The following is a 121,896-nucleotide window of genomic DNA, read 5'->3' as shown; positions in this document are numbered from 1 at the left end:
TGATCAGCTAAGAGCAGATGATGCTTTCTGGTAACACTTTAAGGGCTAGTTCAACATTTTAATCCTCACGGAAATCCAATGGTAAAATGTCAGTTATGTTTTAAAGGGGGGGGGGGGGGGGGGGGGGGGGTAATATACTGGACTATTTCTTGGCTCTGAGCTGGAATTTGCTGTGCCTGGAAAACAATGCAGCACATCAAATAAGATAATACGTTAATTAGCGGTGCTGGTAGGCAGGTTTTGGACAGAAGTTGGAGAGAGCCATGCTAGATGTTTCCCTGTTTCCAATCTTTGCACTAAGCTTAAGTGGCCGACTGCAAGCTGTAGCCTTATATAGTTTTTTTTGTTTTTTTTGCTTTTTATCGGCAAAAGTTGGGGACAATGACCCATCCCCTTACCCACTCCTGTCCGGTTTCCTGACAGAAAAAGCTGCCTGACAGCAAAACTGATGAAAATATTGTAAATACGCATACACTTAAACTGATATTAATCGTTTTAGGTGGCTAAAATATTTTTTTCTACTGACCCTGTCCAAGCAGTACAGTGCATAGCTTCCTACACCAGCACTCCTGCTGTCCTCCTGGTAATACACAGACTACGCATAAATAACTTGTACAACCCCACATAAAAAAAAACTGTGCTATCCCTTTAAGGACAAGTTCAAGTGGCATCTGAAGGTCTTTGAATTCTGACTGTTAAACTGAGCCCAGTGTTTTGGCATTTTCTTTAAAAATCTGTATGCGCTTTTATGGGTGCCTACAATGTTACATTAATAATAGACCAAATAATTGAATAAATGGTCATGTAAGGGCTGCCTGACGATTGAGATGGCAAAACAAACTCCTGTTGCTGCTGCACATGTGTCTAGAAGTCTGTTGTTTGCTTACTTTGGTTGAAGCTGGTCAGTATTTACTGAGCACAGTAATAAAACACAGTTTTATTTTGTACTTTATTTTTTCAAAGACTGACTTTATACATGCAGCATAGCTGCTTCCAAATTTACAGTTCATTATAATAAACAACGGTGATCAACATTATAAATTAAACAAGCAAACAGAAATAACAACAGCAAAAGAAAAGAAAAGAAAAGGGGGAGATAGAACAGACAGGTTGGATACTGCACATACTAATATACATTCAGTACCTTCACATTTATACATCTATACATTTACCCATACATGACCATATTCCAACACAAATACACATGTACATTGCACGTGCCTGAGCATACATGTTAATTACATGGAGTGGCCAGTTAGAGTCATTTTGATAATTTGTGATAATTTCCCATCATCTAAAATCCAAAAATACACTGTTTTTTAAATACATCTTTCATATTGCTCACTCTGAGTCACTTTGTCCACAAGTTGTAGTTCTTGGATTGTATTTTTTGATTTTATTAACTGGCTACAACATTGAAAATACAAAAGGCTTTAACTTACTGAAAAGAATATTCGTAGTAGCGTTTTGTGTTGAGCACATCAGTGTGTTGTTGCTTGGTAGAAAGAGCAATTCATAAGATGGTGTGCATGTGTCATTTTGATGCAAAAAAAACATTTTGGAAAAGGATAAAACAGTTCTGAAAGCACTGTTTGTTTTTGCTACAGATTTGTAGAGGTTTGAATTTTGTGTTTGTGGTTTTTTGTTTTGTGTTTAGACTTTCGAGAAAAGCAGCCAAAGATTTGGAAAACTTGTGCAACTGATTGTGAAAAACTGTAAAAAGAACACATTTTACCCCTCAGAGTGTAATTTGAACACTGGTCAAAGGCGACTGGTGATGTCCTGTGTTTTCTTGCTCTGTCTGCCTCTGTGTTTTGACCAGCTAATCCCTACCTGTCACGGAGGGAGGTCCATAAAAGATGGATTTGCTCCTCCACTCACCACAGCTTTTCATTTACAGAACAGACTAGGGCCTCCTTCCATCCTCATCCCCTGCTCAGCACTTTAATCCAGCTAGAACGAATAGAAAGATTAAAAAGATGAAGATGAGACATGATGAAAGAAGGTCACAGCGGTCAGCAGGATGTGGGCAGGTGAAGAGACGGGAGGTGTTGAGGACAGACGGAGGAGGGCAGACATGAGGTTTTTAATCAGCACAGGGCCACTTCTTCACTTCCTGGAACATGACGCTGTTTTCTGTGGAGGAAAGGTGAGACTGGTGGGGGAAAAAAACACTCAGTGAGTGCAGCACGTGCCTTTCATCCATCTTATTCAGCCACTTATGTGTTTCCATCTTTCCTGTATTCTTAAAGGGAAAACACACACAAGGTCTTTGGATTTAACATCTGTGTAATCTTTGCAGGGAAGTCACTGACACCACTTTACACACCAGACATAAATTTAGAAAGATCACTTAAAGGGTAACTGAGGTTTTTTTTTCAACCTGGGACCTCATTACAGAAAGTGCTTGAGCCTAAAATCCCATTTTATCTCAGTTTAGGATAACAAGTAGGATTTTTGGTATTACAGAAACATGTTTCCTAACAATCTTATCTTATCTCAGGATGTAATAAGATTAAGTTTGGATGACATAGACCAAATAACTGCCAAAAGCCAAAGAAGATGGGGACTGGCATAAACACAGAAACATTATGACTGTTAAGACAATTGATTTTAAATTTGCCTGACATGTGATGTCTATTCATATCATTAACCTGGATGAATAATTGGCAAGAAAACTTCCCCAAAAGGTGGTATTTGCTTTCCTCCACAGACACAATAAATGCCACCAACTCTGTCCTTTCTTTTCCAATCTATTCTATGAGAGACAGCTGTTGTCATGGATACAGGCAGTCTTGCGTACACAACACAGATACAGGCATGACAGGATGAGTGCTGACTGAAGAATCAAGTTTACAACTGTAGTTAGGATTTCTGAAGTTAAGATACAAGGTCTGAGATAGGATGCAGACATTGCCCTTCAACTTTCTGTCTGCAAAAAGCGTTTAATATGATTGGCAAAATGAGATTGGTAATGACACAGACAACACAACAATGCACTGAGTATCTGGCAAATGAGAGTCTTTGTATCTTTGTTCTTAACTGCACTGTTTAAAATAATTCATGGCACAGCTTTTCTAATATTGGTTAGATATCTTGTTTCAATCCGTTAAATGTAGAAACGTGTGTCTCACTTAAAGGATAAGGATGCTTTTAATATTCAATATTTTACTTCGTGCCAACCAACAGTGAACTGATTCTACTAACCAGTTTTGTCTGTGTATCCCAAACATCCTGTAGAGATCCAGTGATCAGAGATCCAAGACCAGTGTTTACTGAGTTCAGTTTACTTTGACTCACCTGGACTGAACACTAGAGCACCAACTGTGGATTAATCTCTATTTGAAAATAGTCCCAATAATTACATTATTTTGTTCTGTTTTAACAACAGCCTCTTTATAAGTTAAAATCATATATTCATTAGCCATTTACATTTGTTTGCACGTGTACGTGTGTGTGTGTGTGTGTGTGATAAATGGCCCTGCAGCTTGTTGATAGCTTATCTCAAACACTACTGGACCAGTCAGCCTAATTTTTTTGTGCACATTCATGACTGAGTTGATTGGGCATCCAGTTGGACTCAGAAGTGTACTGATTTAATTTTGGTGGTCAAAGGTCATGGTCACGGTGGCCTCACTGAACACATTTTTGGCTATAACTCAAGCTTTCCTAATTACAAAATTACACACAAATATCTAATAGGATAACGTGATGAGGTGATATTTTATATCCAAAATGTTCAAAACGTTCAGTGCTCTATCAGTCATCTGTACTCCTCTTTAAAAATAGTCGCTAAGTGAAGACTCACTGGAAATTATTCATTGGAATCACACATATAGTGAGAACTTCCATTGTGCCAAAATAGACAATTAATACCTTTTATTAACTTCCTTCAAAGTTAGAGGTCAAAATAGTGTTGAGTTCATTATTAAATTCCTTCAAAATCCTCCCTACATGAATCATATCTGGACAGACATGGATGCAAAGTACAACCTGACTGGTTGGCAGAGGTATATAACTGCAAGGTAGCAACTCCAAAACGAACAAGAAAAAACACTGTGGTATTAGAAATTATAAATACAAGCCATGTGGTAGAAATGTTGATTGATTATTAGATTGAGTCGGCTGGTAAAACACAACACAACCTTCTGAATTTCAATGTGGATATCGTTCATCATTCATCATGGAGCATCATAGTGCAGTGTACATATCAGCAGATTTTAGAGGACTGTGCATAACATCTTGTGAGACAGCAGGTATTGAATAATTTTATAATGCAGCCATTTCTCACTTTATCATGAGTCTAGGTTGTCCTCTGCAAGTCCACATGTTAGTAACAAGGACACTACTAGCTCACCAGTCATCAAAACAAGAAGAAAAAATTTTCTTTATAATTTAACACAATGAAATGACGCATGTAAAGACATGCATCTGTGATTTGTTCAAATGGAGACAAACTGCTCCAGAGTTCACTTCACAGCCGTCTGAGACCCTTTGGAGGCAGACCAGAGAGTGGTTGTTTGATCCGGATCAGAGTTTGAGTCCAGCGTTCACACCAACCCAAACAACTGTACCAAGGTGGCAAACTCTTAAGAGTTCAGCTCAACCGAACTTCACTCAGTTAGGAACCTCCCTAAACAAAAAGACTATTTGACCTCAACGTGAGGTATCCATCAAACGGCTGACAAATAAACCCTGTTTGAAGAAAGATTTTCACTTCACAGAAGTTTGGCTGCAGCGAAGGCGTGAGCTCTCCAACACATAATAGCTGGCTGTCCTCCACTTGGAGCCTTTAGCTCAATTTTTTTCTACGATATTTCACTTTTTTTTCCATTCATCACCTTTCAGCTGCATGTGATGGATTTCATTTTCCCTTTGTGGCTGGACTAAATTAAGCACAGTTACTGAGCACAGAGTTCCAAGTATATCAACGCACTTCACAACATATTTCATAAATGCGTAACATATGACTCTTCATTTGTCTTTGTATTATCTCTGCTAAGAATTCGCCATTTGCCACTATGATTGCAAATTGCAAGTGGAGCTGAGGTGTGCATTACGCTGAGACTGAAGGGAGATTTTAACTTTTCAGATTTTGTTTTTGGCATTTTGTTTATGCCAGTAAAATTAATGCAACTAAAGCTGACAACTGTTCTTCCATGAAGTGTGGACACCACCCATCCCTGATTTGATGAGTATGATTAAAAACAAATTTGTCTCCTACAGCACTAAATTGTGTTGAATGATAGATATGCCCATTATTGTCTGTCTTTAATTATCAAACTGAAAAACACTTACATAGGAAAATCATTTTAATCAGTGTGTATAAAAAAAAAAAAAATCAAGAAAACTCACAATACAGGAAATGTGAACATCAATGTTAAATCTCAGGTTGTTGACAACAAACCCCCATTCATCACTTTGAAATTATAAAAAAAATATAACATACATTTCCAGGAAGTCAAAATTTGGCTCATCATTTATATACATTCTGACATAATCACATTTCTGACAACAAAGTTTTCTGCTAATGACTTCTGGTTGCATCTTCATCATGGAGACGACTGAGGGGAAAACAGGCAGATTTACTTAAATCCTCTAGAGTTGTATTTACGACATTTCTAACAACCCACTGTCATATTCAGTCTTTAAATCTTTATTTTGTAAAAGCTTGAAATTAGGATTATTCACCAGTTTCTAATACAGTTCTACTTGGAATCATCTCACCTCACAGGATGCCCCCAATTGTTTTTAGAAAAACAAGATTTAAAGATACTGACATTTACTTAAGTTTTTTATATCTACTTCATTTTGCAATCTGCATTCGTTGATTTATTTATTTTTTATTAAATACAATACAGCAATCACTGAAATGTCCTTGAAGGGATAGTTTAGATTATTTGAAGTGGGGGTAGCACGAGGTACTTAACTATAATCAGTATATTACGTACAGCAGATGTTGGTCGGCATGCGCTCAGTTTGATGAAGTTGCAGGAGTGGAAAGCTAAACAATGTACACCTGTGGACAGGGTCAGCTGCAAACTGTATTTTAGCCACCTAAAAAAGGTCAATATCCGTTTAAGTGTATGCTGTATTTAGAATATTTTCAGTGCTTTTTGTCAGCTTTTCTGACAGGTGGCTAAAATATATTTAGCTATTCACTCTGTCCACAGCAGCACACTGCTTGGCTTCCTGCTGCTTCTCCAAACCCAGAGTGTGCTGACTGCCTTCTGCTGTAGCTAATACACTGACTATGGATTAATCCTTCATACAAAAAACTTCAAATAATCCAAAATATCTCTTTAAGCAACTGGCATGACACATCTGAGTCTACAAAATCCAACATGTAAGTTAAAAGCTTTGAGCTGAACTGATCATGTCACATGACTGCAGACATGCTTCTGCGTCAGGGGTTTGGAATCCCTGATGTTAGTGAGGGTATCCAAGGACATAAGCTTTACTATGAAGAGCTGCGAGAGGCTGATTCTTGCCAACAGAGCTGAAATTATTTGAAGATGTGCAGATTCCTGATGTTTAGCTCGAGTGAAGACAGAAATACATGTAGGTGAACTCCCCCCTAATGGTGACAGATGTTAGTCAAACAGGATCCACATTTGCTGTGATAGTGTTAGCTCTTGGCATACCAGACTGATGGGGTTCGCTACATAATGATTGGTTGAAAGTTTAGACAATCAGAGGAATGTTTTCAAAGTTTAGTTCAGCACATATGATTTGCAATTGCCCCATTAAGATAAATCCAGTCCGGTAGTCCAAGTTAAATCAAACTACTTGTGCATTGTGAAAACACCAAGTAACAACTGTGCAAATAAAAATGTAAATTAGTGACTGAGAAACAAAATGTTCATTTTAACAAACGATCATGAACAATTTCAAGCTCCATTGGCAAGGAGAAAAGAAAAATGAGCTTTTCTACTTTTCACCGTAATATGATGCTGACAATGGTCAGAAAACATTAATTTTCATCTTTTCTGGATTGTGCAACCTGATAAGAAAGTTACACTTCATTGTGCATGAAAAATCAACAGATCAACCAAATACAGAATATCAGAGGAAGCAGAGCAGCTGAAAACTAGTCAGCATTTCACAAGACAAAATTTACCACGATTCAGAAGCAAATACATGGGGCATTAAGTTAGTACAGTAGGAGAATATCATTGTAAATCTATGCAGCAACTCGTGACCTCCAGGTTATGAACTGCTGTCATAAAGCTGTAAAATGTATCTGCAGACAGAGAGGACCTTCAGCTTGACAAGCAGGCTGATTTAACAAAGGGTATCTATGTTTACACAGGCACTACCATAAAAGAAGAGAACTTTCTGACTGACAGCCTTGTGATTAGGACCTAAACTACCAGCTATTATCATTAGTGTTGTTTTTTTTTAATAAATTGATTTATTGTTTAATCAATAAAGTTTAAATAAATAGTGAAGAAAGTTCCCAGGAGACATTCTAAATTTTTTGTGCAAACACAGTCCAAGACCAAAACGTATTCAATTTATAACAATATAAAACAAATTGCCACATTTCAGAAACTAAAACCAATGAATATTTGTCAACCTTTGCTAAATGAATACCTCAAAAGATCAATCAATTGTAAAATCTGTTGCAGATTAATTTTCTATCAATTAATTATTGCAGTGTTTCTTCTGACAAGGTTAGTGACAAAAAATTCACATGGCTGGTAGAGGTATGTATTCCCTGCTGCCTTACAGACACAAGATAAAGTGAGAAATTACAAACTTCCTGCATGGAAAAGGCAACAGAAAAGCCAGTGGAGTTTGGTCATTAAGTGGAGAAAAAACAGTGATGCAGTGATGATTTTTATGATGCAGATATCTGACGTCATGCACATCGTTAATGCTGAGCAGCAGTAAGTCAACAATCCATTTTCAACACATCATCTTGGATCCGCTTTCAGTGGATTTAAAGCCTACAGGAATAAGTTAACATTCTGGGAAATGTGCTTTATTGCTTTCCTTCCCAGAGTTAGATGATGTGAGGGATACCACTTTCATATCTGTGTGTTAAACTTGAAGCTACAGCTACCCTGGCTCTGTTTGAAGGCAAGAAAATAACCCTACCAGCACCTTTAAAGCTAACAAACTAACACGTTAGGTCTTGTTTGTTTAAACGAGAAATCTGTAATATATTTACTGTAATAAATCATAAATGATGACGATATGTCAGAAATCAAGGGAACGTGTTAAGTTGAAATAGTCTCTTCTCTCACAACAACACTACGGTCAAGGTGCCTCTCTTTGAAATTTGTATTCCAGGCTGGAATTACTGTTTTGGTTTGGCCATTTCATATTAATTAGAGTTCAAATTCATGCAGAATGTTTGCTGAATGAGTAAGTGTCTGTGTCTGAGTCGTAAGAAGACAGTAAGAAGGCGTATGTTTTTATAACATTTAACTTGAGCAATATGTAAATGGAGTCTGGCAGGCAATAAGGCACACAGTCACCAAACACTAACTCCAGAGTGTGTATTTTCAGAGCAGTGATCTTTTGTTTTCAGGATAACAGACATCACTTTACAGACAGTTCAGTTATAAACATCTGATCAACTTACAGTGGTGCATTCATCCTCATTTATTATTGTCAATTTATGATGTTGCATGCGTCATGCACTTCTGCATTGCTCCTGCAACCAGCACCTAATTTCCCTGAGTCTGGGGAGGAGGGGATGGGGGGAAACAACACATTTCAACCATGCATTGTATATTAAATGGGACTTCAATCTCTTTAATATACCATCTATGGCTCCAACCTACTATTCAGACTGCTGCACTAATTTTTGCACACTCGGTTTCTACATATTGCTCCTTTAACTAACACCCACGTGTAAAAATGGCAAGTTGTGGTGTTGCAAAGTCCACCTGCTTCCAGTCTTCACGCTGAACTCAGCTAACCGGCTCCTGGCTGTAGCTTCCTATTTAGCATACAAATATGAGAGTGGTTTAATATGCTCATTTAACTCATGGTAGCAAATAATTAAGCCCAATTTCCAAAATGTGATATAAAGTTAATGTTCTGTGTTAACTAGCTAGCCAACATAAAATGACATTATCTGTTGCACAAGGAGCAGCGTTTTTGTGTATCCAAGAATATCTCCCAGGCGTTACTTTTTCTCCTCTAGGGTTTTCCAACTGTGACCGCAGGAGAACACAGAGGCTGTTATTACAACGTACCGGGTGGGAATTTCCAACTTCCGCATCAGTGCAGCATTACCTCACCCATAATTTCTCACCGTCCAGCTTGGTATGGAAGAAAATTAAACAGTGTGGAAATCCAGACAGACGTAATCTTCCCATCCTACTCCAGCATTTGAGAAGTCTGACACTAGCCTGAGACATGGTCGAGCATGTCTGATACGACCACATGACGGAAAAGGCTTTGAGCGACTGTCAGGCTTGACATGATTCTTCATTATTTAGGGAGGTTTGAGGAAACTGCTGAATAAGAACTCTCGGTGTAAGGCATAATCCAGAAACCATACCAGATCCACAAATAGTCTGTGGTGAGTGAGAAGGACCATTCAGCACGCCACATGCTGCTAAATGTGGGCTGTGACTGTTAATTTTGTCCTTTTGGCAGAACAAAAGGAGAGTTTCCCTACTACGGTTCAGAGCCTTAAGAGGAGGTTAGGAGTTCAGGCCACACGGGCGACATGATGCCCATAAATGGCCTCCACTTGACAAGCTGACACCACCTCGTCACCCCGGCATGGAGCTCCGACTGGTCTCCTGTCACAGTCCAGAAGAGTTGGAGGGATGGTAGGGTCCATTCACCTGAGATGGAGGAGAAAAAAAGTCAAGGTTAACACAGACCACACAGGAGTCAGAGTTAGTGCATCATGTGGTCAGTTTCAAACTAAACAGTTACACAACAGACCAGATATACAAACAGTCAAATATTCTTAATTCTTAGAGTAAAAGTATAAAAAAAAAATAGAACATAAAAGGCTGGTCACTAGTAAGTTGGGCAAAAACATTAAGGAGGGGTAAAATTACCTGTATAGGGCAATGTAAGGTTGACTGCTTAAGTGCTAATTTTATCATTATACTTACTCATTATCTGCTTTGGTTTTGTCTTTATAACACAAATAGTATTTTTACAACTATTTCCAATCACTTGATTGGTTACTGGCAATACAACAACTTTCTTGCAAATGTTTCAAATTAAAAGCTGGCAACACTTTATTTAAAGGGATGTGCATGACACTGTCATAATCATGTCATGGCACATGTAAAGAACATTAAGTTGTCTTTGACTGTGGTCATTAAGTGTCATTTGGTCAATTATGCCATTTTTAATGCAAAGGTGTCTTTGTTATGAAAACCTGACATTAATCAAGCCAATGACGTCTTTGTCATAACAACTCGACATTATCAAACTCAAAGACGCTGTTTTAACATTTCATTATACGGTCATACTGTATGTGGTTGGTTTTGACACTGGCTGTCATAAGACGATTATAAGTGTGTCATGAATATTTTCCTTGATCTCAACTAAAGTGGTAGCATTTGAACATGTCATAAGGATGTTACTGTAAGGCCAGTTTGAGGACAGAGTACAGTACCAAGGTGATTTAGCTTGCAGAGTTAGCCGCTGGACAGACAGTAGTTAGCTACTCTACTTGTTGCTAAAGTAAGCTAATCGCTGTCTGCTTTTATCTGTAGCTGGCGTTAGCTAGTTAGCTCAGTTATCCATGGAAGTAGCTGCCTAATTAGCCGACTCAGGAGCCAAAAGTCAAACCTGGCAAGAAAACCACCCTGGTACTGTATTCCCTGTCAAACTGGCCACCATCGGTCTCAGAGGCTGTGTTCTCAACAGAAATGAGAAGGAAGCAAGATCACTGACTCTTTAGTGACTGCCATCATCAGCTCCAGAAAAAAAACTGTGTTTAATTCATAATGTTATTGATTAAGACTTAAAATAAACAAACAAACAACAAAACAAACAAACTGTGACTGGTCCCCTGTGAAACCAAGTGGTGTGCCTTGACAAACACCTTATTGCAGTGTTAAAAACATTTCCTCAAATTTAGGCTGATTCCAACCAGAAATGACTGCAATATATCATAACAATGGACAAAACAATGTTCCCTTTGGTCAGCTGTGATAGATGTAAAAATGATCACAGGCGCCAAAGACAAACAACTCTTATCAACCCTGTTCATTTTGACTGGACCTGTCTGCATAATGTCTGTAACTGTGGCACTCTGCCAGTGACTGTAACCAAGACAACCAGACTGACTCCAGACAAAAGTGTTACGATAGAAACTAATTATTCAACAAACAAAGCAGAAAGTGAGTTCTTTTTTCTTTTTGATGAAACATCATCGTCTGGGTTTTCTAACTTTCAGTGCGAGGCCTTCAGTGAAGTGGAACTGATTGTGGTCTTTATTTTTTCATTGCACTTTTCAGAGGAGCTACAATTAGCTGGACTTATAGATAACTCAGTCTCACCTGTCATTCTCTCACGCTGCTCAGCAATGAGGCTGTGTGTGTTTGGAGTGGAAGCATGGTGTTAGCTCTGGACCTTTCAAGGCCTTACCATAAAATGTAGCCATATATTTTTATGTGAACACAACACTGACATATATTCACCTTTTAAACTGATATGGTGAACTTCTTTGCAAGCAGTTCCTTATTTACACCTCAAGCAGCTACAGAGCAACACTATCATTAATTTGGAGTCATGATGTCTGGCAACCTGGCAATTGTATTCCAATATTCACTCTCTTTTAGTTCTGTATTTGGGTCTCCACCAACTCTGGAGGATGTCTGTTACAGCCATTTTAAAGCAACAGTTCACACTAAAATCAACAATACATATTTTGCCTCTTACCTGTAGTGCTATTCATCCATCTAGATTGTTTTGGTGTGAGTAGCCGGGGATTTGTGATATTTGCAGCAGAGACATCTGCCTTCTCTCAAATATAATTCAACTACATGACCCAGTTACTCAAGATAATCCACACGCCTTGTTGTGAGCAGTTTCATGTAGGAAACATTTCCTGTCTCGTACAAAGTGTGTTTTGATGCTCTGAGCAAGTGTCATCTAGTTCCATTATATTCAAGAAAAGGCAGACATCTGTACGACTGATATCTCTAAAACTCGGCAACACACACCAAAACTATCTAAATGAATATATAGCACTACTGTTAAGAAAAATATGTATTTTTGATTTTGGGGTGAACTGTCCCTTTAAGTTAAAATCTCCATCTTACACTGCCAGATTGAATCATAAATATTCTATATTTTTTCAGGTAACCAGTGCTGATGTGCCCACAACTTGTGTCTGATGTGGTGTGTGTAGTGTAAGACTTTCTCCTAACAGGCAACATGTTGAGTGAAGAGATACAATCATTATTTCCTGGACTCCACCAGCACTGTAATTCAGCCCAGCAGAGCAAACTATTTCTGGGTAACGGCAACATGCAGGTGTTGATGTGAATGTTATTGCCAAGATCATATGCTTGCAGCAGCGCTGACAGGGGGAAATGCACCATACTACAACCGTAGAGGAAGCCAGCCCGTTGTTACACATACCCTGCACAAGAGACTGAGGTTGACCTGGAAATAAGTTCCTGAAGAGTAAGCCAACGATAACACTGATACACTGGCAGAGAGAGTGTAGCATCTCAAGACGACTGAGAAAAACAGTGTCATTATGATGGCAGACCTAGCATCAAGTTTAGAGATGATTCCATTAGTGTCCCTGATGAAAGTGACCATGGTCCAGCGGTGGCTGAATTTAGTGACTGATGCAAACACTCCTTCTCCTTCTGACTGTAGGCAGAAGTTGTTCAACAGTACCAGTCGTGTCAGGGGCAGTACTCACTAACATTATGAGACACACAAAAACTTTTAGCAAGGACTCCTAGCTTAAGAGTGATTTAAGAAAACTCTCAGAGCAACTCTGAGCATGAAAGGGACATAAACCTTTATCTTAGTGAGGAGGTGTGGTAGACTGCTAAGTATGTCACATGCTTTATAAGAAGGTGTTTGGTTGATCCAAAATAGAAAAAAATGCACTCTTAGTGACAATGGGCATACAATGCACAGTTAAATTGACAAAATGTAGTCTCTGTTAAGATATGATGTTATTATGAATACTATTTAAGAACGGCTCTGCTGAATAAATTGGAGGCCAGACTTTAAAGATAGTCTAGAAAAAGACAACACAGTCATAGATGCATGTCCTTCTGCCAATTTCTCCTCTGCTCAAGAAACTCTTAAGCCTGTTTAAAGTCCACCTCCTTCCTCCTAACAGCTTTTCATATTAGGAGCTCTTTTAAGATGCTTTGTGAATAACTTTTATCTTTACTAGGATCTACCGAAATTTGTCAAAAGTGTCACAATTTGAAGAATCTTTCTGGGATTTCATCACTTGGAGCAACTCTTTGTACTAGGAACCTTTGTGAATACGGCCCCTGGAGACAATAATTAATGAGTTAACCTTTGAACCAAATACTCATGATGTTTGTGCAAAGGCCAATCAGCCTTGATGAGAATGTTTTATTCTTGCTCTAATCTTCTTTTTCTTTTGCTGGTTCGGGTCACTTACTTTGAAAAAACAAGAACAGTTTAGAGGGAATTGTTAGAATGTGCAGATACAAATCTAAAATGACCTCTCCCAAGTGTATTGTAAAAAAAAAAAAAAATCAGCGCCACAAAAAAGCCGATCCTTGCTGTCCCTAGTCAACCTTTACGCAGCCAGTTCCAGATTGCTTCCATCTGGTCACACATATAATCTGCCAAGATGCAGGACCAATACATTTAAGAATTGATTGGTCACTTCCTCTACTGGTCTTTTGAACAACATTATTAATTATTTGTTTTGTGCTGATTGGTGTGATGACTGCATTACTGCTGGCTGTGCCCCTCATGGGTAATAAATGTTAACTTGACCTTGAGAGACAGAGCGAAACTAAGCAGGTGACTTCAACACTTGTTACTAATGTTAAAGTGTCTTCAGAACATATTGCAAAATCATCTATAATCACATTTCGCCATATTTTTGTTCCACCAACTATTACTCTTTTCTACTCTGCTCTGTACTCCAGCAGTTTGGATGTTAATATAATCACTGCAATCTGACAGTAATATTACTATTTTAATGTTACACCTGATCTTAAAATCACTTGTCACATAATCCCTAAATAACATTCTAATATTAAATACATTATTTAGTGGAAGCAAAACTCCTCACTATGTACCCATGATGACACAGGATTTAACCAAGAATATTCTAAAATAGGTATGATGTTTTGCATGTAATTCAGTTTTGTCCCCACAGTATCTACCATCTAAATGTCACCAGTGCTGTTACTCTAAAAATCAATGTAAATATGGCAGGAAAGAGTTGTATTACTGGAACACAGAGCCAATCTAATATTCACAGTAAGCCTAAAACAAGGGCAACCATGAAATGAAACATGCCTCTTTTAGACTACTGTGTCAAACAATCACTTTTATAATGAAATACAACCCAAAATAAATCTTAAATTAATTAATTAAAAAACAGAAGGTTTTGGGCCTCACAAAATACTCCCACTACATAAAACCTGCAGGCCCACCTTCCTCCTAAAAACTACCAGCAGTAAGATGGATACAAGATGTGGATTTACAAAAATATTGTTTCCATTTGCCCATGTGCCGTCCAAGTGACTACAACTGATTCATTTCAGAGAGGCTGGTACAAACAACAAGTGTTTTTTTTCCCCCCTCTAAATACGAATAAATTGCAACAGACAAGAAAAGCTAACTTTCTTTGATGGTGTATGTGGCTCCAGTACTATGACTTTCATTGCTTTTGAACCATCATCAATATTTAAATGAAGTCCCTGCTGATGAAAAAATGTACTGACATCTTTGTTTCATGCACTCATGTGTCACCACTCAAGAAAATTACAATGTCAAAGTCATTTGCTGAACCCTCATATGAATCCTTACAGAAGGATCAAAAACACGAAATGAGCTAAAGGTTACTGCTCCGCTGTGCCGAATACTTCTCAATCCTCCTCCAGAGATTCAACGAGGGAAAAGACACAAGTTTCTACCTTTAATCAGCCAACAGAAACTACAAATGACCACAAAGTCAAAATAAATAGTCCAATGTGAGCCAATCATGGCTCACAAAGGAATCCAAACATGATCACTGGATCTTTTTTATGAGTCTAAGGAACCGGGCATGAAAACCTCTCCGACATTTCCTTTTGAACAGCTGGCTTGAATTCAGAGCAGTTACAGGCTCATGTCTGGCTGTCTTGACATTTCTTCAGTCCTTTATCTTCAGAAGGAATTACGACACTTTCTGACAGTTCAGACAGTTCACAAGAGTAAAGCTGTTGTAAGTACAGAGTTGCCTCTTTATTACAGCACCAGAGCCTTGATAAATCAAAGATATCGATACCCATGACTTCATTCAATTATCCTCCCATCAGATCCCAAATTTCAAAGGGGAAATCAACTCAGGGGATCCTGGACAATCTCAGTTTAACTGAGTCTGTAGGCTAAAGGATTAATAGGTGTAATTTCTAGAACAGCACATATGCACAATAAACAAGTCATTAGTGGACTGTTACTCCGTCTGCCCCCTCTCTGGTTTACATCAGTAAGGAGAGAAACATCACATGGACATACAGACGTTTTCCCTTTCCTGCTCTACTTTTCCCCCTTCAAAAACAGCTGATGAATAGTGCTTGGAATAGAACACACATGGGTGTAAACACATTTCAGTGTTTAGATTTTGGCATGTGATGACACAGAAAAATCAGAGGGAGGTTAGGTTTCCATTAAAACTCAATAAGCCAGAAAGCGGATGTGAGGAGTTACAGTATGTAACTAAAAATGCAGTCTTGTGTCTTTGGCTACCTGCTTATGCATGACTGATTGGGAATACAAAAAGGGAGCTGCAAGCACAGACACACAAGCACATACACCGATCAGGCATAACATTATGACCACTGACAGGTGAAGTCAACAACACTGATTATTTCTTCACCATGGCACCTGTTAGTGGGTTAGTTAGTTTGTCCTCAAAGTTGATGTGTTAGAAGCAGGAAAAATGGGCAAGCGTAAGGATTTGAGCAAGTTTAACAAGGGCCAAATCGTGATGGCTAGACGACTGGGTCAGAGCATCTCCAAAACTGCAGCTCTTGTGGGGCGTTCCCGGTCTGCAGTGGTCAGTATCTATCAAAAGTGGCCCAATGAAGGAACAGTGATGAACCGGCGACAGGGTCATGCGGGAGCCAAGGCTCACTGATGCACGTGGGGAGCGAAGGCTGGCCTGTGTGGTCCGATCCAACAGACGAGCTACTGTTGCTCAAATTACTGAAGAAGTTAATGCTGATTCTAATAGAAAGGTGTCAGAATACACAGTGCATCGCAGTTTGTTGCGTATGGAGCTGCACAGCCGCAGATCAGTCAGGGTGTCCATGCTGACCCCGTGCACTGCCGACGTGAGCATCAGAACTGGACCACGGAGCAATGGAAGAAGGTGGCATGGTCTGATGAAGAAGGCAAGTTGGAGGCAATGTGATGCTTTGGACAATGTTTTGCTGGGAAACCTTGGGTCCTGCCATCCATGTGGATGTTACTTTCACAAGTACCACCTACCTAAGCATTGTTGCAGACCATGTACAGCCTTCCATGGAAACAGTATTCCCTGATGGTTATGGCCTCTTTCAGCAGGATAATGCGCCTTGCCACAAAGCAAAAATGGTTCAGCAATGGTTTGAAGAGCACAACAACGAGCTTGAGGTGTTGACTTGGCCTCCAAATTCCTCAGATCTCAGTCTAATCGAGCATCTGTGGGATGTGCTGGACAAACAAGTCCGATCCATGGAGGCCCCACCTCACAACTTAGAGGACTTAAAGGATCTGCTGCTAACATCTTGGTGCCAGATACCACAGCACACCTTCAGGGGTCTAGTGGAGTCCATGCCTGGATGGGTCAGGGCTGTTTTGGCAGCAAAAGGGGGACCAACACAATATTAGGCAGGAGGTCATAGTGTTATGCTTGACTGGTGTATAAGTCAAGCATGTAAGTTGTATTCTACACCACCTGTTGTTGGCAGTAAAGCATTGCCTTGAACATCCTGAAAATGCTCTTTACGCTGCTTCTCCTGACTGCTTCTCTCATGTCTGACCTCCCTCCTGCTCCTCTTCCGGTATTTCCACATCTTACTCTGTGAATTAAGTTGTTTTTTTTTTCGGACCAAACCAAAATTGGTGATTGTAGCAGCAGCGGAAAAACAAACAAAGATGGTTTTGGTGAGTGTTATTTTAGTTCTGTCAGGTTTGAATGAAGTGTGTTTTATGATGGTAAAATTACTGTTGCTGTAAATGGAGTGTTGGCTTTGACAAGAGTGATTTAACGGCTGTTTATGGTAAACCAAAAAGGCATTTACTCTTTGACAAAACTCTGTGGGGAAAATTTCTGTACTGTTGTCAGATACTTAGAATAACAGTATGAGCCAAAACAAATACTGTAAACAGACGCACACTGATGGTGCACAATTGCCCATAGGGATTATAGTGCACCTCTTTCGGCTGCAGCGGTCTCAGTCAATTCTGGACTAGTTTCAGAACTGCTGTGCCCATGAATCACTTAGACACAAAAATGGGAAAATAGGGTCCAGGTTGAAAAATACCAAAGTTTGCCTTTAAGCCCTATCCAAGCTTAAAGGACCAATTTGTAGGATTTTGTGGCACAACATGGCGGGCTCTGTAGAAGAGGACCTGCGCCCTCTGTAGATATAATGGGCTGAATCTAAGGCAACAAAAAGAAAATGATTCTTATTTTTCAGGTGATTATACATTAATGAAAACATACTAATGAATATTATGGTCAATTTCTTCCATATTTTGCCAATAAATACCTCTAAACCTTCCTATGCTAGTGTACTGATTATTTGGCATGCTATTGTTATCATTAAATAAAGCATTTGAAAGATCAAGAATTCCTGACAACTAACCAATTGTTAATCAGTTATTAAATTAATCACCAACTATTTTGATAATTGATAATTTCATTTGAATATTAAAAAAAAACATTCTCTGATTCCAACCACTTATATGTGAATATTTTCTGGTTTCTTTTGCTCTCTATGACAGTAATGTGAATATCTTTGAGCTGTGGGCAAAACGACATTTGAGGCCATGAGCTTGGGCTTCGGGAGACAGCGATCAACATTTTTCATAATTTTTTGACATTTTCTAGGCAAACAACTGTTAACCGAGTAATCAACAATGACAACTGCAGCCCTACATTATACATGATGTCATTAAAGCACAACAAAGGATCTGTTGAGGGTCTGCATCAAGAGGTTGGAGTTACCTTCTTCCAGGTTATGTGATACTACTGTATTGTTGCTGTCTGGTCAGCAGCTTGCATTTCCAAATTGAGAACTATCAGGATTTCAGGAATTACTTGCTGGAGTTTCACAAGGAGTCACAGACCATACAATCGTAGAATAGAGTGAGATGGATATTCATTATGTGTGGATGAAATCTATGTGTGCATACATTCGGGACTGAACTTGCTGCTTACCCGTGCATCATACTCCAGGACGAATGGAGGGATGTCGATCTGCTCGGGTTTGATGCAGGTGAAGAGCTGTGGCAGGTTGTCCAGGTAACGAACCTTGTCCTTCATCCCTGACACACTAAATGTGGTGAAGAACCATGTTGAAACCTGGAATGAGCCAGTGAAAAATGAAGTAACAGCAGCAAATAAGAAAGAAACGCTTCATCAGTTGTAGATTTGATCTTGATTTTATGTTACCAAGATATTAATCTTGCCATAAACAACAAAGCCAAAACTGAACACAACTGTCTAAAGCAAACAAAAGAACTAGATTAAGTCTAATGAACCTTTAATGATCCCCAAGAGGAAGTTTGGCCATAGGAAGAAAAAGTACAGCATTTCCAGTAAACAACAAAGAAACAGATATAAACCAGAAAGCACTCAGGGACCACATGTCTCTGCCAAGGCTATGCAATTCTCTAGATGTTATTTTAATAACAGAAAAATATTTATAAGTTTTGATTTTGCATCTGGATCAGGATTAGCATCTAAATGTGATGGACAATCATGTTGATTTTACATAATACCTCATCTTGAGAATGTCAGGGCTTGGTCCAAGGACAAAACTGTTTGGAAATTTTAAGTGCGGCAGACACATACCACCAAGGTATTTAAAATGATCGTGTTGTAGCAGGCAAATTCTGTAAGTCTGATGTGTGTTCGTGCAAATTCAATTTTGCTGCAACTGCACAAAGCATTCAAGAGTCGTGGCAGGTTATGTGAAGCGGGACACAATTAGATAAAAATGTCAAACAAGTATAGTATCACATGTCAAAAAACAAATGAATGAACATTTTGTTTTAAGGTCACCCAAAATGTTTAACAAATTAAGAGCTGAAATTAGAGCTGCAACTATTGTGGCTTAATCAATTAGTCAACTCAAAGTAAATTAATTACCAACTATTTTGATAAATGATTAAACGTTTCAGTCATTTTTCAAGCAAAAATGCCATTTTCAGCTTCTAAAATGTAAATGCTGCTTTCAATAGGTTCTTTATGATAGCAAATAAACTTTGTACTTTGGACTGTTGGTTCAACAAAAGAAGCAATCTGAAGGTGTCGCTTTGGGTTCTGGGAAAATGTGATATGCATTTTCAAATTATTTGTAATTTTACAGACTAAATGATCAATGAGTTAATATTGAAAATAATCAGCAGATTAATTGAAAACAAAATTAATCATTAGTTACACTCCAGGTTGAAGTGGATAAATAAAAATACGCAATCAAACCATTCTTCTATTTTTACTACGAGCTCTATGAGACATAATCTTACCTTAGAGCGAAATGTTGGATGCACAAAGTAGAAGGCCCTTAAATTCTTTTTATACCTGGAATACATGAAAAACAAAACAGCAGCAGGAATACTTTACATCATGCAATGACTCACTAATCCTGAAATACAACACAGAAGAAAAACAAGAAAAAAGTTGTGTGAGAATGAGGACTAAGACAAAGATGAAGTAAAAAAGATTAATCCAATGAAAGTGAAGACATTATGTGTGTGAAGTCACTGTAGTTGGGTCCAAAAGTGTGAGGCGCTCTCCCAAAAAACACAACTTCAAAGAAAATCAGCTTCAGTTCAAATCAAATCAAATCAAATCACATCCATCCATTAGCATGGAAACATTCATCACATATACACAAACAAAAGCGTCCTGTGCCCATTCAGAGGTGTTCCAATACCATTTTTTACTTCCCAGTTCTGATACCTGAACCGATCTGATACCAGCATGTTTTTTTTTTTTTTTAAAGACATAACTGCATACTGCTAACCCTGTTTGGGTGTGTTATGATTCCTCTCATTGTTGTTGGGTCTGGCTCAGGTTAAACCCTTTGAAAAGCATGAACAAATACATGCCAAAGCCAGTGAGCTCCCTGTCCTGGAAAAATATCTCATACAGGCGCTGCTGGGAAGTAGCAGGATCCTGTGTCAGGGTTTATTAATTATGTGATAACAGATCAGGTCATACATTCACCAATACCTGCAATTTAGGCAGGATTGGGGGCACTGTCCGATACTGGGAACTATTAGGACAACCTTCAGCTTCTAATGCAGCATATCAACTTTAACAGATGTGCAGTGTGGAGACCGCTTACAGCCAATGTGTTAATTAACAAGTCATGACTGTCTTTGTACAGTAGATGAGTATATTATTTAATAACCTGCAGAATGTCTGCACAGATGGACAAAGATAGTTTTTCTCAAGTCTGTTCAACCAAGATGATGTTGTTTGTGCTAATTATCCAGTTCTAATGTTTATTCAAAACTAAATAAAGATGCAATAGCACATCAATTCCCAGGTGGAAGCTACCTGACCTCAACTGTTAATTTCATGTTTTCTTTTATTATCAGACACTGCACAACATCTCATTCCTCTATCCCAAAATACACATCAGTGAGCCACACTGTTGCACTGGGGGACGTGCTGCACAAACTCTGCATTTAATGCGACTAGCGGCTATAGAGAAAGGATGGAGGGATGGACCTGTCAGTGATTCCAGTTGCTATTATTCAATCCACTGATGATTGATGACTTTGTCAGCTGGACAGTGTATTTTTAACAACACTCGCAGCAACCTTCGGGAGGGTGATGTCTGTCTGTAGAGTTCATCCAAAGTTAAATGTCTCAACAGCTACTGGACAGAATGTCATTAAATTGGTTAAGACATTCTCCAGTCTCCAGACGATTAATTCTAATTATTTTATATTATTTTATATTACCACCATGACGCAATAATCCCCAACATCCATCAAACATCTTGGGTCTTTTACAAGATATTGTAGGTAGAAAGTAATAGCAGGGTTTACATGGATTTTCTCTGGGCCTTAGCTCTAGCATCACTCACGGATCAGTATGTCAATTTTGTACACAAGATATCTCATAACATCGACTATTCAACTCAGTTGGTTTTTCCATTAATAATGTTTCCCTTATATTCTGTATTGGACAATGTGTTAATGGGCAGCATATTGTACTGTACTGAAAAACCCATCAGATGTCAGAACCATAATAACTAAACTTGTCTCTAAGGGTAAGCCCAAACTCATTTTAGTCACTCGCCTCCATGATCTCACTCCCTGAGCTCATGAACAGAGGTAAGGATTGGAATAGGCCGGCAAACTGACAGCTTCACCTTCAGACAAAGCTCTTTTTTACCACTAAAGTCAGTATCAATGCAGCCAAACCCACAGACAGCAGACCAATCTGCCTGTCACTCTTACACTCTTACCATCAGTCATGACCCAAAAGCCACTTTCATACATGTGCTGCAACGCTGCACTTATGTAGGCATTACCTGGAGAAGCTGTATGTGCAAACGTAAATGTCCAAATCAGTTGCAATGTAAACATATTTAAACCTGCCAACTCATTAGTCAAAAGTCAAAGCCATATGAGAGTACATCATAGTCTGGTGGCTTCCCAATGAGCGAGTGACCATGTTGATGATCTTGAACGGTGTGTAGCTGCCTCTTACTCTTTTCCGCTTGTCTGTATCATACTATCCACTCTTTTTGTTGAATATTTCATTTCCATATAGACTATCTGCCAATCACTAACAGCCTACATGAGACTCGTTTTTTACCTCATGTCTTTTATCAATGTAAAAGTTGGAGTTGGAGAAAGTAAAAGTGTACATATTGCTCATAGATGGTCTTGCAATACCAGACAAACCTACACCCTTTACATTTTTTTCAGGGACATGTCTTATCAGACACGATGCTCCCTGCCTATTCTCGTCAGTAGTAAGCACACAATGTCACCGCCCTGAAAACTCTCATTGTTTCCACCCAGTTTTTACAATGAAAGCTAAGAGATAATCCTCAGTATCTATTGAACAAAGCGTTCAGACACTGACTTGTGAGTCTAAATGTGGGCCCACACTACAGGAGTTTTAAAATCCTAAATTAGTTGTAAGACCACACATGAAGCGAAATGGCTCAGATTCTCTTCGCTCTAAACACCCAATACACTACAAGATTTGAAAATAATTGCACACCACACTCTACAGGATATTAGCAAGATTATCGCGCCAGAGGGAGCACCATCTCACATGACGTGGCTCAAAACACTTGAACTCTTTCACTTGGGACAACAACTCAGTTCAAATCAGCAGGGAGCAATCCACCATTAACTGGCAAACTACCATGAACTCAGAACTGGAGGTGCTGATCCCCATCCCAACCACTTCACCCTCGGCTGCAACCCTTTCCAGCGTGTGCTGGAGGTCACGGTCTAATGAAACAAGAAAACCACATCATTGGCAAAAAGCAGACATGCAATCTTGAGGTCATTAAACCGGTAGAATCCAGTTAAACTAGTGATTCCCTGATAATTGGGAGCACACTCTCAGCGTCCTTGTTCTTAAGTTCCCCTTCGACAAATTTAAAGTCTGCTATGATTAATATTTTGTTTAACATGGTTTTTCCACAGCGCATCTATTCTTTGTCCCACAGTGAGAAATTCTGTATATGGCCTTGCGACCTGCCCACCACTGCTGCTTGTGCTAGGCTGGCTGACGAAAGAGCAGTCCGCATCAAGATGGATAGTGTTGGAGGAGACATCAGAGATTAAGTGCAGTTAGCATCATTAATTTGTTTGTGTTATTTGTTAGCTTGCAACTAGCAGCGGCTGACAAAACAATCTGCTGCTGAAATGCATCCAAAGCAGTGCCGGTGGGACATGCATCTGTGTGGAGGATGGATCAAAACTGTAGCATAGATGCGATATGCCCGGTGGAATCAACAAATAACATTCACTGTCTGTACTGACAAGTCTGCTCTGCCCTCTAAGTTTCAGGTTTCTTTGCCTCCAGCAAAGTGACTGATTTTTGAATTTGTTACGCACCAAATCCAGCTTGAATTGGTTATACGCGATTTTAGGGTACAAGTACACATGCATCTCTCTGTGACAAACTTTGCACTGATATAAGTCAGTATAGTTACGGTCAGACATTTTACAAATTTCTTAGTGGAGGGGACCTTTGAATATGAGGTTGCCAGTCATGAGTCACTGTCTCTGATTTCCAGGTAACATTAAAACCACCGACACCAACAAACCTGAAGTAACCTAAACTGCAATAACAAACTGATCACAAATTGCAAATATTAGTGGCTATTTTTAAATTTTAGTGACTGACTAGCTTTTATAGACATATCATTTTTAATCTACTCAGCAGTGGTAATGGAGACTTGGCCGTTCATTTCATGGCAGTACACTGACAATAACCCGCCACATTTGCAACAGTTTGCATTGTCATGCCACACACAAATAGCGGTGGTCTGGCTGCGGTAAGCTGCATCTGTTCATATAACACAAACCAGTTGGCCAAGAGAGGGAAACCTGATCTTTTAGTTTAGTTTAGTTTAGTTTAGACAAACTAACTCAGGAGTACTAAACCATGACGTGGGGATCCTGCTCTGGTCCAGCACCGGACCCCTGGGGACAAAAATAATGATCAACCTAAAAAACTCATCTGTCTCCTGGAGAAAGTAATCAACATATCCCCCACTTAGCCAGACAGTTTTGGAAACTTTTGTGTTCATGTTTGGCTTTAGTCTGCTGGTTAGGTTGTCTGGAGCCAAAGTGCATCTGCAGCAAATCAATAGCTCGATGGGCTGAACATGCTGGACATGCCAGGCCAGAGTTAGTGGTTCCACTGCTTGTACAGATCGACACTGCCTCGCCAAGCCAAAAGAGCAGTAACTGCTAGAGAAGGGAAACTGAGAAGAATTGCTTTAGAGTTAGTCACACATCCTGACAAAAAGTCAGGGCATAAGTAGAGACTGTGAGCCTTTGTAAACATTTACAGATAAAAATTGTGTTTATATGAAATTTGATCACTAAACATGATCTGAAACACGAAGAATTTTGTCTTGACCTGCAGAGCAGAATAAGCACAGCGAGGTCCAGAGCAAAGAGTTTGGTCCTCAATGATACTGCCTGTCCCTGCAATGTTGTAAGGTGCATTATATAGAATCTTACACTGAAAACCTCTTACAATAAAAAAATTAGTCATGGAATAATGAAGAAATCATGACTGCTGTCTGAATCATAGAAAGTTACTGAACCTAGGTCACAACAACAAACCTATTTGAAAAAACAGGTTCTGTGTTTTTCTACTTAGTTTTTCCCTACAGGCATCTAAATTGCAATATATGAGTCATACGTTGTACAAATAAAGCTCTACATCAAAATCAGCTGGTTCGTGGCTGATGAACAATTAATCACACTTTAACTAATCCTTCTTCAATCTGAACATAATTAGATTTCCTGAGCTAAAACTAAAAGTTTGCAGATAGATTGTGGAACTTTAAATGACCTTGACATTTCACAGTGATTAGCATAACAGCCTGAGCTGCAACTGTGTGATCAATCAGCAAGTCATGATTTTTGTTTATAACTGAACTGGGCTTCCCTCCTCCAAGGAAAGGGGAAGCTGAATGACATGTTCTTCATTCATATTCAGCATTTGAATGGGGCATTTTGTCTCTGGCTATCTACTGTGTGAATAAAATACAGCACATAACCTGTCCATGACTTTGACAGCCCTTGGGTGACCTATTTATAATGTAAATTGAAGTGCAGGCATCTGGAATATGTTCCTACATTTCAGTGTCTTGTACTAGACTTAAGGGTATGACTGAATTTTCCAGACAGAAAAAGGTTATGAGAGGTGTGGTGAAACCAAGTGAATAACCAGTCTCAGAGAGTAATGAATAAAGGAACAAGAGGGTTAAAAGGTGCAGAATGACTGTATGGAGTTTCCCCACTGACACAGGAAGCTCATTGGCTTGTGGTTACTAAAAACTAGATAAATACTAGAATTAGAAAATTCTAATTAACCAACTGAGAGACAATTAGAGAAACTCCCGCATCCCAAAACCCCCATCTCACAGTTGCTGAAAATGCTCAGGGTACCAGAGAAAAAAAAAGGCAATAATCCTAAAAAATACTGAAAAAGATCTCTGCACACATGAATGTGTGACAGGTGCGACAACCTGAACCTGTGTCATGTGAGTGTGTGGCATGTGTCACACATTCAGGTGCAGAGATCTTTCTCAGTATATTGGAGAACTAACCAACTGAGCCCTTAAGTTTCTCTCTAAGTAGCTTCCAAGTTAGAAAAATGCAAAAAAAACAAATTTTCAAAGAAGGTAACTGGCTGATTATTAATAAGTCCCTCATACAACATTTAAAACAATGAACTATGCTGTTAATGCCTTTGTTGCTTCAAATTCTTCTTTAAAGCTACAGTCTTTTATGCCCTCAGTAATGTAAAAAGTAAAGGATCATTTCTGTTTATTACTACTTGAATCCAATTTTGTAGTTTGCAGCCAGAATATCTATAATATTCAGAGGTTAAACTCAAAATGAGAGAGCCAAAATGCTATGTAGATGATATAATCTTTCTGTTATAATAATGCCTCACTGCACAGGAACAATGTCCACACTGTGCGTAGGTGAATGTTGAACTATGAAGTAGGTCTGTAAACTGTGATGGATGTTCACAACAGCCTGTTTGGGTAATAAGTCACTTTTGTTTGCTTTTCCAAATTACCCTAACCGGGGGGTTTGTTTAAACCAGCCTGATCAGCTAACTACTTGTGTTTCTTGCTCCGTCTCTAAAACCCAAGATGCCATTTTTCCATAACTGCACTGTTGAATCAGACAAAATATCTAGAGCATCATGTTAGACAGAGTTCAGAAAAATGAAAAATTTAGGTCCTTGATTAAAATTAAAATTAGATTCAAACAATGCTTGACTGCATGATGTTACAAACAATGGATCCATCACAGAGTCTGTGAGGGCTGAAAGTACTTTACTTTTGGTCAATACTAAGATCATGATGATTTGATATCATTATTAATTGACTTTGGAAACATCAAGCATTTACTGAGCTTAAAAAAGAAAAAATCAACAGTGGATTTCCTTGAACGTACAGTTACATACAATTCACTGAAAAAAATCTTAGGATAATAATAATAATAATGATAATAATAATAATGATAATAATAATAATAATAATAATAATAATAATAATAATTAGATTTATTGTTTTTTTTAGTTGGTATATACAGTAAAATGTGAGAGAGGATTGCAGAAATTGCCCAACTGTAATTTTACAGCACAACTGTAGATAATATAGAACTGTAGGTCTACTCTGATGGCTGGGAACTGCAAACAATTACATTTTCCTTTGGCAGATGTGGTTCCTATTTATCTTGATGTTAAGATTCATTAACAGTGAATTTAAGCACAGACTGCAAGCAGAGAGATGCAACGTCAAAATGGCACCAAAATATTTGACCACATGTGCACCACAGGGCAACCAGAATTTAAAAAAAGAAAAACAAAAAATCTTTGAGGTTTTTTAATAGAATTACGGCTTTAGATGCACATCTGACTTCTGGACAGCACCTGTCTCAGTGATACATCATCATCATGTTGATCTTATGAATCAGCACTTCGAGTTATTTTTGTTCAGCCACAGTGGTAAAAACAACAAGTGTTATCTCAAAATCTGTTTCCCCGTTGATGCGTATTCCCCTTTACCTTACTCTGCTACACTGAACCTAAACCTCGAAGGGAAACACTATCTGACAAGGGAACACATGTCGACACAACATCAGATCACTTTCTGTTTTCCTCAGAGCCTACTGCTGTGAAGAAATGATCAACACCACTTTGTTAATTAGGGTGAAGTCAAAAGTCCACTTACAAGATAGTGAATTTGGGAACAGGTAGATATGATAACTTACCTAAAAACAGAGTCTATTACCACTTTAAATTAAGTAGGAATATTTTTCAAGTTTGTATTCAAAAAATGACACTGGCTCTATCCTGTGTTGGGCATAAGATAACCCAGTTTTCCACTTAAACTCTGTCACAAACATATGTAATGTCTACCAATTAGTTTTGTAAACGATTTCTATGAAAAGTCCATTCAAAGCTGGTTCCAAACAAGGATCCGCTTTCAAAACTTTGAACCCCCCTGGTTGAGGCTGAGTCACAGCCAATACATCACCCCGGGAACACACTCCAAGTTTGGGTTTCCTGTTCCAAATATGGCGGCCAGATTTCCAAAACTGTCAGCGAAACAAAAACGTTTCACAACCCGTTTTGCCTTTCCAAAAGTCTAAACCCTGTAACCGTGACGGTGTCAAACTCTAACATGTACAGTGTATCTGAACTTGCAATGCAGCTGCAGATGTCAGCAAAGACAGAGGAAGACCAAGCGAAAGCCAAAGGCGGGCCAAGTCGAGGTCAAATGACAGCCATTTACATGCGTACATGTGAATAAGATACTACATACTACTCCTGTCTTGACCTAATGCCGTATTGTTATGCACAGAAAATCAACAAAAACGCCAGGGACCTGTCAAGGACTGTCAGACCTTTGTTCCATCTGGGGGATTTTGGTATCACTACTTAAAAGAAAAACCCTCAAGCTTAATGTTTGATATGCACTTCTGGTTATTAAAGAGCGAAGACGTAGCTGGCCGGCAGAGTTGGCCAAATGTCTGCAAACCCAGAACATGCAACACGGAACATTTAAGTCGTGCCCGTGGGCGGGTGGAAGGTTGAAGCAATAACAGCTCCACAGTTTTCTAATTTAATCATTGTGTGTGGTAGAAGGATAAGACAAAACTGAGCAGATAAAGACCAAAACAATGGGAACCAAACTAATGTCTTATCTAATTAGCTCTTCATTTACCTCAAAAGAAATCTCATTCTGGATCAAAGCACCTTTTGTGTGTTAAATACTGAGTCCAACAACTGAAAAATGTAAATATCAGTACAAAATCTGTTCATTTGACTTTTTGCCCCCTCTATGCATCCGTCCCACAGGAAGTCACTCATCATAGCAGTTACTGTCTCAGTTTAACAAGGAGTGTAAAATGTCAGACTCACTTGGCATCAACAATGTCATAGAGGTTCTTGAGGAAGTCAGAGTCCAGGTGGTTGTGCTCGCCAGTCAGCGTGTGGAAGTAAACCATCACATATTCTTTCACTGTGATGTGGTCCATCACATGGATGAAGTACAGCAGGGCCTGCACACACAAACACAGACTAAATCAGTGTGTGTTAAGGGTGTAACTGTACGTGTATTTGCCCAAACCATTTGGTGAGGTGGTGGCGGAGACATTCAGTTCAGTATGTGATGGTACACCCTGGGACCCAAACCATGTGCCTTCACGTATGAAATTCAGTCACTTCATTAGCCTCATTCACACATGCAGCCTTTCCCAGAAACATTGTTGACGTCAGAATTGATTTTCTGGGAAATCTGCACTGGCAATTTCCCACTTCAAGACCAATTAACATTACAGGGAATACACAGGGAAGGCTGTGTTGCGTGAATGAAGGGGTCTTGCCCCATCTTTCTAGTGTTGCCATGTCATGTGTGAACAAGCACAAGGCAGGAATATTCCAGAATGGAGCTGCATGTATGAATAGTGAAAATCATAAGTGGTGCCAGGAAGGTATTCCCAGTAATTTTCTGGGAAGTAAGTGTGAGAGAGGCCCCGTATAAAAAAGCCAAAGCTGCACTTATTCAGGAATTATCAATAGGCCAGCATCTTGGATGAGGCATTACTTACATTTGTGTAATTTATTTTTTTCTTATTGACAATATGCCAGTATATGGGTGCCTTAACTGGTACAGTAAGAATTATGGCCAAGGAGCCAAAGTTTAATGTTTAGATTTTTCAGAAATGTATGAATAAATAAATAAAAATGTTTTTTTTTTTTTTTTTTTTTATCATCCTTGCTTAGGGCAACCAGATTCCAGCAAACTAAATGTTGAGGCAAAGAGTAGGCTTGTGTGGGACAATGTGAGACATGTTACCAATGGTGAGAAAATGTTATTGAAAAATAACTAGAAAAAAAACAAAAAAAAAAACAAAAAACAAAACAAAACAAAACTTCTGAGAATCGTCTTCCATTGGTTTTACCCGTAGTTTTCACAGTTTTGATTGTAGTTCTTTTTCTTTGTGATAGTTTCCATCATATTCTGCCTAATTCTGCACATCTTGTGACTTTGCGGTTACTTGCAATTTTTCCTGTTGGCTGTAGCGTAGAGGAGCAAAGACGGTGACAGCTCACTGTCCCATGATGACAGGCTGCCCTGCTTTCTTCACAGCCATTGGACAAAAGCCAGATTTTAGGAAAATGTCTGTCTGGCAGTGCCTTGATTCTGGATTTTTAAAACACTAGAAGCAATCATATTGTGGGACATGGTCTCATGTGAGACATGTGACAAGAGATAAAAATGCTGTACAGTCCATATTTTTTAATACACATGTTTTACTTTCTACTGGTTCAAGTTATAGTATTTCTGGTAGGTGGTGGTTAAGTTTAATGTACAAAAAATGTTTTGAATAGGTTTGAAATATGTGTGTGCAGCAGGTACTGAGCAATACAAACAGATGTGCACACCCAAAATACATTGGCACAGTTTGCACACTGCCATAAGCATATGTGAATACAGATGGACACATGAAAGGACACGCACACTCACAGATGTTTGAAACATGCATAAAGATGCATCTATTAAAACAGAGGCACATGCACGCAAAACACATGCATAAATGTAAAAATGGAAACACAACCACACAACTCATGAGGATGAACATGCGCTCACAGATGAAGTCCAGTCTGACTGACTGTACCACCAATAAATGCATTTTATTTTGGGATAACTATTTTATACTGTTACCTTTTCAAGATCGATAACGGTCACTGGGATGTTTCGTCCAACCAAAACCATCACTGTCCTGCCACACATGTCCACACCTGGGGACACACACAATAGAGCCACAGCTGTTTAAACACAACTATTAAATTCTCTATTTCACTCTGGGATTTTTCTTTTTTTGGATTTGGTATCCATCGCTAGCCTAAGGAGACTCAAGCATCGCCACCAGCAAAAATTGTTAGTTGCAATCCTATTTTGTGCAATGATATAATGGCAAATGTGCTCATAATCTTAGTTATCTCTTGTTAATTCTAAAATAGCATGAAAGCCTTTAATGCTTTTCTGTGTAAAGCTCTGCAGCTTAGAGTTCATTCTGGTATTCAAAGTCCTTGCAAATCAAAACCTGTCCCCACAAAGGAAGTGACAACGTTACTCTAGAAGACTGACAAGTGGTTGACATTACATTGCATGTGTATCTGATGATCTTGACTTTGTTTGTATTCTGCGGCACATGTGAGATTCTTCTGAGGGCTGTGTTTTGTTTAAGTCATTTTTTATGTGTGTTTTCTGTGTCCAATGTACCCAAAGTACTGTTTTTCCACAATAGAATACAATCCTTTCATTCCTGCAGTATGGCCTAAAAAAGTAAACTTATTTTCTTCATTTAAAACCCAGCAGTATGCCACTGTATTCAGAATTCTAATTTATCTTTTATATTTATGTTTTTCTCTCTGTCATACACACTGAACTTCAACAGACTCAAGTCTTCCTGCACCATTACACTTGTTTTGATGCTTTTGTGTTTTGTGACAGTTTGGTCTGTTTTATGTTGTGGTTCTCAGGAAACATTACTTCAAACTTTTTCTTACATCTGAAATTAATTAACCTTGACATGATCTTGAAATTTTCTGCAAGGATGAAATGATGAGCCTATTTTGAACAAAGTTTGTAGTTTGGCTCTACTTGCTGGAATTCACTTACACGTGATCTAAGGTCTGCTGCTGCTGGTGGTCTGGTTCATGGGTAAAACTATTATTTCAGAATCAGTATTATGTTATTAATAAGAATAATAACAATAATAATACCATCTTATTTTATTCCCTTTGTATCACAAGATCTTCTTTATCTTATGTAATATATGTGTATCTTTCTTTGTTTTGGCTGCTCATATTTTTTATTTTTTCTGTACAGCACTTTGTAACCTTGTTAAGAAAAGTGCTATATAAATAAAGTTTATTATTATTATAAAATGTTTTTATATATGTATCGCTTTCTTATATTATATATGCAATACCTCTATATCTTGCATGTTTTTTTTTTTTTTACATGTATTTCCTTCTAATCTTTTATGTTCTTGCCAGATATGATCTGTCTATTGCTTTTTACTTTAAGTCCACACCTGCTGAAATATGCTATATGAATAAACTTGACTTTACACTTCCCTGGTTTGAGAAAGCAGGTTATACAAGGCCATGTTTGAAAGGGCAGTTTGCAAATATCATTTTAAATCTGAAATCTGAAGGCACATTGATCTGTGACCGACAATAACAATGGGCCTAAACTGTATAATAACACTGCCTCCTACTGGTTATGAGACTCAATTGCGCCTTTAAACACCTTATCTGCCTCTATCACAGACACATTAACACATACCAGTTTGATATAAGGCTTTCAGTGCAGCGATGTCTGACAGATCCTCTGCTCTTGCCCGACACAGCCAGCGATTGTAACTGCAGGAGAGAAACACAAACAGAAATGGCTTTAATTTATGGCTCATAGTTTCATGGCTGCAACATGCATCACATAATACAGATTGGACTGTTGCCTTAAAACATCACTATAATGTAGCAACATACAGAATAAAAACATGGCTTATCCGATATAATTTTAAAGCGGAAGGTTACTTGTGAGTCATCACTTCATATGTGAGAGCTGCAATCTCTACTATGACTGTAGTTTGCTACGAGTTGCTGTTTGTTAATGCACCAGAAAGAGAGCTGGTTGTTGAGTCTCATTCCCAGGACATAGAATACTGACATTTTGGTTTGTTAAAGTATCTTGAGCAGTCAAATAATAAGAAAATAAGAAGGTAGGAATGGAGGGTGGAGTCTCTGTGGATGCAGGTGCTGCCACACACTTCTGGTGGGTCGTGGGTGACTATTGAGAGGGATTATTTTGGTGTGAGTCTTAGAGGGAGAATCCTACATAGATTGTCTATAAAGTATGATTGCAAAATAAATAATTACAACTATTTTATTTGGGAATCCAAGTTTTAGAGAAAATGTGTTATAAGACACACTCCTCTACAATGTCGGGTGTTAATCCTATGTTTTTTCCCCATGTTTTCTGTCCGTCCCTACTGTCAGCTACTGAATAAATGCAGAAATGTTAATGCTGGTGTTGCTACAGCAGAGCTAAAAGTAATATTGCTAAAGCAAAGTTTGCATTTTTTCCAGTATGTTCCAGTTATTTTACAATTTGGTCGGACTCTTACTTCCTCTGGTGTTGTTTCTGCATGGCTGCCTCGGACATCTGGCCCTGTAGGATCTGTTTCCGCTGTTTGTCCACATCACCCTCCATCCGGGCGAAAGCATGATTCCCCACCTGACCCAGATCTGACTCTAGACTCTCCTCTTCAGAATCATCTGCACAAACACACAAACAGTTATGGTAATGTTAGATGCACTCGGACAGTTATTGCAGCATATTTAGCTTTGAGGCTATATTCAAAGCCCCACACTAAGTGCTCCCACACGCAAACACACACACATAAAACCCCATGCATACTTCTTACAGGATGAAAACAGTCAATGATCCTGGATCTTGTTTCATTTTGATCCTTGATATGATCATTTTCCCCTCAAAAGATCTACTGTATTACATCTGCATGGGTGAGCTTGCTTGCATCTCTTGTTTGTTTCACTGATCCTAAATTTTTCTGTAAGCATGATTTTTTTTGTGTGTCTTAGTTAAAAAGTTGCTGGTGAAGTCAAAAACTCAGAAGACAGAATGCAGGCTCAGGTTCAAGTCTGCTTCTCTGCTTGTTTTTCTGAAACCACGTGTACGGTCATCTGCATGTCCATGAATTTTATCTAGATCTGGGACATGTGTGTCTGTTTGTAGATCAGCCCTGTTGTTACTGGGTTTCACTCACAGGCAGCGTGCTCGCCTTGGAACAACAAACCAAACCACCTCTCGCAATTCTGAGCATCACACCAGCAAAAATAAGACTGGAGGTCAATGGAGGCAACAGGCTCAATGCAGAAACCACAAACACTCGCTAACACAAAGGCTGGTGTTACTTTCACAATCCTCTTCACCAAAAACTAACATTTAGACAAAGTGCAAGCAAAAGCTTAGGTTGTTAAAGTTGAAGATGTCATACAAAATACAGTTTATCTGAGAATTTAAGGCTTTTAAGCGAATTTGAACTGAAGCTGCCAATCATCAAAATGTCTCATTCATCTGTCTTATGTTCTGAAAGAGCCAACTAATATACATACAATCATACAAATGTTGGCCCTTTCTCAGTTGTTTCATGACCATGGCAAAAACTATTCAGTCTTTAGATGAAAGACAAATCAAAGTTTCTGGATCTCTACCAGACAGATCTTTGGTATGAGCATTTGAACATCTTTAACTGTCTATCATTAAGGAGTGTAGAGGTGGAAAAGAGGTTTTAGAAGCTGACCGTGACATTGAAACATTTCCAGTTTGAGACCTCTCCTAATCTCTCTCTCCTCATGTTTCCTGTCAAATCTTGACTGTATATCTTCCAGTTAAAGAAAACAAAAGTCTGTCATTCACCACATAATGGGAGACAGTGGTGAAGAAATTGTGGTGGGGCAGTATTGTTCTGGAATGATTCCTGTGGGTTAACTCCAGTGTGGACTGAGCTGACGAAGTTGAGCCAGGGGAACCAGAATCAGCTAGTTTTGAAGCGTTACTGTGGCTTGAGTTGTGTTACTTTGTAGGTATTACAATACTTTTGGCATTGATAGGGATTCTTTGAAAGTATTTTGAGTTTTGGCATTGGGCTTATTTTTGGGGCGACTTTATTGACTGTTGGACTGATTTTGTCACACAGACCTGGTATCCCTGCGTTGAACATTACGGGTCTCTGTGTCCTTACACAAACACAACCATGCTCACTTTGTTAATGACCAGACCAACAGTAGGGGAATAAATGAGTCACGCTGAGTTGAAGAGAGAATAAAATGAAACGAAAGCAGGAGTGCCAATAGAATAATTATTAAAATGGAAACAAACACTTTAACAGGCTGCAGCCAAGCACTCTGAAGTAACATATATTTTGTGCAGGTGATCAGCATAAATGCAATTTTTTCCACTTTTTATCAGTGGGTCACTCTGCATTGTTTATCTCCCACACTGAAAGTGAGATCTGATCTGCCCCCTGATGGTAGACCACAAATCTTCATTTAAACCGAACTACTGAAATTTGTTTAGGCAGAATGAGGCAGGTTTCATTGCATGTTTAACACAGTACTTTCCCTAAAAAACACATCAACAACACAACAAACACAAATCTGATCTTCCCCTGTAACATGAACAGATGCTTAATGCTGGGTGGAAAGTTCCACAGTAAAAACAATCAATAAAGTAAATTCATGCCTGCTTTTACAGATCCTGTATTGATTTCCAGCTTTTACATTAATAAATGAAACTTCCTTTATACTTCCTTCAATGAATATATGTAAATGTTTCCTCTCATGTCTGAAAACACCCTGAATAAGACAGAGAGGGACATCAAGTCCATGTGTGCTGAGCAAGATTTAAGCGCTGAAAATATGTTCTCCTTTGAAGCACATCAAAACTCCTATAGCCTTTTTCTACTTTCTGTATTTATGGCACATTTATTGATCAGTTAATTATTAAATTTAACCCTATTAAAATATTCCTTCTTCCCTTCAACTAACCCTTACCCAATCTCATATCTTCTCATATCGTTCATATGTCTTGACCACTTGTTTCTTAAAAAAAAACAAAAAAAAAACACATTGTGTCCTGAACCAACCTGTGAGTTCAGAAGAACCGAAAAACACCTGCTCTGCGTTAGTCACCCACGCTGAAATGCTTTGTAATATGCAGATGATACTCTATGGGAAAACATGAAGTCCTCTAGTAAGACAAGGCTCGCTGAATTAGTGAGAGTGTTTCACAAGTAGGTGTGTATGAGTGTGTGTGATGTTTCTAGTGAATCCAGGCAGCCAGATGCTCCACTGACCCTGTGACAAGCTCACTGAATGACTGAGCTCACACACACTGTCCTCATCTGAGTTGAATTCTTGTTCAGACCTTCATCTTTGGGCTGCATTCGATGTTTTAGCTGATGTTGGACTTGCTGAATGGTCGACTGACTGTGGCACTGGATGGGTGACTGACTGATTGTCCAAATGGTCAGTTGGCTGACTGACTGTGAAGTTTATTGATGGATTTACTTGGTTGAAAACTCAAGTCAACTGACAGACTGACTGACAGGTGGTTGAGCTGTTGGTTAGCAAAATGGTTGACTGACTCACTACTTTGCTGAGTGATGGATTAAATGCTTAATTTTCATTACTGATCACTATTGATTAATCTGATTATTTTCACAACTATTTAATTAACCGCTTGGTCTATAAATTGTCAAAAAATTGTGAAAATTTTTCATCACAATTTCTCAGAACCCAAAACATCTTCATATTGTTTCTCTTGTCCAACCAACGGCCCAAAATCCAGAGGCTCTTCATTTACTGTCATAAATGTCAAATTTATGAAGCTGGAGCCGGAGAATGTTTGACATTTTTGCTTGAAAAATGACTGAAGGCCACTTTCATTTTTCCACAATGAAAATCAGAAACATTTCTCTGTATTACTCTATTAAAACTGGTGATTTATTGTGTAGTTGACACCTCAGTTAACTTTCAAGTGCCTCAATCTGAAATAAAAGCTCATCTGTCCGAGGTCAAGATTAAACTTGAGGGGGAAAAAAAAACGGTTCCCTTTCCTCTGTGTGAGATGAGTGATGACAGAAATGTAATGGAATCTAATCATTAAACTGTGCCTGTGTGTGTTTATTTTGCTGAATCTTACAGCCATAAAAACACTCATCAATTGATCTTGGACTGTTTTTTTTTATTGGCACAATAAAAATTAAATATCACTTGAGAAAAACTCCATACTTCTCTTATAAATAGATTGCTGACATGAAAAGAAGCATATTATTTCTCCTTTCTAAAGCCAGGAAACTTTTCATCACATTAAAAAAAAGGACTTGTTTTGAAGTTGTGTACCTTCCAGGGTGCCTGGTTTCTCGGCGATGCGGATCTGTCTCTCTGGGACGACTGGTTCACCCTCAGAGTTGCCGATGTCAGCCGGGATGAGAGGCAGGGAAGCCCTCTCCTCCTCTTCTGAGCGAGGGTAGTACAGAGGCAGTAACTTCTTATACACAGCCTAAAAGTAAACACACATACATACATATCAGAATTTATATTTATGCCAAAAAATATATGTGTTGACATATTAGAAACAAGATAGGCTATTCTTAAATGACAGGAATATGGGTTTAGTCTTTCATGACACTCAGCATCTATTACTCTGAACTGGCTTCGATCTAAGTGCTTGTCAGATGGTCCAGTAGAGTCTGAAACATGCAGTCATTAACCAGGTAAAGTAAGCAGGTTCGAGCTTCTCTTCTCGCTCTGTTTTCCCATTTTTTACATAACAATTTCACAATGACTGAAACATCGTGAAGAGGAATCGTTAGAGGAAATATAGTCCAAAACTGTACTCCATTATCTCGATCTGACTGAATATCAAGTCTCACCCCAGTCTGTGACGATAGGTTTTTCATCGTGCGTTTGAGTGTGGCTGTTACAAACAGGGTGTGATGACATGTCATATGAACTTGTCTGCTTTGGGCAAACTGACACCTTAATGCTATCTCAATTAAAGACACAGTGTGCAAGATTTATGGATATATATTGGCAAAATATGTCAGAAATGGAAAAATATATTCATAAGTATGTTTTCATTAGTGTATAATGAAAATAAGAATTTTTGTGTTTTTGTTACCTTTTGTGTATTTTTGAATCAATTCAGAAGTTCACGTGTCTCAGCAGAAAGATGCCCTCAAACAGTTAAATGACCAGTGTGCAGGATTTAGTCACATCTAACTTTGAGTGTTCAGACTGAAAACACACAGCCTCATTCTCCCCTTCAAATCATGTAGAAGAAACTCCACAAAACTCCTGAAAGACGCAAAAGGCCCTCTTTAAAGCCAGCATTAGTTTTGTCCATTCTGGGCTACTGTAGACATGTGGTGGTGCAATATAGTGGCCTCCACAGAAGAGGACCCACACCCTCTGTAGATATCAGTAACTCATTCTAAGGTAACAAAAACACAATGATTCTCACTTTCAGGGGATTATATACTTTGAAAACATACTCTGCAAATAAATCCCTGTAAATCTTACACACTGAACTTAACCAAGTTAAAATGTTTCTTACATTTTTAATAACATCATCATGCAGACATCATGTGACACTGACATTAATTAATCTTAGTCTTAATCTTAAAATATTGAAGACATTAACCTGGACACAAACGATAAATTCTGTTCCAGTTGGCTTTTTCTGACCACACTTTTCAGTTACTCCTACTTTGACTATTATGGAATGTAGTTAAAGTTAACTGTCCCAGACTAAAGTCATACAAACCTCCTCGGTGTCTGACACCGCGAACACCACCGCCTCTATGCTGTTTCCATAATTCTCCAGAAACCTGCGCACTGTTCCTGTAAACATGTGAACACACTCATGTTACCTTACATATTACAACATGCCATATACTGAACAATTCCTTAACAAGGGATTAGGAATGTTGATCAATCAACCACAATTATAAAATGTAAAAAAACAAAAATTAGTTAAACATCACAAGTTCAAAATGCCCTAGACAATTTCTTCAAATTGATTGTTTTGCCTGGCAGCAACAGTCCAAAAACAAAGATCTTCACAGATATAAAGCAGCAGGTCTGCACATGAAAAAATGTGACAAAAAAATGTGACAAAAAAGTGCCACTGAATGTCTGGCATTTGTAATTTTTAAGCAGCATATACAAAATTAATCAAAAATTGTATATTTGGTTATCAACTAATCTTGTCAGCATTATCAAGACAAATACTTTGTAAACTGGCAAAATATTAAACATACATATATATTTACTTGTGCGTTTGTATTTCTGATACAACAGTCCTGCAATAAATCCTCTCTTCATGAAGGTTACAATATTCAGTTTTTGTTGAAGCTGTTTTGGAGAGGTGTTTTATAGTTTGTGGTGCTGTTTAATTGTATTGCATTTTACTGACAAGTGTATGTAAACAGAGAAACCTTTTAAGGAAGCAGCCCTTATATATATATTACACACACACACACACACACACACACACACACACACATATATATATATGTGTGTGTTGAAGTTGTTTATGTGGCTTGATGCATCATCTCTACAGGCGGTTTAATCACATGGATCTTCTATCTTATTAGGCCATCATGTGTGCTTATGTGAACATTTAAGTTGAATGCGAGCCATACAGGATTGCAGTGTATGATGTAATTAAATTTGACTGTATAATTTGTTGACTTAATTTGGAGTATATGTAGCCATGAGTCATATGTGTCGTGCTGTATTATGACTTACTCCCCAAGACAATTATCTGCCAGTATGTGCGACTTTGCGTGTACCACAAAAGACCAGTGATATATGACAATAAATGGCTATCAACGTGAACTTTAGCAGTTGTGAAAGGTTTTTTTTGCATTTTCAGCATGGAATTTGTTGCAGAATGACTTGAAACTCAAGGAATTGGTCTCATAAAATGCTTTTAAATCCAAAATGAAAGGCTTAGAGGCAGATTCCATAGGATGTCGATGTGTTAAGCTTTTGTGGTTGCACAATGTTCTCTCTCGTTCTCTTTTTGACTCATAGAAAGCTCTGTTTTATTACAAATTTCAGTGCTTGTTAATTAGTATTTTAATCTGATTTCAAGTATTTTGTCTCCCTTTGCGTCTCTGTCTGCAACTTTGTGTTTTTGCTGCTAACTGTCTTGACAAGGTCTCCCGTGAATATGAGACTAACCTGGTTAAATAAAGGTTAAATAAAATAAAATGTACCAATGTCTGTACCTCACTGATTACAAGTGGTGTGTGTCTCTCTTAAGGCAAAGGGTGTGAGTTTGTGTGTGTGTGCCTTACTGAAAGCGATGTGTGTAGCATCCTCAAGTGGGTAACCTCTTTTGGTTGTGCTCACCACACAGAAGCCAACAGACGCCATCGACTGCTCTCTGAGGCGACAAGAAAAACAATCTCATGTGCTGTTCACCACATTCACAGTCCACACCAGTGACTGGTTAGATGGTTTTCCTCAAACACAAACCCTGTGTCACTCCTTCAATCCAAAATAACTACATGCCATTGAATATCAAATGATAAAATTTCTTCTCATTCTAAAATAAAGTTGGTATTAATAGACAACTATCAGAATCAATGCTTTTTACGTTATTTTTTATTTTATTTTATACGTAAAAACATAGGGTTAAATTGATGTAATGTTAAATAAAAATAATATTTGATATGGATAATTTATTTGTATTTTTTGCTTCCAGGACTCTTAAAACCCATGTGGCCAATTTGTAAACTATACTGGATCTATAGTTTTATACAGAGATCCGTAATATCACAAAAACGACCATCTCATCTCGCAAATATCAGATTAGGGGTGGGCATCGAGAACAAAAACCAGTTCCTTCTATTGATACCAGCACGCCTTTCTGACAGTTGCACTTTGCAAAAGAAATATGTCAAACTCATGTGTCTGCAACGCTGGAAACAAGAAAAAGTCACGGCATAAAGGAAGAAAAGTTCCAAAGTGTGGCTTCATTTCATGAAGAAATTACAAGAGAAATTACAAGTAAGCAGAATCGATGATGGCATTGGCATCAAAAAACCTTATCAATTCCCATCCCTATACAAAATGCAAACAACAAATCACAGCTGGTGTGAAAGGCTTGAGGAGCTTTTAAGTTTTAGTGAGAGAAAGGCTGTAACATTTTCAAATTTGAAAATTCTGTATTTTTCCCTTCTGAATGACTGCCTATTACACTGTTATAACTTCAATGAGTTAAGATATTTAGCTTAAGTTTCAGGTTCTACCATTGACCTCAAAGAAAGACACAGCTGGTTGATTTCATGGTTCTTACGCAACCAGCTGCATGATGTTCCTATAGCAGCTGTACAGCGAGCTCTCCGCTGCCGTCCTGTACTTGGCTTTGTATTTTGGTCCCACTGTGTGGATGATGAACCTTGCTGCCAGGTTGAAGCCTTTGGTCAGCTTCGCCTCCCCTGTCCGACATCCTGCACACAAAGATGAAAAAAAGAAAATCAATTTCACATTTACGATGAAGCTGAAAGACCACTGACCACATACTAACTCGACTATGTTTGTATATTAAGTCTTCTTGCTACATTTGCAAGAAAAAAACAAAACAAGAAAAAAAACAGATTTCATTTCCCTTCAATTTGGAATTTTCAAGTGTAGATCATGCGGGCTTTTAAAGACTCAAGTTATTCAGATTAAAAGAACATATTTGGTATTTTCAGTTTTGAGTGCCAAGCTTTTGAGATATTTTCTAAAACTTGCAGCTTGCCACTGTAATATAATTTTGGTGAATGAAATGACGGAATAATGTCAAGCACTTATGTACTTATAACAGTCTGACTCTGTCAGTGGCAAACACAAGCATGGAGAAGCGACTGCTGGCTGAGGTTATCTACTGAACCAGTTCCAAAACCTTTTGTAACTTTTAGTCATTTGGACCTCAAGATACGTAAAACAACAGGGCCCAGGTTTAAAAATACCAGAATTACCCTTTAATACCACATTAGTGGAAAATATACATTTTTGATATAAAACTCACAAAATAACACAATAATGAGTAAACTGTCTCTGACAACTGAGGAACTCCATCCACTGAGGAGGGCCATGAGATGTGGTTGAAAGCTTCAGAAATAAAAAGGAAGTTGTAGTTTGATTCCTTTTTGGTTTGATGATGATGATACACTCTTCAAAATACAGTGCTAAATGTGAGCAGCTGTGGAACCTTTCTAAAAGAGCAGTGACGGCATTCAGGACGTCTTTTTATGAAGTCCAGCTGATCATCATGTGCCTGGTTGTGTTTATGAAAACGCACCAGTGAACTGAATTCTCATTTATATGTCCTGTTCTCTCAGTGATATTTATGTCTCCTGCCTTAAGACTTGTGCCTTTAGCATCACTGAGCAGGCGAGCTCAAATCGTGGAGTTGGAGCTCAGCTTTCCCATTTTTGCCCTCGTCTCTACCTTTGAGTTTGAGTAGCTCGTCTCGCAGCTCAGGTCCTGCCAGCTGATGGATGCAGTCAGAGACCGGGTTCTTGTCGTTTAGTGACTCGTTGCTGGTGTTCACGATGGAGGTGCAGTTCAGCAGGGCCACATCACCAGTGCTGTGGTGGAAAGAAAAATTAAATTTCAAAAAGGCTTAACTCTGTATGAATGATACAATAAATGCCATTCAGCTACAGCTAATGATTATTTTAATTATCAAATAATCTGTCGATTATTTTCACAGTTGTTTAGTTTATGAAATATCAAAAAATTGTGAAAATGCTCATCAGAATTTCCCAGGGCCCAAAGTGATATCTCTTCATTTAGAGTCTAGAGAAAAGCATCAAATCCTTGTTAAGAAGCTGTAACCAGCAAATGTTTACATTTCTTTTCACATTTCTGAAACAATTAATCCATTATCAAAATATCTGGAAACTTATTTTCTTTAGAGCAATTCATCGTTGCACACATACGTACTTGTTACCTGGCAGAAATACTGGCTTTTAGATTTTTGGATTTAAAATCTTGCACAAATCTCAAACATATCCCAAATGATTTTCTGTTCAGTGTGTTTTTATCATCCCATTTTGTCTGAGAGTCCTTGTGTTATATTGCCACTGATGCACACCAGCACGATATCAGCACAAGGCCATTCAAGGTTTATATTACATTAAAACACTGAAACAGTGTGTTAGCACACAAACAACCAATAATCTGCAAAAATTCATTTAAATGCTTATTTTATTATTATATATTTTATCATTTATTCACTCTAAGGGCCTCCAGGGTTTGTTTGGAAAAAAGAATGAGGAACTACTTGAGCATGTGGTGAAAGCATTTTGTCACAGGATAAGTTCAGCCTCCAGGACAGAGAAGGAAGAGGGTTTTTTTTTCGTTTTTACATCATCTCTTTTAGGGTGAATAAAAATTGAGTCACTCTCACTGAGAAACAGACCATGTTGGCAGTCAGATCCTGTTCTACTTGGTCTCATCTGTCTAAAACTTTAGGTTACAAATTTTCCTTTTGATGACAAATGGCAACGAGCAAGTAACTGGTCATACAAGCAGCTGCATATACGCTGGGTTACGTCAACAAAAACATCTAGCAAAATTGCATGTGGCTTGTGTATGACTTACAGTTTGGAGTGTGCCATAGCCAACTGTTTATGCTTATAGTGGCATAACTTTTAATTGTGACACGCTGGCATATTTACGTCATGACTCCAGCAGCGACAAGCATTCAAGAGAGTGGGAGGGATGTGAGGTGACAGTGACCTCTGACCACCAAAATCTAATCGGTTCATTCTTGAGTACGAGTGGTCAATTGTGACAAATTTGAAGAAATTCCCTTGAGGAATTTTTGACATATTGTGTCCACAAGAATGGGATGAATGAACAACTGTCGCCAGCATGGAATAATACAGAAAGAGATCAAGAAAGAGAGCAATTAGATGTGAGACACACAACCTAAATTGAGGCTTAAGTGTATCTGGTTCAGTATCATGAGATCCCTCTCCTGTCTCATCAACCCCTAGGTAAGAGGTTCTCAACCTGTGGGTCAGGACCCCTCCAAGGGTTGCAAGATACATCTGACAAGCAGCAAAATGATTATCAGGAAAAAAGAAAAAGGAGTTTCATTTCCCTAAACTTCTTTTTATTTTGGTCACATGCTAAAAAAGTGCCACTGCTTGCAGGTCAGTTCTTCCTGGAGCTCTGGTCATGTTTGTGCAGCAGGAATGTGCTTGCTCCTGATCACAGAGCAGGGAAAGGCTCCTACAACAACAAGGCTCTTATAGAAAAGCCCGTGCCAAGTCAGGCTGTGGATGGTCATGTGTTTCTCCACAAAGAGGATTTACGAGGCAAGTTGGACTCTGAACTGGTCCAGGGCGAACACACTGAGAGACACGGGCAGCCTTCACACTGCGGACACCAAACCGCTACTAATACCTGATGAGTTCATAGGATTTTTCCAGTTCTGATAAGATTCCAATACATTTCTTGTAAATGTGCATTCAGCCCTCATGATTTGTCTGTGACACTTTCAAACAACCAGCTATCATAAATATGACTGCAGGCTCCAAGGAACATGTCTACCCCTATCTGTAAATCCATCTGTCTTTCACTTCCTTTCTTCCTCACTGTACCTTGATGATCCTCTTTCACACATACATATATAAATGTGTATATAAACTATGGAAACTGGATCAGTACGTGGATCAGTGACATGATCAGATGAGTGAATTACATCAGTATTGGTATCCGCTAACAAAATTGAATCGGATTGGTCCCAGTTTTGTGTTGGATATATACTATACTATATGTCTTCTCTGGCACAGGGGTTCACAAACTTTTCAGTAGATGCACAGTTTCCCATGGACTGCCAATTTTGTCTGAAGAAATCCCCTCTGAGTATTTTTTATTTATTTATTTATTTTTAGGTTGGAAGACAATAAATTAAGCAAAACCGGTCTTAAGTAGGGCTGAATGAAAAAATATCTAATTGCGATTATTTTGACGGATATTGCAATTATGATATGATTTTCAGTATTAGACGTTATGATATTTTTTACATCATTATTCTTTTGATTGAAAAACATGGTAAAATGACTATGCTGTAATTTTTTTTTGCAGGAATCTGTACCAAATGAAGATTTTTTTATGTCAGTGGAATCTAATGTGTAGGACAGGACATTTCTGCCTCATTCATTCACAAGCTTTTTGACACACATTTTTCCTTTAGCAAATATTTCACCTCCAGCGATTTGAATTGCAGAAAACCACATTGCGATTTAAGTCTTAAATGAATAAAGAAAAGGCTGTAATTTATTGTGATTCTAGTTTGATCACAGTTAATCAATGATAAAACTAGGATGACTATAAATTACAGTAATTTAATTAACAATAATTTGTTACAATTCCAATAAATGTGATACACATAAAAAATTTCTGTTACCCTTTTGCTGGGGGGCAAAGGACCCATGTTGATCTCCCAACCCCAGTTTAAAACACTGCTCAGGTGAATGGTGTGATATTTACTATATTTCTGTTCTGAACAAAGTTCGCACATAGAACCTCAATTTCGCATGCAAGCTGCATGTAGGCTGTAGATTGTGGTGCTGCAGTGTGAGCATTGTTTGAAAACTGCAAGACGGAAACAAAAAAATAAAATAAATAAAGAAAAAATATTATTCAGTATAGAGATGAGATCAAGGGTGATATTTGACTTCTTCTGCATGAGACCACTCTGAATTTATCTATTGAGCTCAAACTGCATTTGAACAAGTTCAACACAAACAGTAGACAAATTCAGTCTAATAAGTGGATAATTTTATAATGGAGTAAACATTTTTTCTCCAAACAGGAGGACACATTCAGTGAAATCACAAGATTCACATTTTAAAACAAAAAGCAGTGATTTTTAAAAAAAATGGAACTCACCAACAAACAGCACTGATATTTTAAATCAGCACTACTATACTGAAACATAAAGAACTAAGAAGTCTGTTTGCCTTGGACTGATAAATAGTATGCAGCTACTCACAAACGTGGTTGGCTGAGATCATTCAGATGGACTGGGATCTTCAGTAAATAAGGAATCTAATTCTTTACTCTGTATGAAAAAAGTTACAGCTTCATCAAAGGCGCACTTGGCTCAAAGAAAAAAAAAAAATTCACACTTCACTGAAAAAACATGCTCAGCCACCAGACGTTCTTCAAACCACTTTGGCAGTAACTCCCAAAAACTGTAAAATCAGAATTACCTTAAATTGCAGTTACGCATTAAAGGGACAATAATATCCATGTAAAGAGTGTGATGGGTGCAAATCAAATGTTCCGGTGATTGGGATGTGTGATTAGTTTGGTCATGCATTAAATCCACATTATGATAGATGACTGCATGACCATCTAAAGAGTGTGAACTACATGGCTTTAATTCTGATTATAAGAGTGAAAGGCTGTACTGCCGATAAAGTTGTCAAAAGTATCGATCTGTCAATACTTTTTCAACACTGCATTCTTAAAACAATAAAATATCCATTAGTTATAGTATCAAATATGCTGATATGTCCTGCTTGAAATTTGGCTTGCAGCAAAATCAGAGTGTTCAGTGATTTTATGTAGTATGTGCAGGTTCTTAATAACTAAAAGAAATGAATAGAAAATAATCAAATTTTTGTGTGCCAAGTATTATATCAGAGTTTAAAATTCTGGTATTGTGACAAATCTAACTGCCAACAGGATTAAAGTCAGTTCACACCTCTTGTGAATGGATCTCATAATTCTACAAGACAGAGGGAAGGTTTAAACTGCTGAGCAGACCTGTTCATCTCATCCCACACTGCACTGTCACTGCACCGCTGACACTATGTTAATCTAGATATGACCAGTAGAACTAAACTTGAGCTTAATCTAAATTTAAAAACCAACCAAAACATGAACACATATGCATAAATGCAACAAAACAAATACAATTTCTACCAATTACAGTGATGAAATAAAGTATTGGGCAAACCTCCATTTCAACACACACAAAAACGTTCCACAAAAACCCAGACTAATGAAATTAATCTTAACCAGCAACCTTTCCAGTTACCCACTACCATAGAAGAATTATGGGAAAAATGCAACCTTTAATGAAAATGTGTGTATGCACTTTTTCCATAGTTGTGTTTAGGAAAAAACTTTGTATCAGACATCCTGTGTAACAACGCCATATCAATATTTTTGACTCAATATCAGTTCATACCAAACTATGCAATATCTAAATTCCCTGTGAGTCTGTTCCTTATTCCTTGTTATTGTTTTATTATCTCTTGGTTATATATTATACTGTTTTACTGATACTTTGGCTATTGCACTAGTCTCATCTTATCTTCAAAAAGATTGATACAGGCAATGTTTCACCTTACCAATACACTGGTCAAACCTATTTTACATTGAGTGTGGATGGATTTGGGAGTTTAAATATGAAACAAAAATTAATTTATATAGGGAATGCCAATTTACAGGTATTTTAGATTATGTTAGTTTTATTGGGATATTTTCACACAGGAACTTGTAATCAGCTGTCTGTCCAGTACCATCCCGACAGTGTAAAATCTCCTACTGTAGGCTAAAATATTATCCTATCTTTGAATGTCGCATCCCTCCTTGACCTTGTCAACAGATGGCATTCTTCAGGCTGAAGCAACCAATTTAGCACACTAATAAAAAGAGAATAAGAAAATGTTCACACATGAGGGCCACTGTGAGTTCCTGAAACGTTAAAAACGCAAGAGATTTTCACCCAACAGCAGCAATGTGGAGAAATATGTGACTCACAAGAGCATGATCTTGCGGTTGATGTCTGGCCTGAAGGGGAAGGGCGAGGGGAAGGCCTGCTGACTGGGAAGGCTGTCGCTCTGATCCAGCGGTGTCTCCTCGCCATCCTCACCTAGCTGCTGCTGCCACGTGGGGAGAGTCTGGATGTCCACGAACTGAGAACGAGCACCCAGAGGATCCATCCCCTCTACAGGCTGACACTACAGTCTGACACTGGATCTCCAAACAAACGCACTGCAAGGAGAGGAGAGAGGAAGAAACATGGATCATAACACTAGGTGTCAAGACAAGTTTTTTTTGTTTTTTTTAATCAGGACTCAAATCAAAAATGTGCCTCAAAGGGCTGTAAGATCACTCAGTCAGCACTGTTCACCTCTGCTGCGATGACAGTTCTCCTGAGGATACAGCAATGGAGAAGCACTTATCAATTAAATGACAGTGAAATTTACTACTATTATATGTCAGACAAAAACAGATTAGATAGATTAAAAGGAAAATTTTGGCATTTTTCATGTAGCTGTCCAGTCAGTGTTGATGGTCAATGCAGTCGATTGAAGTCCTACATTCCTCAGTGTGTGCTATACTGACCTTCTCACGGAGGATGACCGTCAGCCATCGACCACTGAGCCCCCTACCACTGTGACATGATGATGCTTTCTTTTCTGTGGTTCGTTCAGTCGTGCCATTGTTATTTGAGCTATTGTTTTCTTAGCTTAGGTTCCTCAGTACAGCTACATGAAAAGTGACAATTATTACTTTAATTTCCTGTTAACTGTCTAATGAATTCAGCAATTAATGATTTGATTTAAATGTCTAGTTATTTCACTCACACGCACATTTAATGAAGAGGAGCTGTACTTCTCCCCATTTCCCCTCAACTTGCATAGTTTCATGCCTTCAGAACATTTGAGACTTTTTCGGTAGTCTTTTTTCAGCAGTTTTAAAATGCTCTTTCAAAGAATGTGAGGGAACAGTAAAGCAGTGATAAAGCAGAAAACATCAGTAGTCTTTGAAAAACATCTGGCACCGATCAAACCACTCAAAATGCTACAATCAGTCTGACAGCAGCCAGATAAATCTCTACTGATTTCAAGCTTCTGAGAATCCTGCATGTAATAACATTATCAGCCGATTAGAAGATGAGATCCATGCCTCATCAAGTAAAAGCATGACAGCAGCCTCTCTGTTCATTAATGTGCTCACATGAAAACGCAAGATACTAACCTTTTCATGAGCACAACGTTGCTCATGAATTGGATATAAATTCTCAATGTAACACAGGAGGCAGCATCAAACCCATTACAAGTATGTGATAATGGGTTCTTTTAATAGTGCTCACACAATCAGGTGATTTATCAATACTAGTCTATTTTTTTTTCAGGCAAACTCCTCTCACCTCTCTATCCTGCTGTATCAAAACCCAGTGTTAAAAAACTTCACTTTGACCAACAAGTGAAGTCAGTCATTCAACCAACCTTTTGATATATCTCAAAAATTAAATCTTTATTATCCACTAGAAATCTGAAAACTTTAATCAACACTTTCATTACATCCCATTTATACTACTGTAATTCACTGCATTCCTGTTTCACTCAATACAACCTATTCAAACTAAAATAATAATAATGATAATAATAATGATAAGTTAACCAGCATATCTCTTTCCAGTTTCTAAAACTGGAGAATTTACTGCTCTTTTTTCTATTACATCATTATGAACTGAATGTCTTTGGGATTTGAGCTGCTGCCAGAAGGCGATGAAATATTTAGCTGATCGACAGAAAATTAGTCATCAATAATTAAGATAATTTCTTTTAGGCTGACATGATTAGTTGATTAATCGATCAGACAGGTAATTAATCAATAACAATTCTGATTATTTATCAATATGACTCTTAAAATCAATCAAACAAAAATACCAAACATTTACTGCTCCCAGTTTTCCAAATGTGATGATTTCCAGCACTGTAAGCTTAATATAACTGAGCCTGTGTTCATTATTAAAATGGAATAATAGACAGATTGATATAATCGTGAGTTTATCTTTAAGATGATGAAAACACGATGCTTTCCTTAAAATAATAATTAATTCACCACAACATTAAGAATTCAGTAACAGCTGCCCATCATTAAATTAACCAAAAACACTGGATGGTATTGAGAAAGTAAGAGGCAGGATTGGTCCTAACAAACAGTCACGCCTCAGTCAAAAAGCAAATTTCCACCTGATAAATGAATTCCTTTAACTTTCTAAACACATTTGACAGTCTAGAAGAATAACACTTTCTTTATAAATCGATGTAAACTGCACTTTAGCCAGACAGTGTCTCTCAACCTCAAAATTACCTACCAAGCCAGTGGTATTTCCTCCAGGCAGAGGTGATGTCCACGCCAAAATTTTGCTTTGAAAATAATCAATTAATCTTGACACGACAGTTTATTGACTCGGGAGATATTTTCGTTCCTCTGAGCTCTCATAGTAGCGAGAAAAGTACTTGCAAAAGCAGTGAAAAATGATGTTGACCAGACTCACACATTTAGCCAAAATGCTAGGTGCTACTGCTGCAGCGTCATGGTGGCTACAGTTAATACAACTTCATCCGGTTAAGATCTTCAAAATAAAAACATGGACCGACAACATTCTTAAATACATTATGCATTTATAGGGACACAAGCTTATTTTAATTTTCCCTATACTTTATCTGTCAAAGGGCAGATTTCCTATTACGTATCTATAAAGCACTAAATGGCTTATTTAGTTTAGTTTAGTTAGAGATGAGCAGTGAAAATTAATAAACATATATGGTTAAAAAAAAAAAAAAAGCCAGAATAAGCCAAAAGACTATTTTTCAAATGTACTCCCTGCTCCAAGGTGTAAAAAGGCTTAATAAAATACATCAAAGCAAAACAAGACATTCATGATTTCTGTTCTCAATACATGTCTGATTAACTTAAACATTACAAGGCATTCAGAGCCCTCAGGTCATTTGGGACAGGCTTACTCAGTGTCCCCAGATCAGAACTAAGCAAGGTGAAGCAGCATTTTGTTCCACAATTCCATACAGTAAAAAACACACACATACTTAGACTAAAAAGTAAAATAAATTACACAAGTAAAAACATTAACAAAAAACATATATGATTATAGATATGTACTCATATACACCTATAGAGTGTATACATCTACTTACACATATACACATGCATCAAAAAAAGAGACTGTTGCACAGTAAAAACTGAGGCTTTGTCTTATTCCAAAAAGGACGTTGCACACTAAAGCACAATTCATACTGTAGCCTTCTTATCTAAATGCAGATATGTTTTATATGCTATGTATGTCCTTTCTCTGCTGCTGCTTGTCGTAAAATAACACACGCTTTTATTTTGTGTGGGCAATGCCAGCGAGCTTCCGGTCATGTTCCTGTTGTTTCTTTTGCACATTGACGCATTGTTCTTCAGTTCCTAATCAGCTGACTAATAAGCGAAAAACACTTCCGCTGTGGCTGTTTAGGGACTTGCGAAAAGTCACTGCATTTTTCTAATGTGCAGAACCACCGTCCGTGAGCCAAAACTTGTCTGACCATTGGAAAAAATCAACAAAATGTTTCTCTGCAACAAAATATGAGAATTATTTTGGAATATATCTTCCAAAAACCGTCACAGCCTACAACACTAAAATGTTTAGCAAGTCTGCGGTCCAGTGTGTTTTGCTTCCTTTGACAGCGCAGACAAAAGCAATAGAAAAGAAAACGATCGATCAAAGAGGAAAAAACAAAAGACAACTAATCAAACATTCAGACAAAAAATAAACAAATAAAGCAGACACAAGCCGTCTTGCCACGCGAAACTGTGTTTCATTTCTGCCACTGTGTACGTTTTTTGTAACCATATTATACGGACATGTTAGTGGAGGGATAGGAGAGCCATAAAAAGAAAACTCTATAAAAAAAAGAAAGAAAAGAAAATAACTATAAATGTATAAAAGAAATAATACACAAAAGTGGGAAAAAAACAAGAAACAAAATAAGTAAACGAAATATGTTTTTATTTTTATATATTGCTTTTGGTATTCCTTGAGGCTTCTCTTTTTTTCAAGCTGTCAGCTGGCTTTGGGCGTCCTTTCCTGCCCAGGGTGGGTAGTTAAACACAGACTGACAACAAAGTACATGGATCATGGCTGTATTCAAAGCAAACGCATTAGGAAAAAGCAGAAGATAGAAAATAAAGCAATTAAGCAAATATGATATATAAGAATATACGGATATAATAAATGTGAAAATAAATGAAAATGCTTAATTCATTGTCACATCACCACATTTTTACTTATTCTTTTTCTTATTTCTTCTTGTATTTCCACTTTTTAAACTTGCTTATTTATCCTTTAATCTATGCCTCTTTATTTTTTATTTATTCTTTAATCTATGCTACGTTTATTTTCTCAGTATGTTACAGATGTATTCGTTTTTTATGTGCAATCCTATGACTGCATACTATTGGTTCATGGTGATAGTGCGATACCTCACTGTTCTATATCGATATGTGATGATCGATTAGTCGGGTCTGAAGCGGCAGCACAGGGAGCACAACACAAGTTAAGCTAGCAGCTGCATTTCAGAGGTAAGCGGAGTAACTAACTAAATATAAACTGTGTTGCGTTGAATTTAAAAATGTTAACTTAATGTAAAACATATGTAAACAGAAAACAACATTATATCAGATGTGTGGAGCTTCATTTACCCAGGAACTTCACCACGTGGGTACAGGAACCACCGGTGTGCCGTGGTTAGGAGTGCTCGATTCGTTGTACAGCGGTTGCTAGGCGGACGGGGTTTGAAGCGTTTAGAGTTGATTCATGCGTCAGAAGCTCTTACCTCCGACGACGCGTGCTCTGTAACGTATGAAAACAAACGCTTCTCTGACTGTGTAGACTAGCGTGCTGTACTTCACTAGAAATGTACAAAAAGTAAACCCGTAGGTCAGTCGTTGCTTATTTTAATCCAGCGTATGCAGATTTACCCACAGAAAACCGGTAATTCACCTGTAGTAATATTACTGTGACACCAGCGTTGATGAAAATAGCACGAAACACGTTAAACTCACTCTGGAAGACTAGCAACAGCTACACGTTATAAATCACATTATAGGTAAATGTTATGCATTACGATGATATTTCGCCACATTAATAATCCTCTTGCACACTAACGTTAATCTTTAGTATCTTATGCTTGTATGCTGTTGCTATTTTGTTGTCAGTTAAGCACTGTTCTTAATGTTATTGTTTTATTAGATTACAGTGTAAGTTATATGAGACAACACTTTAGATTTGCAATATACAACATAGACTTATTTATCATTATACAACAAAGGGTTGGATAGTGAGACTAAGATGTAGTTCCCGTTTTGTTTCTCTTTAAAACAACATTTACAATGCTTTACAGTTCATCAGCTGAAGAGAGACAACAACAGCAAACTTTCAGTCTCACACCTGAAGGAATAAGCTGCTCTTGGTGATGCAGCAGCAGATACTTCTGTATCTCTTGTCAGATGGCAGCAGGGTGAACAGGCTTTGGCTGGAGTGGGTAGTGTTGTTTAGTATCCTTCGGGCTCTGCGCAGAAACTTCACCTCACCTCCCCGACATCACTGATGCTCGTGGATGGGTACCAGTGATGTTGTGGGAGGTTTTAATCACAGAGTCATTGCAGAGTCTTCCTGTCCTGGACTGTTCATATCCCATCCCATTGCAGGCCTATAAAGAAATAATATCCAGAGTTTGGTGTAGAAGAACTTGAATGGCCCGACCTTAGATGATTTTTATTATTATTTCAGACTATTTTATAACAACAATTGTCAAGTCCTTTTGGCATATTTTGGGGAGAATAAATGCTAAACAAAGTAATATGAGGTCATTATGACTTTAACATGGCTTAGACACTGCTGTGGGAGTGGTTTAGGAATATGTCAGTGTTTTTTTTTCTGTTCCATAAATAGTGTGATCAATAGAAGTTTCCCCTGTCTTCCCCTGAAACAGGATTTATCATCACTGTGGGCTGCCGGTCATGGGGTTGACCAAGCAGTACCTGCGCTACGTTGCCAGTGCAGTGTTTGGAGTAATCGGCGGCCAAAAAGCCAACATCGCATATGTGACCCTCCGAGGGGGAGAGAGGGGCCGCTACGTTGCTGTGGCTGCATGTGAGCACGTGTTCATCTGGGATGTCCGAAAAGGAGAGAAGGTGAGATTTTGACATGGTTATAACAGCAGTGGAGGACAAGTCCGGGTCTCCAACAGGAAACTGTGTGTAGCAGCTTTAGAAGCTCCCTTCGAATAAAATCATTCCCAGATACCATCTAGTGTCTCTCTCTTTGTCTTTTTGTCCAGGTTCTGATCCTGCAGGGACAGAAACATGAGGTGACCTACCTCTGCCCCTCACCGGATGGCATCCATATCGCTGTGGGTTACGAGGATGGTGCTGTGCGAATCTTTAGCTTGCTGAATGGTGAGAGCAACGTCTCCTTCAATGGCCACAAGTCTGCTGTCAGCATTATGAACTACGACAAGCTCGGAGCTCGCCTCGTCACCGGTTCTAAGGTAAGGCAGCCTAGCTTTTCTTGGTTTTTGTTAAGGTTTGCCTGACATAAGTTTCACATGCTTACAAAATTGTGCATGAGGACGGAGTCTTGACATGATCAAATCAGTTGACTTCCAGTCTGATTCTGCACGACTGGTTTGTGCTCTATTTGTTACAGCATGTATTAAGCAGTCATTACCTTTCCCTGTCTCTTCAGGACACAGATGTGATCGTGTGGGACATCATCAACGAGTGTGGGCTGTACAGGGTGAGAGGCCATAAAGATGTCATCACACAGGCCTTGTTCCTCAAAGACAAGAACCTTCTGGTCACGAGGTGAGGCACCTTTTACCTTCGCTGACTGACTAATTATCAATAAAATGTGTATAAACGTGAGAACACAAAAGAGTCAGAAGCTGTTATCCACTGTTCCCTGAGCAGTGACAGTGGTCAGGTCAAGCTTATTTGTTGAAAAACAAATGAAAAATGATTGTTAATAGGATAGTATTTAATCTGATGCTGATGATTGTTTGTATTGCTGCTAGTTGGACACTGATGTTAGTTGTTAAAAATAATTTTATGGCATGCAACTATCATGAAACAAAAGTCTGTCATACTCTGAGTCTAATTAAAAACAACCAGAATCTCTGCCTTCTGTGTCACTTTCAGCAGCTGTGGTGAAAAGTCATCTCATACCGAAGAGCTTCATGTTCATAGATGAAAATGAGAGCTTTAGGGGAAGTTTCCCAGAAGAGTTTTTGGGCTTTTACACCATCTGTCGCTTTGACCTCATTTGGTTATGGCAAAGGAGCACATTTTTATTTTCATATTAATTTGGGATAATGAAATTTACTACATGTTATCACTTCAAAAATATAAGTATAGTGCCACTCTGTATGTACAGTAAATAATGTGGTGATTGTGAGTCTAAGTTGCACTATAAGACTTCATACTACCGTTGATGCAACCAGACAGCCTTATGAACCTGCATATGGGTTTGATTTATGCATTTTCGTCTGTGTGCTCTGCCGCTCTACAGCTCTAAGGACAGTTTTGTGAAGTGGTGGGACCTGGACACACAGCACTGCTTCAAGACCATGGTGGGCCATCGCAGTGAGGTGAGAGGCTTCTTAGTCTACAGTCATCACAGTTAGTTTGGATGAGTTGAAAATGGGGTTGCATGAGGTACCTACAATAAATTGTGGTCAGCACTTCCCCAGTTAGGAGAACCAGGGAGGAATACCAGCTGTGGACCAGGTCAGCAGAAAAACATACTTTTGCCACTTAAAAATAAGGTCAACCTAAGAAGAGTGTGGTTGGGGGGAGAGCAATTTTTTTGTTTATATAACAGCAGTTTCCTGTCAGAAAAGGCTGCCTGATGTCAAGATAAAGCAGTGAAAATATTCTAAATATAGTGCACAGTTGAACTTTCTTCTTATCAAACAAAATATGTAGCGTGCTTATGAAGGCTTGGATCAGCCAATTTCAACCAATAATATCATTACATCCACCCATCAACCAATCTTCCAACTTTTAGCGGCATACTAGTAGCAGTATAAAGTGAAATCTAGAACTCTGACAAATGCTGCATATTCTGTTTTACTGAAATACATCGTGATACAGAATCTAGAAGCTCTTGAAATTCTGCTTGATCTTACAGGAAAAGCTCCTGGTTACTAAACACATGTAGACAATGTTGTCAGAGAACTCACGAGCAGGTTTCGCTTCTCACACTCCTTGATTTCCATGTGCCTGACTTTTCAGTTCTGCTGTTTTCTAAAGCAGAGCTAGTTTAGTTTCAGTCTCCTGAGTTTTTTCCTGAAAAGGTCACTGAAGTTATTACATCTTTTGTTGAGATAAGGTGAGGGAGACAGGATTGAATTATTTAACTGAATGAAAGCACAGAATGAACGGATCACTTTGCCTGCCCTTTGAGAGATTATACTTTTTTTCATACTCAATTGTCATATCAACAAGACCTAGTTCTATATCTCAAAGCTTTAGAAAAATAACCTAAAAGCTTGTAAAGGTGTGTTTTTTACATTTTTAATATGATATATTTCCATGCCGATTCAGTGGTTTAAGTTTGTGATGAGTCAGTTTCATAGCAACCATTCATAACAGATATATCTCGCATCTCTTCACACAAATTCATACTGTTGTAGATTTAAAGATATTTCTTTGGTCTGGATCAGCTGATGATGATGAATAGCAGTCTCTCTCAACTTGGGAAATCTTGTTCAAGTCATCCTACCTGGATGAATGAGATAAATCGATGTGACAGCGTTCATTTTCCTGTGTGTGTGTGTGTGTGTGTGTGTGTGTGTGTGTGTGTGTGTGTGTGTGTGTGTGTGTGTGTCAGGTATGGGGCATGCTGCTGCTGAACCAGGAGAACAGGCTGTTAACAGGCTCAGCGGACAGTGAACTTCGAGCCTGGGATATCAACTACCTGCAGGAGGTGAGGACGAACACAGCAGGATACTTGTTCTCAATATTCTCTGTACTCCCTTTCTGTCATGTTCTGCCACTAAATTCCTGTCAATCTTACACACTGGACTTTTAAATACTTATTAGAGGTAACAACAACTGTATGTGTATTATGAAATGATAAATTAATATGAATGCAGTCAACGTACATTATATTTTATTTTCTTATTTTCTCATAATGGTGTGTGTAGTATGGAACTGGGAGAACTGGGATTTCCTTTCTGAAGGTGATATGTTTTGCTCTCTATAGGCCAGTGGTGTTTATTATCACATAGATGATGCAAATCCCTTTTGTGTAGCCTGTTGTACTCCAACTCAGTTGCTGGAAATGCACCTACTGTCATCTTTTATGACATTAAAACCATTTGAAACCATTTGCACCACAGTGTTTAACTATCAGGTGTTAACCATGTTATGTTTCTATGTGTTTTTTTTCCGTCTGATCAGTACCTGTTGTTGTAAAGGCTCTGTCTGTCTGTGTGTTTGCATCCTGCTCAGGAGAAAGCTGAGGGTGAGCCTAAGGTGAAGAAGGGGAAAACTCTGCTGGATGAAGACGATGATGAAGACAACGAAGACGGGGTTGATGAAAGTCTTGAAGAGGTAAGAGAGTATAAATGGTCTGGATAATTTCAGGCCACTTAAGGAAAGCCTGCATAATATATACATTACATTAATATATTTCCTCTGACCAGTGGGCTTGTTAACATTCATACAACATGAGCAGAAAAATGTTGCCGTTAATCTTTCAAAACAGGTGCTAACAAGGTCTGTTCAAAGGAGATTAATTATATTTTTTAAGCTGAATTATGTTTTTTTTTTGTATCTTTCAACTTTCTAACAACAGCAGCGCACCTTCATGAACTCAAATAAATCTCTTCTGCTTGTACTTTGACGTTAAACTTTGTCCTGTCCCTCTGTCTTGCTCTCGCAGCGGATCTTGAGTTGTAAGAAAGCCGGCTCTATCCTGAGAGAGGCCAGAGACCGAGTCGTCTCGCTCACAACTGACAACAAGGCCAGAGTCATCGCCTGCCATGTGAGTGATGAAGCGTCTTCCGGTGCCTTTTGTGAGGACGTCTGGGTTTCTTCAGAAATCATGAAGAATCTGTTAATTTAACAAAGATTTTCTGCCCAAACACAAAGTAAACCGTATCAACATAAAGAGATACCTTCATTGTTCAAATTTATCAAAGAGCCTCGTTGAGGATATGGAAATTACATCATAGCTGCAGTAAAGCCCAGATTAAACTCTGGTCTTTTCTTTCAAATATCAATGTTAAGCTTTGATGCTTCAGACTTTTTTGTACAGCCCTTAACCCCCATGACTCTGACAGCCTATCATTTTGAGACCGTTTAATATTCACTAGCGTGAACATTGTTTGGTGCCTAGTTTGTTTTGTATGTCTTTCCTCAGTGTTTTTGGATAAGAAACATTGTTCAGTGACAAGTTATTTCCTCTCATGCAGACATTAACGTGCTTGTCTGCGTTCAGCTGGCTGTCAGCTGTATTTTTTGCAGCGTGCTCAGTTAATATGGTGCTTTTGTTAGTTACATAAAGTTGTCCTGATGTGTTGGGGCCATTAGGCTGGAATTACAGAGAGATTGTTGTTTAGTAGATTTACATGCACGAATGCACTTTGTTTATTTATCAGAATTATTGAATTTAAAATCCATTATTGATACTGATATATCCTAATAGACAGTTAATGAGTTACTGGTATACTTATCTCCTCCCTCTTCCATCAGGGCAATGATTCTGTCCTGGAGCTCTTCACTGTGCTGTCAGAGGAGGAAGTGCAGAAGAAAATGACAAAGAAGATGAAGAAGGCCAAAAAGAAGGCAGCCAAGTAAGCAGAAGAAACACCATCATTTTGGTTTAGTTTATTTTGAAGGTTTACCTGCTCATTATTATTGTCACCACTGTTATAACTACAGAAGTATTACCACAGTGTAGTGGTGTGCACAGCCCTCACTACTTCTACTGGTAATACACTTTTGCAGATTATTCCTTTGTAGGGCTGGAACTAATGATTATTTTCGTTGTTGATTAATATGTTGATTCTTTTATAAATTAATCGATTAGTTGTTTGTTTCATGAAACGTCAGAAAATTGTGAAAAATATCAATCAGTGTTTCCCAAAGATGACGTCCTCAAATGTCTTGTCCATGACCCAAAGATAATCAGTATACTGTCATAAAGGAGTAAAGAAACCTGAAAATACCCTATTTCAATTTCAAATTCAGTTTAAGAAGCTGGAATCAGGGAATATTAATTTTTTTCCTCAAAAAATACTCAAACAAATGAATTATCAGTTGTTGGTAGCTCATGTAATAATTGTTAATGAATCATTGCAGTTCTATTTTTTTAATGCTTACTATCTTTAAGAATAAGAAAGACAATGAACCTTAATCAAAATGAGCACCTGAGTCCATCATTTAAATGTGTGAGAATTAGACATAGAGGCTAATTTTCATCTGCAGCCTCTGGCAGGTTGAGAACATATAAAAAAACATAAAAAGGAAACATACAAAAAGAACATAAGCACAGACGAAAGCTACTAACACACTGATGCTACTGCTACTCCTTATAATCGTGCGTTATGTACTTAATGTGCCATTGCACCCTCTTCTACAAGTGTTGATCCTGCTGCACTGAAGTGTGTGAGCAGTAGTTACTCAGCCGTGGGGTTTTGAGCTCAGCATGCTTATTGTATGTCTGCCCCCTGCTGTAGAGCTCAGGAAGATACAGGCGAGGAGGCGTCAGAGCCGGTGGTGGAGAGGATGCTGAAGGACGAGATCATCAGACTGACTAACATCAAGGCCTCCGCCAAGATCAGGTAGGAGCCAAAACATGACAGTAGCTCAGAGGTTAGCGAGGTGAACCTTTGTCAAAGATAGACGCAAAACTAGGCAGTCACAGGGTTCATATGGGTGCTGGAAATCCCTAAAAACTCTTGAATTTTAGTGGAGTGTTTTCAAGGTTTGAAAAGTGCTTGAAATTGTTATTTCACTTCATAATGAATCTCTACCTGACTTAATAGTTTGTTTTCTAGTCAGATATTGGTTGATATTGATTGGTTTAATGTGATAATATACAGAGAAAGGCAGGAAATTCATGAAAAATTACTTTAACAATTAATCAATTATCAAAATAGTATTATAGTTGAATTCTTTTTTTTTTGCCACTTGCCCAGTTGGGCAAGTGAGTTGCTAAATTTGCCGGCCTGACATGGCATTTAATTGTCCCAGGCAAGTGAGCAATGCTTATTGTTGAGCCTTGTTTAATATGAAAAAGACATGAAAAAAATTCTTTTGAGAATATGTATATAAATATGTAATTTACCACAGTGCTGACAAAGCTTGAAAATGCACCTTGACTTTGGAAAAGATGCAGGAACCCTGTATTCAAAAGAACAATCATTCATCCAGACTAAACTTACAAACAACGCTGAAAGCCTGAAAGTTGCATGTACAACTCCTCACACAAATCTCCTCCATCCCCTCTCAGATGGGTGGAATGCCTGTCATGTGCAGGTGGTGAGCTGAAGGTGGCGCTGCTGCTGCAGAACAACACCATTGAGACATACAGCCTGAAGACCTCTGACAAGACCCCCACGGCCAACAAGACGGCTCGCCTCACGCTAGGCGGTCACCGCACCGACGCCCGCACGCTGGCCTTCAGCTCAGACAACCTGGCCATCCTATCCGCCTCTGGTGACACTGTCAAAGTGTGGAACAGGTGAAGCTGCTTCAGTCCCAGCAGGCCCTGAAAATGTCTTGAAAGTGTCACTGAGTGGTTTCTGACAGCATGTCCTGCTGTCTGTTACAGGTCAACTCTGCAGGTGATTCGCACCATGGCCTGTGAATACGCCCTCTGCTCCCTCTTTGTGCCTGGAGACAGACAGATCATTCTGGGAACTAAGGTATTTTGATAATAAGGGTGGGTTATATGACCTCAAATTTATATCAAAGTCTTATTTTGTTTAATGTGACACTTATTTCACCATATGACAAAATAATACACTCAAAACATGATTCAGTCTCTTCTTACTCTGTTGGCAATGCAAGGACACTTAACTTAGTAATAAGGATTTAAAAGTTTATTGGCTTCAGATAGGAATGAACACAAGGTACAGGCCTACATTTGTTTTGGGAGGAGTGGCCCGCTCCATGATGTGGGTTAATTAAACTAGGATATTCTTTGTACAAGTTTCAATATTTGGTTTATTCATCCATGCATGGTGATTTATTCTTTCACAGTTCTATGAATTCACTGCTGCCAGTTTTGTGTCTATGTGAAGTTTCAAAGTGTCTCTTTTGGCCTCGCCAAGTCAGACTATGCCATGTTGATTTGCGTCTAGTGGCGAGCTTGCAAACTGCAAACACCTTGTTACATCCTCCTCTCCCAAGCATGTAGGAGAAACTACAATGGCCATAAAAAGTCACAATAAATGCGAAAGACCCTCTCTAGAGCTAACGTTTGCTGGTTTGTGGCAGTGCAATATGGCAGCAATAAGAGGACCCGCACCCTCTGTAGACATGAAGGGCTCATTCTAGAGCAATGACACAACAATTATTATTTTCAGGTGATTATACTGTAATAAAAACATACTTAACAGTATTATATTCCATTTCTGCCTGGTTCTGCCAATAAATCCCCCCTAAATCACAATAGACCTTTAAATAACAAAACCTTTTATTGGTAAGAATTGAAATGAAGTGTGTTTATTCAGTTTTATACCTGCTCAACTCAAGCAATCCTTAAAAAACACACCTTCCAGCAGGTATCCCTGTTGTAATGGAAATCCCTGCTGTGCTGGATGTCTGAAAAGCGGGTCTGTGGGACGGGATGGCATGTTGTTAGTGTTGCTATAGATATTTAACCTGAAAAATCTGTTGCTAATGTTTTGTTTTCACTGAGTGTTGTTTCTCCCGTCAGAGCGGGAAGCTGCAGATCTTTGAGTTGGCCTCAGGAAGCCTCCTTGAGACTGTGGATGCCCATGATGGAGCCCTGTGGTCTCTGTGCCTCGCCCCAGACCAGGTAAACCTGACTACCTGTCTGTCTGCAGTCATACCTGTCATACCCTTTTTCTTACTATTTCTTGAAATTTTCTTACTATTTTCATACCTTAATCATTACATCAATTCAATTTTCTGTGCTTTTTCATTTGCTGTATGCGTGTCATTCCTGTAGAGGGGGATTGTCACAGGAAGTGCAGATAAGACAGTGAAATTCTGGGAGTTTGAGCTGATAAAGGACCAAGAGACTGGCCAGAAGTAAGTCACCACCTTATTTTCCGGTTGATTTAGGATGATCTCATATTTCCTTGCACCTTGAATAAAGAGCTTGACTGAAACTAGAAAAGAAACTTTTTCTATTCTAAATGAAGTTTTAATGCTCGCTTGAGACGTTTTTGTCGTTTAAAAAAAAAAAGAATCAATGTGCTTCATTGGAGATTGAAACACTTTTTCCAAATAAGTTCTTACATAGCGACTGATCAGCTGTTTCTGTTGCAACAGTCTCCTCATCGCTCCCATGTTTCTGTAAGATGTCCATGATCACTCCACACAGAACGGATGAAACCTTCCTCACATTTATAAATGAAACAAACAGAAATGTCAAATTTTCATTGTGTTTCCTACATTGTTTTTCACCATTTGATGTTCAGCTGGCACTCTTTTAATGACATGATCTTGGAGAATTGGCGAGAGCCACTACTTATCTCATCAAACCGACTCCGAATAATCGCATAATGGTCGTGGATTGAAACAAGCATTCATTCACTTTTTATTTTGCCGATTTAGTATTTCAGTGAAATGCTGAAAAATGTCTCAGCTTTTACAAATAAACAATTGGTCTAAAATCATGTGAAACTACCAAAGTTGTTATTAGAGATGATTTCTACTCTGCTCACTCTACCCACAGCAGGTATGATGTGAAACAATAGTCAACATACTCTATGTACTAAATGTAAATTGGTCTATATTATATTTAATATGTGCAACAATTTTCAACTGTGAATTGCTCAGTAAAGCAATAAGGTGAATGTAACAAGAATTACACATGACTCATATTTAATATTGTATGTGCTGAGATGACATTTCTGTGTGTGTGTGTGTGTGTGTGTGTGTGTGATGTAGGAGACTGACCGTGAAGCACACACGCACTCTGCAGCTGGAGGAAGATGTTTTGTGTGTGAAGTTTTCTCCTGACCACAGACTGCTGGCTGTCTCTCTGTTAGACTGCACAGTCAAGATCTTCTACACAGACACACTTAAGGTATGTCATGCGTACGAACTAAACTAATATATTCTGTGAATAATTGCATCATTATTAGTGTCTCACATTCTGTTAACATCATATCTGAACTTTCTCCCTCTCCTTGCTTCAGTTCTTCTTGTCTCTGTATGGACATAAGCTACCTGTACTTTGTCTGGACATCTCACATGTGAGTACTCTGAAGGTGTAAGAATGTTAACTATCTAACTTTGGAGCCCCCCTGTAGAGGCCTGCCTCCCACTTTGAAAACCTCAGGTTTAATACCTTTCTTCATCATCTGTGATGTGAAAAGGTCAGATTTATACAAAGTCAGAGAAAGCAGAAGTTTGTGTTTTGCTCACGGTTAAGTTATAAATAAGGTGACCAGCCATCTCTGTTTTTTGGGGACAGTCCCCTTGTGGCCTGTCCCTGGCTGGAGCTGTCCCTGAACATGTCCTCCTTATTAACTGTGCATTAAAAACAGATTAGAAATTGTCATAATATTTTATGTGGCAAGAAAGACTGGACAGGACTAGGAAAGACAAAATGTTAATTCTTGGTTTATGTTGATATCAAGACAAAAACAATCTTCATCATTATGGATAAGTACTCCTCCTCCTCCTCTTCCTGCCAGCTCTGCAGGCACCACCACACACCTAAACCATAAAGAGTATTTCCAACATGTGAGGACACGTCTGATGTCTGATCTCCTGTTGTGGGCTACATGTGTGAAGGGCCAGATTCGGACAATGTCCCGACCTGATTCTCAGAACATTGTTGTTCATCTGTGAAAACAGCTTTAGATGCAGTTTTGGTGTTGGTTTCCATCTGGTTGTGGTTGTACTGGGATCCTTTTGTGTTACAAGACAGAGATTTGTGTTTTTTGAACAGGACAGTGATCTGATGACTTTGAAAATCATGTAGTGTGACCAAGGCTTAATCAACTTGAATCATGTTTTTTTATTGTTTGACTTGGACTGAAGTTAGGGTCATCTTGTCCCACAATCCTGCCTCGCGGACTCTGATCATGTGTTTCTGTTAACCAGGACAGCACGCTTATCGCCACTGGCTCTGCTGACAGAAACGTGAAGATCTGGGGTTTGGACTTCGGCGACTGTCACCGCTCCATGTTTGCTCATGACGACAGGTAACGCCCAGCGACACAGACCCAAACCAAACAGTCATGTGTTCGTTGGAACAGAAACTGTTTTTTATCACATATGTGGTGGTGAAATCATTTTCTGTGCTGTCGAGTTTCCAGCTCTGACTTCATGTGTTGTGGTCAGGGACTCTGATCCATGTCCTGTTAACTCAGACTGCCCTGTGACTTCACACCAGCTACTCTTTCATCTCACCGCTCATCTGTTTTCTCATAGATCATCTCACTTTCTGTCCTTAATGTTTTTTCTTGCTCTGGCTTTCCTTTATTTTAAGGCTTTTTGTGTTCATGTAGTTTTCTTTCAAACTCATTCCCCTGTTTCGCCTGAGCTGCTGCTGAATTTCTTGCTTTCTTTCTTTTGTCTTTTTGTCACTCATCCCTACTTTCTAGCTTTAGATTTATTTTCTGTTTCACCTTGTTTCACTTGGCTGACTTTCTCTCTCTTCCTTCACTCTGTTTGTTCTCCACAGTGTCATGTTCCTCCAGTTTGTCCCCAAGACTCATCTATTCTTCACAGCAGGAAAGGACAAGAAGATCAAACAGTGGGACGCCGACAAGTTTGAACACATCCAGACACTTGAGGTGACACTTTTCTCCGTAGCCTTGATATTTGGAGTCTTAAGGCTCATCCCAGGGGTCCTCTAACAGGCTTTCTTCACATCTCATATGCTGACATACAATGGTGACCACACCTCATTCGTCAGCTGTAAACCAGATTTGTCAAACAGAATCCAAAACTAGATACGGTGCATTTACTTGTGTTGTTTGGTGAGAAAGATTATTGCATTTGATAGGTGATTAAAAGTTTGGATGTAATGTCCAATAATAAACAACAGTAACAATTTTGTTATTCTTCGATCCTCACCACATGTGAGGAATGTTGGGCTTGGGGAAGCATCAGAGCAAAGGACATGTTGTTATTTAAATCAACACTTGATCTTCAGTTAACCCTGTATATTTGTCCAAAATTTCATGGTGAAGCAATCGTTGCTGATTGAGTCACAATTACAGATGGACTAAAGGGCTCATACATCATCACGACTAAAATCAAAACAGTGATGAAAGTTTAGGAGAGAATGGAAACAAGAGTTTAAGTGGAATTTGGCACTTCTAAGGACATAATGTACTGCAGTGTGTGCTGCCAGTTTCCCCAAGAGAAGTCTAAATAACGTTTCTTCACAAACACCACATCAAAATTCAGAAAAGGAAAAGTGGACGAGTGTCATACTTAAGGAAGGTGTTAAGGTCATTTTAATTTTATAATGATAATGAGACATACCCTATTTAATAGCTTTGAATTTTCAAAAATATCATAATCATTGCAACACTTTATATTTTTTACGTTTTTCCTTGAAATATCTGACCACCTTTTAGTGACATTTTTCTATCATTGTTTTGAAAATTCAGCCAATAACAGAAAATATTCGGTTAATGCAACCTCTGTGCGTGATGAGTGATTGTTTAGAAAGTAGTTGATAGTTGGTCAGGGATTGCACAGTTGTGATTTAACAAATCAATTTTGTTCTGTTCTGTTGATCTGCCTCACTGTAAAAAGGACTAAAGCTTTCCAGGCTGACATTTGGCTTTTTCTCTCTGCCTCACAGGGTCATCATCGGGAGGTTTGGTGTCTGGCCATCAGCCCAAACGGTGACCACCTTGTGTCGTCATCCCACGACAAATCCCTGCGTCTGTGGGAGAGGACCAGGGAGCCAATCATCCTGGAGGAGGAACGGGAGATGGTGAGGTGGAGGACGGGGTCGACACAAGACGGTTTGACAACACGCAGATTTTTCGCGTCTTTAAATAACTCTGTTTTCATATTGACAGGAGCGTGAAGCAGAGTTTGAAGAGAGCATGGCCAAAGGAGACGAACCTGTGGTGAGTGCTCAGTTTTCAACTTCTAGTCTTAATACTTTACATTGCATTACATGCGATATAGATTCACAACGGCCTTTTTCAAGCAATCTTCAATCAATGAGGTGCAATCTAGATGTTTACAATAATTTGCCAGGTTCTAGGCATGAGGAACTTGCTATCAGTTGACAGCATTTCCAATTCAAGAGAATTTTTTCACCACCACACCTCTAATTAGGCTGTTTCATCGGTTCTCCTGCTGTCTTAAATGGATGTGAGTGATGTATTAATTTGTATCTGCAGGTACCTGGAGAGACTCAAGGAGAGGCAGCACCAGCTGGCAAGAAGACCATTGAGACAGTCAAAGCTGTGAGTTGACTTCACCGTGTAGCATGAATATCATTCCCATTCTTCTTAGCACTTGTTGGATCTTGCTCAGAGCACCAGTTACATGCAAGTATTTAGATAGTTTAGGGTAATAGCTTCAGTTTTACACTATAGTTGATGTCAGTGACATTGATATCTGTGATTGGCATTCCAACCACACCTGTTGGAATCATTAGAAAACTCTGCTGGACTTTAATAGACTCTGAAAACTGTGAATTATCAAGTTCATTATCGTCTCTGTTGATGTTTTTGCTACGTTCTCTTTGCAGGCAGAGCGAATCATGGAGGCTCTGGAACTTTACAAAGAAGAAACCAGGAAGATGGAGGAGCATAAATATGCTTGTGAGAATGCAGGCAAAGAGGTAGAGACATGATCCAGTAATCTTTTTACAGCCTCTTGTTGTCTTAGAGGAAATTTGTCCTCAAACATTTTATGTTTAAAGAATGCTGGATAGATGCTAAGTGGGGTCGACTTGTCCAGCAGCTACAGCTGCACTAATAAAACATCACCTATAGATAAAACATATACATATACGTTTTTGTTTCTTTCTGTTGTTAGTGTAGTTTTATGTTGTCAGTATTATAATTAAATAAATTTGACAAACAGTGGATATTATTTTGCAGCTGCCTGCACCCAAACCCAATCCTATCCTTGTGGCCTTTGGAAATGTTTCAGTAAGTAGAATAACAATGAAGAATAAAACATCTTAACCTCTAGTAACAGAGAATAGATATCAGTAAATTTATTGTTTTTAGCTTGTTTTCAGCTGCAGTTAACTAAGTCTGTCTTTGTCCCCTCTTCAGCCGTCCCGCTACGTTTTAGATGTCATAAAGAAGGTCAGATCGAGGTGAGGTGTGAGCCCAGGGTGACAAAACTAAACCCACACGATATTTCACTCTGACTTCACCCATAAAGTTAATCACCATCTGCATTGTTTGGTGCATATAAACAGTCTGTGGTTTTCTTTCTTTTCCTTTGTTTGTGTTGTGATCACCAGTGAGTTGGAGGTTTCTCTGCTGGTCTTACCGTTCCCATACGTGCCTCAGCTGCTGACACTGTTCAACAGCTACATCCAGCAGGGTCTGGACGTGGAGCTCGTCTGCCGCTGCCTTTTCTTCCTTCTAAAGTAAGTGCTCTCACTGTGTGTGGAAAAGAAAGTGTTTGGTAGCGAATTAGTGTGTTTGATTGTGATTGTTTATTTTTTTTAAACTGAAACTTGTAAAACAGATCTTTCAAATTAAATTATTTAATTAATAATTTTAGCATTTTGGTTATGAAATTTGAAGGTTTAAGATTGAAAAGGCCGCTCTTCTTTTGAATAAAGGTCCAGTGTTTGTACCGTCAAAATTTAACACTGTAAAGCTTTTTTTTTGTTTGCCTGCGCGCCAATGTAGACTCACCCAAGAATATTTACAAGTTTCTTTTCAAAATCCACACATCCACTCTTTGCATCAGCATAAATTGAATTTACTGCACAACACTTATTAAAAATTAAGATATACTTCACTTTTAAACCTGATTTGCCTTTCTCCTGTTATTTTCTTCTGCAAAACACAAACAACAAATGCCAAGAGCTGGCCTTACATTAGAACAAAATTATGACTGGTGTGTCATCTGCATGCCAAATTAAGTTATCATATGACTGACAAGCAGTCTAACATTTAAAAGGCTATTTTGTTTGCCTCTGCATGAGTGACAGCCATGGCCACAGGCATTATGATTTCAGGCTGTCCATCCGTCCCTCTCATTCTTGTGAACGTGATATCTCAAGAACATCTTGACAGAATGTTTTTCAAATTTGACAAGATGGATTCTCGTGTGGTTTCACGAATCCAACTGCCTAGCAAGGTAACAAGGTCATGGTGAACTCACAAATCTTGGAGATGTCAACTGTAAAAGTTTTTGACCATAACTAATGACTTCAATGTCCAATTATGACAACATTTCTCACAAATATCAAGTAGGATAAAATGATAACGTGATGACATTCTATACACATAAAATGTACATTCTGGATATAGAATAAACATTATATATCTATAAGCTCTATCAGTCCCTTGTGCTGCTCTGTAAAAACAGTCTCTAAGTGCATGTTTCTCGCTGGACAAGATTTACTAGAAGCAAACATTTCAACTTAGTTATAACTTCCATTTTGCCAAAAAGTACACTTTTAAGTCTTCACTACATATTTAAGAGTCTGGACAGACATTGATGTAAAATTCAGCTTGACTGGCTGGCAGAGGCATACAACCACGAGGTGGTAATTCTAGTTCAAACAGATTTTAGTGCGCTGTGGGTGCAGGCCAAGGCAGTGGTGGAGGAAACACTGGACTGAGCTGACATTGTTGTCTGTTTCTTTGTAGGATCCATTTTGGTCAGATCTCCAGTAACCAGATGCTGCTGTCTGTCATAGATGAGCTACGGACCAACACTCTATCAAAAGTGCGAGAAATCAGAGTAAGTAACATCTGGAAAAGAGAATTTTGGTTATAAAGAAAATCGGTTCCTCACTTTGACTGACACAGAGATTCTTGTCTTTTTCGTTTCCTCACCCCGTCTTCTGTCTTTGTGTCTCAGGACGTGATGGGCTTTAACAGCGCCGCCCTCCAGTTCCTCCAGCGGGAGATCGAGAGCAAAGAGGACGTGATGTTCTTTGCTGAAGCCACAGGCCAACTGAAGGAGAAGAAGAAGAAGAGGAGAAAGAGGGAGCGAGCCATCCTGACCATCGCTTGAATCATAACTGGACATTTTTTACTGTTTGTGTATAAACATCCACTCCGCATCTCCGCCCAGCAGCAGACCAGAGGGTTGACGCTGTTGTTTTTTTGTATGTCACGAAATCCTGGTAGGATGTTACACAGTGTTATTCAGTGACACGCTTCATTTCCCAAATAAACTGTCTGACTTTTTCTCACAGTACTTCGGGTTTTATGGGGGGCTTTTAAAACAAATAAATCCTCCAGCGTGCAGAGAGGTGTAGTGTGTATTCACAGCAGCAGCTTCAGCTCTCTATAAAACACATTCATGTACAGTTTAGCCTTAAATAGATTTCATTGTTGAGGCAGAACTAGTACTCCCTCCATGATCCCCACACACAGAGGACAGGTTTGATTTAAGCCGGTTTCTGTCATTTTGGCCTAAAGGGAGCGTTTCAGGCCCAGAGCCAAAACAGCACTGTAAAAATGAACTATTTGATTTAGCTTAAAAAAGTTAGTTAAAAGATAATTTGAAGAAGAAATATAGTTTAATAAATTATTAAGTAGAAAACAAATTACCTTTTACATTCTTTTAGTTTGAAAAGTCAGATCTTAATTTAACACAAAGAACTTGGAGCTGCAGCTGCTCATGTTGGAGCTACTTTGTTCCAGCTTTGTTTGACACAAAGACACTATGTGAAGCTGTCCCCTGTAAATTCATTAAATTAAATAAAGTGTAAGGAGTAGGGAGCGAGTAAGACCTTGTTGTGAGCAGTTTCATAGAGGAACTAAATAGTTCCTCCATGAAACTGCTCACAACAAGATGTGTGTATCATCTTGAGTAACTGGGTACTGATTTCTGGAAAGAGACACTGGTGTTGAGTTTTTTAAAGGTATTTTTTTTGGCATTTTGAGCACCACAAGCTAAGTGACATTTAGTCCAATTATACTGGAGAGATGACAGACATCTCACCGGCAGAAATCTCAAGTTAATTTACTTGAATGACTAAAATTGTTAGATTATAAACATCCAGAGCAAAATAATGAGCACATAAAGAAATGCATGCTGCAGGTAGGATCTCCGCAGCTGCCACCACACACTTGGTCATAAGTGATCATTGAGAGTTATTGTGTTTATATGAGTATATATTGTTTTTAGGAATAAATGGCGTATTACACTTTTAATGAGAGAAGTTCCTGTATGTTTTTTTTTTTTTACAGTGAGGCTAAAGATGGTTTGGACATGGCAGAGGGTTTTGAAACCTGTCAGAGTACCTGAGCTCCGGACAGCTGGATGTGACCTCACTGTCTCACAGAGCCGTCTCTAGCTTGTCACTGAGAAAGAATTCCCCCGATTCCCATTGGCCTAACCGCAGCCATCCACCTCTGAAATCAGGGAGATGTAGCTCGACTTTACAGCCCTTGTAACTTTGCCTGAATTTATAGTCTCAAGGCCTGGTGATGTGGTAAACATGTTTCACAGAGGGGGAGAAAATCTTCTCAGGTCTCAGCTCTGTGTTTCGCTCACACGTGAAGAGAGTGCATTTTTTATTTTTTTCGAGTGCCTGGCCCTCTAATCCTGTGACCTTTAGAAGAGTTTCACACCCACATCAGACACTTCATTTTCCACAAGTGTGTTTATTTCCTGACCATGGGGCGCTGTGGAATAATGAAATGAACCCTTTAAAACACCTCTCGCTCAGTGTTCGTGTTTTAATCTCACGGAGGACAAAAAACAAATTAACTCTGTATTTACAGGGTTGTTAAAAAAAAAGGGGCCAACAGCTCTTTATGGGGCTGGATTTGGTCTTAAGGCCGTAAATGTCACACCTACCAAAATTAAAAATTCTTCAGGAAAATCCCAAGCCACACTCTCACACACTCACACAGCACTTACAATGTATTATCACCCAACGGCCGTTTAGATCAATCATCACTAAATGTGTTTAAAAGAGGAAAAATGCAACGTAGAGGTGAAGGTCTTGAATCTATGTGAAGTGTGAAGTTTCACCTTCATTTGTGCCAAACATGTAAATAACAGTGTGGCATTTTATTGAACCTATAGTGCGATGTGTAATTTGCTCATGCAAAATCTGAATATGAAATCCCACAGCAATATATTCTGGGTGTGTTGTGATCAGTAACAGAGCCTCATGCAGTGTAAATGAAACATTGACAACATTTCTCTCACTTCACTCATCTGTGGCCTCTCCCGCAATCAGTCCTGACTTTATTGTTCATCTGAGCTTTTTATTTACAGCCTGTTCCTCAAACGCCAGTGTACCTCGTACGCCAGTTGTTGCATCGCCTGACTTTGATCGTTTTCAGCCCCATGCTCTCAACCTTTGGCCACAAAGTTAGTACACAGTAAGTGTTTACGTCAGGCTGCAGCTCTGACTCTGTTAGAGAAATACAGGGTTCAAAGTACAGTCTTGAAAGTTTGGAAAATGCTTCATTTTAACTGTTATGTTTTAGAAATATGCCTGAATTTGAATTTACTTGTTGAAAAATGCTTGATTTTCAACATAATCTGGTGTAGAGCTGCACAATTAATTAGTTAATTAAATAAAAATCACAATAAGTACGATATCCAAATTGCAGAAGCTACATTTTTTTGATAAAAGTAAAATGTGTAACAAAACGTCAATATAATGAAGTACTGTCGGGCTGCTGAGATTCCCTGAGCTACAAATCTTGTTCTCCAGATGAATGTTTATACGTTTGGTACAGATCCTATCATACTGTCATGATTTGATTTGATTTTTTTCAGTAAAATTGATAAACATGATGCAAAAATTATCATTCCCACTCATGTTGAATCACATTGCAATATCTGTCAAAATAATCTGAATATGTTTTTTTTTTTTTTTTTACTATATCATGAAGCCATAATGTGGTTCTACACGACCACTCATGAAAACCAAAAGTCATTTAAAATGAAACAATCCCATCATCATGTTAGTCATTCATAGTTAAATAAGTCTTCTGTTGGTCCCTTGCTCTGGAAATTAGCAAGCATTAAATAATCATGATCAAAACATACAAAGTTAATATGAACAGCTGGTTGAATATAGTGACAATATCTGTTTTTCAGAGATTCAGACAAATGGCAAGATAGCCTGCTCTTCATGTTCAACATATCTTCAAACTACACCGAATACATAATAAAATTTTGTCCTACAGTATTTATTTGTTTCTGACTCAGGTAAAATCCCCCAATACTGTATTGCTGAAAACACACACACATTTAAGTGGTTCAGTGTGAGCTCCTTCTGATAACTAATATAATAATTTTTTTTGCTTGCAGCCCCCTGGAGGGGCTCATCCCCTTCTCTGAAAACATTTGCTAAGGAATTTTCAATCTGCAGTCACATTTATGATAGCAGTTTGTTTGTTTTCTGCTTTGGTTTTAGTACCTTGAAAGTGTATGAGTAGTAAAACAACCTCAAATAACCTAAAACCTTACTGTTGATACAACATCTTGATTTCTGACAATATTTATTTTCTTTTTTTAATTACGTAAAATTTTAATCATCACAAGGACAGGTTAATCCAAGGATTTTAGCATCAAGTATCTTTTGTCATAAATTTTCACTTTGTTTCAATTGTGAACAGACATAAACGAGGCCCGGATGATCATCTGCTGAGGCGTCCAGTGTGCCAACCTGCCCTTCACTGACCAGTGGGATGGGCTTTAGTCACCAGTCACATTGAACTGGAAGCATTGGGTGCAAAAACCTTTCAGTTCATGAAGAATTTGTTGGGTCAGGTTGTTTATGTGTACCCTTTTCCAGTAGTGCAATAGAACTAAGTACATTTACTCAAGTACATATTTGGTACTTGGAGTCTTTTCTTTTCTTCTACCTTCACTCCACTACATATCAGAGGAAAATATCGTAATCTTTACTTCATGACATTTACCTGACAGCTATAAGTACTAGTTACTTTACAAATCAAGATTTTTTTCACACAAAACGTGAAGAGCTTATAAATCGTTATGTTTTCATAAACTGTCCAATACTCTATTAATGTACAGCTAAAAACAATTAGCCAGTGAATCAATTAGCTGATTCACAGAAAACTGATTGGCTGGTGGAAATAATTATCTCCACTAGACAGAGGCTGGGAGGGGATCCTGTGATCGCTAGTGTGTCTGTGTGTGTGTGTGTGTGTGTGTGTGTGTGCACATGTGTGCATGATCAACAGACCTGAAGCTTGTCCACAGCTAATTTTGAATAAATCTGTACCAATCAGACTTTTTTTTTTAATGGCTCTACATCAGTGACATACAGGGACAGAGGCATTATGTTTCTGGTTGCCTGATGGGGATCTGCACTCTACTGAATACACTCTTGTAGCTGTATACATAATCTCTGATGTAAAAAAAAAAAAAAAAAAAAAATCATAGCTCCAGCTTCCTAAATGTGAACATTTGCAACTTTTCATTTTAAATATTTTATTTATTTATTTATTTATTTATTTATTTATTTATTTATTTATTTATTTATTTATACTTTTGTGCTCTTTTTATTTAATTATTGTGGAGCCTCAGTATCCTGGGCACATGTTGATCATTTGGACAAAACAAGCATTGTTAAGGTGTCACTTTGGGCTCTGGGTCATTGTGATAAAATTTCTCACTACTTTTACTGAATTTGTACAAACCAATCAGTTAATGGAGAAAACACTCAGAAGATAATGAAAATAATGAAAAAGTTGCAGTCCTATATAAACCAGTTCAAAATGAGCTCCATCTAAACCAAATACAACAGTATAATTCTGCTTTTTTAGCATGAGTTACAAAATTGCATATGTCACATAGGGCATTTTTCTGCATTGATTATTTTTACTTAAAATAACCATTTCCTGATTATACTTCACCTTTACTGAAGTAACATTTTCAGTGCAAGACTTTACTTTTAAACACAGTATTTTAACAGTGGGGCACTAGTGCTTTTACTTAAGTAAAGGATCCGAATACAACATTTTTCAACATATTTCAGATCAGTCAATAAGTCAGTAGTTGTTTATTGTTTTGCTTTAAATGGTGAACAGAGACCAAAAAAAAAGGAATTAACCATGTCAATACATTGAACAGTGTGCCTTTGAGTCACTAGATGGCAGTCTTGCCCTTTCTTAAACTGGTTCCAGCTTGTCCCCTTTGGCATCTAGGCTCAGTCCTGCTCCATGTTCGGCGCTTTCACGCCACCTGCTGCAGCGTTCAGCCCATTATGGTTGACAGTCAGACAGCGACCACCGCTGGCTGTTTGCCATAACTCAGAGATACTTGGGGCTGAGGTAGTAATCTCTGCACTGATACCCACACATGGCATCACCAGTGCTTCTGGTGCTTATTGGCTCTGGGTCTGGTCAGGAGAACTCCTACAAGACAGATTGTCTTTTACTTGGATTTTGTGTCACTGATAGAGAAGTTTGGGTTTCTTTAGATTGTGCTCTGTATGTCATGTTTAGCCATGACAGCGATTACTGCTCATGATAATTACCTAATTCACAAACAGGTTATTTCAAACAGGTGGGCCGCAGTTACCAGGCAGTGAGTGTTAGTTCCTAGAATGTACAGTGCCTCCACCACACAGTATAATGTGTTATTTTACAGCCGGGATTTGCATTACATTTTGACGGGCAGGAGATACTGTTACTCTATGTGGTCTCCACTACTATAGTCTGTCATCATATGGTCTGCATGACATTATATACGATCAACTCACGGCTGCTGACTTGATTTGGTGGTGTCTATAGCCGGTGAATGTGATACGAGCTATAAATGTGAATGACCCATACTTGAGATAGATGTTGGTAGTGACATGGCCTCCTGTTACAGACGCACGCTGCACAACAACTCTCTGACCAAAGTGGAGCGATACAACAACCTGAAAGTGTGTGAAACTTGGAGATATGCATCCATCCTATAACAATAAATCTAATTTTATTTATCTCTGTATTTAATGTAAAACACAAAATGAGGATCTAATTTTGTGTTTTGAAATTATACAGGTATGCCGTGTGAGAATATAGACTGTAAGTGAATTGGAAAATAAATTATCTCACAGTAAGGATTTATTGCAGCACCAAATGAACTGATGTTAGTTGTTCACTGTTACAAATCTTGAGAGTAATTATTTAAAATGTTAAAGGAGAAGTTTGGTGTCAATACTTAACACTTAACACATATTAATCCACAGCAGAAAATAGTCCCCAGCATTTCTGCTTGTCTGAATAACATTTTCTGGAGACAACAGTGACCTGCTGGTTTTAGGAGTTATTTAATGTTTTTTTTTTTTAAAGTAAATGAAACTATACATTTGTAAAGATTTACATATTTTGAAGAAATGAGAGCCACAGACAGGGCAGGGAAGCAAGAAAATAATTAGAAATGAGCTAACATATTGTTGGCTTTGCTCTTTTCATGGTATTTGGTCACAACGAGAAAAAAAAAGAAAATAAAGATGATTGTCGCACTTATGCTTTAGATGCTAAGGTTTAAACCAGTTCTTGAAGTGCAAAGTTTGAGCTGGTCTTTTAATTATTAATTATAAAGTGTCAAAAGATGTAACATCTGTATGAGCATTTTTGTCAAAATATGCAGATTATCTAAAAAAATATTTCAAAAAGTCAATGGTAATTTCAAATAAATATCTTACATTCCTATTCAGTTAAGATTAGGAATACACAATATTGGATTTTTGATATTCAATGTACTGATATTTTCCAACTCATTTTGGCCAATTACTGATGCTGACACTGATATATGAACACTTTTCCACCAAACTTTAGAAAACATCAGGTCTCTTCTATTGCAGAATTACCCTGTTATCATGCCTTCTCTTATCATGATGGCCCACTGGCAGATGCAGACATGAGATACAGTGCTTTTCAAATGTATAGATTCACAGGGCGAAAAAACAAACAAAAAAACAAACAAAAAACTCCTTCTCAGGTTACATATACAACATGCCATATGTACTTTTATGTAACATTTTATATAAGCAAGAGGTGTGGATGATGCTCTTCCTGACAATAGCCACAGCCAGGGCAAATCTGACATATTTCACAAGTTGAAAAACAAGAATAAATCTCATGTAATCTCTGTCCACAGGGATCATGTGAAAGTAAATGTACAACTGTACAACTCTTCAACAATTAAAGACCACTGAAATTATGTAAATTGTGTACTCTTTCTCACATTGTTGAATAATTTAGCCACTCTTGTCTGATTTGCACACTTTAAAAAAATAGCCTTTAAATACCTTTTGTTCTCACTCAGTCAGTGGTTCATGTTGTATAGTTAAAGCATCATCTTATCAGACTGTCTTACGGATGACATACCGATATCATTGTGCATCCCTTGTTTAAGGGGTAGTGTGGGTTATTTAAGGAGGGGTTTATGAGGTACTTGTTGCTAGTCAGTGTATTTCCTACAGTAAATGGTGGCTGACACGCCCCCAGTTTGGAGAAGGACAAACAAAACATATTTTGCAGCTAAAAATAAGTCTACCCCCCCAGTACTTAAAACATTTTTAACCATTTACGTTGCTGTCAGACAGCCTTTTCCTACAGGAAACCACCGTTATATAAATCAAATATCACTTTCTCCAAAGCCACCAGACTGCTTAAGGAAAATCAATCATTTTAATGACACTCCCATGTTTTACAGGATGCTCCCACTTCTAAATATAGCGATTTTTTACTTTTACATTTTTAGATTTTTTTAGGTGAACTTTTTTTCTGCAATGGCCAACATATGTTTTGCTGCTGACCCTGTCTACAGCAATACATTGTTTAGCTTACATGCTGGTACTCAGCTCTGCTTCTCCAAACTTGGAGTGTATCAACCAACATCTACTGCATCTACTGACTTTCAATAAGTACCTCATACAACCCCACTTCAAATAATCTGAACTATCCCTTTAAGATAACTATGACCTCTGACCTCCTAAACTTAAAAAAGCCTCCAGCTACAATAACACTAGTTATAGATACTAGCTTTACATTTCCAGAGACTATTTTCTCATAACTTATGCAGAAACAGCTTCCAGTTCGGCCTTGAAGCCAGCTGGCACTGTGCTGTAGCTGTGTGAAAACCTTGTAACTTCAACAGTCATGTGATTTAATCTTCACATTTTCACTTAATCTCAAGTAATACGTCTTTTTATGTGGCAGCAGCAGTACACTTCTTGTAACCCTTAAAATGGATTTAATCAAAGCAGCCAACTGGCTCATCAAAATGGCCTCTAATGTCCAGGAATATTTCCCAGCAGCACATTCTAGTTTGTCTGTCTGACGATGACCTCAGCACCGTCAAAACAGCATCCAGTCAGACGGCAGAACAGCTTCAGCCGACAGGCACGCCGTCCATCAACCTGCCACGCCACCAGTCATGCCACCGACGGGCCTCGTGTTAAATCTGTGTCCAGCACTCATGAATGAGGCCGTACCTGTGTTGAGATATGAGGTGGCGGCTCGTTCTGATGAGACGCAGTCGTAATGTGGCTGCTCCGGCGGCGGCAGCAGCAGCAGCAGCAGCAGCGACAGGCGGGTGGGAGGGAGGGGTGGGCGGTGTCTGCTGGGCGTCCAGGCAGGCCGGTGAGTGATGAGGTGATGGTGCATGCAGAGGAGGCCAACAGAACTGACTGGCCACTGACTGAACTGCAGAGCTGCACACATACAGCCATGAATGTTTCCTTTCTTGCGTTCTCTCCGCTTTTTTCCAGCCCTCAGCTGTCCTCAGACTTTTCACACTTCATTCCTTGATGCTTGTTTGTCTTCTCGTGCAGCAGATTTCTTCGTACGTAGGCAGAGGTGGGATGTAACAAAGTATTTGTACTTAAGTGGAGTATTTATTTGACTGACTACTTTTTACTTTTACCTCATTTTAACCCAACATTTTAATACAAATATCTACTCCTAGCACGTTAAAAACAGGCTTGTTGCTTTAGTTTTAATGCATTTGAAGGAATTATTGATTTTTTTAAATTTTGCATTATTGCACACTTCCTTCATATCATGCACACCAGATGTTGCTAGATGTAGCAGACAAGATAGGGAGATTTGCCTGTGGAAAAAAAATGAGGTTCAGTTAGCTTTGCACAGAAACAGCTGGTAGAAATGTACTCAGAGAGAAGTACTAAAGTACTAAAGAAGGTGAATCAGTACTTGTTCTTTTACCAGAGTCTTTTTTTTATACAATATATATGTACTTCTACTTCAGAATATTAAGAATGTGTGTACCAGAGGTCTGGACTCACATGACTTGACCCAAGCAAAAGTGTGTAATGCGCAAAAACCTGACAACCCAGCAGCAGCAGACCAGCAGGGGCCAACGCACCATGCAGCTATAATGGAGGAGGCTAATCCAAAAATACTAAAATTTGGATTCAAGGTTTTTTGATAATGGTAGTAAGAAGAGAACAGCGGCATGCGAGGTCTGCAGCTCAAAATCAATGACCCGGCCATCACAACATCCAGCTTCATCTGTCACTACAACACACACAAAGAAAGGTATGTGTATGTGATTTAACTAGTTAAAACATGCAGACATGTTACTAGCTAACATGGCCGTGTGTTCATGTGACCCTACTCTCTGTTTATGTTTGTTTTCTATGCTTGCTATTGATTGCCACAAAATGTCAAATATCAGTAAGATTTAAAGTGTAAACAGGCTGCAACAGTTTTTCTTAAAAATTAAACTGAACTGTTCATGACCACTTTCTTTTCACTGATTTAAATGTGGAAACTGGCAGAGATCATATCTGTATTAAAATCAACATCCAAACAAACAAATACTTTGAAATTTAAGGACCTGGAGTTGTTTAAATTGTTCATTTTCCTAGGGTGAAAAATAACTAAACCTTGAAAACTTTTGTTGATTAAATTTTGGTGAGTCATTATCCAAAAAAATGTTCAAGTCTGAGTCAAATCCAGAAGTTTACAAAAGGTGTTTTTCCAAATGTTACAACCTTAAGTTTTGGCTTAAGTGAAAAATTGCAAACAGTCCAACAATAAACCTCAAGTTAATCAATGAAAATAATTTCATCTAGTTCTTGTATAATTCTTCCTTTCTATGTTAAGGTTTTAATGGTGGCTGAAAAAGTCGTCACCACACGTGTTGAGGGGGTCGGCAGCTCACCTCCTCTCATCTCAGCGGAAGAGCGAAACATGTTTTAATAACCAGAGTCTACAGAGATCAGGGGAGAGGAAACCATTTTTTTCCTCCTGAGCTGCACCGAGGTCACCCCTCTGTGGGCTTTTATGAAGCCACACACACACACACACACACACACACACACACGTGTGCCCATATGTACGACGCGCACAGGCTCGTAACACTGCAGCACACACACAGGCATGAAGTTAAGACCAAGCACATGGACCTACATTTTTTTGAAAAGCGTAAAATAGACCAAAATATTCACTCCGGCATAAGACAGCCAACAGGGCACAAACACATTAGACATATTAGCTTATACAAGCCTACACACACACACACACACACACACACACACACACACACACACACACACACACACACTCCTAGAGCCACCAATACTCCTTTTAAGAGCTCTCCCAAGAAATCCACATAGCTGATGTAATTAGTGATTTTAGAGCTCTGCACTTCATATTACAAGTCATAAACAGACATTCAATACTGGGCTTTGAGAGAGCTGTTTATTCTGGAGTTTTATAGTCCACGCAGGACCCTTCTGTGTTTATTCTCCGAGAACAATAATGCCACTATGCTCCTGAGCTGGAATGCTATTCATTTGTCCAATTAAACACAGAAAATAAATACAAAATCGAGCCGGCTTGTTCAGCCCCAATTTTGCTCTAAAAACACTTTAACAACGGCACTCTGCCGGGAGATTTACAGGGTGGTGTTGGCAGAACGATGAAATGACATGGAACCAAATGTTTGCTGAGGCCGTAATCTGTCTTATTATGTTATTAATACAGCATGGCATGAATGTGGATTAGCAAAGTAAAACAGATTGTTAAACTTGAAAATCTTGGAGGAATTGTAGTCTGTAATTTAACTTTGAATTAAGTGTGTTTATTTTTTAGAGCAATGGGACATAAAGCCAGTAAACGTGTGTACATTAAGAACAAAATACAATGAGAGTTTAAATGTCCAATTCATGGGAGATCAATGTAAAGAAAAAGGAAGTAAATTTGCAGGAGTAAACTGAAGTCATGTGAATGTTGCTCGAAATTAGTTCAGGGACTTTTTAAATCGAATGTGGCGCAATTTGCTGAAAAATAACAGTTTGTATAACAACAAATTGAAGGGAGCAGAACAATTTTATGTAACATGAAGTTACTGCGTGGTCACTGTTAGAGCCGTGATTTATGTGGGGGATGCTGACCCACAATCCTCCTGACAGACTCGCAATTTCCTGTGTGAGAAAACACTAACTTAATCCATACAGCAAAGAAAGCCACGGACAGAAACTATTTGTTCATGAATAATAGTCAAACCACAAGCAGAGAAAGCCAGACCAGACAGTTAGACTGTCACTGCTCGAGAGTTTCAACTCATATTTTCCAACGAAAACCTTGGACTATTTACTTTTACGGTATTTCCTGTGAATATCCATAAACACCGACAGCACAATTGGCCTGCAAAGTTTACTTACTCTATGTAATTCCACAAATCTGGAAGCACACGTCATAAATATTCTGCACACACATCAAAACACAAAGCCACTTCTAGGTCTGAAACCGAGTCAAATGTTTCATCCAAGCAGAGACATTATCATAAATCTTCCAGTAATGATCAAAAAAAAAAAACTTTTTGAGCAGTGCACAAATGTATGAGTCAAGATAAAACCATGCTAGTTTGGATTATTAATATCATGGTGCTTCTTATGAAAAAAAATATGGACAACAGTGTGGTCTTCACTTGGACAAACTGCCAGTTAATTTTGTTTTTACAACTCTTCTATCTCAGTAATGTCATGTTACATGTAGGCCTGTTGCAATTATTATATAATTACCTAAAAACAAAAAGGAGCTGAAAGTACAGATACTTGAGTTAAAATGTAGGCAGTAAAAGTAATGTCATAAAAATAAATACTCAAGTAAAGTACAGATACCTGAAAACTCCACTTAAGTACAGTAATGAAGTATTTGTATTTACTTCCCACCTCTGGTAATAAGCTTTCTAATTAAGTTATTATTTATGTCTTATCTGCCCTGGGCAATTTTTGTTTGCAAAGCCTAAAATGCAAACGGAAATTACTTATGCTTATATGACAATAGTGTCATAAAAATAACATAAAAAGACAATTAAATCTTTAATCCCTATTATAGCTGGTTAATCTGCAGGGTTTTTTTTTTGCACCAAATACAAATCAGTAAAGAGATTGTGGAAAAAAGTTGAAAATGCTCACTTCTCTGATGACAATGCTAACAATGGTGTCCCCCTTTAAAATTTCTATTTCAGCCCCTAACTTGTGTTATTGTTTGCCTGCTTCACATTAAGCAGAGTTCAAATTAGTGCCAAATGTTTGCTGAATGAGTGAGTGTCTGTTTATGAGTCATGAGAAATCATGAATAATCTTTTTAGAAGGAGTACATGTTATACCAATTAAATTGAGTAATATGTTAATGAAGTCTGGCAGGCAGTGAGACAGGCGGTCACTGAACTCTAGCTTTACAGATCAGAGGGCTTTTGTTTTGAGTATAATAGGCTTAGCTTTACATTACTGTCAGTTTGTTATTGTCAAATTACAATTTTGCGCTTGTCTTGCACTCCTGCAGTGTTCTTGCAGCCTGCCTGAGCTTCCTCAGTCATGAGAAGAAGGGTCCAGGGCGAAACATCTTGCATCAAACAAAGACTGTATATTAAAAGGGATTTCAAGCTTTTTTAATATATCTTCTACAGCTCCAACTGTTACATATTACTCCTTTACAAGAAAATGTATGGCTGGTCTAAAGAAACTGTCACCCTGCATTGCTGCTTTTGTGCGCAAAAATGTTTTCAAAAACCCACCTGTCTATAAAACTCCCACACTGCATCACTATTTGTTTCTGTGTAGACTGCACTTAGTGTTGTAGTTCCTTAGTAATACAGCAGAAACCCAAACAAACAGCTAATTACTGCTTTCAGTGGGGAGGTCCATTCACTCTGTTGACCCAAACATGCTGCAGGGCATGAAGACAGACGCGATCAGTAGTTCACCCGTGCAGCCGCGTCCGAGGCTCTGTGTTTGGTCTAGCATTGGATCAAGGTGTCAAAACTACTGTGGAGGAAACGAGGAATAATCAGACAAAATGAGAAGCAATCTGAGGAATGCCTGTGAAGTCTGGTTGGTGGTAAAGCCCTACATCTGGACGAGGTATGACACTTAAAGGGTAGGAGGTCAATGGCTGTTTTAAGCCTTTAGCAAGGATATGGTTATTAGCCTGGAGCAAGGAGCACGCTTGTGATGGGATGTTTGCCAGTTATAACCCACGATGGAGTTGAGAATAAAAGGAAGGAGAAAGTTCAGCTGTCTCCTCCTCCCCTAATAATTTTAATCACAGAGATAATTGTGAGACTTTGGGGTTCAGAAAGACTTCCAGCACATGTATTCATGGCCATGATGGCCACCATGACCCTTAATGGTGATTATCATATCTGAATGACTCAGGCAGAATGGGGGGGGGGGTAATTTTCATTCTGCCTCTGATCTACCAAGTGAGGTAGTAACAGAGCCGAGTCCATGACTGTGTAAAAGGTTAAGCCGGCACAGCGGGACAGGACGCTGTTGAGTTAAGGCTCTTTTATGCTCTTCATTAGACTCACATACTGATACAGCTGCAGCCTTCTGTCTGCACTTTTAGATTCTACATGTAACTAATCAAAAGGTTACAAGCTACAAAAATGACCTATTTTAGTCTTTCATCTGTCACACCTATAGTCAGATGTGTGCTGAACCCAGCAGATCTTGGACACATTATATAATCCGTTCTCTTTTCATAGGATAAAGTATATGAATTATTACCATATTATTTTCCTGTCTCAGTTTACACAGTTGACAAGTCCCTATAGGAGACTTGGGTGACTACACTATTCACACCCACTTTGCAAGAGTTCTGCTAACAAAAACTTTTCCTGTTGCCATTTTGTAAAACACAATAAAATCAGGCTGCAACCTACTTCAGGTCTTAACCCACATTTTCACAAACACAGCAGCAATCATGAATCCTAAATAACCTGGGAACCCAAGTCGAATGTGAAATTATCCCATAAAACCTGTTGCAAAGCCAGATGAATGTAATATTAAACTATATTAGAGCCTTCAGCAATCTCTGTGGCTGAGTGTTTTTAATACTCTTCAATAATGGACTGATAGCCGTGAAGGGCCGTCTGTGACTCCGGGGTGAACCATGTTAAAATCTGTTAAAATCTGTCATAATATCCCAGAGAGGGACAGAGTGAAATCTTTAAAGAGGGCAGAGTGTCTCTTAAAGGGAGTTAGATTCTGTGTCGAACATGTCAGAATCGCCTCTGGGGCTAAGGAACAGACACATGACGGGGGTGATGTGGCTGTTCTCTTTTAGGTTTTTTTTTTTTTTTTGTGAGGGAAAAACGAGGGATGAAAAATAGCAGCGAGGGTAACAGAGAGCCTGTCATCCCCCTCACTCCCACTTCTACTACCACCACCACCCGAGACCACCCAGAAAGAATAGTGAGCTGTCAGTCATTTCATTTTGGGGAATAAACACTGCAGTATTTTGTTTCTTACTGAAGTATTGCTCTTTAACTCATATAAAGGGTACTGATATATTGATGTGGTGTACAATTTTTATATGTCTGTGAATGCAGTGGTTCACTTTTTGTGGTCGTCAGATTTTTTTCTAAAGATCTCTTTATAGACACAGTAAACTTAATTCATTTACAGTAAAAAAAAAATATATATAGGAATTTAGTTGAATCATTAACCTTTCCACATTAACTTAACATAAATAGATTTTATTTAATTAAGTTAATTAAGCAGAATTTCTCAGATTTATTTTTAGAACACTTCAGAACTAAATATGCGTTCTTCAAACTTATTATATTTTGACTTGAAATGCACTGAATGAATGAACTGCGCAGAATTCAATCAATTCATTTAATTAAGTTTCTAAAGAAACATGATCAGCATATCAGCAAACGTCCCAGCATACATTGTTTGAGTTTTATAGCTGTCCAGAAACCCTTCATTTTTACAGTTTTAAGAGAAAATATGATGAAAATGTTCTATGAGACATTTTAAGATGTAAGTTTGTTCTCAAAACAATTCTGAACAATGATGAAGGTGATACTGTAAAAAGTGTCCCGTTCAATTTTCTGTTTTAGTGATGGCAACATGCTATTCTTATTCCAGTAAAAGCGAATCAGTTTGGTTTCTCTTAATATTGCACATTTGACATCATGATTTCAACGTCAGGTCAAGATTCTTCTCCTGCAGTTGAGACGTCATTTTCTCTTGGGGACTCAGAAAGAAAGTTAGAAGGTTAAGTCTGAAGCAAGACACAATTGTATTTTGTGATCAAATAATGTATTGTGTTAGATATAAAACTGTCCAGCTGAACTGGGTAAACTGTGTTGTTTAATTTTTTGTAAACTCACCAAAAAAACAAACAAAAACAACAACAACAACAACAACAACAACAACAACAAAAAAACAGCTATCGTTAAGTGTCGCTAAATTAGCAATTATATTCATTATATTTAACACACTAAGGTTACTACAAAGTATTAGGTCATTAAGGAGCAGCATTTCACTTTTGGGAACAGCAAATAATTGAAATAATTGAAATAACTGATTAAAGTTGGTCTGACAGTTTTTTCAGTGTAGTGTTGAATTCAGTGTGGACTCCCTTACACTTTACGTGTAATAAATTCACTGAGAGCAGTTTCATATATTCTCTTTGTGCCAGGGCTGGAGGAAGAAGCTTCAACAGGAGCAGCTGCAACAGAAAGTTCTTTCTGTGAAATGAAGAACTGAATTTTCAAACTGAGAAAATGTAAAATCAAATCCAGTCTATTTGTAATGTTCATCAGTGTGACCGAAGAGTTGATGGTTCAACTTAATATCTTCAGCTTATTGAACATGTTGTCTGAGGTACACCTAAATTAATACCAAATTTATTTGACGAGACACGTTATCTGTTTATTTATTTATATATATTTTTTTTTTACACAGAGTTATTCAGTTATGTCAACTCAAATTCATACAGACAACTTGAATCCCAGAGGTTTTATACAGATTTTTATGTGTAAAGATTAATTTTTGAGACTTTAGAAAGCAATTCTTTCAGAAATGTTTTCAAGATCTATTTTTTTCATACAAAATGGCCTTTCAAGACTTACCCATTGCTATAAAACACCCCTCTGTGCGTCTATGTCTTGATATTACACTCACAGACATAGTAAACATCCCTGGTGACCTCTTCCATGATCACTTCAGATTAATATATGATCAAATTACAAAAAGATTAGAATTTTTATAAATAATAGAATAAAGGGTGATTGATGATAAACTTGATAAATACAGCCCTGAAGTGCTGCCCAGTCATCACCGTGATAAAAACACACACATCAGTGTCAGGCAGAGTGTGTGTGTTGACTCTCAGGGGCAAGATGTCTGTCAGCACAGAGGCTTGAACTCCAAGCTCGCCGTAATCCCTCTGTCAATAACCGGACCTCCTGCCAGCAACACACACACACACACACACACACACACACACACACACACACACACACACACACAGACAGACAGACACACACCAACCACTGACCAACCAATCAACCAACCAACCTGGTCTTTTAACGTCAGTCCAAACATAACCTGCTGCCTCAGAGACCACCACACAGCCTTCTGGCATCTGGCTAATCTAGGGAGATTTAAGAGAAGTTGATGTAAATGGAATTCCTTTCATGTAATGACAGACAAAGTGATATATGATTACATACTGAAAAACACTGAGACTGCTCATGATCGAGCTGTGAAACAGGCACTCTGTGAACCCAGTAGCACCTATTGTCTATTGAGTGGCAGCAGTTGCTGAAACCCCTGCAGTATAGCAAAGTCTCTGAAAGTTGATTTTCATAATGTACTGACATGAACTAAAACCACTGACTGCTTGGAAGGTGAATCAGTCTGCAAACCATTTACCTGTGAAGTCTGCATGGTGTGTTGTTTAAGGGCTAAAACATTCAAAGCCTCTGGTCTGGTATTGTAAAGAGATGTTAGATTTGCTTGCAGGTAACTTTAGGAGGTGAGACCAGTTCCAGTTCATCCCGAAAGGTGCTGGATGGGGTTGAAGTCAGGTCGCATGCCAGTCAAAACTATATAAACCACGTTGCTTTGTGTATGGGGCATACTCATTAAAAATCCCCAATCATGTTTGTTTGCCACCAGTCCTGATTACTGATCATCTATAAGCCATATGGGTTGATACAAAGTCGTTTTTCATTTTGTTATAGCAGCTGCTATAGCAGTATTTGTTGGTCAGCCCAATATTAAGCCAAACTGGACCAGTAATACCAAATTTTACCAGTAGGTGTCTCAGGTTACGTAGCCACTCCCAAGTGCAACAGAAGAGCAAGCCAGTGACTTCACAATAGGTTCCTGCAAATGTTTGACAATAAAACTTTGCTAAGAAATTAATTTATTTTGATACAGGAAAGATGAGTTTGTATTAACAGTTTGTATTAAAGTAACTTCTGACAAACTAGCTGGCTAGTTACCTTGCTAACACAGCAAACAGATGTGATAAGCATGAGTGACATAATATTATCAGGGACAGGGGTCAATCAGAGTTATATTTAAAACGTAAACGGGGTGCTTGTTTATTAACTTTCCAGCTACACAAACTAGTTACAACTTAGCTTGAAGACGCTGCTTGACTTGACCACTGCACACCGGCACACATGCATGTAGTTTTTGCTCACATGCCCATTCATGAGTGTAGAGTGTAAAGGTGTAGTACTAGTTTACAGGGCGTTTTGGCAGAGAATATTACATTAACAATTTTTTTTGTACGTTATGAGTAAGAGTAAGAGATGAGCAGGACTTGAACAATAATGCATGACTTGTAAGACTTTTTAAATGGATGTTTTGATATTTTAAAATCGTGAACGCCATCAAGCCTGGATAGCATGTGGAGTGAGGGCTTGATATACAAATCATGTCAGTGGTGAAGTGCGCCTTTTGATTAGTTAGCATGTGACAATAACAATAACTCAGCTGAGAATTGGCTCAAGTTTTTTGTGCCATAATAAGTTTTTGCAATCAGCATCTAGCAAGCATTAATCCTAATCTCCCAGTTTCATATTTTTACCGGATATAAGCTGAGAACAACTGCCGTCCGATTGATCTGGGCATGTCATGTGGCATTATGGTAGGATTTCTACATTGTCTACATTCTTTTGGATGTATAGTGTATGTCTTCATTTATGAGATAGTCAGGGTCTGTACAACGACCACTCTGATGTCTTAATGAATCAACGAGTTTCACAGTCAGTGGAAAATCAGTTTTACGTCAAAGTTAAAGCAAAATATATTTTTATTTATTTATATCAGAAATATATATATATATTAAAATGTTTTTTACCTCATAAATCAACTTTTCTTAAGTTGAAGGCACAGCTACATGCAATTACCTACACACACATGCAACCCTGTGGCCTCTGACTAATCCTATCAGACTAATGCTATCAAAACACACACTCTCACACAGTGCTGCAAGCGTGCATGCACATGTGCACACACACACACACACACACACACAAACACACACACAGACTCACACTAATCTTTCTAATCTCATCTAATAACACCTCTAACTTGGCCAGTATTGGGGACTCCAGGGGGGTCCAAGCTCACAAACTTCTTTGTCAAAGTCTTCACCTCCAGCCAGACACACATACACACAGTTCATACACACATGAAAGCCCCCCTTGAAAAAAGGGGAGAGGCACTGACTGCTTCATATTAGTGTTTAATTAAGTTAAAACCTCTCTCGCTCTGCAGTCCAATAACTCAATTGAAGTTGTCTATTCTTTCATGGCTGTGAGCAGGCGTTCCTACAGCCTGGGATCACAGGCCATAAAAAGCAGATCGTGGCATCACTGCTGCAGCCTGGACAGACGCCTCCGGCCATAGCTGATGTCTCACTCATGTGATTAACTCAATAAAACTATTACACAGACCTCCCTCTATCCACAAACCTACCTCTCGCTTTGTCTTTGTTGCCCCCTCTTTTTGTTTTCTTTATATGCTACCTGCTCTCTGTCATCTCTCGTCAGCCCCCTCTGCTCTGACACCAGTCAGACCTTTACTTTTGGAGGTTCAGATTTTACCCTCGGGCCAAAAGTTCAGCCTCGCTGCTGCCAAGGCAAGCAGGTAGCTCTCTTTTATCTCTGCTGTCTTCCTAAATATTGAAGGAGGACGCAGGCAGCCAGAAAATCTTATTTGTTTTTCTGATGTGATCTCATAAGGCTGACGGTCCAAATTTTATACACAGAACAATATACAGCTATTTTATATCCATTTTCAGCAGTTCATCAGCTGACAAACAGAAAGTCATAGAAGACACAACAGAGTGGATATGAACATCTTTGTCAAGATGATCAAACCAATACTGGCAGCCTGATACCCAGATTTTTTACTCTTCAGATGTGTTCATCACTTAAAATGATGTATGGAGGAAGCTGATATTTGCCATATTATCTGTCTAGGCAGCTGTATACTGTATTCACTTACTGGCTCTCATCTGTGTTTTATAGGTAAGAGAAACACAACACAATGGGTGATTAACAGAAGAAAACGCAACAAAGGCCTGAGACAAATATGGAGGTAATTTTGTTATCTACACTTTTTTGAAATAAAGCAGAAAAGAAAAAAGTACTGTCCATTTCTGAGGAAAGAGATGAATCTATTTTTTATATCAATCATCCTGTTATGTTCTGCTGAGTCTGAGGGAGTTTTCAAAAGTGTTTATTTCCCACAAGGGACAAAAAGGGAACAAAAGGTGAGGGCAGGTGCTGGCAATGGTCGGCTGGCTGGCGTAGCAGGTGAAGCAGGTAAAAGCCGAGCAGGCGACAGCTCCGGAGCACATGAGCTGCAGGAACGGCTGGAAGGTACACTGGTGCTGCACAGACACACAGATGAGTTAGTGTCCCAAAAAACACGAGAAATCTACGGGTGCGCAAGAGATGAGCTATCACTACTTCACCAACTGAGACGGTATAATCTGGCACAGGAGTGGAGTCTTGACCAGGCTTATATAGCAGGAGAATGAGTAGATGAGAGCCAGGTGTGTCTGATTGAGATGAGCCAGCCAATCACTGCCGCCGCTACACACACACACTGCCCTGGAGAGAAAAAGGAGGGGGAAGGGGAGACAGGGAAAAAACACAAAACATGCCACACAAAAACCAAAAAATCCTACAACCATGACACATCCAGTAATAAATATGCTATATAAATAAACTTGACCTTGACCTTGAGTGTTGGCATATTGTGTGCATATGGCTAAAAAAATGTACAGCAAAATGCTCAATGCACTGCAACTTGAAAACCTGCAATTCTTACACAAGTTTCCAGGGTTCAACAAAGCTAATGACCATACCTCCTATAGCTGAAATAGTATATTAATTGTTTAGGTAGTCGTAATGTTTACATTAAAACAGTTATTATTACATTTACTATTATTACTATTATTATTATTATTAGTCCTCCAACAATGTTTGCAAGCTGTCAACTGCACATGACTGGGTGTGCTCTGGTTAGCATACTAACAAGCTAGTCCTGTCCTGCCAGGGTGGGAGTGCTGCAGGGATGACATATTTTTGCAATTCCCTTCACAAAAAGCCAGTAGGATTTTTCCATTGGATTTTGAATTACTGCAGAAAAGCAAACAAAAGTTTATGATACTTTTATAATCTTCACAACACCACTTTTATGATTTTTGATGTGTAAATGCAGTTGTCAGAAGTAAGAAGCTGTCGTCTATAAACAAACACCATGGTCACGTGACTCTGCTTAGACACCACTAGGTGAGTAGTGTTCAGCATGATAGCATGACCACTGTCAATGACATCCACCATCACTTCATTTAGCCATTTGCCTTTTTTGAGATCGATAGGTAGGATGTTAGGGAGTGAGCTACAACAGCAAACAGTGTTGACGTGATGTAAATTTGCAGAGTAACTGTGATTTGTGTCAACTAACTGTTTGGAACTGTTCCTTTATAAAATCCTGCGTTCGACTTCTTGGCTCATGGGCTTACCCTTTCTTAATGAGTTTCTGTAATAATCACTTACTTGGAGATATTTCCCAAGACTGGCTGGATGTGTCATCTAACTATGTAATTTTGTCTTGAAGCTACTATGAGCAGCTACAGGACATCTGTAGCTACTTGGGATGACTTGCTGGAGCCTATAAAACACAGTAATTGTTGAAAGTGGAAGTGGAAGTTGAAAGTGTTTGTTAAATTTCTATCCTTTCACTCCTTTCCATGTTTTTCCTCCACCTCTTCCTCCAATACATCCTGTCTTTTTCATCACCTCTGCTTCTTTTTCTGCACCTCCTTCTTCCTCCCGCTCATCAGCTTCTTCCTCCCCATCCTCCTCCACAATGACAGATCTCTGCTTAGCACCTACATACATTGCAGATAACCTTTTTTTAGCGCTGAATAAACACGCCCAGGCCTCGTCTCGAGAGGCTGCCGCTGAGGTTCTGATCGGATGTCGGGGAGGGATAGCAAAACAGATGAAATCTCTTTGAAAAATCCTCTCCCTTCCACACTTGTTTTATCAGCCTGAGGAGACGAGAGAAGAAGGCTTTTCAGCTGCTGCGGAGATAAGATAAGCTGCATGTGTGAGAGATCATTAGATAGGAGGGCGAGGGATTTCTTTTGGTTCCACTTTCTCTTTTCACCTCAATTTTTCCCTTCCTCTGTAATCCTATACCTCTTTATCCGTCAACATCTTTCAGTCTCGCTATCTCACTCCCAGCCGCTCTGAGTCCTGTGTTCATTTTTAAACACTTTAACTTCTCTCAAGTAACATTTTATCTGGCTAACATGCTGCTGTATGGGTGATAAATCTTTCCCCGTGCTCACAGCGACTCCCACGGTTCGATTACACCACCTTGGCAGCACACTTTATTTCATATCCCCAAATTACTGTGTCAAAAAAATCTATAAAGCTGTATAAATCCTTCATTCATCACACTACTGTTAAAGTCCAGTGAAAGTCCATGTTGATTCAAGTGCTCGGTATTTCATCCCTGGCCTTAGCTGAAAAAGCAAAAAGAGTCGACAATATAACTGCTGTGTTGAGCGTTATGTTTAGCCTCAGATAAATCAAAGCCTTGGAAATGAAGCGATCTGAGATGAGGTTGCTCCTGAATCCTGGCATCGTGGGGTGTTGAGAGGGTTAAGGACCACTATCCGCTGGTGGTGAAGGTGGTGGGGGTCTCCCGGGCAGAGTGCCATCGACCGGCGGGGGGCCTCGTACTGAAGCTGCCTTATTCCCTGCTTGAATAGAATATAAATTTACACCCGGGGAGATTAACCACCCATATCGCATGAGAGCGTCGTGTGTCCGAATTGTAAAAATAAAGTGCGTGTGACACCACCGCTGCTTTCACTTCCTCTCACTGCACACTTGTGGCACATTTTTGGTGGGTTGGGTAAGAGTATCTTATTCAGCACCCCAGAGATACCAGCAATGGATACATCTACTTGTTACACAAATGGGACAGGAAGGAGGAGGGAGGGAAGGAAAGCGAGAGGAAGAGGCAGGAGGTGAGAGACGCGGATGGCCAGTCCTAACGAGAGGCAGTAACTCATGTCAGGGAAGAGAGTTGTGAGTTATGACCTTTTAAGCCATGGTGGGGTTAAGTGTTTTCATTCCCAAACCAGCTGACACTCGACCTAAGGAGTGCGTAGACAGCTTGATGTGTCTGTGGCACAATTTACAGCCATGATCATTGTCTTTGTTATTTTTGCCCTCTGCGCCCCTCGTTACTGCGTGCCTGCCTCCAACCTCATCTCCAAACTGTGCATTTCTGACCTGCTGATCTGTAGTTTGATAGTCTCTGGCAGGCTCGGGGAGAAACGGATTATATGTAACTAGATTACATAATTAGGATGCAGAAAAAGGCAACAGTAATTTATTACAGTTACAGAAAGAAGATGTAATAAGATTACAGATGTATTTAGTAAAAACTTGGGGTTATTAGCAGGATTACATTTTTAAAATTCATATTAAAGTCAAGAACCTTGGGCAGTGTACACACATTACGAAACTTAACAAATCTCACAACACCACTCTGGTCTCTGCTTTCTCTGGTGGATTTTTTTGTTGTTGGGTTTTTGTCTTTAAATCACAAAAGAGAAACAGCATCAGATTACGGTGCAAGTCCTGCCTTCAGCTGTGAAAATGCTGTCATTATCCAAGAACACGACATCTAAGTTATAGGTAAGACTAACTGCTAATGTTATCTACACTGACAAACCACTTACTAATGTAGCTAACTTCAGCTACACAGACCAACTGCTAATTTTAGTTACACAGTCCAACCTTTAAAGTTGGCTACACAGACCAACCGCAAATGTTAGCTACACTGACCAGCTGCTAATGTTAGCTACACAGACGAACAGCTAATGTTAGCTACCCAGATATCCAGTTAGCTGGCTAACCTGTCAATACTACTACTACAACTGAAAAAAATAGAATGCAAACATTCTCGCACTGTAGTTTGATTGTAGTGTGAATAGCATAGTACATTTAAATGACTGTAATTACTGCTATTAATCTAAATGTGCATTCACACATAATAAAGTAAAGAATAGCTGGACAAACAATTAATAAATCTAACAATGAACATTAAACATCATATTAGACTAAACAATTACACCATGTTTGGTATTAAGGTAATCCAAGAGTTACACAAAGTGATAGTTACATTACGTAAATATTGTCATACTTGGATTAAGTTACTGAATACATTTGAACAGGTAATTAGAAACTGTATTGGAATACATTTTTATAGTTATAGGACTCTCCAAACCCTCGTCTTGGGTTCTCCGTGGCGTGTTCTGGTGTCAGGCTAGAAGTTTAGGTGGCAGGATGAGAGAAGATGGACAGAGATGCTGGGTAACTAGAATGACCCAGGCTTTTGGCTGACATTTGGGATTTTAATTAGCATAAGAGTGACCCTCTGACACTTGAACCCGCATCTGCAGGAGTGGATTTCGCATTGACGTAACGACCTGGGGAGTTAGGTTGTTTTGATTTGACTGATAACATGCTCATGTGTTGCTTGTGAAGCTATTTTTTCACTTCCCTCATCCATCTCCGGCACAAAACACAGTCAGTCGCACGGCCTGGCTGAGCTTCAGCCATTTGCTTGAGCGACACTTTTTCCATGAGCTGTCAATGTGGCTCGACACCCAGTCAGGACATCCAACTTTCCACCAGGCTCTCTTACAAAATATTGATCTCATCACCAAGTAAATAAACTTGGTGATGGATGGTAGAGGTAATTTTTTCTGGTGCTTGGACCCTCTATTTTGTGTGAATCCATCTGTCTTTGAAGGCGTTATGTGGCGGCTCTCTGACAGGTTTGGGCAAAACACGATTTCAAATATGTAGGAAAAACATAAGGTTCAGATGACTTGTGCTTATGTGGCAAGCAGTGTTTCCATTAAACGGTGTATGAGTGGTTGTAATTGGGGATGTAGCAGAGGGTAACTCTGTTTACCGACCTTTTTATTTGTGGAATTTAGACAGCTTCAAGACAGTCATAAATCTTAAAAAACAAGAAATTAAAAACAAACTTAAATTTTCCAACTTGTCCTCATACCTAAGTGACAGAATCCCAAAACAACATATACCACCTGACCTTCATCGCACCAGATCTTCGTTGTCTCGTGGTTAAAGCTACTATAATAAGTTTTTAACTGATAATGAAGCAGTCAGTCCCACCAGGTCACATTTTCTGTGAATTCAGCTTAAACAAACCTGTGTTTACATCTTCTCAGCAAAGGTCATAGTAAGTAGTATGTTCTCCAGTTAAATAAAAAGCAGGAGATTTTGATTTAAATAATTAGATTTTTGAGGTAATATTTTGTGGTCACTAGTTTGGAAACATTACCACCTTTGTCCCCAGGGGCCTCAAATATCAACAAAATAGGAAAGTTCCTTGTGGTAACTTTAATGTTGTGAAAACGTCACAGATTTGTTAGGTTTAGATCTTTTTTACGTGTGGAAGGTATGTCATGTACGTGATGAATGTTCAGTACTTTATGTAAGTTAACTTCAGTATGGCACGGTGCCAGGATCTCAGTTTAGGAGAGGCCAAGCTAATTTTGGTTTTTTAATTACAAAAGTTAACGGGCGTCTTTTTCCCTTCCTTTCACAGTTTCTAACTGGTAGTCTCAATGCTTTTTAAAATTGTTTCTGAAATATTTTGAAATAGCTTATTAATTTTTACCTGTGACAGTAGTATATAGTAGTATATAGTAGTATATAGCTCAAATCATGCTAAAATAAAACACAGGATCCCATTTATCATGTCTACTTTTTGCTGTGGAATGTGTAGACCAGTCCATTAATTTATAACACTGACATTTAATTCTGTTTAAAGAAATATTCAGTTATTTGGATGATCTGGCCAGATTGTTATCTGATTAAGCTGATTGTAGGAAAAGACACTTAAACTCTGACACTCAAAGTAGACAGACAGACACACAGTAAAACTCACTAAATCTGTCATGGTTAGTTTTTCCAGTGTATGAACAGTCCCAACTCTAGTCAAGATAAATCATTGATTCACTATGTTAGATGTGAAAACATTCTGGCTCTGCATGCTGTTTTTCTTCTCTGTTGCTGCAGACATTTCCAATAATTCAAGAGCCTTCTCCCAGTCACAACACTGCATCTGTATGTAAGTTAAATGTAGTCAACACTGACTTTGGTTCCACACAGGACCAAAAAAAGTGCTGTCTCCTGGTTGACGGTCTGGGTGTGTCCGACTCATGCAGCCATCCTGACCTCCTCCCCACACAGATTTTGTCTCTCTTAATTATATGCCACGTCACCCTTTTCACTTTTCACCATTGATCCAAATGATCAATTATCAGTCCAAGCATTGTGTCTGTGACAGGTATTCCAGTTCATTTTTAAATAAATGTTGTGGACAACAGGCAAACATTTAATGGCTGACATCAGTATTCTAGTTTTGCAACCAGCCAATCAGCACTAATGTTCAGTAGACAAATTTGGGAAACAAGGAAAAGTCTGATGTGGCTGATTTATCATGGCTAACAAACTAACAGGAAACAAATGCCCCCCAGTGATCAGTAGTGTTTTTCACGGCGTGACTGCATGTGCAACACAGCCTCCTCTTCATTTTCCTAACCTTTCCATTTTTGCCTCTCAAACTGTCATCTGCCTTGTTTCTTATCTCTCACTCCACCTCTCTCCACCAATTAAGTGTCTGCGTCTCTATCCCCTCTCTCTTTCTACATGTCTTTCTCTCTTTCTCTCAAACCCGCTACATCTCAGCAGGAGGGCAGAGATGCTGAGTGTTGAGCTCATAAATTTTGCCTGGTGTGAAACAGAAGATGAATTCCCAGGACGACTGGGAGGTTTTTCATCACCGGAGCCTTTTTAGTGCCATCCACTGCCACCACCACATGTCACCAAACCCATGCTGGGCTACGTGTTTATGTGTATGTATTTGGGACTTGGAGGTCTAAATGCATGGCAGCAGTGAAGAGGACAGAAGTGAATAGTTGTGGACAAAATTGTCAAAAAGACAGGATGGGATGATGGGGAGTGGAGTCATGAAGCTGATAAGTGGTTGAGCTGGTGGTTTGGAAAAAAACCCCCAAAAATCATAGGGTCATTTGCTGACAAGATTAACATGCAGTTGATGGGAAGGTTTTCACGACAGGGTGCCAACAAATAAACACAATTCAGAGATGACACCTCCCCCGGTGGGGTGGGCACGGCAGAGGGACAGCGCCATTCCCCAAATTCCACCGGGGCGATCTGGTGTCAGATGGTCCCAGCCATTCTGTCTTGGCCCCCAAGGGACGGAAAGGTTATCCCATTCTGCGAGAAACAAGAATATGGAGGCATGATAAGGTTCTCTGGGACAGCTGTGGCCTAATTTCAAATCCACACCAGCCGTTACACGGCGCTGGCAGATCACAGTCAGTTATCTGATAGCAGTGTGAAAATGAGACAATTCGTTTTAAGATACATACAAATCAATTTGCTTGCACTTGTGGTGCCTGATTACATCTATCAGGCCTGACAATCTGATTCAACAACAGAAGAAAAATGCAGAAGAAAATTAAATAACCAACTGAAAAATTAGACCTCCATTTATCAAATCTTTAACATAAATGTCTCAAATTAATTCTCATTCCCAGTATCATGGCAGTTCATGAAGTAGTCATGAATCAATGCATTTGTGTAGATTGACATGAAGGGTGAACTTTTTTTGGTAACAGCTGTGCGACTTTGACCTGCTGAAGCCTCAGATTGGCTTCCGCTATACTTTGGGATGTATTTGTTCACAGAAAGAGCTTGTGGATTTTGTCCGACACCTTCTCCATTCAAATTGCTTTAGGAACAGATCACTTCAGGGCCAGTATGAACAAGGGGAATGATAACAACTAAGCATTACTCTGTTGATGTACATATAGGCAAACAAACATTGCTTTAAGATAAACTTGAAAAAAATGTGAACCTGAGACACTGAGGCACTGAATGTTATTAAATTACTGTTAATCAGTTTCAAAATGAGACAAGAATCAGATTGGAAAAATAATATAGGCAGCTGAAGCAGGTGTTTCAGGGGACTGATTACTGCACACAAGCACACACCTTTATGACTTTATTCACTGATTTTGGTGAAACTGGAATATATTTTAAGGAGAAAATATTGTCTGGTTTTCTTGTTAATGTCCCCCGGCATTACATTTGCAATTTTGCATTTTGCATTTGCTCACAAAGATTACTTCTACATATATTTACCTTACTATTTGAAACTGTGGTCATTTTTTAAATGAACATCCAACATTTTAAAATTGTATATATGTACAAATCATCTTTACTCGATGTCTACTTTCTAGCTTTTACCTGAGCCTTCAGTTGCACTTCACCGTCATTATCGGTGGTTGGAGTTTGCACATACTCCATCCAAAATTGGTTAAAAGTTGCAGAAAAATCTGGTAAGTTGAGTCAAAATCATTTTGTCAAAATACCATCTCCAGGGTCAATCATATGCTTTCATCCTATAGGAAATGGCGTGCCCACATATGGCGTGTGAGATATTTAAAGCGTGGCCTCCAAAAGCAACTGAAGGCACTAATTTGAGAAACAAGAGGAAGCAGAACTTGATGCAGACGGAGCTATGATCCCTCCCCAGGGATAGAAAGTGTCCCGCTTCATCAGCTTGTCCCGTCCTGCGCCAAGCTAAATCTTTACCCTCTCTCATCTCATCTGTTACCATCTCAGCATGCTCTGGGCTTACTAGGTGACCGTGATGGAAATAACGCTCAAGAACAGATGGTGTTAGCACTAGACGCATGCTAAAGACTGTATAACAAATGGTTAAGAACCAAGTAAGCAAATGTCGAAATGTCTTCCTGTATTTTTTTCATCATGAATGAAAGGAGTGGCAGACAAGTCCTCAAAGATGCTCAACACTGATTCTTAAATCACTCAAACACCCACTTAGCATTTGTGTACATTTGAGTGGGAGCAAAAGACAGACAGAGTGAGAGTGAGAGGAGACACAGAGGGAGAAATGCTAACAGACAACTACTGCATGGAGAACTGACAGAAACTAATGGCAGCTTGCCACCCCAGGGTGTCTGTGTGTTTGTATATACCATGTTATTTATGTGCAACTTGAGATGTGGACAGTAGAGGGTGAAGTCCATAAGAGTGTCACACTTTTATGGTCAAATTCACATTAACATTAAAAGTGTCTTTACTTTCTCATAAGTGTGAATGGCAAAAATCTACAGTACACGAAGTCTCACAATTCTGATATAGGAGGTAGTATGGATGTAATACAATATCACATATGTTACCACTCAAATCACTTGTATTGAACTAATTGTACAGCACTACTGTCATATTGCAAATTACCAAGAGATAAATGTCACGCAAGGGTCACGCAGCCTACCATAAAAGGAAACAAGACAGTAGTGGACAAATAATTGACGAAGCAATCTTGACTGGCATTTGGAAGGGTGGCCAAACATTTGTTTTAAAACAAAATAAAGTAATAGCGTAGGTAAAAGCGTGCATGCATTCTTTTTAAAAAGTTGTATAATGTGTCACAGACCAGCCTATGTACCCACAAAAGGCCAATTTTCATGGTTGCTAAATGCTGTTACCACGTGAGTTCATGGAAATGTAGTCATTCCTGTGTGCGTGTGAATGTCCGTCCAAAACTGTGGACTCTACACATCAAGCATGATGACTGCCCACTGCATACACACCAGTAAAACGGGATAGTCTTGTGTACTGTATGTATATACTGTATTCCACATCCTTGGTTCCATTCTTATTAACTGTGTCTTCTGTCTGTGTGCAAGTGCACAGACGATCTGTGTCTGTACTGAGGTTTGAACAAAACCTAAAGTTCCCATGACACAGCTAGTGGAGTGTTATTGCTTACATGTTTCCTGTAAAACTTGCAGCTGGGGTGGGATTTGTCACAGCACTGATTGGCATTTACAGTAGCCAAAAGCCCTGTGTGTTATGCTCACCCATCATGCAGCTTAAGTGGTCCATAGATGTAGAGCAGCCCTGTTGGCTAACTCTTCCCGAACCGAGAGCTCCCGGTGACCACAGCCTGACAGGGACCAAAATAGGCCAGTCTGACGACAGGGAATAGGCGACAGTACCGAGGCGGTTTCCTTGCTTGGCTTGGCTTCCAGCCTCCCACGGCTGAGTCATGGCTAATTCAATTTGTATGGCACCAAACTGAGCTAACAACAGTTAGCGATGAGCTACGTTACATTAGCAAGTAGTAAGTAAAGCAAGTACAGCTATCTTTCCATCAGGAAACTCTGTAAACGACTTTGGTGGTGTATTTCCTGGCTGCCAAGCCTGGTTCTGTTGCCCGCTAATGGTAGCTCTCAGTGTTAGCTACTTTAGTAACAAGTTAGCTAAAGGTGTTTGTCCATCAGGAAACTATGTAATTAAATCACAGAGAGTTGAAGCTGAGCTGCTGAGGATATCAGAAAAATAGAAAATAATTTCTCTATAGAATATGATCCAGTTTCATCCAAATCTGTGAGTAGTTGTGGTTTTGTGGTACAGTAGGGCCCGTTCCCTAACACTCCAGTCCACTCCGATGAACAGCTGTGTAATCCGTTCATGCTCAGGTAGAGTCCTGAACAAGACTTGGACTTGAGTGTTATTTCCAGGAAAAGACAAACTTTGAAATACCCTTAAAATAGGGTGTCATTAAAAGCATTACGAATCAAAATGGTAGTGTGGACTGGGTGTAATCTGGGAACTCTTTTCTTTATTAGGTCACCTTAAAACAACACCTCATATTCTGCAATAAAGTACATCTATAGGCTGGGTGAAGAAGAGTTGTTGGATAACTTGACACATTTATTTACAGTTGTTTTGGTGTGAAAGGGTATAATCTGCTCACATTTCAGAACTCATGGGTCCTGATGTGGAGAGGATGGTTGTTATACACAGACACACAAAAATGCAGGGTCTAACTGTGACAGGTCTAGGACAGCACTCCCAATCATCAGATTTAAATTTAACCCAGAGGTTGAGGGAGCGGACGAAGCCTGAAGCTGTCAGAGTTGTCACCGTCCTCTTGCCCTTTTCTCTGCGTCTTCTTCCATCCCCTCCTCACTCCTTCCACTTGCGCAATCATTCATCACTATCCGAGTGCCTCCTCCATCTCCTCTTCATCTCCTCGCATAGCGATGTCTCTTCTTCTCGCATGTGGCATTTGGTGGATACTTTTATCCCAAGTTCCTTGCAGTATGATGGCTATGTACATTTTTAGCATGGTTTTCATAAGTATGAAATGGACCGGTGGGAACATGAATCCCAATGCAAAGATCCACCTAATTCCAAGCCTACCTCTAAACCTGAGGTTAGTGTGTCTAACTATATTTTACCCTATTGAGATTTACATTAGCACAGACATGATACCCTCAGCATGGCTCCTCTGCTTTCTGCTGCCTGTACTTTTGCTACAATAATTTAATAAATAAAAATATTCATAAAGAAAAATGTAATTCTTTCAAAATCATTATTTTACAATTTTATTGGTATTATTTTACAGTATTTCACAATACTCCTACTCCTCTTAAGGATTTCTTTCATTCTTTTTTGCAGATTTTACTATTACTTATCTACTGCAGATCTATCTACTGCCTATTAAAACTGACAAATTGCTGAGCTCAACCCTCATTAATTTACTGTCACTATAACTGTCAAACTTTCCATTCTTGCACTGCAATTTATATTGATAACTGTGGCAGATTTACAACTATAACGTTTAACACTGAAACAAATCCACATTAAAAAGTCTAAAAATATGTTAAATATTTTTTTGTGTTCTTACGTTAACCCAAATGTTTCCAACCATGTTTAAACACACAGAAATCTGTAATTTATTGAAGGTAACAGTGCATTTCCTGTTAGCTAGCGCTAGCTAGTTCCTAGATGCCAAAAACACGGGAGTCATGCCTGAGTCATGTCATCTATTGTGGTTGTTGTTTAAAAGTGAAGAAGACACCTCCCATGGTCCCAGGCAACTTTACAACATCATTAAACTACGTCTTTTATTATTGTTTTAATGTGAAAGAGCCCCCCACTAGCACAATTGAAAAATGGCGTGTTTAACACTGAAATTGGCAGAAATTTTTGAAATTTTGGATCTTCGATTCCATTGAGAAGTAAACAAAAGCAGCTTCTCATTTCTAGCTGTAAGCTCATGCGATGCTTAAACTCCTTGAGTCAACTGAGAAGTATGTCTTTAGCTGACTTTATAGTGTTTCCATCTTACATATCTTAAAATGAGGACTCTGTAAAAGGGTCTGAAATATGTAAAGTAATTTAACAGCTCCGTACATAATATAACGTTAATACGTAAAGACTGAGGCTAAGGCTACATTCTAGCAAACATTGGTTAAATGGTGAAAACTGACATGTATGTGTATGACAGTCAACAGAAATAAACTCATTAACGTCAGAAAAGGAAGCACTGGGTTTAGGTTAAGTGCAGCGGACCTTGAGACGGTCACCCAACTGGACCGTGATCACCACATGAAGAGAGCCAGGCTACGAGTGAAGTCATCAACCCACTTTAATTAAGCACGAGCTCACATCCCTCTCCTCCTAGGTAACTTATCCCAAATTAAACCCTGAGAATAAGCCAAGAGTTTGGCAAATGCAGCAGTATTTATGGAGGTAATGTTACTGCAGGCAGTAAGCTAGTTAGCCAGACATGCTAACATTTTCAGCGTATGTTAGAGCAGATACAAAGTCTAATCCTTTCCTCACACATGTGCTCTTGTGTTAACATTTCTGAAAGATTAGAAAAAAGACAAAAAGAGTGTTGCTCTCCTAAGAGCCCCATGCACACTGGTTCAACACAAAGAGAAATTGTTGCTAATCTATGATTGGGCAGCTGTTAACAGCACTATATACTGTGGGTTATGTTGACTTTTAATAATTTGCATTATTACCAGTGCGATTTTAATTTAGTGTAACTTCTAAATTAAGTTTTCTTTCCTCTGACTTTGGCTCTTTGTTGCCAGTTGGTGTTTTGTTGCTTGTGGGTGTCCAGCGTGACAAGTTGATGCTGACAGCTCATCTTCATCAGGGCTTTCGCTGTGAGCGGTCACTTCCTGTGCCAAGAACACACCGAGCATGCTGGGAGATGTAAATGATAGTCGCTCAACCTGTCTACCCTGTGACCTGCACCTAATAACCCCCAGCAGGCCGCCGTCGACCCCATCAGCTCAGCAATCGCTTATACGCACGGGAACACACATACTGTCATGCAGTACTGAATACAACTTAATTCACAATCAAACATTTTAAGACACAATGTTATACATACACACAGTCTACACACTGATGTGTGTATGCTAACATATGTATGTGAGTGAACAAGTGTACACAAACATAGCATTAATATAAATAATAATAATTTGTTCATTTTGAACTGATACAATAAAAGTGTTTTAACTCTAACTTCTAACTTTCTCTAACTTTATTCTCTCACCAACACACACATATACACTGTCTCTCTCTGTCACACACACACACACACACACACACACACACACACACACACACACACACACACACACACACACACCTGCTAGTGCAGCAAACCGCTAACAGCCAAGGATCACAGAGTCCTTTTGTCAAACAGGGAAATTAGCGCTGGCTCTCACTCGTTAGAGACCCATTGTAGCATTAGCACATTGTCATGGCCACTGAGCCTCTTCACTTTAACGCTGCGGCACTCAGCTCAAACATTTTTCCCCCAAGGGGAAATACATTTGCATATAAAATATCATTGGCATCTCCAAAATATGATGACTGGACAAGTTTTTCCTGACACAATTTCACTCTTTTGGGAAGTAAACTAAAAAGCTAGCCTATTGGAAGGATGGATTAGAGTTACATACATCAACAGAACATCCCAAGAAGAACATGTGACAGTATCACCTACATTGTTTGCTTAGCATCTCTGGGAAGTGCCATGCATGTCCCTTCAGCCTGCAGTCTCTTAGTCCATTTCACAAGACACCAGTGTGTTTTGTTTTAGAGGCTGTATCTTATCAATCTTTTTAAAGCTATAGTATGTCATGTAGAAATGAAAACCTTTTTTTTCCCAGGAGTGAGGAACAAATATCTCTGTCTTTTGTTTGATGAGAATAAATGAGGCTGTTATAGAGAGATGCTGATCTTTGCTTGGTGCAGTAGTATCAGATGGTGAACTATTCGACTATTAACTGAAGAGGAGCAAAAGTTCAGCAGAAATGAAGATAATTCTGATTCTATATTATAGGTTATAGGGAAAAAACAGTTAATTTGAAAATAAAGAATTTCAAAGAAAGATGACTTATGGGTCCTTTAATGTGTATTCATTTATTCATTGCTTACCATGTTGTCACTTTACAAAAGTGGCCCTCGGGCAAAGCAAGTTGAGTGTCCTTGATGTTGGCTAATTTATTTACTGTCCACACTGTGTGAAGTACACATCTGAACCAGGCAGCACTAATACAGGCCGGCACAAAAAGGATTTTCTTCATCAGCCAACACTATTTAGTTTGGAGAGACTTTTAAGTAAGAAAGGAAGTTACAGCCTTCTGAAATACTGTATAACAGGGGTAACTTCGTAATTTAAAAATTGCACATATACACACTGAACGTGAAGATTTGAAGATTTGAACATGTGTTAGCAATGTAAAACCAGTTAAAGGGTCAATAGCCTCTGGCTGAGAATATAAGTTAGCTAACGTTTGTGTATGTGTATATGTGCATGTGGCAAGGTGTTGAGTATAATGTTCAGCGTTAGTTTCAAGGTCACAAGCCCGGATACCCCCCACCCACCACACACACACACACACACACACACACACACACACACACACACAGAGGATGGTAATAGCGGTGCTGACAGACATGTGCGACCAGCTGAGCTGGAAGCCTCAGCGACAGTTGAAAGCTCTGAAAAGGCCGTCCGGACACTTTTAAACATCAGCGACTTAAAGCAGCAAAGAGAGAGACATCTGTAAATAAGAGCCGGGAACGAACGAGGGATTACTGGAAATGTCGAGGACTAGCTGTCCATCTATCTCCCTGCCTGACAAATGACCTGTTTATTAACTTCAGTCTAAATGTGAAATTTTAATTACCGCACTTACCTACCTGATAATAGCAAATGGACCTACGTGGATAAATTTAAAATATATCTATCCTCCTCAAATATTTATAGAGATAAATTCCTGTAAAACATGTACACAAGTACAAGTAAATATGTTGATTTTCAAAGATCTTGACTGATTCTAAATAATGAATGAGAAAACAGTTTTCTAAAAACACTTTGTGTTTATTTGTATGAAGTAATGAAGCAATCTTTTTGTTGTATAATATTACCATATGAATTTGTTTTATTTGGTCAGGGAATATGGTCAACTTTGACTCCGTCATTTATAGAAAGCAAATTATCAGATTTTATTTAATTACATCTTTTCATTTTAGACAAATGTACACTATCCCATTTAAATTAATCAATTAAAAGAAATCCATGAATAAACTGTAACATCTGCATTTTTAGTATGTACACAAAAAAACATATCTTTTTCATTTTTATTCATGATACATTTTAACTTGTCCATATCTGTGAATGGAATTTCTGTTAAAAAATATATATGTATATAGATTTAGAGTATAGCTTAAATATAAACGTATGTTATATGATTGAACACACGTAATATTTTAAATGTACAATAAAATCAATACAATTATAAAGAACTGATTCATCATATAATATCACTAAATAAGTATACATTTATATAATCTGTCTTCAATGTAAAAAAGAACAAAATAAAAGTGAAACTATATTTTATTTAACTAGATATATTTAACAAATACACATATAGATATATACACCAACTTTTTTGGTGATTGATGATTTTACAACTTTCTTTTGCTGCCTTTGTGAAACAATTTGTAGTCTGTATTTTGAACAATGCTGGCAATAAATGTATATAAATTTATATTATGATTATATTATTATATAACTGTATTTTAGAACATGTATGTATTATATTGTATTGTATTTATGTATGTTGTATGTATGTTGTATGTATGTTGTATGTATGTTGTATGTATGTTGTATGTGTGTATTTTCAGCACAAACCGGTGTGCTCGGGGAATCTGTTGGCTCGCTGTCTCGTACCTTGTAAGACGAGCGTCCGTGTTCGTCACGGTCATGCGCCAAATTCCACCTAACATCCAGCACCTGGCTGTTGACAGTCATGGGTCTCCTGCCATTTTAATTGGTGCGCACACACACACACACACACACACACACACACACACACACACACACACACACAGATCAAAGTCTTTACTGGTGGTGAACAACACTATAAATACCCACTGTGAATATCATGAGACATGGCTCATGTATGATAATGTTCTCATTACAACAGGCTTTGTGTGTGCATGTGTGTACAAGAATGTGTGTGTTTGTATGCGGTATGGGAATGTGTGTACACCCTGCCAGTGTTTTGTGTTTGTATTGTATTTATGTGTATGACTGTAGGATTTTGAGGGTGTCTGTGTGTGGAACTGCTCATCTCTGGATGTGCGTGTGCCTGTGTTAAGTTCTGTGTGTGTGTGTGTGTGTGTGTGTGTGTGTGTGTGTGTGTGTGTGTGTGTGTGTGTGTGTGTGTGTGTTTGTGCGTGTGTGTGACAGTGTGAGTGTGAAGCCGACAGGTTTCACCACCTCGCTGATCCACGCTCTCAGCTTGATTCTCTCCTCTGGAGAATCCAGTTTCTGGTCTTCAGTTCCTGTGACTCTGTCGCCTCGAAGACGATGGTAAACAACATTTAGGATGTTTATCACACTGCATCCTGGGAGACAAACACTGATCAGTTTAACCTTTATTATTTCACTGCCAGTTCAGACAGACATTAATTCTTTCTGACACACAGTATCTTAATTGCAGAAAATATAGGCAAATAGTGACAAACAGATGCAAGTTTGTACTTGCTATACTTTTATTACTTTTATGTGAGTATTTCTTGTGATATTTTAGAATCAGCATCTAGTACCACATATGCACAGGGCGGAAAAGCATTGTTTTAGCATTTCTCATATCAACTTCAGTTACTAACATTAAAGTATCTTACACTTTCTACATTTCGTAGATTTCTTTTTTTTTTAATAGCCCTACCAATCACAACACACAAAGTGGCACCATAGAAATATAACATGAAGCTTTCATGCTCTTTTCTTTTATGTCCTCAAAGGAGACTGTACCTTTTTCCTCAGACTGTGAGACTGAATTCATCCTCACCATTCCACCATGAAAAAATTGTTTATTTTTATATAATTTATTATTTATTCACCCATTTGCTCTCTGTAGTTTTTTGCACCTGTTTTTTATTTTTATGAGTAGAGTAAAGTGATACAACTACCAACTCATTACACAACCCTGTGTTGTATAATGATCAATAAATTAAAAAATAGGTAGACTACATGCAAAAGAAGATGGTGCACGTTCAGAAACATTAAACAGTTGGTTCAAACTAAGGTCCACCCCAGACCACCCCCTCCAGACACACACCTGCATCTTTAGCCTCCTGGTGCACATCTGTCACATCTGCTTTATGAGTATTAATGACAGAAATTGATGGAAGGACTGTAGCACCGACCATGTGACTCCATGTGACATCTCCGTGTGGAAGTTTTTCGTATTTCCAGGGTTTCTGCAGCTGTCTTGCATAAAAGTGGATTAGATTATGAAGTTCACATTTCTTTTGTAAAGTTGCTGAAGTGAAGTCTTGCTTTTAAATGTTTTTTGGGAAAATTTGTATTGATCACATTGTCACAACAAAACAAAACCGATATTAAACCAGTAGTCACTAATGCAAACAGTGCATGTACTTTTTTGCCAGTATGGATGTGAAAAACGTCTTACATTGCACTCATGACCTGCAGAAACCCTGTACTTCTGACAATGACAACAACGAAAAAAAAAAAAAAAATGCCATAAGCAAATGCAAAAATGTTTGAAAACTGTAAGCCAGAACAAATGTTTCTTACATTTAAGGTGAAGTAATTTGTGCTCATCTGCTTCTGGGATTGCAGACGCTCAGAAACAGTTGGAAAAAGTGTGTGGTAATAAATCAGGACAAGCATTACTGTAATAGTGTTTATCAGGCCTCTCCTTCTGCAACACTATTGAAAAAATGGTTATAGGACACAGCTATTTACAATATTGCAAAAGATTAATTTTAGTATTTTTGTCCATTTTTACTCATACTTCCATTATTTACTGAAATAATATTTATTTTACTTTTTGATACATGTGCAAAAATACTGGCGCATCTAACTGCTAAAGCCTGCAGAGCATAACTCTATCAAAGCATTGGAGATTTTATATTTGATCTCCATCACTGATCAACTCAGTTATGTCGCTTTTGCCAGGGTGAGCTGGCTAGTAGCAGGATAAATCAGGATGAACAGACGTCCATGAAATGCAGCAGACAGATAGGAGGACTGCTCTGTATTTTACACATTACTGAGGATCTTAGCTTAAATGAGTCACCCTCTGTTCCCAGGTTTTTCTCTAAAAGGGTTAATTCTTTGAACCATTCTTGCTACTACTGTTACCAACAATAACAATCCTAAAAAAGAAAAGCAGAAGAAGCAGCCTGAACAGGGTTTTGGGCCCATCCTGTGGCTCTCCTGGCAGAGAGAGCTGGTTGTTCTGATCCGACAGCAGCTGGAGAAACACAAGGTCACATGGGATCAGGCTTTCCCTCCAAACAGCTGGCCAAACAAACCTAGGTTGGCCAGACATACACACACACACACACCGACACACACAGATTCACATAAACACACATACTGTACCCTCATAAAAGTGGACAAAGGGTGTGAACATACTGTACATGCACGTACTCATGCACAAAAATCCTGTCACTGCTCACTGGTCAGTGCACAGAAAGCATGTTAGTACAGCGCACACCGTGTGAAAAAAGTTTCCAGAAGGGTAGATGATGATAAATGGGCGTTCATCACTCTTACATCTCCTAAATGTGAACCTTTTAGGTGCAGAAAGAAAAGCAGCCGCCATGTATTTTTGAGTTTTACGTTCCAGAGGTTTAATAATGGCAGCATATGTATGTATTCCATATAAAAACATGGAAGTCACAAGAAGCAGAGCTTGCCACTTTTTTTTTTTCACCACAACGGCAATTTGCTGCTAAGTTATATATGAACTTTGTTTTTGTTTTGTTTTTTTAAAAGTATCTGCAGCTGTACTTTGCATCTGAAATATTACTTGATTTTCTTTCTATCTCTTTATTGAACTGTGTATCCACCTCCCTCATGCCCATATATCCCAGTCTCTCTGTTCGACAAACATATGAATTTAGATACACTCTCCCTTCCCGGCTTCTTTCAACTTTGTCCTTGTATGTCTTTATCGTCTGGAGTCTGAATTACAGCCCAGACCGACCCTGAAAGCTGCTGCAGCTTTGACCAAAAGATGAAAACCTGTGTGTGAATAAGATTAATGAATGTTGACAACTCTGAATACATCAGTTCCAAAAAGTTCAATTTATTTCTTTTCTTCTGTTTTGTCTATAAATACGGACACAAATTAGGCAGAAAGTGAGGCATTATCATTATGACTTCACATCAGACATGTTTTATTATCTCTGCCAAGCAAGTGCGAGTGACTAACAGGCTGGAGCCAAGGGTGGTTTTAGGAGGGGCAACAGGGGCCCCCCTGTGCCTCCCCTCCAAGATTCAACAACAATACCAATACCAATAATGGTATTTTATGTTGTCTTTGGTACACTATCACTTTGTGTAGTATTACTACCCGGGTCGACTGTGCCCCTCTGACATTACAGCTTGTCCTAGCCTGGCCCCTCCAGTAAAACTGGTTTAACTTAACTAGCTTGAGCTACGGTTCATGTAAGCGGATAATCTTGCATACTACAGGACCCATCAACCTAATATTTCTTGTGCACAGTGTACCTGACTGTATGTTCAAGGACCTCTCATGGATGCAGTGATTAACAATTTTTGACCTTAAAAAAAAAAACTTAAAAAAAGACTATTTTATTGACTGCTCTGTTTTATACAGATTGCCGACTCCTCACTCCTCTTTACTGACCAGTAGGAGGCACAGATGAAGAAATCCCAATTCTTTCCAAAATTTCAGACAATGACTATTATAATCAATGTGCTGTGCAAAAGTCACTGTTTAGCCTACGAAAACTTTCAAATTCTTATTAGCAACTGAATGCTACGGTGCTAGCAATGCTCTGATAGTGTTTGCTAGTGTTAGAATTAAGCATCAAAGCAAATTATATTGATGGACACATTTGTTATTGACTTAACAGGCCTATCTCCTGTTAAACCAATCAACATTAATTAAATAGCTGTGGTTTATCTGCTAACTCCAGTTTCAAAATGAAAATATGTTAATGGAATATCTTTAATAGTTTATCAAACAGAGATGATGGGTGGGGCTGTGACAGCATTTGTTATGTGTTTGTGCGTAGGTGTGTGTAGGTGTGTGCATGTGTGTGTGTTTGTTGGAGGCATATCTGCTGGGTTTATACATCATGCTTCCAGGCGGGATCATTAACGTGTAACGACATTGTTCACAGCTTATCAGAACATTTACGTCTCACCATGAGATGTCCGCGCCCAGGCGGATTGCCCCGTCGCCCCTGACAAAGATGGATTGAGTCGAAATGCCAGCAGAGAGGGAGGTGGTCAGGGAGGGGATGGGTAGGAGTGGTTGCCCCAAATACTCAAACTAAATATAGGGGGACACAGGGTGCAGAGGAGATGAGTTGGTGGACAAAAGGGTGGGGGTGAGAGGGTCATTGGCCGATTTTTTTTGCGAATAATCTCCTAGAGCCTTCGGCTTTATTTCTCTTGACTCTTTCTGTCCACCTGACCTCTCACTGGCAGTACCAAGAAAGATCAAAGCTTCTGCAGATGAATGCTGTCTGTGTCCAACGTGAGATGTGTCTCCTTTTTAAGATTACGAGAGATAAACTGGCTGTGCAGTTATACATATCTCCCAGAAGCAGGCCAAACAGTACAACTGATAGACCCCAGTCCTGTAGCACTGGTTTTCAGAGAATGACCACCTAATGATAGCAACGCAGAAATCCTGTTCGGTAGCTAACCTGTCAATACTGCTCCTACTATAACTACAACTACTACTGAAAAATATCTTAGGAATTCTGGGGGTGACCAGGATGATGCATGGGTAAAAACACAAGCTCCAAAATATGGCTATGGTAGTCTACTTAAGGTTTAAATGCCAAGTGTAAATATTATAACGTTAATTTAATTGTCCAAATTTTACCTGCTGGACACAAGATATCACCTACTTTGCAGTAAAGTCAGCTCTCACTGTAATGTGCACTGGCTGCTTGACGATTCCATACATCACACTTGTATAAGATACAAACTGAGCCATGATTGGCTTTTAAACTAGTTGTGATATCACAAAACATGCTTGTAGGCCCGCCCCTTAAAAAAAATTTCAATGAGCACAGAGAAACCTTCCACTTTCAGCAGATGAATGCAAAAACTGGTCTTTAACTTTGCACATGCTCATTCTGCTCAGTGAATCTTAGACATTAAACCATAGAAACAAGAAGAAAAATATATTTTTGAGTGGAGGGGCATTTAAAGCTGAATATTATACCCTAAACTTAAAGCCCTTATGTGTGATTTTATCACTTTGAAATTATTCAGTATTTGTTTGCAGAAATACGATAAAATATTAGCAAAACAATGGTTTTGGCCATGTGTTGCGTACTGACAATGAATGCACAAAAATACTCGTTGCGGATTGTGTTGCACAGTATCTTTTTTAATACCACCACTAGGAGTCGCCAGAGACAAATATTTTTTAAATTCCTACACACAGGGGGCTAAAACAAAACTGTGCTACAGAGGATCGCCATCAAGAGTATGGTTCAGATTTATTAAATTACTTCCAATCTACAAAACCTTATAAAATTTTACTAGGTATATTATTTCTTTCACCTTGATCACCTGCATCTAAGAAATCTGTCATGAGGCAGTTAAGTGTTGGTCAAACAGTGTGCAGTCACCGAACACATGAACTACTTCTCAAAGGGTCAGTGGCATTTTCCTGTCCACAGGATCTGATGTAAGTAGGGTTGTGCCTGGGGAGAGATTAAACTGGGATCTGCTCCATCTATGGTGAACTGTCTGTGCTGACTGATAGAGCGTTTATGCTGTAAAAACGAGACCTCAAAGAGAGCAGCATGTCAGCATGGCAAGTCAATTTATAGCAATCCGTCCACCAGCTCTTCAGTCACAGATTCACTGTGTAACCCTATCTGTTCAGTCTAGACCCACACACACACACGCAGCACATACACACACACTTTACTCTCTATGGAGGATTTAATGCCAGCAAGACTGTTTTTGACACAATGGACAGATTTCAAGCAACAGAAACCCAAGTCTTATATGGTTTGCAATAAATAAGTAGAAAATCATATGATCCACAAATGTTGAAAAGGCTTTCAAGTGAAAGAAGCACAAACATAAATCAGGTTGCGTTTTAAAAAACAATACTTTTGGCTCATTAATTAATCCTAATGATGTGATCTTGCCATTTTACCCAAATCACATGGGAGCAACATGTCAAATGAGAAAGAGAGGCTGATAGAGACTGGCATATTGTTTGATGGTATATTTATTTATGGCAGACAAACTAAGGGTTGAGACCCCAATTTGTTGCGGATGTGCTTTTATTGGGCTGCCAGTTGGCAGAGAAAAATGCAAACTGGACTTCCTCAAATAGTGACAAACATAAATGAGCAAAGACAAAAGCAGCTGCCAGCAACATCAACATCAACTCTTAAATAACTTTCAACACAGGGGACAAGAACTGTAGAACACAAGCAAAAAAACAATTCAAGTCAAGAAATGTCAAGAAAACAAAAAATCGACAAACAGACAAAATCGCTACAGACATAAACCAAAACACAAAAAATTGACATTTGCATTTTTGAACAGAAAACAGCAAAGTCATCAGATTACTCAGTCCAGGCATTATGGGAAATGTGGGCCATGACTTTGAAGCCTTGTTTTGATCTTCTCCCATTCACCCTGTTTATGTTACTGGATAAACTCAATACTTCCTTTTTGTGTTCCAAATTTACAGCCTGAAAAAGGCCTGAAAGCGTTTCAGCGAACAGTGCAAGTTTGTTATAAGGTGATGAGAAACTTCACATTACACTCAGCACATTTGATTTTTGATGTGATATGCTTTTATAATGAAATAAATGTACATTTCATATACATTTTAAATTCATGGCTTGTCATGTTCTTTATCAGTTTACAAATACAGATGGAAATTCATTAAATGTTTTTGTAAGTTTGGGTCCTGGAAACCTTAACACAAAATTTCTCCTTTGGGTTTTTAGCAGTATAATTACTTACTGTCCTAAGTATGAAGATTTTTCAGCCACGCTGACTTAAAATCAAGGCTGAAGCTCAAATTCATTCATTTAGTCCTGGAGAAGCCTTAAAATGCTTAGAATAATCAATCAATGCAGACTGGGAGATTGGGTCAAAAATCACAGAATAAGAAAGTAAGTGGACCTTGAGTGGAGATTGGAGAGTGTTTTGACAACTGCTGTTTCCAAGGTTGAAAAAAATGGCTTATCATGCTCAGATATGTGTTTTTGAATGCATGTTACATGTTAAAAGTTCCAATTTGTTGAGAAAATTTAATCAAGCCTCCAAATTAGCATTTAGTCCATGATAAGAAGGAAACACTGACCGGCAAATATTTGATTTTTAATTAAATATTAGCAACATATAAATGTAATTATGCGTAAATAGGGCCAATATTAAGGAGAAATGTTTTGTCCAGTCACAACGGATCATTGACAGGGCAGCGATTAGTTAGGAAGCAACACATTGTGGGGTTTTGTTGAAAACCATCGTGAATGGCAGCTTTCTCTCTGCTGTTATTGCAGCGTATCCCCCTCCTGCTCCCAGGGGCACCGAGAGCTTTCACCAAGTTTAAATGATTTACATTTTCATTGACGCTGACGTTTGTTTTCTGTCAGTCAGTGCGTTTAAACGTCCAGCGACACCAAGACATGCTTCCTGGGGCAAAGGTCAAAGAGTTTGAAACCCATTACAAACTGAAGCTCTGGGCCTCATTTTCTCAAAGAGTCGAACACGAGGAAGAGCATGCTGGATTTTTACACTGTGACAAGAAATTAAAACAACAAATGTAAACAATAGGACTGAGTGCAAATTTCTACCATTTTATTACCGGATAACCTATGAGAAAAACAAAACACATCCATCTTGTTTTTACTGTTAAAAAACAATACCCTAATATACCCTTATTCACTCCTTAATTCACCTTGTAATAGATTTCTTAATTTGTTCCTTTCTTTGAAAAATGAACACCAGTTTTTGGTGGTTTTACACAATTATTAATTTAAAGTGCTATGGAGCTTTACAATTCAACATGAGTCTCTACACTGTAATTCATTTTAAGCACATTCAACCTAAATGCAGAGTTAACTGAACTTAGGTTGAAAATTTAGTTCAAATATGAGTTTTGAAAATGTGAAATTAATTTAGTTAACTAAGCTTGAGAAAACAATGAACCTAAGATATTAAGTTGAATCAACAACTGTTCATCAACACAGATGGTTTTGGAGACATTTTACATCAGAGCTATTGCAAAGAAAAGCTGAGGCTGCTCCAGGTGAACTTGTTAAATAATGTACTGATAGGGACTGAATTTGATACTAACCTTAATCGTGGTAGCATTGTTTTCATTATAATGAACATAAATAACCATATCTTTATTTAACAGAAGAAGAAATGTGCAAATTTGCTGACTGTGTTTGTTTAGATATAGATTTACTCATGCAGAACTTTCTATAATCATTTGAAAGAAAAACAAGTCAGACCAACTAATTTTTAAAAGTTCTTAGTGACCTGAAAATAAAAACTAGAAATTTTATGTTAAATAATTTGATTAATAAAACCTGTGTTAAAATGTTTTAAAGTATAAAGTCAACCCGCTAAAAAAAAATCAAAAATGCATAATTAACAATGATCAATTTATGATGTTATGCAGTTTTAATACACAGCTACAGTGTATCTGAGCTGTGGCTGAACTGAGCGAGCTGAAGATTACATGATGTCAGCCGAGGAGCTGCAGAAAATAGGCGGTCTACTGGACTCTGATGGAGCAGAGCGTGGCTGCTGGCCTCCAGATGTGCTGCTGAGGGAAAGTTTCAGCTCTGGAGCTTCAATCTGAGGAGTGACACACACCCTGACCGGAACCTGACTCACCCACACACACATAAATGTACGCATGCATGTAGGTTTATGTGCAAATTAAACATGTATTCATATGTGCATTCACAACTTTTACAGTCGAACATTTTTGTATTTTTTGTGCATCACTCATGAACTGTATCATTGACTTGATTGATTATACATATAGCTCTCTTTATTTGCTGCATAACTGAACTATTGCTACATTACTAACTGTGTTTTTCCTGTGAAAATCAAGCGACAAAAAACAAAATTCAGTGATTCAGGGTGCAACTTTTTGATGGCAAAGGATAATGCGTGCATTTTTATGCAGTTGTTGCATGAAAATTTAATCGTCTGTGTTATAAAAGCATTCCTAATTATTCCAGTTGATGAAAGAAAAGGAAAAAAAACACAATTCATTATTTTGCAGAGAAGGGGACCCATTGCCGAGCAGCAAAATCTATGGCAACTATATTTTAGACAGACTATATCTCTGCTGGAGAGTAGCTGGTGGTGGATTATCAAGAGTGAACAGAGCACTGTTCCTGGAAAGAAATTGCTGTTGAATTTTTAAAATAGAATTTTTCTAGGCTGTGAACAACAATAAAAGCCATACAGTGGAAGTGAAAATTATATTCATTTCCACTGTATGGCTGGAGGCAAAAATATCCGAGACAGATATCTTAAAATGTGGGCAAATGGATACAACAAAAGTGAGAACATATGTTTCAGTTATTTGGTGTGAACCAACTTTCTATATTGTGACTTATTATGGTATGTTCATCCAGTACCAGGTTAAATATACTTGTATAGTATTATATATATTTATAATGTGAACCTACAAGCCATTTTTTCAAGTCGCAAGAAAACACACAGGCCAAAGAGAAGCGCAACAAGCTGTCAGCTGAAAGTAATAAATTTTATGTGAACATAGACTCGATGATAGCCATTACCAGAATTTAATTTTGGAAAATATTGTGAATTTCAGTAACGTAGATGGGACGTTGCCGCCCCGCTGTGTGATTCATGCTATGATGACTGTTTTTTTTTTTTTTTTAGCACAGAAATGTTTCCCAGCTAAACTTCTCTCTTTCCACCTCTGTCTCTCACGCTCTCCTCTGCCTGTTTCTCCCTCTGGAAGTCAGAGTGCTCCGGGCGCATCCACAAAAGCGAGGGGGTTATATTTACTGCATGTAGACACGTGAAGGTCAGACGCGTAAAGTGCTCCTGATGGCTTTGCCAAATGGCAGCTCTCGCCGTCCCCGCCAGACTTCTGCAAGGAGCAAATGTCATTTCCACCATCCGGGGCTTGTATACGCCTCCACAGAAACAGCCTTGGTGAGAATTCAGAGCAACTTTGGGAGGTGACAAAGAGTGGTCTGTGCTGACATCTCAGGAGTGATAATAAAACAAGTAACTGGACTGGATCGAACGGCATTGCACTCGCAGACTTTTCTGCAATGCAGGAAAAAAAAAAAAAAGAACGGGGAGATTCTGAAGCTGGGAGCCAGGCTGTAAAGGGACGTCTGAGGCCCCCGAGTCATGTCCAGTGAATAATTCACGTTGAAAAGTTTTTTCCTCCTTAATTTTCAGTCTGGCAGCCCTTTTCCCCTTCAAATAATTTAGGGCTTGTTCCTTGGGAGCAGTGGGCACTGGGTATGAATCACCCGCCGTCCAACGAAGCCTTGCTCAAGAGCATAAATGTCCAACTATCAGCGACGTCTTGCTGTGTGTGTAAATAGCACCTTCATAACCACTGTGTTCTCATGGAAACACTGTTAACTCGAGAGCTCCTTAGAATCCGTTTCCACGTGGCCTCGAAATGAATGGAAAGTTCCAGAGATGCTGAATGTGTTGGGTTGTTGGCGAGACTTTTGCTTCAGATTCTGAGACCTACTGTATGTCTACCTGGTTCTTTATTATTATCTCATATTGTGATAGACAGGTGCTGAGAATACTGGTTGAAATACCAGTGTGATGACAACAGCGCCACCTGCCTCCAGACTTGTAAAAGTTATGAGATTCAACAGTTCACGCTCACCTGCTGCAGGAGGTGTGTGGTCCGTTAACCTCAGAGAACCAGGGGTCAAAGGTGAACGGCATAAAGTGTGGATTTCCAAGAGGTTATGTCTGACTTTGACCTTGTGTCAACAGCTCTGAAGGACAACTGACCTGACCTGCTGCATACAGGGAGACCCCGAAGGATCCATGTTTACTGCCGGAGACTCCTCTGCCATTTTTTAAAAACTTGTATGTGAATTATAAAATCAGTATTTACAAGGACATTTTGGAATAAATAACAAATGAACAACAAAAATAACAATATTTGCATTACATTTTGGTACACTCTTGCAAGTTTCTGTATGTTGGGTTTTTTAATGCATAGCAAGTTTCCATTTAGTGTAGCAGAACCTTTCCAGCGACCCAACATGCAAAATAGCAGCACTGTGACTCTGTTTAACCTGAATGGAACAGAACCTTAATTTATATAATTGGTGGCACCTGCGTTTACTATTTCATGTAAAATGGCTGCTGTGAAAAAGGTCTATTCCTGATCAAAACCTTCATTTGTGCTGCGGTATATAAGGGGAAATCACTGATTGTAAAGCAGGTGTTGTCAATTTTAATTTAATCTGAAATTTATAAGTCACAGGTGTATAAATTACAAATGGGGCTCTTAGAACCTGCTTAAGTAAGGTTTTTTATACTGTAATGAAACAAACATAAGCACACTGTAGGAAATAAGAATAAATTAGAATATAAATCTAAGAACATTTTTATAAATGAGGCCCCTGCTGCCTGGCTGGATGCCACTCGAGTTAAGTGAGAAAATATGTATTTACAGGTGGTCCTGCACAGACCCCAGGTTCCTCAGTACCGCTGTAAGCGTAGAGCAGCGTGAGTGTTTTACAGGGTGATCACATCCTCGTGAAGGACAGGCCACGGTGAGCAGAGAGGCTCATCACATCTTTTTCCATCTCCCAGCACTGTCTTTGACAGCGGCCAGGGATTTGATCACACGGGTGAATAAAGATGATGGAATGGTGAAGCTCCACGGTTTAGCTATGGACTGCAAGTACTGCAGGCATCTGATACGAACAGACACGTAAACTCATCCGCTGTATGTATGTATACATGCACGTACACATGCACACACGCAGCTGATGGCTTTAACATCTGAAGTCCAGCTTTGGTTTTTACAGTCTTGGCTTGGTCGGCAGGATTCCTGAAATAGATATCGCAGAGCAGAAAGTGGGTGAGACTACAATGTCAAAGGCAATCTTTCAGCTTCTCTGTTTTGCTTCAATTATTGAATCAGATTTTATTACTGGTGGCTACAATATGGCTATGCTGAGCCATAGCTGTAAATATTTCCTTTGTAACCCAGAATGTCATTTTGTAACAGATCAGTCCTGCTTGCTGTGAATCTTTCCTCTGATCACTGACTGCTGCCCGTTGACCTGTAAATCTATTATTGTGGAGTATTTATAGCAAAAGAGGAGAGCGTAAGACTCTCACATCAACAACAAGCTGACGGGCTCAGCCTGCTACACAATAAAGCCCGTCTCTTTTCATCGGCCTCATGGTGTGACACTAAGTGGTGTCACTCACCGACACTCAGTGCATTTAACAATGTCACAGCATCGGCCACAGCATCACACTTCAGTTATTTGCTACAGCTGCTGGGGTGACACCGTGTCACCTCTTTGTGTGTCTTGTATTGTGGCAGTGATGACCACGCAGCACCCTGTCTGCTCAATGTCGTCTCCTCCTCCTTCCTGGTCTGACAGCATCACACCCAGCAGCTGTCATCTGCCGGAAGATTCTGTTAGATCACTGAGAGATCAAGTAGGAGCGCCTGGCACCGTCTGATTACGCTCCAGTAGGCCTGGTGTGTTTAAGTTTGGCTGCATAATGGACCCTCTCCTAAGTCTTGCCCTTTTCATGTCAGCCTTCTCCTTGCCAATGTCCCGTACTTTGTTATGCAAGCCTACATGCTAGGCTTGTCTATGTTAAAAAGAAAAACAAATTTATGATGTTTATGCTGTTATGATGATGAAATATGTTGCTGGAGAACCTGAAAGTGACACAGTCACATCTGAAATTAGCTAATGTTAACTAAACAACACCTAGAGAGCTAATCCACATCAATCATTCACTAACTAGTTATAGCTGCCAACTAATGTTAGAAAAACGCTAGCTAACTAGTTACATAATCTACATTATTAATTGTCTAGCTAGTTAGCTGGCATTTTGCTAGCATGAGCTAACTTAAGATGTGTTTTTTTTACAGTATAGAATGTGTTGTTACACGTCCTCCAGCAACATCTTCTAAACGTCTTCAAAATTAGTTTTTCTTTTCAACATTGGCAAGCCTAGCACATAGCATAAAGGAGAAAGGTGACTGAGGTTCCTTTCTGGTACAAAGTTTGCTCATCTGTTACTGGAGCACAGATCAAAAAGGGACAGGGTTTAGGAAGGGTAAATTCAGTTTTTACAACAACTTAGAGCATTTTAGCTTCAACAGTTAGTAGCAATGCTGCGATATTGGACTCCCGCTCGGCGACATAACCAGAAAATGCAGTTCAGTGTAGCCCATTTTGTTGGTTCCAGTTTGTTCTCTCTGTTTCTATTTTTCAGTGCTGTTCTTATACATATGAGGTTATGACTGTCTCAACCTCTTCAACCAAATGTCTTTCATAGATGACAAATGCTGCCTTGCAAGCTTTTATATCAGTGTTTCAGTCTTTCTGGAGTATACTTTTCAGAACAGCCATTTTGGAGGGTGGAGTATATTTTAGTTATCCATACATATTGTATATAGCCTGTTCAGTTAATCCGTACACTGGATCTTTCTGCAGAGGATGCTGATTAAATGAGCTGTTAAAGGACCAGTGTATAATATCTATGGGGATTTATTGGCAGATTATGGTAGAAATGGAATATAATGTTCAATAGTATGTTTTCATCAGTGTACAATCACCTGAAAATAAGAATTATTGTGTTTTTGTTACTTTAAAATGAGCCATTTACATTGACAGTGGGAGCAGGTCCTCTTCCATTACGTCAGCCATGTTGCACCGCCATGTTTTTACAGCAGCCCAGAACAGACAAATCAAACACTGGCTCTAGATACAGCCTTTCCACTTTATCATGAGTCTCACAGCCACTGTAGTTCCTCACACACGCTTCGAAGGGGAGGGTGAGGCCAGTAATATTCAGTTGTTCAATCTGCAGCTTCACTGCTAGATGCTACTAAATCCCCCCTCAAGTAACTAGGGCAGATTTACAGTACTTGATGTCCCTGGAGAGTGCTGGATATGATATTGCATATTAGACTTCCAGTTCCCTTGTCTGGAAGTCAATTGTTTTTTTGTTTTTTTTGAATGGGTTTACGGCTAGATACCTGAAATAAGTTCTGTGGTAAACACAAACCTAAGAGGTTTACACATTCTGTTCTATTGCATATATATGTCAGTAAATACCCCACTTGTCAATTTTAAAGCTTTTACATTTTATTAAAAAAGGCAGTTGCCAACAAGTGGCTAAATGACACTACAGAGGTTGTCACAGACATTAAACGTTATCACACCTGACACTAGTGTTAGTGAGGGGAAGTTGAGTCATCCATGGTGTAGTTCTTTTAAAGAATAACAGACTTTTTACTTCTTGAGACTGCATTATGCTTCAAAAATCATAAAAGTGGTGTTCATCTGTGAGGATTATTTTGCTGTACAAATCGTGTAAGTCTCATAAACTTAAGGAGGTTTCTGCCGTGGCTCCTTTGCTCTGTGACCTGATTACCAGTGACATCTGTCACTGTGTGGACCCACAGAGATGTTTACGTGCATCTTCAGAGAATTCCGGTCTTGGATGACAGTGCCAAGCTGGTGCATCTGCTTGATAAATAACACACATGTCTCCGGTTGCAGATTGTGTCTAAAACAAAGTGCAAAAGCTCAGTTAATCTGCTCCTCTGTATCCACTGGCTCAGCAGGCGTGATAAAAGCTTCACAATAGACTCACAATAGAGCCACTGTATCATCTGCCAGCACAGAGACACACAGCACAGCTGCTCTGTATGGAACAGGGCTGACTCATACAAAATACACTCTGCCCCCCCAAAAAACACACATGTAAGCATATACACACACTTTCTCTTTCTTGCAAACACACACACAGATGTCCAAACCTCACTCAGCCCCGCTGCAACTAACACTTATTTCACCTAGAAAAGTATTGATCACTTTAACATGTAGGTGTGAAGACAAACAGGCTTAAAAACACACACGCACACACGCTTGAACAAACATCAAACAACTCAAACACACAAACATACACTTTCATTTAATGCAAGTGGTTGTGCATGCAAACAGACATACACTTACACCATGCAACATTGATTACCCCCGCTGCATTAAAGCCAGACATTAAGCCCCGAGCTCCACAGCATCCAGAAGCGACACCTTAGCCCAGGATTTAATTTTGTGTGGCGGCGGGCGTTAGAAAAACACATGATGTAGCCAGTTGTTTTGGAGGGCAAATGGAGCAGCCATCATAAAGGCCGGTTTTATTAGCTGTTGCTTGATTTGTTCCTGCAGCCTGCGGAGCGAGCCGCTAAATCAATGCGTCCAGCTGTTCTCCAAGCTTGCCGGGGCTCTCTGGACGCGCAGCAGGTGTATGGCCCCCTCGGCCCAGTCACACACACCCGCTCACATAACAAATAATAACGGCCTCCACACACGGCCCATCCATCACTGTTATGGCCCGACCCAGGAGACTGCCGCTCACATACTCACACATGCACGCCGAGGAACTGCGAATGTGTGTAACACAGAGCACATGCACATGCTCACACACAGTTGTGGAAACACATTGACAGGAATTCCTGCACTTATAGTACAGATTACATGCACACACAAGTGTTAGTGTTTCTATACTTGTGAGGACGCTTGTTTCCTAAAATGGATTCCTTAACTTTGACTCTTACCTTAACCATCACAACAACGTGCATACCCGACCTTGAGTCTTAATCCATAAAGAGATAGATTGGATTTTTTAACGTTAGGTTGTATGAGACACTTATTGATAGTCAGTGAATTACCTGCGGTAGATGGTGGTCGGTACGCCCCCAGTTTAGTAAAGCAGAGAGGGGCACCAGCAGGGAGGCAAAGCAATGTGCTACTGCAGACAGGGTCAGCAACAATCCCTCATTTTGTCATCAGACAGTGTTTTCCAAGGGAAAACCGCTGTTATACAAGCCAAATATCATTCTCCATGGGTGAAATCAGTAATTTTACCTCACAGAACATGGGAGTTTCTGGTTTATTGCTGCTCTAAACGGTTAGTTTGTTTGTGTTATTGTGTGAATTCTGTGTTTTAAAAAGATTGGAGATGGAGTTTGGATTCTACAAATTCACATAATGACACAAAGAAAATAACAGATTGAGGCAGCGGTAGACCAGCAACTACAGAGTGTGTTAAAATTACTGATTTCACCCATGTATAGAAGATATTAAGATTTTATTTAGTCAAATCAGATTTGGTCATCCTATACAAATGTTTCTTCTTCTTCTTCTTCTTTTTTTTTACAGTGCAGTGTATCACACTGAATTCCTATTCGAATCATAGACTGTCAGTGCACAGCCCAACTATAAATATATACCCTTAAACTGAAATCGATTGTTTTTACATGGCTAAAGTAAATTTTTGTTACCAATCCTGTCCACAGCAGTAAATTGCTTATCTTCCATGCTGGGGGCATACAACCAGCACCTACTGTTTAATTTACACTGACAATGGATAAGTACCTCACACAACTCCACTTTAAATAATCCACACTAACCCTTTAAAACCCACAAACAGCCAATTGAAAAAGTGAATAGACAAAAGGTACTCTAATGTCCTCATGGTCTAAAAAACTCAAACTGGTCCTCACAAAGACAAAAGAACTCACACACACACAGAGCAAAACGCACAGTGATTTGCAGGTAACAGGCAGGAACACTAACACTTTCCCATATGTGCACGCACACATACAAAGACATGAACTGGCATGGTTTTGTGCTCACACCCACACGACACAGGCTTTTGCACAGAAACATTTGTCTGTGCACATGCATGGAGATGGATAAATAATGAAAGGCACACCTGCCCTTATGCATTCACCTATGCGCACACATATGCACACACAGAATACACTGGCTACATGCCTGCTTTGACAGACAAAAACACACAGAGAAACAGTCAGGCTGGGATAAACTGACACACTGATACA

General features: G+C 38.8%; 2 protein-coding genes across 2 annotated transcripts; one reads left to right on the top strand and one right to left on the bottom strand.

Moving 5' to 3' along the window:
• Window positions 1-8,201: 8,201 nt before the first annotated feature.
• Window positions 8,202-49,676, bottom strand: gdap2 (ganglioside induced differentiation associated protein 2). Its single transcript, XM_084724954.1, has 14 exons — window positions 49,419-49,676; window positions 47,069-47,302; window positions 41,726-41,865; window positions 40,587-40,740; window positions 39,583-39,671; window positions 38,043-38,119; window positions 36,617-36,776; window positions 32,818-32,968; window positions 31,977-32,053; window positions 30,345-30,421; window positions 28,538-28,677; window positions 19,897-19,951; window positions 18,587-18,730; window positions 8,202-9,812 (listed from the first exon to the last, which is right to left on the bottom strand). The coding sequence occupies exons 2-14, from the start codon at window positions 47,248-47,250 to the stop codon at window positions 9,771-9,773; spliced, it is 1,488 nt and encodes a 495-aa protein (XP_084581080.1). The 5' UTR covers window positions 47,251-47,302; window positions 49,419-49,676; the 3' UTR covers window positions 8,202-9,770.
• A 1,905-nt stretch (window positions 49,677-51,581) lies between these two features.
• On the top strand, window positions 51,582-68,695 carry wdr3 (WD repeat domain 3). The gene is made up of 27 exons (XM_084724952.1): window positions 51,582-51,685; window positions 53,098-53,299; window positions 53,446-53,655; window positions 53,853-53,971; window positions 54,675-54,753; window positions 55,998-56,093; window positions 56,621-56,722; window positions 57,054-57,155; window positions 57,866-57,966; window positions 58,852-58,956; window positions 59,628-59,858; window positions 59,949-60,042; window positions 61,059-61,160; window positions 61,314-61,396; window positions 62,261-62,399; window positions 62,512-62,568; window positions 63,425-63,525; window positions 64,008-64,119; window positions 65,142-65,276; window positions 65,365-65,415; window positions 65,695-65,760; window positions 66,048-66,140; window positions 66,403-66,453; window positions 66,583-66,626; window positions 66,777-66,905; window positions 68,143-68,236; window positions 68,357-68,695. The coding sequence occupies exons 2-27, from the start codon at window positions 53,126-53,128 to the stop codon at window positions 68,510-68,512; spliced, it is 2,826 nt and encodes a 941-aa protein (XP_084581078.1). The 5' UTR covers window positions 51,582-51,685; window positions 53,098-53,125; the 3' UTR covers window positions 68,513-68,695.
• The last annotated feature ends 53,201 nt before the right edge of the window (window positions 68,696-121,896 follow it).

Source organism: Lutjanus erythropterus, chromosome 8, assembly GCF_056507025.1.
Source record: "Lutjanus erythropterus isolate fLutEry1 chromosome 8, fLutEry1.hap2, whole genome shotgun sequence".
NCBI classification, from domain to species: Eukaryota; Metazoa; Chordata; class Actinopteri; order Lutjaniformes; family Lutjanidae; genus Lutjanus; species Lutjanus erythropterus.
This window is presented reverse-complemented; position numbering and strand designations above follow the sequence as displayed.

Coding starts and splice junctions, on each gene's coding strand:
- gdap2 (XM_084724954.1), bottom strand. CDS start 47,250: ATGGATCCTCTGGGTGCTCGTTCTCAGTTCGTGGACATCCAGACTCTC. Junction 41,866..47,068: donor AACCGCAAGATCATGCTCTT/GTGAGTCACATA, acceptor TTTCCACCACAG/CACTGGTGATGTGGCCCTGC. Junction 9,813..18,586: donor TCCTGGAGTATGATGCACGG/GTAAGCAGCAAG, acceptor CCTCCATCTCAG/GTGAATGGACCCTACCATCC.
- wdr3 (XM_084724952.1), top strand. CDS start 53,126: ATGGGGTTGACCAAGCAGTACCTGCGCTACGTTGCCAGTGCAGTGTTT. Junction 60,043..61,058: donor AGATCATTCTGGGAACTAAG/GTATTTTGATAA, acceptor TTCTCCCGTCAG/AGCGGGAAGCTGCAGATCTT. Junction 64,120..65,141: donor AACACATCCAGACACTTGAG/GTGACACTTTTC, acceptor TCTGCCTCACAG/GGTCATCATCGGGAGGTTTG.